Below are 127,498 nucleotides of genomic sequence, written 5' to 3' on the forward strand. Positions count from 1 at the left end.
TGACGGTGTATAATGGTATGTATTAAAGAGTTGTCTACCTCTAAATATAAAGCTAATTACATGTACTTCCATAAGACAGGTCTAATATAGTGGAGCATACACTGGATAATTTAAAGTACTTTGCTACAAAGTACTTTGTAGTATTCATAGTAAGCTAATCATTGCAGACCCCATGCTGCATTATATTCTAAAGTACCACCATTGAATGAATCATAGACATAAGAACTGCAACTGGTTAGTATTGTCTTCGTATCGGATCATCTTGTCGATCTATCCATTGAAATCACCAGAAATGGACAAAACTGGTTATAGGATGTCATCAAGAACCTGCAACCGAAAGGACTAACACCAACACAGAAACATGGTCTTCATCTTAGGGGATGGTGCTCCTTACTTTCCCACAATAAAGAAGTGGGCTGCGGAATTTAAGCGTGACAGAGAGAGCATTGACGACGACCCGCTTCCGGGAAAACCATCAACACCAATATCAAGAAAACATTACCTGGGTGCATGACATGCTAATGGTTGATCGACGATTGACCACTCGACATATTTCCATTGTTGTGTGCATCTCATGAAAGGGTTTATTACATTATCGTCAACGATTGAGGAATGACAAAAGTGTCTGCAAGATGGTTGCCAAAACTCTTAACTGCGGATCAGAAATATGAATGGGCCTTACGGGTTTAACGTCCTACTGAGCAGGGCTAATGAAGAGAGGCATACGCCATACACTGTGCCATGAGGGACATTTTTGCCCGGACAGCGGCGCTGTGGCCTACTGTTATATCGAATTACAACTGCCAAGGGATCTATTACTTGCACGCCTGATAATTGTCCTTTGCAAGCCCTCTGTCATACACTACTTACAAGTGGAAACCACGCCGGAACATCACGATGAAATTTCTCGGCCAACACCGGGAGCGAACCCGCGACATCCAGACTAGAGAGCCAGTACCTTACTTACTTAGCCACCGTGGCTCCTATACTTACTTAGCCACCGTGGCTCCTATACTTACTTAGCCACCGTGGCTCCTATGGATAAGACACGTGTTAGATTCCTGACGTCCCGTGTCAATCTTCGCCGTTTAAAAACAGAATCTGATAACATTTTAAGAAAATTTGTAACAATGGATTCATCACATTCAATCAGAACCCCAAATTCAGTCTTTTTCCTAGTAATGATGATGCCATTCCACTGTGAACGACTTTGCGTGTGGTGGCTGAAGAAATGTCTTTCTGGCGGCATCTAGGCCTTGCAACATCGTTGGCAAAAGTGTGTACACCTCGAAGGGGACTATGTAAAAAAAATAAATGGAAACCATCTTTCAACGATAGGCTTAGAACTTTTCAGCCAGCCCTGCACATCTGCTGTTTGTGTATGAGCTTGCCTTACTAACTAAAACGAAACGTCATAATATTATGACGACTCGAAAAAAATTCGGATTTTAAGATAGAATTAACATTGAGAGATTTATGGATTTGTGACCGATCTACCAAGACAAATGATAGCGACATTAACAAGTATTTTGTTTTGCCGGGGTGGGGGGTCTGAACACAGGAAACATTAATTAGTTTCTTTTATTGACTATTATTAATAATGTTATCTAAACATAATATAGCACAATGTCAACAAAGTATTCAACTACAGGTATACTTGCCCTGTAAAATTACAAAAACCTTTAAAAAGTTTTATGGCCGTCATATTGACTTGATTTGTTAATATAACATGTCTCTTTCGGCTATTATTCTAGATATATTTAATTGACGCGTATACTATATCCCTGATTATATCTACTACATCGTTAACACTGTTCATCACGTGCATTTTGCATACCGATAGTCCATAGACCAATCACGATATTTTAACGAGATTTCGTCTTATGGTTTGGATGCAGCTATGGCAGGTGTGGCGCCAGGCACTTTTCCGGACACCTGTTTGTCGTGTATTTTGTACACGGTGAATAGTCCATTTGCTGATTACACCATTTTGCCTATACCGTTTTTTTAGGACTTCGAATTTTGTCTAATGGTTTGGATTGTTCGTACTTGGTTTTATTTTATTTATAAATATAAAATACTTTTTGAGACAGCGAATATATAAATATAAATTTATTGATTATTATTAATGCTGATATAATAAAACATAATGTTAAAATATTATTCATCTATAAATAGAAAATAATTGATTAAACATAATACAACATAATATTAACAAAGTATTCATATAATAATTATTCATCTATAGAAATACAAGTGGTTGCCATGCAAGATACGGCCATATGGACAACGGTCAGAGGCCATAATCCAGAAATTTGCAGTCCGATACGCGCAAGTATTGAAAGGACCCCAAATCGTTGGAAAATAAACATATTTTAAGTTTCATCAAAATCCGATAAAAATTGTGACCTCTAGAGGGACCACAATCTTGGTATTTACATACTTTAACACCGTTTACGTACTTGGAGCGGCCATTTCGTCGGGTAGTTTCATGAAATTCGAACTCAACTATCAGTACGGTGATATATTTAAAACGAATAAATATATCATTACAATCTGATGATGACTGAGTTTGAATTTCGCAAAATCGGATAAAAATTATGATCTCTAGAGTGACCGCAAGCTAAAAACGCGATTTTGTCGTATAATCAGGAGCTATAATCCATGAAGTTACAGTCCACTATGTCGACAGGAACCTAGATCCTTGGAATATTAACATATTCTAAGTTTCATCAAAATCTGTGTAAGGCAGTTCTGGTCTGATTTTCGAAAAATCCGAACACAGACATCATTAGGGAGTAACGGTGATACATTGGAACGGTTTTCAAAGTCGGATATTAATTGTGACCTCTAGCGGGACCGCAAGCTAAAAAAAGCGATTCTTCGTACATCAAACCAAGGGTCATAATTTAGGCAGTTACAGTCTAAAACGATAACAATCAAGGGATATAATTAATCTATGCCAATATCGAAAAGAACCAAAATCTTTTAGAGATAAACCTATATTTCAAGATTCGTCAAAATCGGATTAAAATTGTGACCTGTAGACCGTCCAATAATAAATTGTTGACAGACGGACAGTGCGACGACAATATACGTCCACATGAAATGTTAATGTTAAATATACAAATATTCATTTTTATTATAAATGGCATCAAATGGAATAATAATGCATGAAGTATTAATAAAAGAAGAAACTCGATATATCATATTTTATTGAAGTATTTCTTGAATTACGTAAAATTTATCTCAATTTATATCATGTTTAATTTACGAACCAAAATCTTTTAGAGATAAACCGATATTTCAAGATTCGTCAAAATCGGATTAAAATTGTGACCTGTATAGACTGTCCAATAATAAATTGTTGACAGACGGACAGTGCGACGACAATATACGTCCACATGAAATGTTAATGTTAAAGACATATTCATCTATAAATATACAAATATTCATTTTTTTTATAAATGACATCAAATGGAATAATAATGCATGAAGTATTAATAAAAAAAGAAACTCGATATATCATATTTTATTGAAGTATTTCTTGAATTACGTAAAATTTATCTCAATTTATATCATGTTTAATTTACGTATCTCTAGTATGTTAGATTCTGTAGATGTATATTATATATCATGTTTTATTTAGGTATCTCTAACATGTTAGATTCTATAGATGTATAATATGTATTGTATGATACATTACACATGATATAGATACTTTAATATAGAGATACTTTAATACAAATGCTATATAGAGATAAAACTATCATACAAATCTATAGCATTTTATCTATTTGATTTTGTTACAATCTAAAATTGTGTATGTATGCTGTGTGCTATCTGGTGTGTGATCTAAAGTGTCATACAAAGTTCTCGTATTGTCTTCTGTATTAAACGACTGGTTTTCATATTCTACATTACGTGTATTAGTTGGAATATTCTGATATCCAGTGGTTAATGTATCATCTGTTGTAGAACTAGTCAGGTTTAAATCTGTATTACTGTAAACATAATCAGGAACAGTGTCGTCCTTTGGGTTATTCGATTGACGCCTGAAATATATTCCAGCGAAACAATCTTTTTATAATACAACTGACATCTAACAACAAACCATAGGCATCAAGGAAATAATTGTAGTCTAAGAGGTTTGCACAACAAAGGAGCATCAATCTGTAGAAAGCCTTCACATCAATTAGTTTTAAATTGAAAATATAGGTCATTGTCTAGATGACTAGGCTGTAGCATAATGTAATGTAAGAGAAATTAGGAAATATATTCGCTGTATGTATTTTAAAAAAAAAAACTTGCAATTAATAAAATGTTACCTTTTCTTGTAGAAATGATATGACAGGAAGACTGCTACCGAGCCAAGTATACCACATAGCAAACCAATTACAACATATACCACGGGACTTAATGCTGAACATGTACAGCAAGACAAACGGTCTGTTAAATATAATAATGATATTGCAACAATGATATTGCGCGTAGGGTTCTTTAGCAGTGGGAGGAAACCGGGAGAACCCAGAAAAAACACATGACGATAGACAGGCGAACTTACTCCTAGTAACGTACAAGCGGGGAATCAAAACCACGCCACGTGACCAAATGACAGACCATGCGATTGCACGCCCACGCGTTAATCCACAAGACATCCCCCCAACACACACACACGAATTATGGAAATATATTATTTCTTTATCTTTAAATATACTTTTTTATCGGAAAAGAATATTTCGTTTTTAGACAGACATCTTAGTCGTACTCTTAGTATCCAATGAATGAAAGTAACGTTCCAGTCTACATGTATTCCAGCTTGCGTGTTGTAATTATATACCGAGATGTTCAATCGGTAGGTAAAAATGTACATACAAGTAGCTTACCCTGACAGGCTGAGCCTTGAAAGCCATCAGCACAACCAGCAATTCCACAACTACCAGTAATTACATCACATGTTGTTTCATCAGCACAGTTACCACATTTACTGGTACAGTTTTCACCATACCTGCCTGCTTCACAAGCTGTTAATACAAGACAAATATTCATAATATATATGTTATCATCAACCATTTGTGTTATTAATCACGCACTGAAGTCTACTTTTGATCATTCGATTTTCATGAAACTTGGGTTGCCAATGTGTATCCACGAAAATATGTCAAAACTTGCAACCAGGTGTCCACATTTTTCATTTTCGCTCTTTACACATATTCTTCCATTTTATATACAAAATAAATTCAGTACGCAGTTTTAGATGCTTCAGTTATCGCCCCTGACACGCTGATAATACTACGAAATGAAACCGAAAGTGTGATCGGAGTCGAGTCTTAATCATTTATTCGATTGAAATCAAGTTATTTACGTAATGTTTTTGTCATAAAATCTTAAAGAAGGGAAGGGGTGGTTGGGTGGGGTGGGGATTTGGTATATTTTGATTCAAATTCAGTTTGAATGAGTTTGAATTTTAACGAGAGTTGTTAATTATGTTATTATTGAATTATTTTGAACACATTTTTCTATTCACTCTCCATATATATTCAAATAGTTCGTTTCGCGGCGAATCATTATTCTTGCACGTTCTGGTGGATCTTTTGTCATTAAGTAGGGAGACGTGGCATCAGCAAATAATTTAATATTTGAATCAATATTGTCAATGATGTCAAAAATAGAAGCGGTCCGAGAACGGAGCAACGTGGAACGCCAGCATGGACGAATGATGACTCCGAGACGACATTGTCCAGAACAACACACTGTGATCGACCAGTTATATAACTCTTAAACAAACTGTACCATTCGCCTCGAACACTATGTTCGTATAATAACCATTTTCGATTGCATTACAATAAATATAATTTAAGTCTAGAAGTTTATAGTCAACTCTCCTTTCATAAAACCACTTTGAAATCGTGTTGTTGTCTAGAAGAAAGTTAAAACATGCTTATAATGACTGTATGAAATGTTGATTAATGGCATGTCAGCTCCAACCGGTCTATCTTGCGCCAACATATGGTGATTTTACTCGAAACAAACTAGAGACAAATAATCACAATATATATTTATATATTCATAAAAAAATCAAATATCACAGTAAATACCCCCCCCCCCCAAAAAAAAATAAATAAATAAATACCCCGAGCTTTATATATATATTTAAAATATGAAATAGAAAATCAGATATATACAAATTTGTCTCTTTAAAAAATCTAGCGCTTTACAATATAGACCAACGTGGGCAAACGACTGAAGCAGTGATTGGCAACGGTAATATACATGCTTATAAATACAACGTTCAAAACTTTTACTTATCATCGAGAATAATGATATAGGAAGATAGTTGGAACATAGATCCCTATTACCCTAAGATCAAAAATATTAATGGACCCGTGAATAAAAGAACAAGCAATGCTGAGAAAATCAATATTAAGGTGACCCAAGATTAAAAATTGTGAGATATCATCTGTGAGTGCCACGTTAAATGACTGAAAATAGGGTAGTTGATGTTTGACGTACTGTTCGCGGGTCTGTTAAATGTACTTAATAAGAAGTTATTAATGTAACTATTTCTAACCAGATGCCTTCTTTTCCGTCGACATCCGATCTCTCCTGACAGGTGCATGGTAAGATGAAATGGGGACTTTACTATCAGAAATACTACAATCTAAACACTATTCGGATATCGAGATATTGTCATAGCTATCCAATTAAGAAGCATGAAATGAAATGGGGTTTAACGTCCTACTGTTCTGCTCCTAAACTGGGCTAATGAAGACGGACATACGCCATACGTGCACGTCAATATGTACACGGGACCTCGGTTTGTCGTCCCATCCGAACGACTAGACAGATGTCCTTGTCGGGCCCTCCGTCCTGCATCACTGACAAGGTAAAACCACGCCGGAAAATCATGATGAACTTTCTCGGCCAATGCAGGGATCGAACACCCGACCTCCTGGCTAACGAGCCAGCGTCTTAACCACCTAGCCACCGTGGCTCCAAGTTTTATTAAACTAGGACGAACTTACTGTACCGTTTGGTATCGACGCACAATAAAGTCAATTTTATTACGGATACTTCTTGTGTTCAGATGAACTATAGTGAGGTTTTAGGACCGGTGTTTTGTTCAATGTCCCAAATAGTAAAAGAAGTAGAGGGATAACAAATGTAAACATAATATCAAATTCGTTGATTATATATTGGGAATAATGAAATAATAGTGATAAATATTGGGTGTTAATCCTGCTATATAGATCATAATAATAGTAAATGAAAGATAAGACAGAAAGTTAATAATCCATTATGTTAGGGTAAATGTGTGATAATCTATTGAAAAACAAATATATTTTTAAAGACCAGCATCATGAAACATAAATACAAGATACTTATAAGCAAGATACTTTACAAGCGCGGTCAAATGGTATGTCCGCTTATGGAAGCTGTGTACACGTGGCCTTGTACTGTTACTCACGAGGTTGGTGTAACTTGCACGTGCAACGGCTCGTGTGAGATCCGGGATAACTGGATTGAATATTGTAAATCAACTTATTACTGTAAACCATAAAATGAAGAAATCAAAGTTAAGTTACATTCCCTTTATGAGCATGAAGCGAAGGGTGCTATGATTAGAGCTAAAGTCTAATATCATTTCGAAGGCAAAAAACATTCTCAATTTTCCCTAAATGTGGAGAGACAAAAAACGAATTCGGCTACAGTTAATAGGTTACAATCACTCAGGGTTGGACGTATTATCACCGATCCTGGTATTATAATGACCGAAATTGAAGAATATTATAAGGACTTATATTCGAAAAAATCCAACAATTCGGCTATTACAACAAAATTTACGCACATAAAAAACCACGTACGATTACGAAGCTGATTGTCTTGAACACAAATTGGATGAGAGAGAATGTAAACAGGCAGTTGATTTGTTTAAAAAAGGCTCCTCGCCAGTTAATGGTGGGTTGACTGCAGAATTCTATTCCTGTTTCTGGCCCGAAATAAAATCATTTGTTCTAGATGCACTCAATGTAGGCTTTGAGCAGGAGTGTCTTTCCGTCAGTCAACGTCAATCAATTATAAAACTTATACCAAAAGCGAGCAAAAACAAGTTTAACTTTAATAATTGGAGACCAATATCCTTAATTAATGTTGACGTTAAGATTGTAAGTAAAGCTCTCTGTAACCGTTTGAAACCCTTCCTTGGCAAACGTATCCATCCCAATCAAACAGCATTTATCCTAGGAAGCCATATATTTGAAAATGTGAGGATTATTGATGACTGTTTTACTTTAGCCCACCAAAAACATACAACTGGATTCCTTTTAACACTAGATTTCACATAGGCGGAGGACTGGGAAGTTCTAACTAGCTTAGTTTTCAAAAGTCGTTGCAACTCACCGCTGTGGAAAGTTTTAATATTTATTTCTCGAGAAATAAGCCTTATGTGTTGTAAACAAAACTGCCACACTCCAATTTATGTGCCATAAACGTTTTAAACAAATAATCTAAACGATAGCATTTTTTGTCCTCGCAATAATAAAAGTAGTGAGACGGCGAGCTTTCAGCCAATGAAAATCTAGTAAATAGCGAAAAACAGTAAATACACGTGACCTTAAGGAGAATTTAATCGATCACCGTCGTTGTTTTGCTATAATATAATTAGGTCGATTTTTTTTAGCCAAACTCGTTGTAAATCATATTTCTAATGAAAAGAAAGTGCGCGCTATTTTAATAGCGCGCACTTTCTTTTCATTAGAAATATTAAAATACTGGTATTTACCGGTGTCGGCTAACATGTAATAAGTGCATAAATGTGAAAGATTTAGGTCAGCAATGACTCATTGGGTAGAGTGTCCAACTGACAGCTGCTTACCACTTGGCGATTATGTGCCGTGTTTTCGGACCCTTCACCCCATCAGACGGACAGTTTTCCCCGATGCCAGACAAGCTTTACCCCTCTTACCCCCGTGAAGCCGCTGTCGGTAATACCAGACGGGCTTTTCCTCTCTCAACAAATTCTTAGCTGTTTGTAGCCTGTGTAAATGTGATGAATCAATATATTATTCTTAAGAAAGTACACGACACTGTGGAATTAATTTTTGCATGCATCGTGTTTAACGTCTCAACACAGTTCCGAGTATTAAGATAATTTGAGAAGAGTTGGAAATGTTGTTTGATAGCAATGATATAGGCCTATATATAGCCGAATATAAATATAGATAATTGCCAAATATCAAAATCAATCAAGGTGTGTGAAGCTATATTTTATTAGAGGCTCTTTTCCTACTGTATTTGTCTTTGCGTGTGTAGACATACATACTTTGCATTGTCGAGTTCACCCTAATATTAACTGGTTAGAATAGATCCCCTAAGCCCACCCTTCCTCATCTCTAATAAAGTTGACACTGTAGCATCCATATAATATAACTATGCATAAATCAAATGTAAGGCCCAGCCCCCCCCCCCTCTCACACACTGCTTAATCCCCCACCCTCCATATAAGGTTGGAAATACCTTTTAATATCAATATACCCACAAAACGGAAATTCCTAAAGCCCGACCACATCCATACCAAAGGCACCCCTAATAAGGTTTGGCAATGTAATAACAATTAACTGATGTTTTGTGGACAGTTATTTGTGTTTGCTAAATTATGACTCTTTGAAATTAATGCATAGGTATAATACAGGTTGTGTTCTAATAACTGGCTAAAATGTCCCTTCCCCTATTTTAAAAAATATATATAGACTACATGGTCTTGCTCAAAGGAGGGGTCTATGGGAGTTTTAAAAATAAATTATTTTTTTTAACTTTATTTATTAAAGATAATTGGATTATAGAGCAGGCAACCCCACTCTCCAAAAAAAAAAATACAAAGAGATATAAATATTACAATCACAACATAATGAAATTACAATAATACATAAATATACACATATATATATATTACATACACTCACACACACATGTACACACTACACATACACTAATTCATTGATAATTAACATCAAACAACTGAGAAAAAATGTACCATAACAGACTAAAATAAATATGTATGCTGCACATGTCTGATATATAAAGAAATAGTTAAGATTTTTAATGCATGTAGTTCGAAAATTAAACATTAAATCTAACTGTAATGACTTTAATTGACAAAAGTTCTGATTTTAATGAAAATGAATATGGAAAAAACCGTATGTACAAGCTCTGTTGATAAGATATGAATTTATAGGCTTGAATCAGCATACAATAGGTATGTAAAAACATATATACAAAGTCATTTTAAAATGTAATAAAACATGTTGATTTTGATTTTATAATTATACTAAATCATTCATGGACTAAAGTGTACAAAATATGCATAATTAATTTGTTATGGTTAATATATGTTATAGCGAGTTCAATGATAGGTTCAATATTAACAAAGATTACTTGAATTGTAAAACTGTTCAAAATTTAAACTCGACTAATGATACAGATTTAAAACATTAGTTTTACAATAAAATAAAACAAAATTATAATCTGATGGAATAACTTGATTTTAAAAATATCAGAAATCAAGAGAAAAAAAAATCACTAAACTTCAGCCGATCATAAGGGACAGACACAAAAAAAATCCCTGATGTAAGAGTTATAAACTATGTGAGAATGTAGCATTCAACTGAGGATAAAATCCATGCTCCCATATATTGCTTTAATTGTAGTAATGCCAGGTTAAAAGATGTACAAAGAATTGGGGATAGAAAATCATTTTAAAGAAAAGGAAAAATTAATAATACTTTTATAACAGATATTTGTTGATGTAATAATGAAAATATATATATTTATTTTTTTTATATATAGTTTTTACATTCAACATTCTTCTTCATCATGATCATCATCATTATCATCCATAGCCATCTCTGTGGGTGTAGGTGTGGAATTTTGACAGTCTTTACATCCACATAGATCTGTAAAGGAAAGAGCAGCAACTTTACATGAACATCTACAATTAATACAATTGTGTGATAGATTAAATTATCTTTGCTCAATTAACAATATATTACCAGTAATATAGTAACTTAGCTCAGACTTCCTGGGTGAATATTAATTTCTAAACTATAATTCTTGCATGATATTTATACTAGAATATATCGCCTAAAACTACGTAGCCCAATTAACCGGCCCACTAGATCCTTACATCTAATTTTTTTTTGAGCAATGCAATCTCTAAATGAAATCAAAATCTTAAATTGCTTATTTAAATAGCATTTCCGCCTGTAGGATCAATAATCTTTGCAGATCTTTTCACGGCTTAGACTAATTGCCTTTGATTTTTCTGTAAAGGCTATTCCAAACTATGCTCCCACAAGACGGCAGGTTTTGTTTTAGACCAATCACCGACGGAATATAAATTTGACAAAGTTCCATGGAAACTGACTAAATGATTCTAATAAGAATGTAATTTTAAATATTATGTGCTGTACTCCATATTTCTAATATTACTTTATTGAAAATGATATTTCATAACCCTTGACATTGTAATTAATGACTAATGTAATTTGTTAGTTATGTTTCATAAAAATGTTTTGCCCTTCACCAGTTTAGGCTTCGGTTTTGTTTTAAAACTTGAAAGTTTGCCCAACACTGGTTTGCGTGTGTATTGTGAACAAGTACTTTATATATTTCTTAACAACAACGAACGTGAACACTCACAGCCTAGAAAAAATTTAAATACTAAGAAAATAATAATAATAAAATAACTAATAATAACATACAAACTTGAAACATACCTTCGAGTTCGAACACATCTCGATACGTGATTGCAATGTTTTTTAATTTTTGCTTCTCCATCCAAAGTCTGCCACTGATTTGAATATTCCACACAATGCCTCCGGGTGTTGTCGTTAAAAACCAGTAACTTGCAGGGCTGTGTTGCATTCTGATGAATAAGGCACTTCATTTTTCTGGTCAGAATGCCAGAAAAATGTGTCCTTGTTGACTATGTACGCCATGATTGAAGGATCGGGGATAGAAGTTTTCTTTATTTTGATTGGCCAAAATGGCACTCGGCATTGATCATAGTGCGTATTCCTACGCGTGTAATGTTTATTTTTTAGGTGAGTAGGTTAAAAAGAATTCCATTTTTAAAAAATAATTATTAAATACTGGCACATGCTGAATGTGCGGAGATCTGTTTTTTTAAATTAGTACAAAGAGGCGTGTAATTTAAAAAATTAAAATCTCCCACAGAGGTTGTTGCAACGAACTTGAACGATAAATTCCTTCGGTCTGTCGCCTAACAAAAGCCTTTGACTCAGTTTCCCATTCATATATGTTCCAAGTCCTTAAACACTTTGATTTCAAAACAAAATTCATCCGATGGATTAAAACTCTATATAAAATTATTAAATGCGCTGTCGTTAAGTCTGCTAGACACCTCATAGAAGTCCTGAAACAATTTAAATTAATCTCAGGTTTATCTGTTAACTTAGCTAAAACAGAAGCTTATAATTTGAATTCTGACATAAAGAATTTGAAGTCCGTATTTAAATCAATTAATTTAACATTAAACACTACAGCTATCAAAATTTTAGGTATTTGTTTTTTTTCTTCACACAAAGATTATCAAAATAGTCTTAATTTTGACAACATATTAGACAAAATAAGTACAACATTAAGGAAATGGAGACTTAAGAAATCTTACGTGAAGTGGGAAAATCTTAATAATTAAAACGTTTGGCTTGTCAAAAATATCCCAGCAACTGCAATGTTTATATACCCCAGAATCTATAATTGATAAATTAAATACAATTTTCTATGACTTCCTCTGGGAGGGAAAGGATAAAATAAAAAGGATGATACTGTATAAGGATTACAGCTCAGGTGGTCTGTACATGGTTAATATTCATGAACATATGTGTAAAACTTTATTTTGGATAATGAAAATTCTAACCAGAAACAATCAACCTTGGGTAAACTTAACCAAAGTGTACATCCTTACAATCCGTTAATCTTGATGTCTGCATATTACAATCCACAGTAGATTAAAATCTCACCATGCTTCTACAAACAATTATTCGCAAATTGGCATAAAATTTATGACGCGAATTTAGACAAATTAGAAATAACCGAACGGATATTATATATATGAACAAAAATCTGAATATTACAAAATATAAAACGATGGAATTATAACATATACTTTGTTTCTGATACATTTAAACCTTCACCCAAACCTTATACATCCAATGAACTATTTATATTTCAATCTTATAAGAAATTAACAAACAGATTGTGCCAAGACCAATCTTTAAACATATCAAAAGACAATGTGATAAATTGTACGATGACTATAACCGACAAGGAGTAGGGTCGCCTGTCCAACCTCGTGGGTTTTTGTCCGGGTCCTCCGGTTTCCTCTCACTGCTAAAGACCCCTACGCGCAAGCGAATTATTGAAATACAATTAAACCATATGTTAGTCCCGAAATGACCTAGTTTGTGTCGAGTGGACGTTAAATCCATGTCTCTGACTCTCTCTCTCTCTCTCATAAATAAAATAAAACCAAGTACGAACATTCCAAACCACTTGACAAAATTCGAAGTCCTAAAAAACGGTATAGACAAATAGTGTAATCAGATGGCATAAAAACACAAAACTTAAAACCAAAATACATTTACAAAACAAGAATTCACTTCGATACAATTATTCCACGCGCAATTACTAAATGGGAAGAGGAACTTGGTAAAACAATCAACGAATTTGAGATGACGTCAATATAGTGAATTTATGGGCTTCACTGAATGAAATATTGCAAAAAACGGTATCTATTGTAACCTCACTTCTCCTGGCATCCATTTTGGATTCTATAATGTGCACGAAGACATCGGCAATTTCACAAACCAGTCTGAGATTTCCTTTGTGAACCATACAATAATATAAACAAAATATTATATTTATAAAACAAAAATTGCATCTAATCAACTAACTAAAGAAGGGTACATCGCTTTTCTACATTCAAACGCAAAGATATATCACAAGTAGATAAGGAGAAATAAGAAAAGTGGAAATTCCTTTTGAATCACTGATCCTCCTCGAACTGTTGAGATTGTTAAGTTTACATACACCATGAACTGATTGTATTGTTGAATGTGTCTATAATCGCTTTCTTGTTATGTACTTGTATGTTAATCTATATTAATGTATTATACTACGGGAAAAAAAAATGTTTTTTTTTTAAAAAAAAGAAAACAAAAAGAATTGTTTGTCAATTGATAACAATGCATTAGTACTCGCCTATGGTAGTTAACGAATCCCATGACAGTAATACACCATGTACTTATATGCTTTCAAGTGGAGATTTCGCCGAAAAATCTCGCGGTTTTTTTGCATGGCGAATGTAGGATTTGGTTTAAAAAATAGGTTTCAGATCTTATTGCAAAAATTAACAGATCAATTTATGTTTAATAAAAGACGAGTTCAACTAGAACTTACGTGGGTAGCATATGGGTAAAAAAAACAGGAATATACTGACTACTAGTATGTAATCAGTCAGATCATATCCATGTATACCATTCAGGTCATATTTTAATATACTGAGCGCCATGGAAAACGCATCACTTTTTTTCCCAAATATTTTATTACTAGGTGGTTTTGTATGTATAATATTATGCAATACTATGAACTATTGTTTCACACAATGCTCCCAAACGCAAAAAATATCGGCAAGTGTGCACAAAAAAAAATTGCACGAGATGCACATGAAAACCCCAATATTCACGTGCAGCATTGTGTGTGAGCCCTTTAAAAGCATGTTTTCAACTTAATGTGCAGTACATGAACTGTGAAACGTCAATCTGTCGTAATTTGTTGTTGGACGTGTGAAGGAATCGAGCTAGAGATGCCGAGACTTACTGAAAATCAATCAACGGAATGAAGTCATGGGAATGTCCAGGGCTGGCATGTCTACACGTGCTATTGCCAGACACTTCAATTGTCATCAGTCCACTATTCTAAGGTTGGTGGAACGTGTTCGAGTTATTGGATCAACACGTGACCGTCAACGTCCTGGTCCACAACGCGTTACAACCCAGGCTCAAGACTGCTACATCCGGGTCACTCATCTGCGTGACAGATTCCGCCCAGCGACTCGAACAGGTGCAGCAGTCGTCGGAAGACAAGGACCAGTAAGTGCCAACACCGTAAGACGTCGTCTAAGAGAAGTAGGACTCCGTGCACGACAACCTTATGTTGGAGCTATCCTCAGGGATCATCACCGTCAGCGGCGTTTGATATGGGCTCAAGGACACCAGACATGGAGATGAGTAGACTGCTGCGTCTTCGAAACGAATCGATGGGGTGGAGGAAGTGTAATGGTGTGGGGAGGCTTCATATTTCATCACCGGACCGCCCTACACATTGGCAGGGGTCGCGTTAATGCTGTAGCCTACCGTGATGATGTCTTGCAACCGATTGTTGTTCCGATGTTTCGAGCGCACCCACAACTTCAGCACTTCCAACAGGATAATGCACGTCCGCATACCGCCCGTTTTTGTATGGACTACCTGACTGCTAACAACATCAATGTCTTAGACTTGCCAGCCATGTCTCCGGACATGGCACCGATAGAACATGTCTGGAATGAGATTGGACGCCGTCTGTATCGGAGACCACAGATGCACACCATGGATGCTTTAGAAGCTGCTCTTGTCCAAAAATGGAAAAATTTGCCCCAGGCCTTCTTTCAAACATTGGTAAAGTCCATACGACGTCGCTGCACAGCGTGCGTAAGAGCCCGTGGAGAACACACGCGCTACTGACATTTGTGTCGTACTTTTGGTTTTGACCCCTCTGACTTTGTACCGTTGATTACAGATTAAACATCCATAAGTGTACAAATGTGTTGTTATTGATGTGTTCCCATTTGAATATTGTTCACAATAAGAACAGGATCATTTTGTTATATGAAAAACTAAGTTATATAAATATCTTTTTATACAAATTCCTTTCATTACCATATGCATACATACCATATGCATTTCCTATCATTACCATATCCTGTCATCTGAACAAATAATCCTTCTAAGAACTACAATCATTATTAAATGTATTAGAAAAACCATTGGTTGGCAGAATCAAAGGAATTTCTGTATGTGGTGAAGATTGACTTTACAATACTTTTGCGAACCATGTGAAGAACTAATGTAGTATATTTGAGTTTGAGGAATATTGTCATATTATTTATGATTAAACAAATTAAATTCAATTATATTCAAATAAAATTAGAATAAAAATAAACTTACCTGTTGTACACTTAGATCCTATTTTACCAGGTACACATCCATTTATACAATGTCCTGTCATCTGATTACATTTACCAACAGTTGTACCTACTACTGGTTTACAGTTAGTATTACATAGTTTATTACATGATGATCCCCATTTGCCATCTTTACATTCAGTACAAGAGTTGACATCATACTGATTACAAACAGTACAATCAGTATTACAGTTAGTATCACACCTGTCTCCAGTTTTACCTTGAATACAAGATGTACATTTACCATCATTTCTATCACATCCACCATCACATCCTGTACTACAGTTCCTATCACATCCTTCACCATATCTTCCAGTAATACAATTAATACATCTACCAGAACCCCTATCACATCCACCACCACATCCTGTATTGCAGTTCATACCACATCCATCACTATATCTTCCTATACGACAATTAGCACATCTACCATTTCGATCACAAGTGGTCGTATTCTGGTCTGATCTCGGTTGACATTCTGTGCCACATGTAAGGTTACAGTATGGACCAACTGTATCAGGTTTACAGTTATTACATCTACCATCAGATTTAGAACATTGATTGTTTAAACAACCATTACTACAGTTCTGTTGACATCTTGTACCATAAAAATCTGTTTTACAATCACCCGTACAAACACCACTAGTAGAATCACAGCTGTTATCACGGCACGTATTACAGCTCTGTTGACATGTTGCGCCATAAAAACCTGTTTTACAATCCACAGTACAAACGCCAGTTGTGGGATCACACATGTCATCACGACATGTATTGCAAGCTTGACATGTAGAACGTGATGTATTGTAGTAACCAGTATTACATTGTGCTAGATCTGTAATATAGATTAAATTTTTATGTCATTAAAACAATAATTTCTTGTTCTGTGGTATCTCGTATTACATTTAATTAAATATCCATATAATGTTATTGTGCTGTATTTGATGCACTGCAGTATCCTGTATTGTATTTTACTAAATGTACATTTACTCGTCAAAAAAAAAAGAAACGCATAGTGACATTTCGTCGTCGGTATACCATCGCCTCGTTGCAACAAGTACCACCACTTGTCGCTGAACCAAACTGTTCTTCAGCGTTGTTATAGCCATATCCTGTGTGTCTGACTGAACCCATTGAAGTCGGATTTGACGGTGCCAGCGTGTTTCAAAACAGCAGCTCTAACGGGACGTCTGACTCGTAATCCGGTTTCACGTAGGCGTTTACGGACTGTCTGGTCTGAGATCCTACGTCGTCCAGGAATTTCTGCTGCAGTAGAGGTCGCTGTTGTGAACCGTTTCCGCAAATGACGTAAGCGGTTGTGACGATCCAGGACAAGCGAGGTCACTCTTGTTTGGCCTGAGCTTAGGCGGTCACGTGTTGAATTTCAGTGTCGGTACCTATCCCAAAGGCGAGAAATGGTACTCTGAGAAACATTCAGCAGCCTGGCTACATCTGTCTGGGATTCACGTGCTTGTAAACAACCGATAGCCTAGTTGCGTTGATCTTCTTCGGGATGTGGCATCACTTGGCTCTTGCGTGTAACATGTGCAACTGATTTTGAAACCGAGAACCCCGGGAATTGGGTTTCATGCGAAAGGTTTGTGAAGTCACAATTAGTTACCCTATATTTAAAAACAAGCATGGATTCCTTTATCCTTACACAATGACATTAAAAACAAATAAAATTTATGGAAACAACGGTCCCGTTCAAATAAAAACAAGCCAACAGTGAGGCTGATGTCCCCCGCCGAAATCCCAAAATAAATAGATGACACATATTAATTAATCGCACATTTATTTTTTTCAAAAGTATTGAGCAATCAAACTATAAACTAAGTTTCATCACTCTCTATCAGATAGAATCAAGATTATCCTGTCCCAAGGCATCGACCAATGAAATTGATTAGCTCTGCCTAGCTTCAGCAAGAAATATTAATCATTGAACTCAGTCAAGACATTCACCTAATGAACATCTACATCAAGTTTAAATATTCTACCTCAATTAAAAGCAGAGTTGTTATGTTCCAAAGTTTTGACCAATCAAATTGCTTATCGCTCCTTAGCCTAAGTAGAAAACTCTCCCCATCGAACATAGTCAAGGTAATGATATAATGAATCTATATTCGAAGTTTCATCGTTCTTGCTTCATTATAACCAAAGTTATCGTGACCCAAAGCATCAACCAATAAGATTGCTTATCTCTGCTTACTCTAAACAGACAATGTTCATCATCGAACTCCATCAAGGCATTCACCTAATGAACATGTACACCAAGTTTGAACATTCTACCTCAATTAGAAGAGAGTTATTGTGTTTGCTTATCGCTCTGCTTACCCTCGACAGAAAATGTTCATTGTCGAACTTAGTCAAGGTATTGATGTTATAAAGCTATACACCAAGTGTCCTCGCTCTCAATTAGAACTAAAGTTATCGTGTCCCAAAGCATCAACCAATCAAATGGCTTATCTCTGCTTACCCTAAGCAGAAAATTCTCATCTTCGAAATCCATCAAGGCATTCACCTAATAAACACTACACCAAGTTTGAACATTCTAGCTCACCGAGGCGGAGAGATATTGTGTTCCAAAGTCTCGGCCAATCAAATCAATTGCTTATCGCCTTGCTTACCCTGGGCAGAAAATGCTCATGATCGAACTTAGTCAAGGTATTAATGTAATGAAACTATACACCAAGTTTCACCACTCTCACTTAATTAGAACTAAAGTTATCGTGTCCCAAAGCATCAACCAATCAAATTGTTTAAATCTGCTTACCCTAAGCAGAAAATGCTCATCTTCGAACTCTATCAAGGCATTGACCTAATAAACACCTACACCAAGTTTGAACATTCTAGCTCAATTAGAAAGAGAGTTATTGTGTCCCAAAAGGTGTGACGGACAGACGGACGAATCCATAATAGCCCCTGCTTTCTTCGAGATTCCATAAACCCTTTTATCATTTACTTATAGAATATCCGTTACCAGTTACCATTAAAAATTAGTCAAGGTATTACTGTAATGAAACTATACACCAAGTTTCATCAATCTCACTTAATTAGAACTAAAGTTATCGTGTCCCAAAGCATCAACCAATCAAATTGCTTATCTCTGCTTACCCTTAGCGGAAAATGCTCATCTTCGAACTCCATCAAGGCATTGACCTAATCAACACATACACCAAGTTTGAACATTCTAGCTCAATTAGGAAGAGAGTTATTGTGTCCCAAAAAGTGTGACGGACAGACAGACAGACAGACGGACAGACAGACGGACGAACCCATTTTAATAGTCCCCTGCTTTCTTCGAAAGGCGGGGGACAAAAAATGATGAAAAATGGGCTATGCGTTTCTTTTTTTTTTAGCAGTATATAATGTTATTGTATTTTCATGTGTTAATACTTGCAATTTTGGGGAGGAAAATAAACCTAAAATTAATCTAAGCATTCCCATAATGTTTTATGAAAAAAGCGATTGTTTTCTAAACACTCCTGAAATTAATCTAAGCATTCCCATAAGGTTTTATGAAAAAGGCGATTGTTTTGTAAACACTCCTGATAACCGCTGGACAAGTGACCATATTTGACTGAAAAGTGTTATATTATCGGACATAGTCCTCTCTTGACATATGGAAATAAAGAACTTGGAAATATATAATCAACACTACCATGCTTACAGTATATAGAAGTAGAAATTATTGTCTAACGTATAAATGGTTACTTCAAGATACATTATTAAGTTCTAGATAAAGACGTCCTTGCTATAATAGTTCAAAAACAGATAACAACAAATAATTTGCTGCAAATTATATTAATCTAAGCAAGGGTATTACTGTATGAGGATATAGCATAGATCGTTCATTATCGTACCAACGGTACTTGCCAACTCTTACTTAGCCTGGATTGTCCAATTTGTCGCGGGTGTTTAAATCCATTTAAATCCGATATTTTAGAGAGTTGATTATGGGCGTGCCATGTTAATAAATATCCAGATGATAGTTTTGATGCCAAAGGAAAGTTCCGCAGTAGGTCAATCTGATTAAAATATAGATCTATATCTATTTTTATACTTTCAATGGCCTACACTACATGAAGATCTGACCAGCTGTTTTGAGAGATCAAGTCAGAGGTCATACAAGCGACCTTTGACTCTATGGCGTCAGACATTTGATTAACCAATTACCATTGATGTTTCTAGTGAATTACCCACAGTTCCGTGCACCACACACCAAAACCTCACCGCAACAGAGCATTTCATTGGCTAATCTCTCAGATCATCCAGAACACGTCAATGATCACAACAAGTCCAGCCCTTAGTTTAGTAAAGTCAAGTACAGCAAAATTTCGAACTATAAAAAAACGAAACGAAATAGGATCTGTGTTTTAATCAGATTGGCAATAGGTAGATTTGATGTATCTTGAAGTAGAGTTACAAAATTTTGCATACGTTAGCTATAAGTAGGGACAGGTGTCGTGCACGATACATGATATTGTTATCCTTGATATTGTTAAATAAGCTAACTACCTTTGAATTGGGTCAACATAGAGTGTTGATATGGGTTGGTAAATGTTTAGGGTAGCGACATTTGTTTACGATTATATTTAATGCATTATATAAAAGCTGTATCTGTCTATTGCAGATCTTTCATTTGGCCTAGCCCATGGGATTGTTGTGAGTTTTAACGGATTGAAACATGATCGCCATTTAATAATTTTGTTTACTATCGTAACAACGCTAGCAATAAAAACCGAGACTACGCTATTCTTCAAAGATTCACAACGTCGTTAACACTTAAGTAATTCGAATGAAGTGTACACTGTATTTCTTTTTTGATTGTCTATTTTTAAACTACCACGGCGATAACCGTGTCTCCAACTTCGAATAATGCATTTTTAAGTTGTTCCTGATAAAACTAGTGTCCCTTCTAAGGACCTGATTTCTCTTTTAAAGGACTGGAAACTAGCGCCAGTAATCGTAAAGTAACATATAATTACGTCAGGTACCTGCAAATATTTCAACTTCACACAATGTTAGAGCATCAGAGGTTGACACATAGACAGTTCTACCAGAAAATGATGTAGATGAACCTTGATTACATCCAGTTACATTATAAACAGACTGTATTGTTGATGTTGTATCTTTATAACATGATGTAGCTGATTGAAGTCCTTGTCCACTACACTGACCACTAGAACTTGTCTTTATCTCAAATCCTTGTAATCCACCCCAGTCTGAAAATAAACAATAATGTGCACCACCTAACTCAAGAATGTAATATATATCCTAGACATTTGCCCTTAGACGCATTCGTGGTTTACCTAAATGTATTTTCAAAAGATTGTAAACAAAATCCAGATTGCTGTAAAGGTATGTCTTAATAGCGTTCGTTATTCACCAGATATTGAACAGGTAATACAATAAAGGCGCTTTTAAGGGGAATACGCCGGGCGGAGGTTTTTTATCAGCGTATATACCGGAAACATAGTGCTATTTATCTAATTTCAAAGAAAGTGTCCACAACCTTGAAACTTTTTATACGCCCATACTTCCATGTGGACCTATTATGTAGTCGCCCCTGTTCGCCCGTGTCACCATTGACATTTGTTTGTGGCCGTCAGAACGCCCACTTCGTTTACGCAAATCATTTGTCTGATTTGGATTAATTTTAAAGTATGCGTTTCAAGACAAAAGATCGTAGATGAGTTCGATTTTGGTGCACATCGGATATCCTTTACTGGAGGTATGTCCTCTGCCTTCTATCCGAAATGTGAAATGTGAAATACGTACAACGTTTGTTGGCCGCCTAGAACTTTCAATATATATTACGAATCCAAGTGAGTTTGATTTTCGTGTGCATTGTTTCGGGGGTGGGGGATGTTAGTTATAAGTTATTAAACTTATATACTTACACATCCTGTCTTGTCTGTTATATATTTTAATTTGGTTGAAATAATACAACTGTTGTAAATCAACACACCACCAACCAGACACTCCTTCTATTGTATGAGTACATGATCCATAACTAAAATTACTATTAGTATTACCATCTACAGCTCTAGAAGCAACACCACCATGATTTGTAGAACTCTGCTGTACAAATTGTTGACCAATAGCAACGTTGGTGGATGTATCTGTTTTAAAAGATCGAATATTATAAATGCATGTTTAAAAAGGTACGTGTGGAATATATTGCGATTTGAGAAAGGAAGAACATTTTTAACCTATTCAATAAGGCTATGGTTTCTGTGTCGCCGTCCACCAAATCAAATATTTCAAACTTACCAACACCCATATCCATCACATTACTGAGGCAATGCCCGAGAAATCCGTTGAGTTGGAATGGGTCTAATCGAACGAATCAATGCGAGGAGTGTGATATACTTCAAAATGAGATTCTCCAAAACGAAACGGTGGCATTCAAGTTAATCCGTCTCATGAATTATACCCCATACACACCCCCTCTTTAATGAACAACATCTACATTTTATTTAGCCCGTTCTAGAACTGCAACTGAACTGTATGTCAGTAATATCATCCATGTACGAAATATTTGCGTTTAGTGTATTATTTCTTACCAGAAAATATCTGAACTTCACATAAAGTAACTACTTTACTTGAAACAGTGATATATACTGTTCTAGCAGATATACTAGTTGATGTAAGTTGATAACATCTATCTATTGTATATATATCTTGTGTTGATGTTGTATCTTTATAACATGATGTAGCTGATGTAAATCCTGTTTGATTACACTGACCATTAGAACTTGTCTTAATCTCAAATCCCTGTAATCTGTCTTTAACTAGAAAAATGTAACATTATTCGATCAGTTATTGCCTGTGGATTTGTTTGCTCCAGAGATTTACCCAGGATACCACGAATAAACATTAATCTTTATCTGAACACTATTAGTTACTGACTGCAGATTAGGTTTTCATATCAGGATTTCTCAAACTGAACTGGTTACATTTACCAGGAATGTTAGATGACTGACTGTTGGACATACGCCGTACCGATAATTAGTCCAAAAAGTATCAAATATCTATTCACAAACGATTTTAAATACAACATTCCCACTATTTTCAGTTAGGAGATTTAAATAACGTTATTCAACTCGCACTAGAGGGCTTTGTTATTTCTGTGCCATTGAATCAATTTAGAGGATACTTAAACGATTTTAAATAGAACATGACGGATACTTTCAGTAAACTGATTTAATATCCACGTGGTTATTCTTCTACTACATTTTGATCTGTTCATCTATGAAAGTGTTTATTTGTCAACTATAAAATTGTTGTTATTTAACTTTACTGAACGTATTTTTTATATATGTTCAAGTACACTAAATATAGTATTAGCATTTTTAATTTTTAATTGTTCATGTTAATGTTTCTGGGAATTTCTAAGTCTTTAGATAAAGCCACGTTCTACGTTTGTTCCAAATGTCAGTAAAACCCATCCAGTAAAACAACCACATTATATCCACAATTGAGTAGATGAAATGGTATACAAAGAAACATATTCGCATTTTACACCAAAACCGAAAAAGATTCGAAATTGACTAAAGAAGAAGAAGAAACACTTACAGTCATCTCTATTAAATAGTTTAATCATGTTTATATTATAAATCTGTTGTAGATCAACACACCACCATTCATTACCATTACTGTATGTATGTGTACAGCTAGACTTCTCCCAGTGATTATCAGTATTACCATCTACAGCATTATCTGAATTATATCGTAAATATGTTGAACTCTGCCCCGTTGGTTTGCCATGAGCAATGTTTGTATCTATAAATACATCATGTAAATAAGATCACACATAATTGTGAAACAATATGTCAATTAATGTATTTAATATAACTGTAAAAAATACTGTTTAAAGAAAAATGATTTCAATAAGTTCAAAAGGCCTAACACTGTAAATTGATTCTCTTTATTTCTACACTGAGTACACACAGGTAGTTGTATTGTCGATTTGTTTGTCAATAGCAAGTCTAGTATACGAATTACTACAACCCTGTAGCTATATGTTAAAATTATTCAATACAATAAAACAAGTGTTACCTATACAAACACCACATGACCTCATACAGTTCTGTCTATACAGCTCATCTCTAGGATATGCAGTATCACCACATGATTGACAGTTTGTGCTGTCTGTATCTCTACAAACATCTAATGCTGTAAAAACGAGAGAATAACTTTAATAAACCGGTAATAAATAGATTGTAAAGGTACATGCGCACTAGAGAATAGTGTTAATAACCTAATAATACATGCATACTAGCAGAATGATGTAAATTTTACGCTACGATGTCCGCTTAAACCTTGGACCATTATACCTCTCATCGATGCAGGTGCTGTGGTTCTGATCCAGCACCCGTATGTGAAACGGAGAAGGGGTGTCTACCTAAAAACCCTCAATAGCAAGCTAAGTTTCCAATTATTAATAGGGGTGTCTGTCAAAAGAAAGTCATTTTTTTCAATTAACGATGAGTTGGTGTTGAGTGCACGTCAAACCCCATTTTACCCTGTTTCGTCTACAGAACATGAATAATATTCTGAATAGGTCTGATTCTATCTTTTCTTATCTATTGAGCTAGACTTTATAATTCTATATAAATAATATAACATGATGACTACTTACCAGAACTAGAATGTAATATTAAAGATGATATTATCATTACGAATGAAAACTGGTTAGCTTTCATTTCGTACAATATACTTAAGACCTAAGAAAAAAAATATACAGATTTTATTTGTAAAACCGTGTCACTCTATAATAATGTTAAAACGGTTATATTAACATCTTACATTTGTATCATAATACATCACTGGATTTTAAGAGTAAAATGAATGTAACCGCATACCTTAAACCACTCATGCAGATAGATATATGATAATCTTCCTACTTGAACATTAAGTCACTTCTGTATATAAAGAAGACGGTGTGTGAAATATAATACAATTGGTTAGTAAAACATGCATGATAAATACATAGTTGGTCTAATTATTATACTTATATACGTAATTCAACCAACAGCATCAGTTAAAACAAGTCCTAATAACTATGGCGGGTATTTCACCAGTGCCTTTTAACCAAGAGAACTCTATAAACATAATTTAAATCTATACATGTATTTGTCTGAAATGGTTAATAAGAGAACCTTTATTAATATTTGTATCTTTTCTTACCTGGGCATTCGATTGGTTCTGTAATTGACAATACAATGTGTTGTCTATCATCGCAGATCTATTTCATCTGGGTTATAAATCAAAGTATGCTAAACATATTACTATTACTCTGATGTGTCACGTTTTAACTGGGAGCCGCGGTGGCTACGCGAGTAAGACGTAGGCTCGCTAACATGGGCGTCTCGTAATCGATTCTTGCGTTGGTCGAAAAAGTTCATGGGGTTTTTCCGCCCCCCCCCCCTTGTTATTGTTAGTGGTGCAGGACAGAAGATAGGAAAACCCGAATTCTCGTCTACATATTAGCATGCACGTAAAAGATCCCTTTTCAGTTGGAATTTGATATAAGAGTAGGCCGTAGTGCCGCTGTCCGGATAAACTGTATCTCATAGCAAATTGTATGGCGTATGCCCGTCTTCATTAGTTCAGTTGGAGCACAACAGTAGGACGTTAAACCGCTTTCATTTTCTGAGTTTATCTGCGAGAGTTATATTTTATAGTGAGATAATCGCTTGATTACTTTGACATCTTGAAGAGAGAGAGAGAGAGAGAGAGAGAGAGAGAGAGACTAGGTTTAACGTCCACTCGACACAAACTAGGCCATTTCGGGACAGTGGGGGGAAACTAAACTGGAGGACCCGGAGAAAACCCACGAGTTTGGACAGTCGACCCTTATCCTTGTCACGCACAACTGGGGAATCGAAAACACACCAGTTGCCTCAACGTTAGACGTTATGATACAACGCGCACGCGCTAACCATTCGGCCATCCAACCAGCCGCAGTGAAAGGAAGGTTGAATATATTTTATACAGTAGCTGATGGTTTAATGTTAGCATGCATCCACGCTTATTCATATCTATAGTTAAGCAGGTAAGTTTAAATAATAACTGTTGGTTTAATGTCAGTATGCATCAATGTTTATTCATATGTATTGTCGAGAAGGTAATTTTATATAGTAGCTGGCGATTTAACGCTTGAATCCATATTTATAGTCGAGCTCATAAATTTGAGTCTACATAGAGATGCAGGCTGTATGGCTGTTCGATATGAAATGGGGTTAAACGTCCTACTTTTCTACTTCAACTGGCTAAAGAAACGGGCATACGCTATACAGTCTATTATTAGAGAAATTTAGACCTACTCTTATTTTGAATTCCATCTTTCTAGGGTTCGTTTACGTGCCCAACAATTTGTACACGGGAACTCGGTTTTACGTCCCATCCGAATGACTATACACTATCCCTTGCCGGGCCCTGCGTCCCACATCCCTGACAAGGGGTGGGGGACCACGCCGGAAAATCAGGATGAATTTCCTCGTCCAGGATTGGGATTGACCACCGGACCTCTATGTTAGCGAGCAAACGTCCTACTCGCTGAGCCACCGTGGCGCACATGGCTGTTCGAATAAAAATTCCCAGCAGTGTACAGCAATAGACATTTATAATATACAACTTACCAATGGTCGTGGTTGTCTATGTTAATAATCCACGCAGTGTGCAGCAATACACAATAATATACAACTTACCAACGGTCGTAGTTGTCTATTTTAATGTTCAATCATAATATTTGTTGAAACACATCTATACAGGGTGAAAGCTCTTGTAAATTAAATAAAACCCTGGATATTTAAGCAGGAAGAATATTATAATTGCATGTTGGTTTAGGTAAATATACATCTTCATATGCTTCGTTGCACACTTCAGCGAACACAAAGATGAAAATGTGTAAAGAAACTATATGCTGTAGCGCGTTGATAAGAAAAATTGTAAAGGTATAAACATACAACATGTGGAGTTCCCATCCAATTTGACTAGAATACATTGGCTAGAAGACAAATACCCTGAAAAAAACCTCTAATATTGCGCCTAGTTGACCATTTCAGTTTGTGTACTATCATCCATCTATTGTGGTTTCTGTGGTTAGATTTTTTTTGTTTTCAATTTATATCCTTATCGTTTCAGTTTATATGATATTCATTTTACCTTTTGGCTTAGTAGGTTATGGTCTAAGTTCTTGGAATACAGGGGGATGCCGGACCATTTTTGACAACGCCATGCATTCGTATGTCTTTCTTACACTAACTATAATAGTCTTAAATACCCGTCATCATCCTCGCCTTTCTTACATGAACCGTAGTCAGTCTTAAATATCCGTCAACATCCTCGTCTTTCTTACACGAACTGTAGTCTTAATACATCCGTCACCATCATCGTCTTTATTACGTGAACCGTCATCATCCTCGTCTTTCGTAGACTTAAACATCCGACATTATTCTCGTCTTTGCTCATATGTGTTAAAGGCACCCTTTCCGTTTCGTCTAGCCTTGAGGGTGAGGGATTGGGAGGGGCTTAATATAGCAGCTATGTACATCAAGCAATGATCAGGATTTTACAGTTAGAGAAACTGTAATAATACCAGATTTCAAGGATAACATAATTATAATCAGGTATAAGTTACATGTGTTTGTATTTTTTGTACAAAATTAAACACCGGTAAGCAGTCTATTGCACACTTCAACGAATATAAAGAAATGAAATGAAATGAAATGGGGTTAAACGTCTTACTGTTTTGCCCCGAACTGGGCTAATGAAGACGGGCATACGCCATACAGTGTGCTATGAGTGAAATTTTGCCCGGACAGCGGCACTACGGCCTACTCTTATATCGAATTCCAACCGTCAAGGGATCTTTTACGTGCACGCCAATGTGCACACGGGACCTCGGTTTTTCGTCTCATCCGAATGACTAGATAGCGGTCTTTGTCAGGCCCTCGATCCTGTATTACTGACAAGGGGGGACAACGCCGGAAAATCTGGATAAAGAATGGAAGTCGGAATTACATGTAAGTCAAGTGCATCCTTGTTTTTTTCTCTTATGGTGTTTGGGAATCACGGTGGCTAAGTGGCTAAGACGCTGGCTCGCTAGCCTGGAGGTCGGGTGTTCGATCCCTGCATTGGCCGAGAAAGTTCATCCAGATTTTCCGGCGTGGTTCTCCCTTGTCAGTGATGCAGGACGGAGGGGCTGACAAAGAAAGCTGTCTAGTCGTTCGGATGGGACGAAAAACCGAGGTCCCGTGTACACATTGGCGTGCACGTAAAAGATCCCTCGACAGTTGGAATTCGATATAAGAGTAGGCCGTAGTGCCGCTGTCCGGGTAAAATTGGCCTCATAGCACACTGTATGGCATATGCCCGTCTTCATTAGCCCAGTTCGGAGCAGAACAGTAGGACGTTAAACACCATTTCATTTAAGGACCGCAGAAAAGGGAAGGACCGCAGAAAAGGTGGGAGGCACAATGTTTTCATGAGGGTGCGCATTTCCTTGAGTACATTGTATTTAATTTAACTCTTGTCGAAATTTGAGGGCACATTTTCGGAAGAGAGGGCACATAGCCACCCTACACATAGCCACCCCTATACCTAGGTAGGATAATTCATCGGATTCGATCGTTATCAACCATTTCCAGTTTCTTTTGTTTTTGCATTTATGGGGGCAAGGTAGGCGATTGACTACCTGCCCAGAACACCTCTGCAATTACACAGAGTGAACAATTTCAATGTTAGATGTGCAAGTAATTAACGAGTGTCGTCTATTTAGGGACACCAGCCTAGATGTTGATTTGTTAAGTACAACTAGATTAATGTCCAGTCGTCATTTGTCTTGTCTTGGCATGTCCAACAAATAGATGTTGCGATTTCAACTGTTTTAACAGCGGTCATCGATTATATCCGTTATAATGGACCGTCTGGTGGTCTTTCCTACAGACCATGTAAAAGATAACGGTCCGCAATAATGAATTTTGGCACCGTAAACCGTCCTCCACGTCAATAGCGTTGCAACATTGAGCAATAACGGTGGGCTGTCCATTATCAAATATTTCACTGCATATCTGACAAACAGGCGATACTGTGTCCATCTGTGTCTCAACATTTGAATCATTTTGTGAAATAAATTCGCCACGTACTTCAAAATACAAGCTTCCACAGTTACCTGCGAAACCGCTGTGAGACACGCCAAATGAAATTTAGCTGATACTATGAATGTCACTGTATTAGGTCTAAGGTAAGAGCATCATTAATCTCCGATCCCCAATCGGAAATCTAAATCTCGTATTGGAATGTCTCCTATATTGAAACAGGGAATCACTTAATGACTAAAATATGTATACAAAAATTGATTCAGCTACCTCGAAAACGCATATCCTGACACCAAACTTGATCCGTGTGTAAAATTGGAATATTCCCGCCAAAACTGACCACCAATGTTGACTCAGCCGTAACACTTAACACAAAAATGTGTTGTAAGAGAAAGTCCCTCAGGTTTTCCGGCGTGGTTTCCCCTTTCTACTGGTTCAAGACGGAATTCTTGACAAGGACCACTGTCTAGTCGTTCTAATGGCATGCATGATCTATGTGCAGCACTCGGCAGGACTTCAAAGGGAATGCACTAGTGGTCAGTGCATCATAACATGACCTGTTAATGACTACAAAGGAAATAGGCAGTGCAGTTAAAGATACATTAATCTGATAAATAAACAATACCATATATGATGATCACTTTTAACCATTTTCCCTAATTGTCGTACACTATATAAGCAGGAGTTTTCTGACAGTTAGGTAGACGACTAAAGACGACTTGGCAGAGGGGCGCAATGGTGGATTTATAGTTGTGTACCGTCCTGGTGTGTTCCTGTCATAGACTAGTTCCCGATGTAGTCTAGTTCCTGTATATTAGTTTAAGTTTCTGTATTGTTTTGTATGTAGATGTTATATTCTGTTGCGATGCAAATAAACCATATATTTATGAAACTGATCTCTGTTATCACCAAAATAGTGTCACACGAGACGTTAAACCCTATTTCATTTCATTTAATTTCAAAATCACCGGTTTTGTGTTATGTGGTAGGAGGTATCTTAGAGGATTGGGCGAACGATTCACCGCGTTGTATCGATCTTATTAATCTCATTCTATAGCTTGATGTGATAACTAATTGGATAAAGGCCAAACGAATAACGAATTTAAAATTGGTATAGTTTTACATTGTGAACACCTTCTAAACGTCCCATTATATGCTGGCAAAGCATGTAAAACATATATCAATGTTTGTTTGATTTAGATGGCACTTAAAATATGCGTTAGAGGTCGAAAGATCGTGGATGCGCATATTTCTGACATCGGACCACGACATCTTGGGTTATGACCCTGTCTTTTACGCAAAAAGTAAAAACTGTACGAAGATTGTTCACCCAATTTGAGATGAAACTTAAAATATGGATTAAGGATCGAAATATCTTGGATTGGTTTGATTTCAGTGTGCATCGGACCTTCCGTTCTCCCTTTGCCGAAAACATTATGAATGCGATACAAGCTATAATGTTAAAACCATTTTTTTAAAATTTGGTTATGCTCCTTTATCGATATTCAGCGTTCTGCAACCTCCCTTTGCGGAAAACCTTGTAAACTCTATGGAGGCTGCAGTTTTTAAAAGATATTTTTCATTTCCGATGTTATGTATTTCAGAAAATGAGTGGAAGAGCCCTATTGCTTTTCACTGTTGTCCGCCCATTTCTTGCACAACCGTGGAAGTAGCATGCTTAAGGAAGTCGCGGCGTGCATGTGTGTGTGTGTGGGAGTGTCTGTGTGTGGCGGGGACGCTTTGCTGTAATTTTACATCTGAATTATCGTTTCCTTTCTCTCAATCTAATCTCAAATACAATAAAATATTCTTTATAAACCAAAACAAAAACAAAAAAAAACTGTGTTCTACTGGTGCATTTCTATATTACTTAAATAATAAAAGAATTATTTACTTTTGTACGTAAACTATTTTATAATTCTTTAGAGGAAAAATAGCTTATTACTTCTCTCAAAAATATCGAGAACAAATATTGGGAAAAAAAATAGGCTAAATCAATCGATATGGATTAGCCTATTTATTCATCTGAAAATTTATCTAGAATATTTTGCTTTTGAACGTAAAATATTTTATTATTTTTGACAGAAAAATGTCGTCATTTTTGACGGGTTATGAAAAAGGCGAGATTTTACATGTCCCCAACGAGCCACCATATAGTAAACAGCTCCATCTCTAAGCATAATGAGCGTTAAAATTATGACTCCTTTTTAACTCCCCGTGTTAAGTCATAATTCTAACTCTCATTATGATAACAGGTAGCGCTGTGTACCATATGATGACTCATTGGGGACATGTGAAATTGTGCCTTCTTATATAACCCAACAACGCGGCAATTTTTCTTTCAAATATAGGCTATATTTTACGTGCAAGAGTAAAGAAATGATTCTTCAGATGTAAAAGTACAGCCCCTAAGCCCGAAAAATTTCGGGAAAAGGGGGATAACTCCGGAACGGAATGTTAAGGAACGCTGATGGACGGGGTAAACCGATAGCGCTCGTTCTCTCATTGTCCCAATGATTTACATCGAACAAGAATTAAATCTATTAAATGGCGGTTACAGAAGGCTAAATATTGAAGAGGTGTTCATCATGGGGGACATAATCTAATTCGATAAAAAAAATCTGTTATAAACTATAGCCTGTTTGGCATTCACAAAGTTTTCGGAAAAGGAGGATAACACTTGCACGGAAGGTCTGATGCTCACTTATTTCAAACTAATCCATAAAATTTCGATCCCTAGCGCATATTTTAAGTTTCAACTAAAATTGGGACCAGAAACTTCGTGCATACTTCTCTTTTTGCCATAACCCACGATGCTGTGGTCCGATATGGATGCGCATACCTGATACTCAAAAATCGAATTCATCTGTGATTGTTGTGTATTAAACATATAGTTAATCAAACTTATGGTCTCTTCGGGGCACACAAGCTATGTACTCGATTTTGGTTCAACCAGAGGCAAAAATTAAGGAAATTATATGCCAAAATTGAGAACCTATTCCAGATCTTTCTGATATAAACATGCATTTTAAGTTTGAGAAAAAAATTGAATAAAAATTGTGAACTCTACAGGATCCACAAGCTATGTGATCGACTTTCCTAATATTAGGAACTATAATCCAAAACATTATCGTGAGATAGGTGCCAAAGTCGAGCCCTTCCGAGATCTTTTGGATATCAACATATAGTTTAAGTTTCAACAAAGTCGAATAACAAATTGTGACCCGCACAGACAGGGGTGATGGCATAATACGTGCACATAAAAATATGTGTGGATGCAAAATCTTGAAAGCATAATATTTGTCAATATTACCTTATGTTGACTAATCATTTTAAAGGTTATGTACTTTGGCAGTCCTGTCAAGTATCAGTGGTATAAATAATATATAGGTTCAAAATTTATAGGCATGGAAACATTAAAATATAAGAGGGGAGGGATGGTGACAATTACCCCGGAAGACATCAACGAGATCATAATATGGGACTTTGAGAGGGTGTAAGCAATGCAGAACTATACCAATTTAAATTCGTTTAGTTATGACACCAAACTATAGAATGAGATCAATAATAGCGGTAAATCCCCAAAAGGTCTTCCTACCTCCTAACACAAAACCGTTGAATTGGAAATGAAATAAAATGAAATAAAGTTTAACGTCCTGTCGTTATGCACCGACTTGGCTAATGAAGACGGGAATACGCCATGAAGTATGCAATATCAGGGGATTTCTTCCCATTAGACACTGTTCCTTGTCAGACACTCTGTCCTACACCACTGACAGGTGGAAAGCACGCCGGAAAACCCGAGGAACTTTCTCCTCCAACTCCGGAAGCGAACCCGGGACCGCCTGGTTACCGAGTCCGAGACACCGCGGCTCCCGATGATTTGGAAGCCTGACCCGATATAAAGCTAGATTAATTCAATGATATCAAAAATGCTTTACTTGTGTATGCGTAAAATATTTCGTTTTTGGGGGTAGGGGTGGGGGGGAGAGATAAGATAAGTTGAGCTAAGCATTACCGATTTATATTTATTTATTCCCTTTCATGCATGACATAATGAGTTCTTGCTATATATTATTCTTTTAGAAAACAAATAGGCCAAAACAACCGATAGTGCATTATTTGGAAAATGCACAACAGAATAGCCTATTTATTTATCAAAAAGAATATCTAGTATAGTTTGCTTTTGTACATAAAATTGTAAACAGCGGCATAAGTTACCAAAATAAGCTTTAGAGCTATGAAGCCTTTACCGCGAAACTTTTGCGAAATGTTAAAATGTGAGCGAAGCTAAACTGATTACAATAAATTAAGGCTAAAATGGAAATAGAACAAAATACGTATTCTAACAACAATATTTAAGAAATAAGTCATTATAAATTAGCATTTTACATGTGTAAATAGACACGTTAACATTGTCTTCTGTATTAAACGACTGGTTTTCATATTCTACGTGTATTAGTTGGAATATTTTTGATATCCAGTGGTTAATGTATCATCTGTTGTAGAACTGTAAACACTACCAGGAACAGTTGATTGGCTCCTAAAAGAAATTAAGCGCACAATCTTTTTAAAAGATAATTGATATCCAACAAGAGGTTTCAAAATGATAATTTATGAATTATTGTAGACTCTGTTAAGCTAGCTAATTAACCATAATTGTGAGTCACAGATCGATGGACGAACACTGATGACGGCAATATGCGATAACATTAAAATTTCAGCATAGGATAAAAAAATGTTAATGTCTAGGCAACCACGCAATTCTTTCATTCCGCAATTGATTGATTTACATATAACACATTTTAACGCAAGAGCGATTAGGATGTATAGCCGTTGTATGACTATTTTAAAACAACTTGTAATTAATAAATGTTACCTTTTCTTGTAGAAATGTAATGACAGGAAGATCGCTACCGTTCCTAGTACACCACACAGAACAACAATGACAACATATACCACATGAATTAATGCTGTACTTGACGAAACAGGTAGATGTTCTATTGATAATAAAATAATGTTTTGTTTCAGTTTATAGAAATGTTATGTCATTATAATACAATTTGTTTTAATTTTATACGGTGTTATATTAAATTTCAGACGTTGAATAATGTCACTGTTGTCCAGTACTGGTACCTGATATAAACAATTCTCCTGACTATTCTACGGTATTCCAGTTGGTCGTGTTGTAATGATATACCGAGAATTTAAATCAGTATGTACATAACTCAAATGTTTGATTGGAGGTCAAATATCGTGTAAATATAGGTTACCATGACAAGTCGGGCCTTGAAACCCATCAGCACAGCCAACAAGTCCACAACTACCAGTAATTATATCACATGGTGTTTCATCAGTACAGTTACCACATTTACTGGAACAGTTGTCACCATAACTCCATGCTTCACAATCTGTTAACAAAAGACAAACATTCACAATTACATTTACTTTCCAAATTTTTACCATAGCTGCCTGCTTCGCCATTAGTTAATACAAGACAAACATTTACTATATATTTGATATCATCAATCATTGTTGTTATTAGTCACGTACTGTAGTCTACATTTATCATTCGATTTTCATGAATATTGGTGGCTAATTATATACACAAAATTAATTAGGTGCGTAGTATTAAATTCTTTAGTTATCGCCCTTGACACACTGAAAATATGCCAAAATTAACCCCCAGCTGTGATCCGAGTGAGTTCTTTATTATTAATTCGATTTAAATCAGATTCTTAGTTATGAATGCCAATCCACGTGTTTCGTTCATTTGATTGTAATGAAACTAGATATTTTGCTTCGAATCCGTGAGACTTCAAATTGAGTTTAAATTTGAACGATAGTTGTAGATTATTGGCGCAATGAGTGAAACAATTGCGGACGCTTTTTTTTCATTCTCTCTCCATGTATAGACAAATAGTCTCTTTTGCTGCGATGAAAATACAAATCAAAAATCGAAATATGAAGATTCAAATATTGAATTACAAGGTTTTCGTAACTCATTTAGGGCGTACGCCATTAAGTTTTCCATTAAAGACTTGATGGGGGTGATTGCTTCATATAATATGAAAACTTTGGCCAAGAAATAATTAACACGAAGCAATAATCGGTAAAATCATTTTACTAAGTGGAACATAACAAATCCATCAACCGAAGTACAGCGGAAGTTGTCCCTAAATGAGGAAGTTGGTCTCTAACTTCAAACTGACGATTCTTTTGAAACGTATTACATATTTTGAGATAATTGGTCTGAACACATTATCCCTCTAAGCGCTACAGTCAGTATTAAATGTTTTACCAAAAACAAAGGGTCGCCGAATGAATGGATATTCTGTATGTTGTGGTGACTGACTTTAAAATATTTTTATGAATCATGTAAAGAGCTAATGATAATTTATTTCAATTCGAGGGATATTGTTTTAAAATTTAGAATAAATATAAACTTACCTTTTGTACAGTTAGATCCTATTTTACCAGGTAAACATCCAATGATACAATTTCCTGTCATCTGATCACATAAACCATCTTTACAGTTAGACCGACAATCATTATTACACTCTATACCATATATCCTGTTATGCATCCATCAGTACATAATCCACTTGTTATATTACATTTACCAACAGTTGTATTAACTACTGATTTACAGTTAGTATTACATAGTTTATTACATGATGATCCCCATCTTCCATCTTTACATTCAGTACAGGAGTCAGGATTACCCTGATTACAAACAGTACAATCAGTATTACATTTCTTATCACACCTTTCTCCAGTTTTACCTTTAATACAAGTTGTACATCTACCACTAGATCTAGCACATCCACCATTACATCCTGTATTACAGTTCTCATCACAATAAAAACCATATATTCCTACAACACAGTTCGTACATCTACCAGCAAGTCTGCTACACCCATCAACGCATTCTGTACTACAGTTCATACCACATCTATCACCATATCTTCCAGTAATACAGTTAGTACATATACCATTTCTATCACAAGTGACACTGGTCTCATCCGAAATTGGTTGACATTCTGTGGCACATGTAAGGTTACAGTATGGACCAACTGTGTCAGGTTTACAGTCATTACATTTACCATCAGATTTAGAACATTGGTTGTTTAAACAGCTATCACTACAATTCTGTTGACATCTTGTACCATAAAAGCCTGTTTTACATTCGCCAGTACAAACACCAGTAGTAGAATCACAGCTGTCATTGCGGCATGTATTACAAGCTTGACATGTAGAACTTGATGTGCTGTAGTATCCAGTATTGCATTGTGCTAGATATGTAATATATATGATATAGTATATTATTATTATTATAGCATGCAATAGATCTGTGATGTATATGTTATATTGTAATAGATCTTTAATTATATAGTATATTATGATAACTTGTACCGGATACTTAATATATGATTTAGATCTGTAGACTCGGGTAGTGTGCATCGATTTATTGTGAATGTGTAGTAGTTTATCTGTACTTTATGTTATATAATTTTCATTTCCCTGTATCGGTCTTCATATAATTGTGGCAAAGAGATACATATTTTGCAATGGGTGGCCTGCATTTGGAAAATATTTTTTTGACACTACGCAGTGTGACGGTAGCCAAATCGATAGAGGTGACACTATGCTGATCCACTCGGAATCAAGATTTTAGCGATTGAATTTTCGGCCAAGCCTCGATCATCATTACTAAAGTCGGTACAATAAAAAACATAGTCTCGATTATTCATTTCATGATTAAATCATAACTAAAAGTTGAGCAGCAAATGGGATCCTAATCCAGTAAATATCGCAGGCTAGCATTGACATCGAGAGTTGATTATGATCTGGATAAGTTAATTAATGTCTAATTAATAGTTTAGATAACATTTCAGGCTTGACGAAAGCCCTGCAATAGGTAGATTTAGCTCTTGCACAATGCATGTTTAATATCAGTCAATCTATGATTATGCAATACTCATTTCTACAACAAATTTATATAACCCTATATTATTATCACTAATCTGGTAAGAGACGTGGAAGCTAGCATTGTACTGTAGCATATAATTACATCAGGTACCTGCAAATATTTAAACTTCACACAATGTCAGAACGTCAACAGTTGAACCATAGACCGTTCTACCAAAAATTCTACAAAACGAAACGGTGGCATTCAAAATAATCGGTCCCATACGCCTCCTTTTTAATGAACAACATCTACAGTTTATTTAGCCCGTAATAGAAATGGTTATCCAAAAATAGAGGAAGACATTACAACGAAGCCTACCGTGTGTAACTGGACTGTATCATGGATGTCAGTAATATCATCCATGTACGAAAGATTTGCGTTTAGTGTATTATTTCTTACCAGAAAATATCTCAACTTCACATAAATTAAGATATTGACTTGAAACAGTGATATATACTGTTCTAGCAGATATACTAGTTGATGTAGGTTGATTACATCTATCTATTGTATATATATCTTGTGGTGTTGTTGTTGTATCTTTATAACATGATGTAGCTGATGTAAATCCTGTTTGATTACATGTACCACTAGAACTTATCTTAATCTCAAATCCCTGTAATATCTCTTTTACTAGAAAATATAACATTATACGAAATGTTACTGCCTTTGGGTTGGCTTTCTACAGAGATTTACCCAGGATCCAAAAAACAGACATAGATCTTTATCTAATCACTATCAGTTATTGACTGCGATTAGGTTTTTTGATATCCGGAATTCTCAAACTTAACTGGTTATATTTAACGAGTATGTCAGATAACAAACTGTTGGCTAATTGAGCTTCCATATCTAATTGAAATGTAAACTAGGTTGGGGTGTGATACCCAGTGTTCTAGAGTTGAAGAGGCGTTCATGCATGACACCTGTCACTCAATCGATTGATATATTGGACTTTCAATGTCTATCACCAGAAACACCAGCCAATTCTTTACAGTTTTCTTTGCATTTGTTATTGTCTTAAATCTACATTACCCTATGTTTTATTGAACACGTGTGCGGAAATATGATGCGGAATTTACTAGAGCAGAAACAGGGACATACATCCGTTATAAACTATCGTCACCAATATTATATGCAATGGAATAAATTGATATCTTTAAATTGATGCTACTTATAATTGTAATGTGTACACAAAATTGCAGTAACATTTTAGCGTTCAGAGTTAGTTTTACCTCGGAATTCGACTGCATGATTTGGACTATATTTTTGGCTTAATCCGTACCGATAATCATTCCAAAATGTATCAAATATCTTTTTACGAACGATTTTAAATCGAACATGACCGGTACTTTTAGTTTTGGTATTAAATATAGTTATTCAATTCCCACTAGAGGGATATCTTCTTTCTGTTCTATTGACGAAACTTGGAGGATACTCAGACGATTTTAAACAGAACATGACCAGTACTTTCAGTTTGATGATTTAAATAACGTTATTCACCCCCCTCCCACACTAGAGGGATTCTTACTTCTGTTCCCTTGAATAAACTTGTAGGATACTCAGACGATTTTAAACATATCATGACGGATACTTTCGGTACGTTGATTTAATATCCATAGTATCAATCAGTAGATAAAATGGTTATTCATCTACATTTGTCAAATTGTTGTTCATTAACTTTACTGTAGGAATTTGTTATATATGTTCAAGTAAATTAACTATAGCATTATTTAGCATAATGTTTATTTTTGAAACCACAATTCCAGTTAATGTTTCTGAGTGTCTTTAGATAAAACCACGATCTATGTTTATTACAAATAAACTTCCATCCAGGAAAACAACCACATTATATCCACATTTGGGTCAATTGTTTGTTGCCATGCGACATGCGGAGTTCGTATTTCCGACCATTTAACCCTGTAATCTAACGCGAAAGAGTTCCCTGTAATATTTGTAAATACATTGTTACTTTGCAATTGTGACCCCATTTCTATTCAAATATGGTAATAGTATTAAATATGTTATCATTTATTTGTTTTAAATCGCATTGTTTATCATTGTCTATCGACACCAAGAATCTTGATAGCGTTGTCAAATGAGCCGTTAGCAGAGATTGTTTGGACTGCAAGGGAAGACAATTCTGTTTGGGAGATTGAGGTACTAGCAGAATAGTGTAGATTTTACACTAAGATGACAGCTTGAATCTTAGGTCATAATTAAGATGTCTCATCGGTGCAGGTGCGTGATACGGACTAGGGGAGAGAGGGAGAAATAAGATTTAACGTTCGAGTCGACACAAACTAGGTCATTTCGGGACTAACATATGGTTCAATTTTATTTCAATAATCCGCTTGCGCGTAGGGGTCTTTAGCAGTGGGGGAAAAGAGGACATGAAGAAAACCCACGAGGTTTGACAGATGACCCAACTCCTTGTCACGTACAACTGGGGAATCGAAACCGCACGGGTTGACTCAATCACAGGCTTTAGGATACAACGCGCTCACGCTAACCATTCGGCCACCCAACCCCCCAATTGAGTATGGGTGTCTGTCCAAAGACCTTTACTCAATTAACTATGAGCTGGTGTTGAGTGGACGTTAAGCCCCGTTTTACCCTGTTTCATCTACAGAACATTATATTGTTAGTAGGCTAGATTCTATCTTTTCTTATCTACGTGTTGGGAATATTGAGCTACATACCAAAACTAGAATTTATAATACTAAAGAAATACTATAACATGATGACTACTTACCTGAATTAGAATGTAATATTAATGATGTTATTAATATTACTGTTGAAAACTGATTAGCTTTCATTTTGTACAGTATTCCTAAGTCCTAAGAAAAAATATTCAGATTTTATTTGTGAAATGAACCGAAATGAATTTTGCCCGGGCAGCGGCACTACGGCCTATTCTTATATCGAATTCCAACTGCCAAGGGATCTTTTACGTTCAAGCCAATGTGTACACGGAACCTCGGGTTTTCGTCCCATCCGCACGACTAGACAGCTGTCCTTGTCAGGCCCTCCGTCCTGCATCACTGACAAGGCGAAACCACGCAGGAATCTCTGGATGAACTTTCTCGGTCAATGCAGCGATCGAACACCCGACCGCCAGGCTAGCGAGCCGGCGCCTTACCCACTTAGCCACCGTGATCCCCCGATTTTATTTGTAAAAATGTGAAAGGCTATAGGCATATTAACATTTTATTTGCAATTTTACCTTAAAACAAACTTTCTATTCTCAGTAAACCGCTCATACAGATATATATATATATATATATATATATATATATGTGACTCTTCCTAGTTGTACATGGGGTGTGAGATATAAAACAATTGGTTAGTAAAACATGCACGATAAATACATGGTTGGTGTAATTATTTATATAAATACTTAATTCACGGTCCTTAATAATAATAACCAGTATCACTTTTAGTTAAAAAATATCCCAAATAACTAGACCCGCCGTACAGCTGTGGCGGGTATTTCACCAGTGCCCTTTAACCAAGAGAACTCTATAAACATAATGTAAATTTATACATCTATTTGTCTGAAACGGTTATGAAAGCTCCTTTAATAATATTTGTATCTTTTCTTACCTAGGCATTCGATTGGTTCTGTTATTGGCAATAAAACGCAATGAAATTCTTTCAGAAAATAAACATATCTACCCACGTTCGTGATTTATATGATGCTGAACACAAGCATAATCATGTATATTCATGAAGCCGTGATTACGATCAATATGAGGGGGTTGGATGGCCGAATGGGTACCGCGTGTACGCTGTATCATAAGGTCTGTCGTCTGTCATTGAGTCAACTGGCGTGTTTTCGATTTCCCTGGTTTTACGTGACAAGGAGTAGGGTCGCCAGTCCATCCTCGTGGGTTTTCTACGGATCCCCCGGTTTCCCAACACTGCTAAATACCCCTATGCACAATCGAATTATTGAAATAAAATTGAAAAATATGTTAGTCACGGAATGACCCAGTTTGTGTCGAGTGAACGTTAACCCTCATCTCTCTCTCTCTCTCTCTCTCTCTCTCTCTCTCTCGGTCAATATAATCTATTACTGAGGCAGTGGTAATATGATATATTTCTGAAACAAACTTTACGAACAATTAGACATAAAGAGCAGTTAATGTTTCTACGTAAAACTGCGTTGGATTTTGAATATAATTTTAGCCATGTGTATTTTCGGTCAATGTTCATGATATAATAATATTCTTGCAAAAGATTTGACATCTATCATTGCATATCTATTTCATCCCGTGGCTAAGTGTTTAAGATTCATGTTCGATTCCTGCATTAGCCGAGGTATTTCATCGGGATTTTCTTGTCAATGGTGCAGGACAGGTCTGACAATATACAGCATATAGTCGTTCGGATAGTTCGAAAAACGAGTTCCCGTCTACACAATAGCGTGCACGTAAAGATCCATGTTCAATTGAAATTCCATATAACAGTAGGCCGTAGCGCCGCTGCCCGGGGGGCGAATGGTTAGGCACGTGCGCGCTGTATCATAAGATCTGTCATTGAGTCAGCTGGCGTGGTAACGAATCTCCGATTGTACGTGACAAGGAATAGGGTCTCCGGTCCAACCTCGTGGGGTTTCTCCGGGTCCTCCGGTTTCCTCACACTTCTAAAAACCCCTAAGCGCAAACGAATTATTGAAATAAAAATTGAACCATGTGGTAGTCCCGAAATGACCCCATTTCTCTGTTTCTCTTGTACGCCCGTCTTCAGTATACCCGTGTATCAGCTATTGAATGAAAAGGAAGGTTGAATACATCCTTATATTATTGTAACTGTTGCTTTAACGCCGATTCGTATTAAAGGACAATATTGGTGTCAGTCATTATAAAATATGTGATAGAGCTCGTTAAATACATCCAAAATACTTCCGTTTCTTCACGTGCTTGTTACACATTTCCCGTAGCGATGATCTCTGTGTTAAAATTATATTTCAAATGTATTTAACCAGTTCTATCACATATGTAATAATGACTGACACTTTTATATAGTAGCTGATGCTGTAACGCCAGGATGCACCCACTCTTATTCATACTAATATAATAGTAATGGTATATTGTAGTAAGGCTGCAAGGCTGTTCTAAATGAAATGAGGTTTAACGTCCTACTGTTCTGTTCCAACTTGGGTAATGAAGACAGGCATACGCCATGCAGTGTGCTATCAGGGGAATTTAGCCCTACTCATATTTCGAATTCCATCTTCCAAGATTTGTTTACGTGTTCAACAATTTACACACGGGACCTCGGTTTTTCGTCCCATCCGAACGGTTATACGCTGTCTCTTGTCAGGCCCCCGTCCCACATCACTGTCGGGGGGAGGGGGCACGCCGGATTGTCCACGGGACTTCCATTTTAGCGCGCCAACGTACTATTCACTGAGCCTCCGTGGCCCCCACAGCTGTTCCAATAACAATTCATATCAAAGAGTATGTATCAATTGTACTTTGAAATAAAATCAGTAACTTTTATGTGGTCGTTAATTTTAGATCTAAAGGTTTTAGCTATCAACTTCTTGTCGGTGTGTTGCTTTCATTTTTGTCCCGGAAATAATATTTTATATTTGTGTTTTTAGTGTTTTCCTCCTTGCTCTTGATTGGTTATTCAAGATAAACGTGGCTTGTGAGTCGATTATGGTCGTGTATGAGGATATGTATAGCAACATCAATTGCGGAAATCGACATAAACATGTCTGAACATTTAGAAACAATTTTTGTTATCGGCTTAAATGGATTGTAACACGTGTTTAAATATTTGCATCCTCAACAGTTGATATCCTGGCTTATGATTGGTTGGCATTATTATCAAATTACCAGCAAATAGGGACCGATCATATATTTTTTGAGATACCTCCAAGAAAACAGTATTGTTAGTCTGCAAACTTTCAAAATCTCGTGATTTGAGCGATATAGGAAACCCTTGCAAATTACTATATTGTTAAATTGAATCTCTAATAAGAATATCAGCCCCAAAATGGTTCACCAATCTCTCTACACCTTCACAACTAACACTGTGTTTGCCTAACTGATGTAAAGAACATAATATCAATTACAAAACGACCAAATGAAAAATGTTATCTATACAGTGTTCATAAGAAATTGTGGGCGACCGGTGGACGGATCACATTTCAATGTGGGCGTATAAAAAGTAATCAGTTGCTCTTAATATACTGTAGTCAATGAAAATATTTCCGCGAAATAGGTTGAGTCTGTAAATAAGTTGTTTTGGAGAGGGAAGCTTTTTAGTCTTGGATTTACGTCGTTTTTGATGAATTGGTAAGCTGGCCACGAGATAAGGTTTGCTAGCCCAGATATACCCTAGAAAGCATTCAATACACACGGTCTCTGACAATTAATAATAAATTACAGACCAAAGACCTAGTTCACTTGTATGTCTCTTGAATCAGAGACCTGACGATATGAGTATTACGTAAATTTATGCATGATAAACTTAACATTGCAGCAAAACAGATTGACCTAATACAAATCGTAAAATCGTAGCCAAATTCATGTCGTATAATGACCGCGATATTATCATGAGCAAAGCACACATATTGAAAGGATCTGATAATTTCATTACTGATCACCTACCTAAGGCTGTTATAGATAAACGTAAACAGCTTATGCCCACATTCAAGAGTTCGTGAAAGATAAACTTTTTATTAAAGCTATTGAACCTAACCAGATTAGTGAATAGGGGTGTGACGGGGGAATATTCAGAAAAACTATAATAACAAAATAAGCGAGGCCCCCTTTCGGTATCATTTCGATAATTGTGATTTTGTTTTTTTAAGTGAACGCCATCTTACAAATGCTAGTTTTGAATCGCTCGGTTATTGACATCATAGCGTAAAGAGATCGAAATGTAAGGGAGGGGACCTCATATGTTTATATAAATCGTGGTTAAAGAAGTTTATATCATTTCTTAATGTTACGCATGACAGTATTACCTGGATCAAGTTTGACAAAAGCTTATTCTATGACAGAAATGCCGATCTTTTCCTAGGGTGCGCTTATATACCCCCCGAAAACAGTGTTTACTATAATACATATATTGTAGACTTATTCCAGTGCTTGGAAAATCAGTTAGCTATAAGTTACTCCGTAAAGGGTCCATGTATAATTATTGACGACTTAACAGTCGTACTTCTACAGAAACTGATAATGTACATTTTGATAAACTATCAAATGATCTACAAAATAAACTTGATCCTTTTATAACATATGAGTCTGACATGTATGCGAATCAACGCCAATCCACGGACAACTTTATTAATACGGACGACAATTAATCAATCTTTGTAAGGCCAGTGGATTTCGTATTCTTAATGGGAAATGCCAAGGTGACCCAAAAGGCAAATTAACATTTCAAAGTACCTTAGGATTCAGTTTTATTTACTATGTGTTATGCAATAAGAATACCCGTCCTGTTATTATCGATTTTCGAGTAGTATTCTGACCATGCTCCAATTTATTTAGATCTCCAGTGCATTGCTAGACCCGAAAAGTGTCAGTGTTGTTTACATAGACATATTCTGTAAGAGAACTGATTATAGATGGGCAGGGGATGGGGTGAATCTTACTTCAGATGGCATTTCATCTACGTTAGAAATTTTAAGCTAGTCTTTGAATCATATTGACCATTCAAAATCTTCAATTGATTTACGTCGTTTTTGATGAATTGGTAAGATAGCCACGAGATAAGGTTTGCTAGCCCGGATATACTCTAGAAAGCATTCAATACACACGGTCTCTGACAATTAACAATAAATTACAGACCAAAGACCTAGTTCACTTGTATGTCTCTTGAATCAGAGACCTGACGATATGAGTATTACGTAAATTTATGCATGATAAACTTAACATTGCAGCAAAACAGATTGACCTAATACAAATCGTAAAATCGTAGCCAAATTCATGTCGTATAATGACCGCGATATTATCATGAGCAAAGCACACATATTGAAAGGATCTGATAATTTCATTACTGATCACCTGCCTAAGGCTGTTATAGATAAACGTAAACAGCTTATGCCCACATTCAAGAGTTCGTGAAAGATAAACTTTTTATTAATGCTATTGAACCTAACCAGATTAGTGAATAGGGGTGTGACGGGGGAAAGCGATTAAGAATATGTGCATGGAATATTTAGAAAAACTATAATAACAAAATAAGCGAGGCCCCCTTTCGGTATCATTTCGATAATTGTGATTTTGTTTTTTTAAGTGAACGCCATCTTACAAATGCTAGTTTTGAATCGCTCGGTTATTGACATCATAGCGTAAAGAGATCGAAATGTAAGGGAGGGGACCTCATATGTTTATATAAATCGTGGTTAAAGAAGTTTATATCATTTCTTAATGTTACGCATGACAGTATTACCTGGATCAAGTTTGACAAAAGCTTATTCTATGACAGAAATGCCGATCCTTTCCTAGGGTGCGCTTATATACCCCCCGAAAACAGTGTTTACTATAATACATATATTGTAGACTTATTCCAGTGCTTGGAAAATCAGTTAGCTATAAGTTACTCCGTAAAGGGTCCATGTATAATTATTGACGACTTAACAGTCGTACTTCTACAGAAACTGATAATGTACATTTTGATAAACTATCAAATGATCTACAAAATAAACTTGATCCTTTTATAACATATGAGTCGGACATGTATGCGAATCAACGCCAATCCACGGACAACTTTATTAATACGGACGACAATTAATCAATCTTTGTAAGGCCAGTGGATTTCGTATTCTTAATGGGAAATGCCAAGGTGACCCAAAAGGCAAATTAACATTTCAAAGTACCTTAGGATTCAGTTTTATTGACTATGTGTTATGCAATAAGAATACCCGTCCTGTTATTATCGATTTTCGAGTAGTATTCTGACCATGCTCCAATTTATTTAGATCTCCAGTGCATTGCTAGACCCGAAAAGTGTCAGTGTTGTTTACATAAAGACATATTCTGTAAGAGAACTGATTATAGGGGGCAGGGGATGGGGTGAATCTTACTTCAGATGGCATTTCATCTACGTTAGAAATTTTAAGCTAGTCTTTGAATCATATTGACCATTCAAAATCTTCAATTGATAACTTTGTCCAAATTCTTACTGGCTCACAATCATTGAACTGTAACACGAAATCAACTGTGGTTTGACAACCACTGTTCAGAACTATATACAAAATATAAAAAGGTTCTTAATGTATTTAATAATTGTAGATCAAAGCAACATAGACAAGAACTGTCGAATACAAATCTCGACTATAAATCTTAAATGACAAAGCTGAAACGACGACACCTTTTAAAAGAAGGATCAGATATCTTTGAGCTAAGAAAATCTAATCCAAACGAATTCCATAGAAAATTTAGGAAACCAAACAAAATACTGTCGGACTTCTGAATGTCAATGATTTTTATAACCATTTTAACAAATTAGCAAACCACCCAGGTCAGTTGCCAGATGACAAAGAAATACACATAGAATGCGTGTACAATTAAGGACGCAATTAAGTCCTTAAAGACCGACAAATCCGCTGGACAGGATACCCTACTGACTGAATTATTATTAACTGTATCCTAGGCTCGGATTATTTCCCTTCATGCTGGTCAAAGGGAATAATAATCCACGTTTTCAAGAAAACTGATCGCAACGACGTCAGTAATTATAGAGGGATAACCCTTCTTAGTCATCTGTCAAAATTATTTACGTCAATCGTCAATAACCGTTTGCTAACCTGGGGTAGAGCAAATAATGTCGTAACAGATGCTCAATTTGGTTTTAAACATGGATATGGAACAAGAGATGCCATCTTCGTCCTTAACACACTTAAAGTCGCAAAAGCGGCCTTACTGTGGATTTGTTGACTACCGCCGAGCCTTCGATAGTATAACGGGGGATCACGTGGCTAAGTGGGTAAGACGCTGGCTCGCTAGCCTGGAGGTCGGGTGTTCGATCCCTGCATTGGCCGAGAAAGTTCATCCAAATTTTCCGGCGTGGTTTCCCCTTGACAGTGATACAGGACGGAGGGCCTGACAAGGACAGCTGTCTAGTTGTTAGGATGGTATGAAAAATCGAGGTCCTGTGCACATATTGGCGTGCACGTAAAAGATCTCTTGGCAGTTGGAATTCGAGTAGGCCGTAGTGCCGCTGCCCGGGCAAAATTTCCCTCATAGCACACTGTATGGCGTATTCCCGTCTTCATTAGCCCAGTTTAGGAGCAGAACAGTAGGACGTTAAACCCCATTTCATTTCGATAGTATAACCTATCACAATCTCTGGAATAAATTAGTAAAATCAGGTCTTCGAGGAAATTTATTGGAGGTTATCAAATCTATGTACAGGGATATTTCGCCATGTGTCAGGTTACATAACTGTACGAATGAATTGTTTTCAGTTAAAGTATATTGGTTTAATGCAGGTCGAAGCTCTATCTCTAATGTTATTCGCACAGTTTGTCAATGATTTGGAAAACTATTTAATTAATTCAAATTCCCAGAGCGTTGATTTAAAATTGTTAAATTTATTTCTAATACTTTATTCTTTATGCAGATGACACGGTTCTTATATCTGAATCAGCTAAGGATTTACAATGTATGTTGAACACCCTATATAATTATTGTTCAGGCTGTGATCTCTTGGTAAAACCAAAGTATTACTTTTCAGAAACTTTAAACATTTGTTCGAGTATGAATCCTGGAATTATGGTTGTCAGACTGTTGAGACTGTATATATTTATTCACTTATCATGGAAAGCATATCAATCTGTGCCCTACACCTCTTGGCACATTGCCAATCGTCTCTCCTCTCTCATACCCACTATTTGTTTCCTGGGTCTCCCATTACAACATTGTGATCATGAAAGTGAAACTAATAGCCCTAAACGAGTGACGTCTTAATATCGAAATTTAAAGTGTCATGTTAGACCCTTGGACATAGTACTCTGATTCTTAATTTCAAAACTAAAATATCATATTCTTAATAGTATAGTTTTCTATAAGTGTATAAAATGTTCTTCTACAATAATTCAAACCCGTGATTTGTAATAAGGACGTAGATTATAGTTTCCAGCCATACCTTTAGAAAATAGTATTTATTGTGTGGTACACTTCGGTCCAGAAAAAACAATGAAGCTTTGTTTTTGAAACAGTGCACATGAAAAGTCATAGCTATATACCAAACAATAACTCGCACCATTGCATGTTTCAACCACGAAATGGTCACTAATCGCTACTCATCTTGTTCTTCTGCTTCTTGAGGTGATACTCTTCGAAAAATCCCAAGGCTCCGTCATTTCAAGTCCGATTGACTTGACAATGTGCACGCATCTTCTTTGAACAATTCTACATCGTTTGGTAATATAAAATATCTTTTATGGCAGACTGTGCTGATCAAAATACAAATAACAATGAGACTACATTTCTTTTTAATTGCTGATGCGAAATCCATTTACAACAAAAGCCATCGCAACTGAATAACAATTTTAAGATGTTAGACATGGGTGTCACAGTATATGATACTTGTGGTACAAGCTGTAATAAAGTCATATCCAAATTCTTCAAAGCATTTAGAAATATTCAGAACAATTACACATTTAACTACGCCTTAAGATTTCAAAGCGAAATTAATTGGAGAGATAACTTCGTGGAACGGATTGGACTCGTAGAGTACCCAGAATAAATTATGGATAAAATACGTCGACGTTATAAAAATATTCTTTGAGAGGCATTTAGTAAAATAGTGACTGATGTCATGTTGTAATTATTACTTCGAAACCCGCGGCTCCCAACTATAAATATCTTAAGAATACCTAGATAATTAAGCCAGGTCCAGGAATAATATTTGACCCCTTTGGGGGTGGGGTTGATAGGGGTCGTTGGGGAGTTGGGTAGATGTTTAGGATTAGAGTGAGACCACAATATCGGCAATGCATCACATGTTTTTTTGTTCCACGATATTTCGGTATATTGGTAAATTTAAAACATGCTATGTGCGAGAAAGCCCGAGGGACATGCGCTTCCCTTCAGAGGGTGACAGGATATCTGAACTCCAGGGTCTGTAACTATAAATGATATAATAATACTAGTATATCAATAGTATATCCTAAAACAGTATATCAATTACAAATAGTATACTATTCAAAAAAAGTAGGGGATATTTGATTTTGGGGGCATAATACTAAAATATGCAAATGACTACGAAAAAAGTCACTATAGAACCTAACAGAAGAAACATTTCCAGTTACATGTGACGCCCAAACGCACCAATAGCTACCGCATGGAATGCAGGTGATGCTTGGGATCATCATGGGGTTCCAACCCAAGATTTGCACGACTCTGACTTTGAATGTTACAGTCATTGTGGCATTGAATTCCAGGGTGGAAACATCAGTTTAATTGTTTTAGTGACCAGAAAACAAATTTTAATATGCGTCGGCTTACCCAAAATGAAAGGTTACGTGCCCTTGGCATGCTAAAGATCGGCACAACACAGGCGGTTGTGGCGCGGACGATGAATGTTTCTCAGTCTGTCATAAGCAGGCTATGGTCCAGATACCGTGATACACAATCTGTACAGGACAGACCACGCTCAGGTCGACAACTCAAGCCCAGGATCGATTTATCCGTACCTTGGCCTTGAGAAATCGTGTCATCACAGCAAATCAGATCAGCGCTCGTCTTCAAACAGACACTGGTGTGAGAGTGAGTGGCCAGACGATTCGGAATCGACTGCATAGGGGTCACCTTTGCGCCCGACGTCCTGGCGTGATCCCTTGTTTGAGAGATCATCACATTCAGGCAAGACGTCGGTGGTGTAGGGATCGTCAACACTGGGATAATCGACGCTGGAGCAATGTGATGTTTTCAGATGAGTCAAGGTTCACTGTTGATTTTTTGGACAGACGTAGGAGGGTGTGGCGTCGTCGAAACGAGCGCTTCCAAGACGTTAACGTCATCAGACATGATCGATTTGGGGGTGGTTCTGTTATGGTGTGGGGAGGCATCACTGTTGCTGGAAGAACGGCTTTACATGTTGTTGCAGGGCGTGTTACAGGCCAGTACTACCGGGACAACATCTTGGCAGTCCATGTTGTGCCGTTCGCACGACGTCATGGCCGCCGTTTCATCTTCCAGGATGACAACGCAAGATGTCACAGGGCCAGGATCGTTACAGATTACCTCCAACAACAGAACATCACCACATTACCTTGGCCAGCACTGAGTCCCGACCCCTCCCCCATCGAGCATGTCTGGGACATGCTTGGACAGAGGTTACGTCAACGTCAACAACGTCCTGCCAATGTCCAAGAACTTGCTGCTGCGTTGCAACAGGAATGGGACAATCTGGACCAAAATGACCTTGGACGTCTCATTAGGAGTATGCCACGTCGGATCAATGCTTGTTTGGCAAACAGAGGAGGATTTACCCGTTACTGACTTGGTTGTGATGCTGCGGTAACTTTGCTGTTTGACCCCGGGTATCATTTTACCCTTATAATGGTCAGTCTGTGCCTTACTTAGTCTAACGATCATTTGGAATAAATCGATGAATGTGAACTTCATTTCATTTTGTCATTTGTTTCTTCGTCAGTTTCATTAGGTGACTTTAATAACACTTAAAAATCAAATATCCCCTACTTTTTTTGAATAGTATATAAACAAGCCAACAGTGAGGCTGATGTCACCCGCCAAAATCCCAAAATAAATACATGACACATATTAATTTATTTTTTTTCAAAAGTATCAAGCAATCAAACAGATTATCAACTATACACTAAGTTTCATTACTCTCGATCAGATAGAATCAAAGTTATCTTGTCCTAAAGCATCGATCAATGAAATTGCTTGGCTCTGCTTAGCTTTAACTCGAAATGTTAATCATTGAACTCAGTCAAGACATTCACCTACATCAAGTTTAAACACTCTACCTCAATTACAAGCAGAGTTGTTACGTTCCAAAGTCTTGACCAATCAAATTGCTTATCGCTCCTTAGCCTAAGCAGACAATTCTCATCATCGAACTTAGTCAAGGTAATAATATAATGAATCTATACTCGGAGTGTCACCACTCTCACTTAATTAAAACCAACGCTATCGTGCCCCAAGGCATCAATCAATCAGATTGCTTATCTCTGCTTACCTTAAGCAGACAATATTTATCATCTAACTAGCTAAAGACATTCACCCAATGAACGCCTACGCCAAGTTTGAACATTCTACCTCAATTAGAAGAAGAGTTATTGTGTTCTAAGGTCTCGACCAATCAAATTGCTTCTCGCTCTGCTTACCCTGAACAGAAAATGCTCATTATCGAACTTAGTCAAGGTATTGATGTAATAAAACTATACACCAAGTTTCATCCCCCTCACTTAATTAGAACTGAAGTTGTCGTGTTCAAAAGCATCAACCAATCATATTGCTTATCTCTGCTTACCCTAAGCAGAAAATGCTCATCTTCACACTCCATCAAGACATTGACCTAATAAACACCTACACCAAGTTTGAACATTCTAACTCAATTAGAAGGAGAGTTATTGCGTTCCAAATTCTCAGCCAATCAAATTGCTTACCCTGAACATAAAATGCTCATTATCGAACTTGGTCAAGGTATTGATGTAATGAAGCTATACACCAAGTTTCATCACTCTCACTTAATTAGAACTAAAGTTCTGATGTCCCAAAGCATCAACCAATCAAATTGCTTATCTCTGCTTACCCTAAGCAGAAAATGCTCATCTTCGAACTCCGCCAAGGCACTGACGTAATAAACACCTACACCAAGTTTGGACATTCTAGTAGAAGCGGGGTAATTGTGTTCCAAAAAGTGTGACGGACAGACGGACAGACAGACGAACTCATTTTAATAATCCCCTGCTTTCTTCGAAAGGCGGACAGACAGACAGACGGACAGACAGACAGAAGAACCCATTTTAACAGTCCCCTGCTTTCTTCGAAAGGCGGGGGACAAATATAGAAAAAATAAACTAATACGAACATTATCACTGGATGTATTTACTTGGAAGAAATTATAAAAAATATCAATTTAATATAGTATAGCTAGTATATAGATATAGATTATAATATTGTGTCTCAATAAACATAAAATATATTTTTCACTAAAATTAATATAAGATATAAGAATATTATTGATAAAAGAGAGAGAAGGAGAGAGAGAGAGAGAGAGAGAGAGAGAGAGAGAGAGATGGGGTTTAACGTCCACTCGACACAAACTAGGTCATTTCGGGACTAACATATGGTTTAATTTTATTTCAATAATTCGCTTGCGCGTAGGGGTCGTTAGCAGTGGGAGGAAACCGGACAGCAGAAGATAGCCCACGTTGTTAAAAATAAACTGTCCTGCATGACGTTCACAGACTCCAAGTTTCAAAATGCCTTGTCACAATACCTCCAAGATTCAAAATGCCTTGTCACGCTTACCAGCAGAAGATAGCCTATGTTGTTAAAAATAATTTTTTATGCATGTTGTTAAAAATAAACTGTCCTGCATGACGTTCACAGACTCCAAGTTTCAAAATGCCTTGTCACAATGCCTCCAAGGTTCAATATTCCTTGTCACGCTTACCAGCAGAAGATAGCCTATGTTGTTAAAACTAATTTGTCATGCACACTTTCACAGACTCCATGATTCAAGAAATGCCACAATAACAATTCCAGAGAGATATAATTTATCTTTTAAAAGTACATAAAATAACTTTGTACCTTATTATATTTACACGTTTTCATTAATTTGAAGTAAACGTCGAAATAACTGACAAATGTACGCTAGTAATTAAATTGTCCGAGTTTTAATAGTATTTCTCGTTAAGTCTCAATGGGCAACCGCACATTGTCCTGTATTCCGTTCAGAAGATTAAAAACTTCTTCCATTAAAATACAGTCCCACCAAGGTTCCAAAAACTATACTGGGAACCCTGTTGTGCATCACAATCACGAAGCAAAATTGAATGAAAATTCTGAAGAGTTCGTCTTTATAACTAACTGGACAATCCCTGCAAATACTCCTACGAAATTATGGACTGCCGACAGACATAGTTTACACCAACAAGAAATTTGTGAGCAATTTCAAACTAATTCTACTGTTACATGAAGCCTTACACAAAATCACTTATTTTATTGTTACATGCAGCCTTACACAAATCCATTTATTTTATTGTTACATGCAGCCTTACACAAATCCATGTATTTTACTGTTACATTATTAATGAATTGTACTGTTAAACGAAGCCTTACACTCAAATCCATAAATTTTACTGTTACATAAACCGCTAAGGTATGGCAGTTTATTCATTGATTCTAAAATAATTACATAAGTGTAGCCTAACATTAAATCCATACATTTACGGCTACATGTATGACCTTACATTAACAGAAAATGTTCAAGAGAATACAGATTATCCGTTATAGGTATGGCGGTTTATTCACTGATTCTTAAATAATTACATATGTTTTAATCTTTGATAAGGTTCATCTCCGAAAAAACACATTTAATTACTTAATATCACCAAATTCAATTTAAAAAAACTAAATAAGTTAATTCAATTTGATATAAAAGTGATAGAGGTTAGTCAAACATAACATTTTTTTTGTTGTGGTTCTTAGTATTCAACGTACGCTTTCACCGAAGGTGATATCGCAGACAGATAACATTACGGAATTGACTGCAATTTAGTTGTGGGTTTGTGTTAAGAGTAGCTTCTGTCAACCAGGTCTGGATACTTTCATTACAAAAGGCATTACAGTCTCATTTCACCAGATCGTTTTTAGGTAGTGGGCATACACAATCCGGGTCAAGATACTGGTTTATCTAGCAACAATATTTACTACTAGTTACTCTCCAAGAAAGATACACGTTTAGAATATTATACATTTTTATATGCAATATGGTGGATTATAAGATACACGTTTATCAATCTGATTACAATACAGATCTATATTTCGTTTCGTTTTTTTTACAATTTCGATGGCCTACACTATATGATTATCTGACAAGTTGTACTGGAAGGTCGCGTCAGGGGCTGTACGAGCGGTTTTTGACCCTATGATGTCAGACATTGATTAATCAGCGTTGACGTTTCTAGTGGTTTACCCAGAACGCCTTTTATATAACAACTCGTCCCGATCCTAGTGTAGTACAGAAAAATAAAACGAAATTTTGAACCATAAAAAACGAAAGGAAATAAGATCTGTGTTTTAATCAGATAGGACGTTTATAATATTATATACACTTTGAATGACAATAAGTATAACATAGATAATTATGAAACGTGGTGCATTATAAGATATATGTTTAGAAAATTATATATATACATTTTCGGTAACAATAGAAGTACAAAAGACAATATGTTTAAACAATAAATGATATAAAATTAGGCAGGAATTGACATATATATTAGCAAGAATTGACATATATATTAGCAAGAATTGGCATTATAATTAGCAGGAATTGGCATAAACAGCAAACTCATCTAGATATTCACCGACTGCATCAAAACAAAATTTTAACTGCTCCTAAAATTTACAAAAATAATCATCAGCAACATAAAACCCAGTATATATAGATATAATGACAATGTGGGTGATTTTTTAAAAACAATATTTTATTCAGCAATTAATTAGGATTGAGGAACAGACATAGCCTATATGATTTCTCTCCTTGGTGTAGGTGATCATCATACAGAAGAAATGGTAAAATGGGTATTATACCATGACCAATTGAACTATCCACAGTAAAAGAACAAACTGTACTAGTTTAATTTAAACACATATCGTTAGATAATTGAGCACATCAAGAAGAATGGACGGACATAAATAGACTAATATTAGTAACAGTATTTATTGGTCTAATAAAACATTAGATCAGTAGAACCAGTACATATTCTAATTGACTATAAGTACTTTAAATTAAAAGTTATCGATTTAAATAAAAGTACTGCTGAACGTTTACAGCCTTGATAACTATAAATAACTGTTAGTCAATCACTAGGTCATTTCGAGACGAACATATGGTTCAAGTTTATTTCAATAAAATAGGGGTCTTAGTTGGAGGAGAACCGGGGGACCAGGAAACAATCCTCGAGGTAGGACAAGCAACCGTACTCCTTGCTTGTCACATACAACCGGGGAATCGAAACCACGTCAATTGACTCAATGACAGACCTCATGATGCAGAGCGCACACGCTAACCATCCCCCCAATCACGTTATGATTTGAACATTTATATAGTTACATTGACAACTTCGATCACAGTGTAATTTTCTTCGAACGGAAATGACTCACTAGTATTTCTACACCAGTTGAACAATCTGACAAGTTCGAAACTAAACAATATGTACTTTGATAGAGTATAGACTTCTTAAAGGTAAGAACATCCGAATATTTGTTTATGTAGACTGGACTGGCAGAAAAGTCGATAAAAGTGCAAAATAGTTATTGCTTAATTGATTTAACATTTAACATAAATAAAGAGATAATTATATTAGTATGTTTAGAAACATATCCCAATTGTTTGACTTGTAGATTGAGCAAATGGTTTCTATGGGAGACATAATTAATGCATAATTCCGCTTAAGGCTCGCTATGTTGATGAATATTCCATCTCTGCTAGCAAATTTTACTACCGGTCTAATATCTCATGAGTGATATTTTCCAGAAATAAAGCTTGCCACAGAACGGGAGCAGCACTAACTACCATCTGGTCTTTCACAATGTTCAATGCCGTGATTTGATTGATAATACTTACAAAAGATGTGATAATCTGAGGTCTAGAAACTCGTAGTTGAACTAAAGTCTGTAAAATACTGACATCTTGTTCTATAGTTAATCTTTCTAATATAGCTGCTAGAACACAGAATACACCCGATTTCTCTACACCGTTGCTACAAAGTTAAACAAAGGGATAACTGGACAACTATCTTAACGGGTTTGATCCGATAGTTGAAAATAAAGAATGGTTCACAATAGAGATCTGACTTAGTTAAAGTATAAATTCTGACCATAAATACTAATATCATTTTCAATAACAAAGCTGATGATAATCTTTTGAGAGGCATTTAGTAACTGGATAGAGCAATAGACTATAACTATAACTATAGCTTGATAACATTGAAAGAATACTCTTCGAAACGTTGCCCAAATAAATAAGTAGCTGTTTTTCCATAAGTATGGGTTATAGTTTAAAGCTGACCATGTTCACGTTGCATTGCTTATTATACGTGGTTTTACGATTGTCATTTAAGCAATGTTTAAATAGTTTATGATACTATTCAGTAGAAATTACAGTCATATGATTATTTATTCGAATAAACTCAATCACCATAAACCTACAGACAATGAACCATATTGTTTTAATAAAGTAAACTTACAAAGAAGAAACTCAAGTTCGGTCCATCTTAATGTATATTGTTTAAAAAACAGACTTACAGACAATGAACTACGATAGGCCCATCTTCATTTTCTTGAGACCAAGATTTCATATCTTCTAATATGGTGAATATTGGCCCAGCAGATGTTGGTGCCCCCTTCTGTGCATTCCAGAAATTACACTGATAAATTTTGATTGTTCGTTGTAGGTTATCCTGATGGATTAAAACATACAAATTATTTACAGACATATTATATGTCAACTTTTTATTAATAATCTACAATTTCCCCCAATCTGCCCAATTATAATCCGATCATATCAACGAGTTACAATTATTGATCCTTGTCCAATCTGCCTATATAGTGTTGTAACATTATTATTATATTGATGTTTTACAATTATTGATCCTTACCCAATCTGTCCTAGTGCTGTAAAGTTATATTATATTAATGATATATAATTATTGATCCTTATCCAATCTGCCATTCTGTCTGAACCATCGTAAATTTTAAACGGATCTCTTGGATTATGGGGGGGTTGGATGGCTGAATGGTTAGCGTGCGCGTGCTGTATCATAAAGTCTGTCATTGAGTCGACTGGCGTGGTTTCGAATCCCCGGTTGTACGTGGCAAGGAGTAGGGTCGCCTGTCCAACCTCGTGGGTTTTCTCCGGGTCCTCCGGTTTCCTCCCACTGCTAAAGACCCCTACGCGCAAGCGAATTATGTAAATAAAATTAAACCATATATTAGTCTCGAAATGACCTAGTTTGTGTCGAGTGGACGTTAAACCCCATTTCTCTCTCTCTCTTGGATTATGAACAAACTATTTAACTCTGGTTATTATAAACTGAACTGTGTGTTTGAAATCAACTCGGGTTAAATAAAATCCATTGCACCATTAAATATTCCAAGGAATAAAACCCTCTCGAAAAATTTGACTATACTTGTAATTTTGACTGAGTGGAGGACAACATGGCTTTTGTCACGTGGTGGGCGAAACCAATGAAGTTGTTGCGGGGGTAGTTTAACTTTGACAGATCCACGTTTTGGAATCAAAACAAAGTCCGACCATTTCGATCGTTTGAGTTTGGGATATGAAAAATATCAAATTAGGACAATTACATGGGAGATTTATATTACCGATTTTAATATATAGATTTAATATTATATTACCTAAGGCTCATTAAAGGAAGATTAAATTAAAAATAAAATGTCCTACGTACATCTGTTTCACTTTTAATTGAACAGGTCACCATGGAATAAATTGTATTCTCATATTCTGTTTCATCTGATCTAGTAATAGTATATGGTCCACAGTTCAGTTCATCAATTCCTGGTACATATTGTCCAATATCCTGTATAATACAAACAAGTTTTATAACTTGTGGGATTATACGTTCTCGTATAAGGTATTATCACAGTTTCTGTCAAATTCTAAAGAAATCACTTGAAGAATTACTGGTAGAGCTTCCAGCTACCTGATAGAGCCCTATACATCTCCACCGTCCCACAAACTTAGTTTAGCTAAGTGTAATAAGATTTCATCCTGTTCTAGCTATTCGTATTTTGATTGATTGGCGGTCAACAAGACTTAGAATTAATGACAACGCATGATAATTTTACCTTTCCTGTTTCTGTAATATCCATATTAACTATTGTAGTAACGTCTTGTTCTACAACCATCGTCCAGAAATCTATCACTGTATTTGGTAAGGGTGTCTGGGTCAATATATAAGCACGTTTCTTTTTGTAACTCTGTAAATAAAATAAAATATTGTTAAGATATCCACGCAATGCGCGGAAATACGCTCACCCAGGATCTATGTTGCTGGAACAGAAGGTCGCGGGTACTGAATATGGATTGGGTTTGTCCTCTCATCACCGATACCCTTTGAACCAAATTAAAAAAATAAATCACTTAAGAACCGTAGCATGTATTGCGTTAACACAGTTTTCAGAAAAGGTGGGAATAATCTGGAACTAAAGGTCGCGGGGTGCTGAAAATTGATAGGATGTATCCTTTCATGACCCCAATGTTTTACACTGTTACACATGTAGCCTTGTTTACGGACTGGCCAACGGGCATCGATGATGACATAATTCGCCCTCGCTTACACCTGGAGGCATACAAATGCAAACATACCCAGTATTAGATTATAAACTACTGAGTAGAATAGAGGACATATGCCATACGAAACCAACCGGCAATTAAAATTCAACAGATAATATCTTACAGATGTGTACTTCATTCTAAAAGATGATATTTTAAACATCAATACTATACACTATCTGGTCTACATTTCACGTTTAGTCGTTTGAAAATATTATTTTCTTACCGATAAAAATAAAGCATTGATATAATCTGTGGTCTGTGGTTTTGATAAACACAGTCGAACTTTGTCGGCTGAAATAAACAAGCTAACATTGAGGATGACGTCCACCACGGCAATCCTAATATAAATAGAGGACACATATTAATTAATTGCACTTTTCTCTTGTTGAAAAGTATAAACAATCAAACTGACTATTTATACTTCGTCTAAGCAGAAAATGTTCACGGTCAAACTCAGTCAAAATACCGTAATTAGCCAATGAACCTTCCGTATGCAACCCTGTAGTTGACGCTTAGATGGCAAAAGCCTCGACCTTCTTAAAACAAATCCGAATAAAAGGAACAAGCTCTCGCGTATCGACTACCTAAGTTTCATTACCTTCTATCAGTTAAAATCAAAGGTATCTAGTCCCAAAGCATCGATCACCAGTGAAATTGTTAAGTTCTGCTTAGCGTCAGCGGATAATGTTAATCATTGAACTCAAGTTTAAACAATCTCCCTCAATTAAAAATTGCTTAGTATAAACAGAAAATTCTGATCATCGAATTTAATGAAGATACTGATATAATGAATCTATACCAAAGTTATCGTGTCCCAAAGTATCAACGAATAAAACTGCTTATCTCTGCTTAGCTTTAGCCGAAATTGCGTATATCTTTATATTCTACCAAGGCACTCACCTAAAACATCTAAACCAAGTGTGAACCTTCTAGATCAATTACAAAGAGAGTTTGTGTGTCCTTATAACATGACAGACAGACGGGCAGGTCCATTTTAATAGTCCTCTACTTTCTGCGAAAGGCGGAGGGGCGCAGGGGGGGGAGGATAAAATATACATAAATGTAATTTATTCTATGGAAGTTATACATTGTTTTATTCAATAGATATATAAATGAGTAAGTTCACTAGTACGAACCTAGAATTACGTAAGTTTGTCAAGACGACATTGAAACCACAATAATAAATATAAAACAAGAAAACTACTAACATGCTAGTATTGCCAGATCTCTGTTCTTATTTTGGTTTTCTTCTGATAAAGCTACTGAACAATCAGTTGCTCTTTGTGGCGGACATAAATCATTAAGCATCTGAAATAAAGATTCGTATTATAAATCACACAAATAGATCCATGCATAAAATTACATGAGAGTGTATAGTTAGTCAAAAGATATTAGAGTGTTGTATATTTACCTCAAATCGTTCTTGAAGCTGTGATTTACCAGACGTTTTATTGACCTTCAGTAATATATGATAGTCACTTTGATAAGACGTCACAGGAAATGTAATATCTCCAGCTATATACCATTCAGCTAAAGCATCATGTAGAAATACATATTGTTCCTGGAATATTTACATAGGGGAGAATTCGATTTTACCTTCAAATAATAATACTATAAGATATTAAGGCATACATTAAATAAACATACCCATGCCTGGACCATGTTAACTCGTTCATATCTCATCTGTTTAACACATTCATAGATATCTACAGAACCTTCTGCTCTAGCTTCTTCTATCAGATAATCTAAACCTATAAAAGTTCCCGTCCGTCCAATACCAGCACTGAAAAACACATAAATGCCTTAACGGTAAACCTATTTGTTTTACTTTTGATTGGTTATGAGATGGATAAATTATCATCTATATCAGTTCAAAATAAATGTGTTGACTTACCTGCAGTGTACCACCATTGGTCCAGGATGTGGCGATACAGCTTTAATCACCCTACTTCTGAATTCAAGCAATGATGCAATATCAGAAGGAACACCTTTATCAGGCCATGATGTAAAATGATATTGTTTAATGGTTCTAGATCCACATTCATCCTACAAATATATATAGTACTATTATGATAGCTGTTTCGATGAGCATCTTGAATGTTAATCGACAGGAAAAGACAAGTATGACTAGATCGTTCACTGCCTTCTTTCTGAAACTTAAAGACTCAATTTAATAAATGTTTTATGATTTATTTATAAGAATCTATCGCTATATTTGCTCAAAACTAAGGCGATATCGTATTTGGTTCATAGAGTTATTCACAGGTAATAGTTGTATACATATCTGTCGATAAGAAGAGAGAGCAGAGAGAGAGAGAGAGAGAGAGAGTTTAACGTCCACTCGACACAACTAGGTCATTTCGGGACTAACACATGGTTCAATTATATTTCAATAATTCGCTTGTGCGTAGGAGTAAACCGACGAACCCGGAGAAAACCCACGAGGTTGGACAGGCGACCCTACTCCTTGTCAAATACAACCGGGCAATCGAAACCACGTCAGTTGACTCAATGACATACCTTATGATACAGCGCGCACGCGCTAACCATTCGGCCATCCATATTTAACGTTTGGATTACTTAATACGATACTAAAGGATGGAAGCGGGGTTAACTTTTGTGATTAATTAAATCAATTATTGGACGTGTCTAATAATAGAAAAATGTTTTTGATGGTCTAAAAAATGAAATATGAGATTAACGGATATGTGCGTCCATAGTGCCTACAAGGTTTCAGGGCGTATATTTTTAACAAATTAAACACTTACTTTTGAGATTTTGAGAGTTCGAATTGTGAAGTGAGAAAAGTTCTCTTCATTGACCAATGTCATCGAAATTTGACCAAACTTCATTTCCTCGCCACTGTCCGGCCAGTACTTGAAACATTTTTCCTAGGAAATTATATTAGCTAAGATTAATATATTAGCATTATCTGTATCACATGTCCGTATATGCAGTCCTTACGAATATACTTGGCTGATTATAATCCATAGATTTTATATTTTCATGAACACTTCGTGAAACATTCCATTATAGCAAATGTACCCAGGCCAGAGGAGAACAGGGTTAATGTTTATGGGGGCCATGTTATCCGCACTTAGTGCATAGAGAAATCATATTTTATGATTATCCTTGAGAGTTGCTTTTAGCGATTGAGCACATTAGAAATCACCACACAATTTATGTGGAAAACAATCACTGGTCGTGTTATATGTGTATAAACCAGTGATTGTTTTCCATATAAATTGTGTTGTGTTTTTGGTTGTTTTTTTTTAAAAAATAACTTCATTCCATACACATCTATATTTTAATATTGTGATATAATTTAACTAATAGCTTTGCACATACAGTTCCCAATTCAACCAGGTTGGTCAACATAACAATCTTCCCGGTCTGTGAAACCCACAATAATCGTAAAAAATCTTTAATAATAACATCAATCGGACCTGTTAAAAGGAATTAAAGTATATCCGAAACTATATATAAAAATATATTTGGGTAATTAAAATATTAATAACTGATACGACATAAAATATCCATAACTTATACATATCAAATATCAACAACTTATACGGTATCAAATACCAATAAGTTATACGGTATCAAATATCCATAACTGATACGTTATCAAATATCAACTACTTATACGGTATCAAATATCAATAACTTATACGGTATCACATATCAATAACTTATACGATATAAACTGTACAGTTATCAGATTCTGCTAATCTGTGCGACGTGTTCAACTTGTGAGGCATTGTAATATCACAACATAAAATCTATAAATCTTATACCTCATGTAAATCATGTTTTATTTTAAAATGATCAAAAATATTTACAAAAACTTCTAACCTTGTGACGCGATATATTTGTTTTCAGCATTTGCATATCCCTGTGTAAAACATGTAAAAATAACATACAATAAATTAAAAATTAATTAAATATCTTCGCTTCCGTTAAAATTCTGCTCAAAAATATATAAAAGAGAGCACTTAGTAGCCATTTGGATCAGAATTTTAAAAAATGTGTAATCAAGTGTGTAACTATTTAGGCGTAGACATTAGGAACAGATTGTTTGCTAGATGAGCTTTGATTACTGCCCATAGGACTAAAAGGTACGCTTGACCAAATTACACAAATAGATAAACGTGGGTAGTCAGGTAGGAAATCTCTAGGACCTACATAGCTAGTAAATAAATAATAACTTACAGTTATATAGCACGCATTGATGTAATCAGAATTGGGGTCATCGTTTTCTATATCCAGTTTAACTCGTGAATGATCAACTGTCAATTTAAAGCAAAGATAATACACATTATTTAAAAAAAAGATAACATACATTATCCGTATACATTCAAATCTGTCTAATGATATGTTTTTATTATTATTCGTCTAAATGTAATCCGTCTACAGGTATATATGTGATTATTTAAAACACAGGGAGGAGAGAGAGAGAGAGAGAGAGAGAGGGGGTAACGTCCACTCGACACTAACTATGTCATTTTTGGACTACCATATTGTTCAATTTTACTTTAATAATTCGTTTGCGCGTAGGTGCCTTTAGCAGTGGGAGGGAAACCGGGAGACCCGGAGAAAACCCACGAGTTTGGATAGGCGACCCCACTCTTTGTCAGTTACAGCCGGTCAGTCGAAACAATGCCATTTGACCCAATGACAGACCTTATGATGCAACGTGCGCGCTAATATTCGGCCACACAAATGTCAATGTCTCATGGATAAAATAGATCATAATTTATTCCAGATATAATTATTTATTAAAGACACTTACAGGCACATATATTCTTATATCTATTTTTCGGCTTATTAACAGCATTCATACAATAATCATATGCTGAACATAGTCCGCTTGGAAGAGTCTGAAAGCGAATTAATATTGCTTATAGTTACATGTTCTATCATAACAATTGCTTTGGTACAAAGTCGCACAATCAAATGGACTTGTTTTAAAATTTGAAGACAATACAGCGGTCAGTTTGCGAAGGGTTCGATTTGTCGCCCCATATGAAGTTCTGGGCATGTTGTCATTGTCAGACTTGCAGGTGCCATTTATATAATGGTCGTCAATCTACGGGGACTAACTTTACACAAAGGCAGTATGAGCATGTGTTAACATTCTTCCTTCAGTAATTCTACACAATTAACGATGAACATTCCAAGTTTTTATGTTATTATGCAATATTTGAAATATATAATAACAAACAAGGATAGTGACAAATTTGTGTTGTAAAGTAAATATTGAAACATATGTCTCTCCAAGTGAAATTAAATCAGTAAAGACGAAACAAGAACATGTTCTTTTTAAAAATCATAACTTAATTAAATTGAAACATATCAGTTTCATTTCAATACTAAATAATGTAGAGTTATAGAAAGCTTGGCAAACATATTGGGTTCTATATGGCATATGGCTTATTAGGACCAACAAGTGACATCTGTGTCAATAATTCGTATTTGGGTATGAGGCGATTTACAATTGCAAGGAAACCAGGAAAGCCGAAGAAAACCAGAATGGGGGAGAACGGTAATCGTTACTTCTCTTGTTATGTAGATGTTTTCATGCCTGGGATAGAAATCACGACACGTGGCTCTATGGCAAACCTGATGGACATGACTAGGACAATCCATTAGATCAGCTTATGTTAGAATATACCATCTTTAATTATTTTACTAACTTACCTGATATTCAGTTTTGAAGGTTTTTTCTTTTTTTCTGCATTTGATATATTGTAGCAGATTGGTCAATTTAACACGTTTAGACGATTCACTTGGTCCATCAACGTTTACATAAACTTGTGTTGATTGTTCACCGACTTTTAGTTTGTTGGAAGAGCCTACATGATTAACATATGTATTACCACTCTCTGCAGGGTTCTCTCCCACTATGTAAAGAAGATGATATATGAACATATCGATATATTATACATGACAATAAAATAATGTATATACGTATTTTTATTTAATCTTTATATGAGGTTTGGGAAAGTTAGAAACTAGGTTGTTTGTTTTATTTAGTCAGGTTTTCCTATGTAAATAGACATGATAGAAATATGATTTTTGTTAAACGAATAGCGGTATTGTAACAGATTGAACTTCAGCACCAGCCATTCACAGAACACTTGAACAAAAATGACGAAACTAAAATAAAATGAGGTTGACATGGTGCTACATGGTTCTACTAGATTAACTATAATTATACGACACTCGGCTGACCATTAACTGTTTTTTCTGAAGGTCTTGATACATCAGTTTTATCATTTAGTGGTATATGGCCAGATTCCGTTGATTTCTGCCGCCTGAAAAGATAGACCCGCACAAAATGAAATTACAAAACGTGTCGAATATTTGTGATCATTTTTAAATAAAATTAAGAATCCTCTTTTATAAAAATATCGAACCTTCAATAATTCAGAAAGTATTAACAATATTATCGCTTAAAGAATTAAATTGGTGGGTTTTTTTTTGACGTGACAACTGCATCTGTTAAACGTACAACTTTTCGTAGATGATTTAACACATATGAGATGGAATTGTGTGATTATAAATAGTAGCTCAGGAATACGCAATGCCTCTACTTAAATATAAAAAAAAAACATTTTAACTACTATCAATGCTCTTTGGTAATTTTGATTGTCCACTTATAGAGGCGCTAGAATGAACGACTGATTCAGCTTACCTTCTACATTTTAGGACTAGAAAGATAACAACAGAAGCGATAATAACTGCAACCACAGTTGATACTACAGCAGCTATTAGTGTTGTGTAATCGCCTGGTTCTTCTGGGGTTTGTACATCTAGAATCATAAAAATACAATGTTTTGATGAAATTATAATGTAATAATATTTGCTGCAAAACGCGGACATTTGCTGAGACGAATTGGATTTCATTGACTGAATGAAATCGCAGGAAAACGACACAAAGACTTGAAATGATATGAAATGAAATGGGGTTTAACGTCCTACTGTTCTGCTCCGACTGGGCTAAAGGAGACGGGCATATACAGTGTGCTGTGAGGGAAATTTTGCCCGGACAGCGGCACAACGGCCTACCCTTAAGTCGAATTCCAACTACAGAGGGATCATTTACGTGCACGCCGATGTGTACACGGGACCTCGGTTCTGCGTCCCATGCGAACGACTAGACAGTTGTCTTTGTCAGACCACCCCCTGCCTGCACGACTGACAAGGGGGAGACCACACCGGAAAATCCTGATGAACTTTCTCGGCCAATACCGGGAGCGAATCCGGGACCTCCATTCTAGCGAGCCAGTGTCTTACACACTTAACTACTGTGGCTCCCGGCACAAAGACTAACACAATCAGATGCCCATTCTCATATAAGATATAACGTAAATTATTTTTTATCAGATACGATCTAATCGTGTGTGAGCTATCAACGTTACGGGTTATTAGAATAATACGTTCCTTTGCCATGAACCTCGGCAATTTATCGATAATGCGTCTTTTGAAAGTAACTTACACTGTAAAAAATATCCATTTCTGATGTGGCCGAATTCCGTAGTTTAACACCTTTTTTCTGTTAATCGAAGGATTTTTTGGTAAAATTGTGTTAAAAGCATGAATTATTTCTTCAAATTACGTGTTTTATATATTTCTGTGGAATATTCAGTATTTAACAGGAACTTTCCGTGAAATTTAGGGATCAAATGTTTTATTCCCTTCTATAATGGACTTAATCCTGTTATTTTACGGAATAAACGGTGGAATGACAAGGAAGTTCCGTGAAATTTAGGGATAAAATGTTTTATTCCGTTCTGTAATGGACTTAATTCTGTTATTTTATGGGATAAGCGGTACAACGATAAGTAATCATATACATATATAATCATTTATAATAATGATCATGTTATAGTATTCATTTCAATGGATTAACCATAATATGAAGAATCATATTTTGTAACGTTTGGTATATTAATTGAAATGTATATCTAATTTCCATTATTTATAAGATCTATAAAGTGTATTGTTATTCATCATACGGAAATCAGATTGTAAGTATTTTCATAAATATGTAAAAATATGTTTTAATGCCTCGTGTGGTAAGGTTGTAATATCTGGTAATCAAGCAGGCTTAAATCCAGATAGTACAACCCGTTGGCCAGTGTAAGTCAGGTTGTCTCTATAGCAGAGTCTACCACTGAAAGCCTCCAACGAGTGGCGGGTTGTGATACCTTGCTCTCGATTCATAAATTAGCGAAAAGAGGTTATGTTTAAAAATTATCTGCGATATCACTTCGGTGGAAGCGGACGTTAGATAAAGCTATTTGACGCACGGGTATAAAGTCAATGGTTAATTCAATGAAATTTTTATCATCTTCATGCTCAGGAAAGAAAATTTACCAGGATTTTTTTTTCTGAATTTGAAAATGGAATTTATGTTAATTGAAGGAATTTCTGTAAATTACAGGAAAAACAAATACGGATAAAATTTTCCTGGTAATTTTTGTTTCCGGAATTTTTTACGTTTTTTCACGGAAATTTTTGTTACAGTGTACCCTTACAAATTGGACCTTGGAAACCATCAACACAACCAACAAGTCCACAACTACCAGTAATTACATCACATGGCGTTTTATCAGCACAGTTACCACATTTGCTGTCACAGTTGTCACCATATCTCCCTGCTTCACAATCTGTTACATTAATTTTATTAAGAGACTATTAGAAATCATGTACTTGTTGCCAGTCTAAATGTCTATTACAGAGATTGGTAAAGAAACAATGGTCACAATAGTTATGTTAAAAGAATTTTAATTTTACCTGTTTTACAGTTAGATCCTATTTTACCAGGTAAACACCCACTTTTACAATTTCCAGTCGTGTGATCACATAAACCATCTTTACAGTTAGACGGACAATCATTATTACAATCTATACCATATAATCCTATTTTACATCCACCAGTACACAATCCACTTGTTATATTACATTTACCAACAGTTGTACCAACTACTGGTTTACAGTTAGTATTACATAGTTTACTACATGATGATCCCCATCTTCCATCTTTACATTCAGTACAAGAGTTGGCATTATCCTGGTTACAAACAGTACAATCAGTAGTACAGTTGATATCACATCTGTCTCCAGTTTTACCTTCAATACAAGATGTACATGTACCATAATCTCTGCCACATTCACCATCACATCCTGTACTACAGTTCAAATCACAATCATTACCATATCTTCCTACAATACAATTATTACATCTACCACTTCTATCACATCCGCCAACACACCCAGTATTACAGTTCATATCACATCTTTTACCATATCTTCCCATAATACAGTTAGTACATCTACTTGTATTCCTATCACATCCACCATCACATCCTGTACTACAGTTCAAATCACATCCATCACTATATCGTCCCATAATACACTCATTGCATCTACCATTTTTATCACAAGTAGTCGCCGTCTGGTCTGGCATTGGTTGACATTCTGCACCACATGTTAGGTTGCAGTATAGACCAAATCTATCACGTTTACAGTTATTACATGTACCATCAGATTTAGAACAATTATTGTTTAAACAACCATTGCTACAATTATGTTGACATTTGGAACCATAAAAACCTGTTTTACAATCTCCAGTACAAACACCAGTATTAGGATCACAGCTGTCATTAAGGCATGTATCACAAGGTTGACATGTAGAAGTTGATGTACTGTAGTATCCACTATTACAGTGTCCTAGAACTGTAATAAAAAATGAAATAGGGTTTAACGGCCTACTGTTCGGTTTTGACTGGGGCATACACAATACATTGTCCAATGAGGGGAATTTAGCCCGAACATCGGCGCTATAGCCTACTCTAATATCAAAATTCAAATGCCAATGGGGCTTTCAGGTATACGCCAATGTGTACATATGACCTCGGTTTGTCGTCACATCCGAACGACTAGACACGTGTCCATGTGAGTCCCTTCGTCCTGAACTTTTCGGGCCGACACCGGGAGGTAACCCGCGACCTTCAGGCTAGCGAGCCAGTTTCGTACCCACTTAGCCACCAGGGCTCCAGATTTGGAATAAAGATGATATATATTAATATAAATATACTGTTGAGATGTCGAACCCGATGTACTGTAGTTTCCATTATTACACTGTGTTTGAAATGTAACATAGATGATATCTATTATCATTACCTTATACTAGATCTGTAACATAGATGGCTGACATATATAATTATTATGTGTTATTATTGCGGCATATTGATAGTGCGCCCTTTCATGTAACATGTTCATGGGCACTTTACAAAATGACAATGTAATCATAAATACACAACAAGGTTATGGACATGTTAACGATTGTTAAACGCCCGATTAAATAAATGTGTTTTAAGTTGTTTTTGTAAAAGAATACAGAGATGTACAACATCTTAAACTAAATGGCAGATTATTTTACAAAACAGGTGCTTGATAACTAAAAGAGACCAGTTGAACAGTTTTGGGCATAAAAAGTTCTAAAAGATCAGAGAGGTAAACTTGAGCTAAATTATTTTAAACACTTAAAAGTAAGTAATAAAATCTTAAAATCTATTCGATATTTAACAGGTAACCAGTGCAAATTATATAAAACAGGAGTTATGTAGTCGCATATCTAGTTAAAGTATCTAGCTGCAGTATTCTGTACTCTTTGTAATTTATCTATACGCTTTCAAGGTAAACCAATTTAAAGTGAATTAAAGTCATCCAATCGAGAAATGACCAGAGAATTATCAAGTGACTTAGTGGCCTCTACAGTTACAAATTTGCGTATTTGACCTATATTTCTGATATTAAAATTGCACAATTTACCATTTTTTTTACTTGAGCATAAAACTATCAAAGATCGCGCGAATAATACTGGCATAATAAGATGAAAATATATCACATCGGAACAATCATAGCATTTATTGTATATGTGTTGTATTTGCCATACAGCAGTATCGTGTATTACTATAATTATAAACATTCTGTGGTTATGAAGTGTTTTATTTGCTGTACTGCAGTATCCTATATTACTAGATATTATTGTTATGTACGCGTTGTTATCATTTTCCATTTGATGTACTGTATAACAGTTTACTCAATATGCAAATATAGAAATGAAATATCTCAACCTACGATCTGCCATTTAAGTTATATTTACTAAAATGTTAAACACATAATAGGAGGCTTTAGAGAATTGAAATTACATCTCATTGATATGATGTCTTGTTTCGACTAGCTATGGAGAAACTTCACACTTCATTTATTTCTGTTTAGATTTGTTTTGTTAATTATGTTTACTTTAATACTTGACTGATTTACTTAGTTCACAGAAGGACACCAACTCAATAATTTCATGGAAAGTATGGCATCCTATAAACAAGTCCTCATATCAATCCAACAGAACAATAATTTTATTTTTCAGTCAGATGAAAGATTTTTTAAGGAGATCACATATCTAAATCCAAATTACCTATTCTTGTGTATAAAAAATAGATATAGCAGCTGGTAATATTTAAGTATTACTAATCATTTATATGGCGCAGGCTTTTACAAAATGTATTCAGATACATACATTGCAAGCAAAATGTACCATAATTTAAAAATAATGTATAGTTAAAGATATAAGGATATATAATAATTTAAGTAAAAGTAAAACTTCTATACAGTTGTACAAGTAAAAACATACATTTCAGAAATCAAAAAAAAAATAATTCATAGTTCAATAAGAAAAACTGTATAAAGATCTTTAAACAGAAATAGTGAAAATAAATATATAGATAAAAAGTGTTTTCAATTGTGTTTTAAAATTAGACAAAGGGGTGGAACTTCCGAGAGCAAATGAACGCTCGTCGTAAGCATTCAGTCTAGATGCTTTGCACACAATTGAATAATGATCATTCGATGACCTCAGTGTATTTTATGGACTCAACTGGATATTTTTTACTGATTTTACTGATTTACCTTAGATGAAAATAACAAGACCTGCAAATAAGATGCGGTATTATTTGATGCTTACCTACTAAGACTGAAACATCTTCATTAAGTTTGTTCACAAAATAAATTCAGTCCTTTCTTCATTCAGTTTAGGGAAATTGATTTCTATCCATATACGAATCTAATTAATACAATTTTCAATTTGATATTTCGATGTATCGAAATCTCGAAGCAGTATTGGAATCTCGAGGCAGTGAGGGTTTAAGCCTCAGATACAACTGAGTATCAGCCGGGTAAAATTTGGACTGTTGACAATGTTTCTCATTAATCGGGTGGTGTAAATGCTGAACAAAATTGAACCTTAAACTAAGCCCTGAGACACATCAAAACTAAAATGTTTTAGGCAGATGGTTTATTGTCTATAGTGACAAATTAGGAACGATTGGTTAAATAAGTATATCTACAGCTAAACCTGTAATCGTAAAGTAGGATATAAGTACGTCAGTTACCTGCAAAAATTTCAACTTCACACATTTCTAGGGCGTCGTTAAAGCTTTGCACATAGACAGTTTTACCAGAAAATGATGTAGATGAACCTTGATTACACCCAGCTACATTATAAACAGACTGTATTGTTGATGTTGTATCTTTATAACATGTTGTAGCTAATTCAAGTCCTTGTTCACTACACTGACCACTAGAACTTGTCTTTATCTCAAATCTTTGTAATCTCCCCCAGTCTGAAAATAAATGAAAATATAAAATCAAGCATAAACTAGCACTGTCGTTTCAATTCTTGCTATTTCACTTGTCGATGTTAATCGTTGTGTATTTTATTGTCTATATATATATATAATTAATGTGTCGCACTGTGTATTGTATTGCATGTACATCTATAAGTAATGCATCTCGCCTTGTTTTGTATTGTATTGCATGTATATCTATAATTAATGTATCTCGCACTGTGTTGTATTATAATCATGTTTAATATACCACCCTTTAATTCTTATATTACTTTTATAAACATAGATTCAGTCGTTTTCTAAACTAAATATAAGGGGTGTTATGTTGTGTAAATCAAGTTATATTCGATACGTATAATTAATAATGTGCCACGGATGAATGGATTTCAACTTTAAAAACGTATATCAAAGATTAGTATGACCATTATCGTCATTACTAATATTACCTTACAATAGAAAGAGATATATTATTTCAATGAGTATTAGTTTTCAAATGTTAATCAAAGCTGTGTGATTTGCAAAATCAAATAAATAAACAAAATCAACCACTTGACGTCATTCTGATATTCATCAAATCATAAGCTAGCTTTCTGCTCTTTCTCAAGCGTCTGCGGGTGTTATAATATATATCAGTAAGTTGATATAAACCATACATTTTTATATATAATATTGGGGACGTAGATACACGTAGATAGAATGATATGGTGTTCCTCGAGCCAAATCATTACCTGTTCAAATGGATTTGATGAACAGGGTTTATTGGTTTGTTTATTATGGAAATACTGTTCCATGGTTACGAGCATGAACTCTGATAATCAATCAAACACTAAGAATAGAATCAGATAAACATCGGTAATCCCAAATTTATCAATTAAATAGGCCATATTCAGTTTAATCGCTGCTCTGGAATACCGATTAGTTCTTCATGTTAGCAACTAATACTCTCACTACCATTTTTTCAGACCTTAACAATTGAAAAACATTATATTATTTGTCAATTTAAATCAACATTCATGTTGTGATCTTACCGAGAAAAGAGGGGCTTCTGATATCCACTATTTAAGATTGGCTTCTGGTGTCCAATATTTAAGACAAATGCTATAATGTGAAGCATGCTAAGGAGGTAGCCTATCTATATATATCTACTTACAGTTTCTGTTCTGTATGTTGTATATTTTAATTTGGTTGAAATAATACAACTGTTGTAAATCAACACACCACCAACCAGACACTCCTTCCGGTGTATGAGTACATGATTGGCCAATATTAAAATCACTATTAGTATTACCATCTACAGCTCTAGAAGCGACACCACCATATTTTGTAGAACTCTGTTGTACTGATTGTTGACGAAGAGCAACATTGGTGAGTATATCTGTTTAAAAAGAACTTTGTTGATGTAGCTGGTTAAACAGTTAGAATAATATTATATTGAAAGTTGGGGAACGATCAAGCATCTCATCTTGAATGTGTACGGCTCTTCTATTTCTAAAATAAAGGATGTGTCGCTTGTCAACAAGTCAGCTATGTACATGCTTACCCGCACCCTCCACAAAAAGTAATCAGTGCTATGAATTATAACACCCACTTTACCCACCCACCCTCCCTCTTCCCCAAAGCGGACATTTTATTTGTTGTATTTGGCCTAGAAATAGATATTTAATAGTAGAGATGGAGGTTAACGACGCATGCTATGTGTGAATGAAAAACATCTTAGTTGTCAGTAAATACAACATGTAAATACAAAATACAAATACATGTAACATGTAAATACAAAACAGAGAGAGAGAGAGAGAGAGTGGGGGAGAGAGAGAGTATGAGTATGGGTCTTTAGCAGTGAGAGGAAACCGGAGGACCCGGAGAAAACCCACGGGGTTGGACAGGCGACCCTACTCCTTGTCACGTACAACCGGGAAATCGAAACCACGCCAGTTGATTCAATGACAGACTTTATCGTTATTATACAGCGCGCACGTGTATTGCTGGCAGAAGTGGGCAGAAAGATGATTTAATATACATATTAATTCGACATTTAATGTCTACATTAAATCGATTTAATATGTGTATTAAGTCAACCAATGAGAACATCGTTTTTAATATCCATATTAAATCGGTTTAATATGTGTATTATGTCCACCAATCACTAGCTAGGAAATAATATCTGTATTAAATCAACCAATGGGAGAACTGTTTTTATTATCCATATTAAATCGATTTAAGTCCACCAATCACTAGCTATGAAATAATATCTGTATTAAATCAACCAGTGAAAGCCACCCTTTTAATGACTGCCGCGAATTTCGACGCTGTGAGCAGACGTCAACGATTTAAAAAAAATAAGAATGTCTTTCTTGTCGGGTATTCTAGTGACCCAGAACAGCATCAACCCTCTCTTGGCCGGTAAAGATCGCGGTGTAACTGCTCGAGACGATGAAACAGACGTTCAGTAATTGCTGCACTGTCTTCTTCAACTGTGAATGCTCTGCAACAGTCATTTACTTCGTTCCGAAAATCATCAATGAATTGTTGTAAATCAGTTAAACGTGCCATTTCATTAGGATTTCGTGTCGCTGGCGCCGTCTTACATTAATTATTGACACAATGGCCAATCATTGAAAGGATGGCTTTCATTGGTTGATATAATAGATATTAATTCCTAGCTAGTGATTTGTGGACTTAATACATATATTAAATCGATTTAATATAGATATTAAAAACAGTTCTCCCATTGGTTGATTTAATACAGATATTATTATTCCCTAGCTAGTTATTGGTGGACATAATACACTTATTAAACCGATTTAATATGGATAATAAAAACGATGCTCCCATTGGTTGATTTAATACACATATTAAATCGATTTAATATGAACATTAAATGTCGAATTAATATGTATATTAAATCATCTTTCTGCCCACATCCGCCAGCAATACACGTGCTAACCATTCAGTCCCCCCCCCCTACAAAACAAAATGCAACATGTAACACAACATCCAAATACAACAGGTAGATACAAAGGTAGGGCCTATATAAGATCTTTTAAATACAATTTGTATATACAACATGTAAATATACAGAATGTAAATACAACTTGTAAATACAACATGTAGGGCATAAATATAACATGTAAATATACAGCATGTAAATGCAACATGTAAATATTACATGTAAACATACAGCATGTAAATACAATATATAAACAAAATACAATTCGAAAACAATATGTAAATTCTTGTTTTATTGCAAAAGGTTTACTAAAAAAAACTATTAGTTTAATACATAACCCTGTAGATGTGCTTATTTCCTGACCGGTTACACAAACAGTCATATTCTTGAATTATGTTATGGAATGCATAGGTACTTAAACATAACTATTTCAGAAACGTTCATTACAATTTTAGCTATTTAAATTATTCAATACAATAAAGCAAGTAATACCTGTGCAAACACCACATGATCTCATACAGTTCTGTCTATAAAACTGTTCTCTAGGATAGTCAGTATTACCACATGATTGACAGTTGATGTTATCTGTATCTCTACATTCATTTAAAGCTGTAAAAATATACGATGGCTACGTTACTAATTAAATACAGAATATATGTTAAAGATGATTTATGTAAGAGCGAAATCTGCATATTACAGGCCTTTCTTTTGGACTCAAATATTATATACATTATTAATTAAACATTTATTCACATGTCAAGCCCATGATCAACAGATACTCGGATGGTCGCGCTTTTCGGTGGATCGAAACAATCGCCATTTAATAATTTGATTTAAAATGGATTTTCGAGACTTTGTTTATTATCGTAACAATGGTACTTGACAATCGAGACTATATTGTGAACACTTCAAAGCCGGATAACTTAGCTCAGAAACGATAGTTTGACTGACATTTTCAATATATTCTTTTTATTTTCCATTATCTATTTTGGAACTATTATAACAAGAACAGCCAGCTGTTCATCTAAATCTTAATTAACACACAGTGCTTGCAAAATAAATTCGATTTTACGCTTAGATGACTGCATGGAGGAACGATAATTATTCCACTTTCACATTAATTAATATATCGTTGGAAAATAACAACATCAAATTCGTCAGATTATAGACGACCTTCATCTATATAGAAAATGAAATTAAATGCAGTTTAATCTCCAATTTATTTGATGGGGCGAGCACGAACCTAAATACAGCGAGTTCAACCGATTATAGACCACCTTGGCTTCTAATTGTATATAAATACTATAACAATGTTAATGAGTACTACTTACCTAAATTATACTTTAATAGCAATAATATAATTATAACTGCTGACAACTCTTTGACTTTCATTGTTGACCACATTCGTCAGGCCTAAGATAAACAAAAGAGTCAAATTCCATTTTTTAAACATCTATTTGTGAATTTTAAATACGGTTCGCTTAAAATAAAAATCCACGTAATGTTACTTTATAAAATTAATAAAGGCCAATATATAGATTTATATGAACATAGACTTCAATCTATATATATTCATTTAAAATATCAGTTATTTTAAACATAAATGATTTTACATGTAATGACATGGGAGTAATGTTCAGTACCCTTATAAATATAATAAAGCTTATTGGTGTTTACATGCTACCGTCGTCTATTACTATCGTAACACGTGACTGGTTTTTGCTGAATAATATAGCCCTTCTAATCTTCATACCGCTATCGCTTGTGTAAATATGTACAGATAGTAGCTTCCTTGTTGAACGTGTATGTCTTTAAATAAAGCATACATATAAAGAACGACGTTTGTCTATAATGTGTGACATATTATCTTTAACATGCTCCAGTGGCGATAACTGTACGTTATAGAAACTAGTCGCCATTACTTGGAATATAAATGTACACATGACATTATTTCCTATCCATTGACTTTAATGTAAATTTTAATCACTTTAGCCAGATGTAACTTTCCCCCGAATTTTAGTTGGGTTGTACTTTCATGTTATTTGTTGTCTCTGTGCACGGCTGTAAGATTACTCCGAATTTAATTGGGTTGGACGCTTTCTATCACATATGGATGAGGTTCACCATGGAAACTGGAAGTGGCATACAAGTAAAAATACAACTGCCCGCCCTATATTTCAACGTAACTAATCTCTTAACTATGTTATTCCTCGGTTTTGTGTGAGTATTATAAAAAGATATTTCAATCTGTTGGATGGGAAGTAGATAAACATACATTTTACTGATAAATAAATACTTTTTAAGAGCACAGGAGGTATTGCAATTTACAGTCTATTGTGAACAGACTAAATAAATTGTATTGTTTAGTTGCAGGTTATATAAGTCTGTGTGACTACAACCCGTCAAATCCTCCTATTTACGTGTTTGTCATCGTTTAGCCTATTACAATATGCCCGACTTATTATATACTATTCAAAAAAAGTAGGGGATATTTGATTTTGGGGGCATAATACTAAAGTATGCAAATGACTACGAAAAAAGTCACTATAGAACCTAACAGAAGAAACATTTCCAGTTACATGTGACCCCCAAACGCACCAATAGCTACCGCATGGAATGCAGGTGATGCTTGGGATCATCATGGGGGTCCAACCCAAGATTTGCACGACTCTGACTTTGAATGTTACAGTCATTGTGGCATTGAATTCCAGGGTGGAAACATCAGTTTAATTGTTTTAGTGACCAGAAAACAAATTTTGATATGCGTCGGCTTACCCAAAATGAAAGGTTACGTGCCCTTGGCATGCTACAGATCGGCACAACACAGGCGGTTGTGGCGCGGACGATGAATGTTTCTCAGTCTGTCATAAGCAGGCTATGGTCCAGATACCGTGATACACAATCTGTACAGGACAGACCACGCTCAGGTCGACCAAGGGCGGCAACTCAAGCCCAGGATCGATTTATCCGTACCTTGGCCTTGAGAAATCGTGTCATCACAGCAAATCAGATCAGCGCTCGTCTTCAAACAGACACTGGTGTGAGAGTGAGTGGCCAGACGATTCGGAATCGACTGCATAGGGGTCACCTTCGCGCCCGACGTCCTCGCGTGATCCCTTGTTTGAGAGATCATCACATTCAGGCAAGACGTCGTTGGTGTAGGGATCGTCAACACTGGGATAATCGACGCTGGAGCAATGTGATGTTTTCAGATGAGTCAAGGTTCACTGTTGATTTTTTGGACAGACGTAGGAGGGTGTGGCGTCGTCGAAACGAGCGCTTCCAAGACGTTAACGTCATCAGACATGATCGATTTTGGGGTGGTTCTGTTATGGTGTGGGGAGGCATCACTGTTGGTGGAAGAACGGCTTTACATGTTGTTGCAGGGCGTGTTACAGGCCAGTACTACCGGGACAACATCTTGGCAGTCCATGTTGTGCCGTTCGCACGACGTCATGGCCGCCGTTTCATCTTCCAGGATGACAACGCAAGATGTCACAGGGCCAGGATCGTTACAGGTTACCTCCAACAACAGAACATCACCACATTACCTTGGCCAGCACTGAGTCCCGACCTCTCCCCCATCGAGCATGTCTGGGACATGCTTGGACAGAGGTTACGTCAACGTCAACAACGTCCTGCCAATGTCCAAGAACTTGCTGCTGCGTTGCAACAGGAATGGGACAATCTGGACCAAAATGACCTTAGACGTCTCATTAGGAGTATGCCACGTCGGATCAATGCTTGTTTGGCAAACAGAGGAGGATTTACCCGTTACTGACTTGGTTGTGATGCTGTGGTAACTTTGCTGTTTGACCCCGGGTATCATTTTACCCTTATAATGGTCAGTCTGTGCCTTACTTAGTCTCACGATCATTTGGAATAAATCGATGAATGTGAACTTCATTTCATTTTGTCATTTGTTTCTTCGTCAGTTTCATTAGGTGACTTTAATAACACTTAAAAATCAAATATCCCCTACTTTTTTTGAATAGTATATAGTTTCTGAATAATAAAATTGTACTAAACGACATACAGCGACAGTTCATATCGTATAATGTCACTTGTTGTCTTCTTAGAAGTCGTATATTTCTATTTGAAGATTTCACATACCAAACTAATTTGTGGTGTTGGTTGTAAACGTCCACGTATAAGTAAACTTTTTCGAATTCATTTGTTATACTTAAGGTAAAAAGTGACAGGTATTTGAATCTGTGTTATCATAATATTTGTATCAAGTAATAATTCTTTAAATATATAGATATAAATTATAAAACTTACCATATATCCTGTACCAATACCAATAGAATAACAAGCATGTATAATCCGCCCGGGATATGTGCCTCAACTTTGTGAAATGGGTGAAACCAACACCTCATATGAGATAATTTTAAAGAAGGAAGTAAATTACAGTAGACCATGGTGATCTGTATACGGGGATTTGTGTATATATTGTCACACTACAGTGAATTATTATAATAGGGCGCAATATAAGATCAGAAAAAGTTAATAAAAACAATTTTAATCTCAAGTAAAGGTATTTACCAAATATGAAGTTTTATAAAGAGAAAACTAATTCTATCTTAGTTAACGCTTTCACTCACTACGTGGATCATCAGGCATAAGGTATATATGAAAATTAAAATGATGAACATAGGTTGTGCTGCAATCGCTTTCAATCAGACCTGTAATGTTCATTCTCAATAAATGACATTATTTATGAATAGCCCCTAGACGGACGGAAAGTACTTTAAAATGTTAAACAACCAGTGTTGAAATCAGTTTGTGACGGCATACCCGTTATCTTTTAGCTTCACGGAAAACGATTAAAAGATAAAAGGTATGCCGTATAGATAAAGTACAAGTACTTCTATGTTAACGGTAGATAAATACATAAATGAATTTTAAAAAATACGCCCAGGTAAAACATTCACCACTTTACTTCTTTCTGACATACATTAAATCATATACGCTAGCTGTCTGCCATCTACAGACATCTTCAGATATTAATAATGTATACCGAAAATTAGATTTTACCATACATATATACATTCGTAGAATAATAGATTTCCTTGACATTGTATTATAAATTATATCAGATAACGTACAACGCAAATCTATAAAGTATACGATACATATGGCATTAATTTACATAGTCTAATCCAGTGGTTCTCAACCTTTTTTTGCCAACGGCACACATTGGAACACATGAAAATATAGCGGCACACCTGGCTATAATAAATATATATGAAAAATATTTGAATTTTGTAAAATAAAAACATGGTACGTCAGACGGCATACAACCGTATACGACATAGTCATAGACGCATAGAATAACTCAAACTAAATAAAGAAAAACACAGCTATGAACTTATTTTATTACAGTGTAACGAATTTCATGAATCAAACTGTATTGCAGTGTTTCGAATTTTATCAGTCAAATAGCTGATTTCTTTAGTGACAAATTTTCTTAATGTGCCGTTCAAAATTTTGCCGCACACATACCTCGTATATATATATATATATATATATTAGCAGGAATTGGCATAAACAGCAAACTCATCTAGATATTCACCAACCGCATCAAAACAAAATATATATGTCAATTCCCACTAGTTTATATCAGTAATTGTTTTAAAAATATTATCTATTGGTCTTCTAGTGTACTTCTATTATTACTATATATATATCTCCAGTAATATTAGCACAACCGTAAAGCTGCGCTACTTTGTTTCACGGTAAACGATGAAAAGATATAAGGTATGCCGACAAAAACTGATTTCAACACTGGTTTAATAACATTTTAACATTTTAAAGTACTTTTCGTCCGTCTTGGGACTATTCATATATAATGTCATTGTATAAGATGGATAGTATAGTATATTTATACATATTTACATAGTAACACTGTGGTTTTGTAAACTTGTACCTCCATATAACCCACATATCTCATTTATATTTCACAGTCCTGTATATTATACTTCTGTTGTCATTCAAAGTGTATATAATCTGACAAACGTCTATCTTATAATATGTCATATTGCATATACATTTCATAATTATGCATATTGCCCAATGTATTTCTACTGTCATCTGATGTGTATATAATATTATACACGCCCATCTTATAATTCACCTGTTTATATAAAACGTATATAATATTATAAACGTGTATCTTTCTTGGGTAGTAACTAAAAATATTGTTGCTTGATGACCCAGTCCCTTAATCCAATTGTGTACGCCCACTACCTAAAACGGTATGGTTAATTGAGACTGTAATGCCTTTGAAATGAAAATATTCAGACTTGGTTGACAGAGGCTTCTATTAAGACAACCCACAAATAAAATTCCGTCAATTCCAAAATGTTTATGTTTGACCAACATCTAGGCGATCCTATCACTTTTATATCAAATTGAATTAACATATTTAGTTTGTTTAAATTGCATTTGGTAGTAGTAGGTAAAATGTGTTTTTGTACGTGATGGTGATGCAGGACAGAGTTCCGGGTATAATTTTTGAAAACGTGGTGGGATTGTCTTTTACGATTTATGGAAGAAGCCTATCGATTTCAATATTCTCTGATCGAATGCGCTTTTAATCATCTAAAGGACAATACAGGACAATTATGCTTGGTGTGTTCTTTTTTATGTACTTTTAAAAAAATAAATTATATCTTGTTGGGATTATTAATGTGGCATTTCGGGTCATTTATTAGAGTATTTATTTATTGAGGTATTTCGGGGTATTGTTAATTTGGTCACATTTTGCATCATAAAATTTGTGAACGCGATAAGAATAATTTAAAATGAATATGCTCTAAAATTTATAGTTTAGTTTTTTATTCTTCTTTGAGTTGTAAAGTTTTATATCTTCTTAGGATAATTTACTTGATTGACATTGAAGGTATTTCGATCATAATTACTGCTGGTATTTTTATAAATAGTATTCTTATGTTATTCTTATTTTAGCTGATAATAACATTGAGTCAATAATCTGACATTTGTGGTCATTGCTGGGAGCAAATCCTTGTGAATTAATGAGAGTCAACGGGACAGAATCCCGAGATCTGTTGCGTAATAGTTGACATAACATGTGTACAGTCTGTCGCCACACGACCCACGTACAGAGGTACAATTAACTGGTGGCTAAGTGGGTAAGGCGCTGGCTCGCTAGTCTGGAGGTCGGGTGTTCGATCCCTCCATTGGCCGAGAAAGTTCATCCAGATTTTCCGGCGTGGTTCCCCCTTGTCAGTGATGCAGGACGGAGGGCCTGACAAGGACAGCTGTCTAGCCCTTCGGATGAGACGAAAAACCGAGGTCCCGTGTATACATTGGAATGCACGTAAAAGATCCCTTGGCAGTTGGAATTCGATATAAGAGTAGGCGATAGTGCCGCTGCCCGGGCAAAATTTCCCTCATAGCACACTGTATGGCGTATGCCCGTCTTCATTAGCCCAGGTTAGGAGCAGAACAGTAGGACGTTAAACCCCATTTCATTTCATTTCATTTCACAATTAACTGGACGATTCACTATAGCCGTGAATATGACAGAGAGGAGTGGCAGAATGATGTTATAATGGAATCGATGCACCCCACCCCACCGCCACCCCCTTAAATCCTCACCTACTGTTGTGATAAGACCTTAAATATTAAATTTAGTAGTTTCCCTTTTATGAAGTAAAAGTTGATAACACATTCAAAAGAATGAATATGGAATATGTTTATGCCAATTCCTGCTAATATATATATATATCCAGAAATATTAACACAACCGTAAAGCTGCACTACTTTGTTTCACGGTAGACGATGAAAAGATAAAAGGTATGCCGACAAAAACTGATTTCAACACTGGTCTAATAACACTTTAACATTTTAAAGTACTTTTCGTCCGTTTTGGGACTATTCATAAATGATGTCATATATATATATATATTAGCAGGAATTGGCATAAACAGCAAACTCATCTAGATATTCACCAACCGCATCAAAACAAAATTTTAACTGCTCCTGAATTTTACATATAATTATTAACAAGATAAAACCCATTATATAGATATATTGACAATGTTGATGATTATTAAACAGGAGAAATAGGCTGTGATTTAGCCCCGAAAATCGTTTCATCTCGTCCCAGCAAATTCCGGGTGAAAATCTGACGCTTTGTTACATAATTTAACCAGTAGGCCGTCACTGTCGCATATATTTCTGTTCCGATGCATTGCACAATACGTCTTGCACTCGAATTACGTCTCGAACTATATTTGTCAAATGTAGCCATAATCGGGTGAAAAAATCAAATTCTAAGCCAATCATAGGTCAAGGTTCAATAGCCATAAATAGACCAGTGAATACCTTTTATGAGACGGAACACGTTGGATTGTTTACTTTTGTCTGATAGAATTTCTCTGCAAATATGCCGGGATTACTGGATAATCCCACCTGTGAAATGTTGCATTGACCCGGTAAAGACGACTTACTCCTGATCTGTGGCATAAATATGGCCAATAATTAGGAAATAGCACCAATGATTGAATGAATCTTTTAATTTCTGGAAACAAGTATTTCTTCAAAACTATTTCAGTGAAACAATATCCAAGAGAAATATATACTTAATACAGATGAAAACGATTTTGGCATGCTTGAAATACTGGTTCGGTCTTATAATTATATATAATGCTAAGAAAAAACAAAAATAATAATACCATGTGATCTGATCGATACAATTAATAATAATTCACCTTCATCAATTTTACTATTTTTTTAAAAAGAGAAAACAATAGACTTATTATAAGAGTATATAGAGAGAGAAATGGGGTTTAACTTCCACTCGACACAAACTAGGTAATTTTGGTTCAATTTTATTCCAATAATTCGCTTGCGTGTAGTGGTCTTTAGCAGTGGGAGGAAACCGGAGGACCTAGAGAAAACCCATGAGGTTGGACAGGCCACCCTTCTCCTTGTCAAGTACAACCATGGAATCTAAACCACGCCAGTGGACTCAATGACAGACCTTATGATACAGCGCGCATATGCTACCCATTCGGCTACCCAACCCCCTATAAGAGAGTATAAGATTACATTTATTTAAAGAAAGAAATTAAAAAAAATAAACAAATGCAATTATATAAATTTCATCGTGCACAACAATACCATACACCACTAGTATTAATGAAAAATGTATATAATAATAATTATAATAACATCATCATTTTTTAAAGTGTATTAATACTGGAGAACGGTTTCTAATGTGCTGTTCAGGTTCTTATATTCACAGAATACATGTATTTACACAGAGATCAGGTCTTGTGCCCATATACACTGTACAAAATTGAAAGATATATACCAACCAGTAAATAAAAGTACATATAAGAGAAAAACAAACAGTTACCTAAGTAAAATGGTTCTAGTAAATTGAATTAGAAATGAAATGGTCTAATGAAGATGTGGATATATGCCATACAGTGTGCTATAAAGCAAAAGTTTGCCTGGGTACAGCACTATGGCCTACGTTTATATCAACTTACAACTGCCAAGGGATCTTTTTACCTGCACACCAATGTATACACGGGACCTCGACTAGACTGCTGTCCTTGTACCTTGTCAGCCCCCGCCTGCACCACTGACAAGAGGAAACCGTCGGAAATGAATTAGAATAAAAAAAGTAAAATAAAAACATATAGTAAGAATAAAGTGACAAAATATAATATGAACATTGAAAATTTTGTTTGGTGCTTGATCTAACCCTGTCATTTCTTCAATAGAGTTTAACAAGAGGGGTTTAAATTTCCACAGCTACAGTCAGGCAACCTGGGAGGAATGCGCCAGAATATGCCCCCTTTTTGACTGGTAATGCAAGGGCAGGAATAATTCTTCATACATATTTTTTTCAAAAAAAGTAAGTGCACTTGTACCAACTCATCTATTTCCGTTCTAATTTTCTCCATAACATGGGGGTTGGATGGCCGAATTGTTAGCACGTGCGCACTGTATCATAAAGCCTGTCATTGAGTCAACAGCCGTGGTTTCGAATCCCCGGTTGTACGTGACAAGGAGTAGGGTCGCCTGCCCAACCTTGTGGGTTTTCTCTGGGTCCTCCCGTTTCCTCCCACTGTTAAAGACCCCTACGCGCAAGCGAATTATTGAAATAAAAAAAAATAAACCATATGTTAGTCCCAAAATGACCTAGTTTGTATCGAGTGGATGTTAAACCCCATTTCTCTCTCTCCATAACAACTTGGGTATGAGTAGCCTACTGTACATTGTATTTCACCTCAATAATGATGACACAGTCTTAACCATAGTGGGCTTCAGTCTTTGACTGAGTGGACTTCTCTATTGGTCTGAGTGGTCTTGGGCGGAGTAATCCTTGGTCTGGGTTGTCATGCATTTAGGAGAATATCTTCATCAGCTTGCATTTGCAAGAAAATGGGGAAAATGTTAAGATATGATCCGATCCCCTTAAACAAATTAACCAGACCTATTATTTTATTCTCTTTTTTTTTGCTGCTTGTTTCTAAACATCACTTTCTTCAACAATTTAGGAACCGTGATGATGTTTCATAAACAGTTTTGTTAACGTTGGTAACCTGGAATGTGATAAGTAGTAGCCTCTACCATACCCCAGTCCAGTGAGAGTTTTGTCTGCACATTCCTGTCTGGAGTTCTGATTCAGCTTTGTCCAGCAAATCGGCATTTGTCTCCGGCAAATTTCCATCTAATTTGATCCACTGGTTAGCACATACCTTAAATTTTTCCCAGTTTGTCGCAGTGAACGGTTTTAGCTCAGTGTTTTAACAAAATGTACACGAACTATGCAGTTTTACTTTAGCTATCCTTCCGCCATGTACCGTTAATAACAAAACGTAAACAAAGAGCAGATGACCTTTCACCACATAACCCGTTGAACTTTACGTCGTGTATGTTTGATTGGCCAATTATGTCACGTGATCTGTTTAAACCGAGTCACCGCGAAATTCAAATACCATTGCACATTGACAAGTAAGCCCATATTTAATTTACGTCAAACGTCAAAGAATTGATAAAAGAAAAGTTGTGTAACACTACAAAGTAATACTAGAAGAATTAGATGATGTATTTTTTTTTCACCCGAAAATGGTCGGGACGGAGAAACAGAAGCAAGCTAGCTAGAAATTTCACACCACGGCCTAAAATGGTTAAATGGGTATTATGACCAATTGAACTATCCACAGTAAAAGAACAAATAGACCAATATTAATAACAGTATGTATTGGTCTAATAAAACATTAGATCATTAAACCAGTACATTTTGCAATTGACTATAACTACTTTAAGATAAAATTGATCGGTTGAAATAAAAGCACTGTTGAAAGTTTACAATCTTTGTCACTATGAGTACATTGATGACTATTCCATCTCTGCTAGCAAATTCTACCAAAGGTCTAATATCACTGACTTGTATTGTCCTGAAATAAAGCTTGCCTCAGAACAGGAGCAGAACACGACCTTTATAAGTCAAAGTGCCATTTGGTCTTTCACAATATTCAGTGCTGTGATTTGATTAATAATACTTACAAAAGACGTGATAATATGAGGTCTAGAAACTCGTAGTTGAACTAAAGTCTGTAAAATACTGACATCTTTCTAATATAGCTGCTAGAACACAGAATACACCCGATTTCTCTACACCATTGTATTTATACAAAGTCAACCAAAAGGATAACTGGACAACTAACTTAACACGTTTGACATCACTGATCCGATAGTTGAAAACAATGAATGGTTCACAATGTGTAAATTCTGACCATAAATAACAATATCATTTTCAATAACAAAGCTGATCATATTCACATTGAATACTATACGCGTGGTTTTACAATTGTAATTTAAGCAATATTTAAATATTTACCAGCAGGTAAAGGAAATTTGAATGATACTTACTGAAAATGAACCATATTGTTTTGATAAAGTAAACAAACTTACAGACAAGGAACTTCCGCTGCGTTTATCTTAATGTATATTGTTTAATAAAAGACTTACAGACAATGAACTATTGATAGGACCATCTTCTTTTTCTTGAGACTATGTTTTTATATCTCCTCTTGCAGTGCTGTCGGTTAACGTTGACGTCGGCGAACACGTTTCCCGATCAAATTAAACGTAACACACTAATGCAAAAATACACTAAACAGTAAATCTTATGCAAGAACCGATAGGAAATCAAACATGGATAGATAAACCAGTACGCAGGCAGTTTTCATCAACCCTTCCTTAAAGTGTCAAATTTGACAATGAACCACTCCTACGTGTATGGCGCTATTGCGTGTCGCATGTGCAAAAAAAGTTGGTATTTTTTAGTGATTAATATGTAGTTTAACACAACAATTAACAAAAAAGTCATATCTTATGAATAAAACTTAAATATACATTATGTAAAATATAGATAAAGAGCTAACCATTCTTGCTATACTAGCTCAAAAATAGATAATGTAAAATGGAAATATTGAAAATTTCATCCAAATTAATTCATTCTGAGCCAAGTCATAACTGTTTGTAGTTTTGACAATGATGTGTGAATGTCTGGTAACTATATGGCACTGATATATTCAAGACTTAGCCTCGCTTTCCCATTTTTAAATTAAATTTTTAAATGGCGAACCATTCTAATCTAGTTAAACATACATTTTGCAAGAGCTAAATCTGCTAGTTGCAGGTCTTTTCAGCAACCTTTACATATAGTTCTATTTTTAAACCCCGACACAAGTATATTTATATCAGTATTTCTATGATAAAGTCATTTGCATTACAATTATACATGCTACACGGGGTTGGGATGACCTAGTGGTCTAGAATGTCACGCGTGCCGGCCACCTCTGGCTTCCAGTCATGGGTGAGCGTATGTGGCATTGAGATAGGGTGCTTTCTCAACTTACGGGTACTCCGATATCCTCTGAGAATAAAGACCCCTGCACGCACGCTAATTTAATAAAAAAAAAAATAGACAATTTGTCTGTGATATTACCTTTGGTAGAAGCGGGCACTAAAATGTAATAGAAGAAGAAGATACAAGTACTGAGGTAGAGAGTGTCACATATCACAACACTGCGCGAGTCTTATGGTTTATCCTATCATTCTTGTAAATATTTTCTACCAAATTTTATTATGTGGTGTTTTTCACCACAGCAGTTCCAAGTTATTGGACGTATTTTCCCAAAACTTTCTTTTGACCCTCTCATCTCCCTGTGTGATACCACATTGTAGAAGATGGTGATAAGAGTATAAAGATTAACAATTAGACAATTATGTTTGCTGTTTAGCTGTGTACAGTCTGAGGAAAAGAAAAGAATAAAAATGCACAATGTCGCCCATGTTTGTTCCATTCGTCAACTGAAAGTAAAAACACATGAATACAATAGCTGTCACGAGGTTATTTGAAAACGTTAATTCTTAGGCAAACATCACATGTGTGTAACATGTCTAGAATGAAGAAAAGGATGAAATATACATTGTCGTTTCTGTTTATTCAATTAGTTGCCTGAAATTAAAAATACAATGATGATTGAACTACAGATAAACAAAGATTATCAATCAGTCTGAAAACAATTAATTCTTAGACAAAAAGAGAAAAGGGGTTTCACTTCCATTTGACACAAACTAGGTCATTTCGGGAGGACTCGGAGGAAACCCACGATGTTGGACTCCTGTTCACGTCGTATTCAAATTTACCATATTTGCATCAGTTGACCGGAACTTTGGGCCGAGACTTTAATCTGCCCTACACCCACCAGATATACTTCAACTAAATAATATTATTTATGTGCTCTTTTTGTCAAATGAATCTTTTTATATATAAAAAAAAATTAGTCTGCGTCTTTATTTATGAAACATTTAAAAAAATCTCTAGTATCTTCTAATGGAATTCCAAAAAGTAGACAAAAATACTCAGACATTTTTGGAGAAAATACTTCTAAAATTAAAAAAAAAACTTTTGCTATTTAGTTGTCGAGTCCTTCAAGTTTGTCAATGATAATCACTTTTATTACTACTTGGGAGGGACAGAAGTTGTTAGTCAGTGATTTTTTTTTCGTTTGCTTTGCTTTTGAATACAAAAGCGAAATGTCTGACCTGAGACTACATACCGTATAAATATAAGGACACCGGGTGGAGTCAGTCATAGAACGATTCTTGTTGGTGATGACGTGGACACGTCAGGTAAGTGTGAAAACGTTTCTCTTTATCAAAGTTTTCTTACTATTACACTGCTTTGTCATGTTGTTTTTAAGATTCACGAGTTTATCTTTTTTGAACACATATTTCGTTATCGGATACTTTTTTCTTGACGGGCCTTCTTTTTCGCATACACGTTTTCGCGCGCGGTATTTTGTATTTCCAGGTGCATAGAGTCCCATGTAAGTGAAACAAAGTTTAACGTCCTACTGTTCTGCTCCGAATGTGGTAATGGAGACAAGCTTAAACCATGCAGTGTGTTATGAGGGAAATATTATCCAGACAGCGGCGCTAACGACCTACTCTTATATCGAATGCCAACTGCCAAGGAATCTCTTAGGTCCACGTCAATGTGTACACGGGATCTCGGTTTTTCGTTCCATCCGAACGACTATACAGCTGTCCTTGTTAGTCCCGCCGTCCTGCATCACTGAAAAGGGAAAACCACGCTGGAAAATCCCAATGAACTTTCTCGGCCAACACTGAGCGAATCTGCGGCCTCTAGGCTAGCGCGAGCCAGGGTCTTGCTAACCTAGCCACCGTGGCTTCTAAATGACGTCATAAGTGAAGGTGTCTCCGTAGAGTATGGAGCCCGAATTTGCCTTTTTTATAATCAAAAATTCTGCCATTGACATGCTGCAGTTGCAGAAACAGGAGCGGTTGATTGGCTTAGTGGAAGAGAATCCGTATGAAAACGCCAGAACGTAAACATCCACATGCAAAATCTTTACGCAAGAAAAAACGCCAGTGAAAAAGTCGCTCATCGAAAGTGAAAGGTCCAATTACATCTGCATTAGGCCGACTTAGGCGTACATGGAGAGTGGGCCTATTGTCTTAGTGGAAGAGAACACGTGTTTGTACACCAGAACGTAAATATCCGCATGCATGATCTTTGCGCGAGAAAAAACGCCAGCTAAAAAGTCACCCATCGAAAGTGAAAGGTCCAATTCCATCTGCTTGTAAATCGTAAAGGGTTAATTTCTTTAAAACAATATACCATTACGAATTTAACATGTATTTGGAAGCTCTCTTGATAGATTTCTTCTTTCGTAAGTGGACCGCGGTAATGGACTGGTATTGGGCCTGGGCAGTTAAAAAAAATTCCGCAAAACTTGTCAGTGCCTAATGCCTTAACGTATTCAGTATTTAAGAAATGAAGTATTTTCAAAGGGACAGAAGATCAACGTCACTAACTTGCTACTATACTAAACCCTGAAACATATAACCTTTTACGCCACAAACAGGTAGGAAGACTGGTCAAAAGCCGCCAAACCAATAAGTTCAACCAGTCGAAACGCAACAACCAACAGCCCACCAATCCTGCCACTTCTAAAACTACCAAGGAAGAATACATCACCAATTCTGGTATAAATCTCAGTCAACGGTCCCTCACAGATGACCAGATCACCCTAGTTTCACCCACAACCAACCCCAAAAATTATGACCATTACATCGCTGGCATTCCGACGGGTCACCAGATAACAAAGAACTTAAAGAAGTCAGAGACATCGTGATAGTTCCTGCAGACACAGGAAAAGCAACGGTTATAATGGATACCCCGGAATACGTCAACACGGTGGACACCCTCCTTCAAGACCAAACCACCTACAGGGGATTAAGGAGAGACCCAACTTCTGTCTACCAAACGAAACACCTCAAACCCCTTAAAGAACAGAATCATATTTCAAACCAGCTTCTACCAACTCAAACCTACTCATCCTCACCCAACTTATGTAAGAGCCACAATCAAAATCCACAAAAAAAACCCACCCAAAGCCAGACTACCTGTGTGCTCCAGACACTAGGTATACTACAAAACAGCACAGCACATATCCAAATTACTATCGCCAATAGCCAAAACTGCTGATTCTCACATTCTGGACTCCAATGAATTTTGCAGCAAAACGGCGGCAATGTATCGCGTGTTTGTTTGTTGCACGTTTTTTCGGTGAATATGGAAAAATTAAAATATGCTTTGTGTGAGCACCCCCTTCTCTCTCCCGGCCCCGGACAACAGGCGTCGGCCGTGGGGGGGAGAGAGAGAGAGAGAAAGAGAGAGAGAGGGGGAGGTTAACGTCCGCTCGACATAAACTAGTTCATTTCGAAACTATCATATGGTTCATGTTTATTTCATTAATTCGCTTGCTCGTAAGCGTCTTTTATCAGTAATAGGAAACCCACGAGGTTGGATAGGTAGCTTGTCACGTACAAGCGGCAATTCGAAACCACGCCACTTGACTCAATGCCTGACCTTATGATACAACGCACACGCGTTAACCATTTGGCTACCACCCAACCCCGCTGAATATGGAATGCATTTATTTACAAATTAAACAAAAAATTATTCATCAATTAAATCTAGTATAAACTATAAATGATATAACAATAGAAACATTATCCTTGAATGCATTTATTTAAAATACAAATTTTTAAATAGTATATCAAATAAAATGGTATAAAATATAGAAAAGATAAATTCTAACATTATCACTGAATGTATTTACTTAGAACAAATTATAAAATGTATCAATTTAAAATAGTATAAAATATAGAAATGTTCTGCTCCTAACCTGGGCTAATGAAGACGGGCATACGCCATACATTTTGCCCGGGCAGCGGCACTATCGCCTACTCTTATATCGAATTCCAACTGCCAGGGGATCTTTAACGTGCATTCCAATATATACACGGGACCTCGGTTTTTCGACTCATCCGAAGGACTAGACAGCTGTCCTTGTCAGGCCCTCCGTCCTGCATCACTGACAAGGGGGGACCACGCCGGAAAATCTGGATGAACTTTCTCGGTCAATGCAGGGATCGAACACCCGACCCCCAGGCTAGCGAGCCAGCGCCTTACCCACTTAGCCACGTGATCACCTATAAAATATAGGAAGAGTATAAAATACAAAACGATTTTTAATAATTCAGTTAATTAGTATAGATAATTGGAATATTGTGTTTCAAAAAAATATATATTATCAACTAAAATAAGAATTACATAAGAATACTATTTATAAAAATAGTCAATCAAGTAAATTATCCGAAGAAGATATAAAACTTTACTTTTCAAAGAAGAATAAAAAACAAAACTATAAACTTTAGAGCATATTCGTTTTAAATTATCTAGGACTATCGCGCGTATAAATTTTATGATGCCAAATGTGACCAAATTAACAATGCGCTGAAATGCCTCCGCAGTAAATCAACCGAAATGCCACATTAATAATCCCAACCAGATATAATTTATTTTTTCAAAAGGATATAAAAAAACACACTGAGCACATTGGCATGTATTCCGCTCAAATGATTAAAAGCGCGTTCGATCAGAGAATTTTGAAATCGATAGGCTTCTTCCATAAATCGTAAAGGACAATCCCACCACTTTTTCAAAAATTATACCCCGAACTCTGTCCTGGATCACAATCACGTACGAAAACACATTTTACCTAATACTACCAAATGCAATTTAAACAGCTTAGTTAATTCAATTTGATATAAAAGTGATAGGATCGCCTAGATGTTGGTCAAACATAACATTTTGGGAATTTACTGAATTTTATTTGTGGGTTGTCTTAATAGAAGCCTCTATCAACCAAATCTGAATATTTTCATTTCAAAGGCATTCGTCTTTATATTAACCATACCGTTTTAGGAAGTGGGCGTACACATTGGGATTAAGGGACTAGTTCATCAAGCAACAATATTTTTAGTTACTACCCAAGAAAGATACACGTTTAGAATATTATATACGTTTTATATAAACCTACAGGTGAATTATGGACGTTTATAATATTATATACAAATTAGATGACAATAGAAGTATAATGGGTAATATGCATAATTATGAAATATATATGAAATATGACATATTATAAGATAGACGTTAAGAATATTATATACACTTTAAATGACAATAGAAGTATAATATACATAATTATGAAATATAAATGAGATATGTGGGTTATATTAAAATACATGTTTACAAAATTATATGTATACATTTTCAGTAACAATAGAAGTACAATAGAAGTACAATATTATTTTTAAAACAATAACTGATATAAACTTATGTAGGAATTGACATATATATATATATATATATATATATATATATTAGCAGGAATTGGCATAAACAGCAAACTCATCTAGATATTCACCGACTGCATCAAAACAAAATTTTAACTGCTCCTGAAATTTACATATAATCATTAACAACATAAAACATATGAATGGACGGGCATAAATAAGGCCAATATTAGTAACAGTATTTATTGGTCTAATAAAACATTAGATCAGTAGAAATGAAATGAAATTGGGTTTAACGTCCTACTGTTCTGCTCCTATGCTGGGCTAATGAAGACGGGCATACGCCATACTGTGTGCTATGAGAGAAATTTTGTCGGAGCAGCGGCACTATCGCCTACTCTTATATCGAATTCCAACTGCCATGGGATCTTTTACGTGCATTCCAATGTATACACGGGACATAAGATCAGTAGAACCAGTACATATTGTAATTGACTATAACTACTTTAAATTAAAATTGATCGATTGAGAAAAAAAGCACCGTTGAAAGTTTACAATCTTGACTATGTTGATGACTATTTAATCTCTGTTAACAAATTCTACCAAAAGTCTAATATCTCTGACTTGTATTTTCCAGAAATAAAGCTTGTCGCAGAACAGGAGCAGCGTACGACCTTTATAAAAGAAAGTGCCATTTGGTCTTTCACAATATTCAATGCCGTGATTTGATTCATAATACTTACAAATGATGTGATAATCTGAGGTCTAGAAACTCGTAGTTGAACTAAAGTCTGTAAAATACTGACATCTTGTTCTATAGTTAATCTTTCTAATATAGCTGCTAGAACACAGAATACACTCGATTTCTCTACACCATTGCTACAAAGTCAAACAAAAGAATAACTGGGCAACTATCATAACGAGTTTGACATCACTGATCCGATAGTTGAAAAAAATGAATGGTTCACAATATAGAGATATGACTTTAAGTATAAATTCTGGCCATAAATAACAATATCATTTTCAACAACAAAGCTGATCATATATATTGACATTGCTTATTACACGTGGTTTTACAATTGTAAAAGCAATATTTAAATATTTACCAGCAGGTAAAGGAATATGCGACATTTGAATGATACTGACAATGAACCATATTGTTTTACAAACTTACAGACACGGAACTTCCGCTCCGTTTATCTTAACGTATATTGTTTAATAAAAGACTTACAGACAATGAACTATGATAGGACCATCTTCATGTTCTTGAGACCATGTTTTTATATCTTCTAAGAGAGTAAATATTGGCCCAGCAGACGTTGGTGCCCCCTTCTGTGCATTCCAGAAATTGCACTGATAAATTCTGATTGTTCGTTGTAGGTTATCCTGATGGATTAAAACAAACAAATTTTTTACAGACATAATATATGTCAACTTTTTATTAATAATCTACATTTCCCCAATCTGCCCACTTATTTATTGGTCATTCTTTAATCCGACAATATCAGTGATTTACAATTATTGATCCTTATCCAATATGCCCCAGTGTTGTAACATTATTAACATTATTATTATATTGATGATTTACAATTATTGATCCTTATCTAATCTGTCCCAGTGTTGCAAGATTATTATTATATTGATAATTTACAATTATTGATCCTTATCCAATCTGCTCTAGTGTTGTAACATTATATTTTATTAATGATTTATAATTATTGACCCTTTTCCAATCTGTTTTATTGTTGTGACATAAATAATCGAGTACAGATTTTAATATATAGATTTAAGATTATATCACCTAAGGCTGATTAAAGGAAGATTAAATAAAAAGTAAAATGTCCTACGTACATCTGTTTCACTTTTAATTGAACAGGTCACCATGGAATAAATTGTATTCTCATATTCTGTTTCATCTGTTCTAGTAATAGTATATGGTCCACAGTTCAGTTCCTCAATTCCTGGTACATATTGTCCAATATCCTGTATAATACAAACAAGTTTTATAACTTGTGGGAATATACGTTCTCGTATAAGGTATTATCACAGTTTCTGTCAAATGATAAAGAAATCACTTGAAGAATTACTGGTAGAGCTTCCAGCTACCTGATAGAGCCCTATACATCTCCACCGTCCCACAAACTTAGTTTAGCTAAGTGTAATAAGATTTCATCCTGTTCTAGCTTTTCGTATTTTGATTGGTTGGCGGTCAACAAGACTTAGAATTAATGACAACATATTATAATTTTACCTTTCCTGTTTCTGTAATATCCATATTAACTATTGTAGTAACGTCTTGTTCTACAACCATCGTCCAGAAATCTATCACTGTATTTGGTAAAGGTGTTTGGGTCAATATATAAGCACGTTTCTTTTTATAACTCTGTAAAATAAAGAAAATGTTGTTAAAATATCCATGCAAAGCGCGGAAATACGTTCACCCAGCATGTATGCTGCTGGAACGGTAGGTAGCGCAAACAGAATGGATTGGGTTTGTCCTCTCATGACCCCAACTCTTTGAACCGAATAAGAAAAGAAATCCATTGAAAACGGCAGCCTCTATTGCGTTAACAAGGTTTCTGGAAAAGGGGAAATAATCAGGAAAGGATGGTCGCGGAGTGCTGAAAATCAATAGGGTTCATCCTTTCATGACATCAATGCTTTATCCCCCCATTTAAAAAGAATCCGTTAAAATATAGCCTTTGACTAGTTTACGATCCAATTGTTGACAAATTGACCGACAAACATGGATGACGACATACTTCACTCTCGCTTACACGTGGCGGCATACCAACGCAAACATACCCAGTATTAGATTATAAACTACAGAACGTAGAATGGAGGACATATGCCAGAAGAAACGAACCGGCAATTAAAATCTACCAGATAATATCTTACAGATACTTCAATCTAAAAGATGATATTTTAAACATCAATACCATACACTATCTGGTTTACATTTCATGTTTAGTCGTTTGAAAATATTATTTTCTTACCGATAAAAATAAAGCATTGATATAATCTGTGGTCTGTGGTTTTGATAAACATAGTCGAACTTTATCGGCTGAAATAAACAAGCTAACAGTGAGGATGATGTCCACCCAAATACAATCCCAATATAAATAGATGACACATATTATTAGATAACTGCAGATTGCTCTTGTTGAAAAGTATCAAGCAATCAAATTGACTATTTATACTTCGTCTAAGCAGAAAATGTTCACCAACGAACTTATTCAAGCGTTTGAAGTACCTTGTCGTGACAAAGTATACACTAAGTTGTATCACTTTCTGTCTCTCTATCAGAATAAAAGTTATCTCTCTCCAAAGCATGGACCACCAATAAAATTGCTTAGGTTTAAACATTCTCCCCCCCCCCCAGTAAACATGCATTTATTATATATGTTCCAAAGTCATAACAAATCAAATTGCTTATCGCTACTTAGTCTAAACAGAAAGTTCACGTCATCTAACTTATTGATATAATGAATCTATACTCTGAGTTTCATCACTCTCACCCAATTAGAACTAAAGTTATCGTGCCCCAAAGTCTTGACTAATAAAATTGTTTATCTCTGCTTACGCTTAAAGTGAAATGCGCATGGTCGAACACTGTAAAAATATTCACCTAATAAACACCTACACCAAGTTTAAACATTTTACTTCAGTGAGAATGAGAATCATTGTGTTCCAAAGTCTCAACCAATCAGACTGAAATCTATACTTAGTATAATCAGAAAATAAATGCTCATCATCGAACTTAGTCAAGGTAGTGGTGTAATAAAAATAAACTAAAACCAAGAACGAACAATCTACACCATTAGACAAAATTCGAAGACCTATTGGCAAAACAGTGTAATCAGCAAATGGACTATTCAACATGTACAAAATACATGATGAACAGTAGTAACAGCTGTCCGGAAGCGTAAGCTTACCTTGCCTGGCGCCACACCAGCATCTAAACCATCAGACGAAATCAAGGCAAAATAGCTTAATTAGCCAATGGACCTTCCGTATGCAACCCTGTAGTTAAAGCTTAGATGACCAAAGCCTCGGTCTAATTTTAAAAAATCAGAAAAAAAGGAACACGCTCTCGCGTATCGACTACCTAAGTGCTGTTTATATGTTTTTATGTCATATGTTTTATGTCATTTTATATGTTTTTAAATATTTTTATGTCGTATTATATGTTTTTATGTCATATTATATGTTTTTATGTCATAGTATATGTTTTTGTCCAACGCATGGTTAAACACTGTCAAGACATTCACCTAATAAACAACTACACCAAGTTTGAACATTCTACCCCAATTAGTAGGAGAATGACGGTGTTCCAAAGTCTCGACTTACCAGATTAAAGTCTATACTTAGCCCAATCAGGAAATAAATGTTCATCATCGAACTTAGTCAAGGTATTGGAGTTATGAAATTATACACGAAGTTTCACCAGCCTCACTCAATTAGAATTAAATTTATCGAGCTCCAAAGTCTAGACCAATCACATTGGTTATCACTCTGCTTACCCTGAGCAGAAAATATTCATTATCGCACGGTATATATATAATGAAACTATACACCAAGTTTCACCACTCTCACTTAATTAGAACCAAAGTTATCATGCTCCAAAGTCTCAACGAATAAATTGGCTTTTATCTGCTTAGCCTAAGCCGAAAAGGCTTATCTTTAAATTCCACCAAGAAATTCACCTAAAACATCTAAACCAAGTGTGAACCATCTAGCTCAATTACAAAGAGAGTTATTGTGTCCCAATAGCATGACGGAGAGGCGGACAGACCCATTTTAAGTTCTCCGCTGGCATTAATATATACATATAAATATATTTTATTCTGTGGAAGTTACACATACTTTTTATTCAATCAGTTAATGAATAGGTAAATACACAAGTATAAACAATGAATTGAGTAAGTTTGTCAAGACGACATGGTAACCACAATAATAAATATAAAAACAAGAAAACTACTTACACGCTAGTATTGCCAGATCTCTGTTCTTATTTTCGTTTTCTTCTGATAAAGCTACTGAACAATCAGTTGCTCTTTGTGGCGGACACACGTCATTAAGCATCTGAAATAAAGATACATATTATAAATCACAAAAAATAGCTCCATGCATGAAAATACATGAGAGTGTATATTTAGTCAAAGGTATTATTATGTATATTTACCTCAAATCGTTCTTGAAGCTGTGATTTACCAGACGTTTTATTGACTTTCAGTAACGTCTGATAGTCCTTTTGATAAGACGTCACAGGAAATGTAATTTCTCCAGCTATATACCATTCAGCTAAAGCATCATGTAGAAATACATATTGTTCCTGAAATATTTACATAGAGGTGAATTCGATTTTACCTTCAAATAATAATACTATAAGATATTAAGGCATACATTAAATAAACATACCCATGCCTGGACCATGTTAACTCGTTCATATCTCATCTGTTTAACACATTCATAGATATCTACAGAACCTTCTGCTCTAGCTTCTTCTATCAGATAATCTAAACCTATAAAAGTTCCTGTTCGTCCAATACCAGCACTGAAAAAAAACATAATTTCCTTTATGGTAAACCTATTTGTTTTACTGTTGATTGGTTATGGGGTGGATAAGTTATCGTCTATATCAGTTCTTGATAAATGTATTGACTTACCTGCAGTGTACCACCATTGGTCCAGGATGTGGTGATGCCGCTTTAATCACTCTACTTCTGAATTCAAGCAATGACGCAATATCAGTAGGAACACCTTTATCAGGCCATGATGTAAAATGGTATTGTTTAATGGTTCTAGATCCACAGTCATCCTAGAAAATTATATAGAACTATTATAATATCAGCAGTTTCGACGTGTATATTGAATGTTAATAGATAGGAAAATATCAGGGGTCAGTTTTTGATAATTATATGAAGTATTGGACTTGTCTAATAACAGAAAAATGTTTTTGATGGCCTAAAAAATTAAAACTGAATATGTGCGTCCATAGCCTAGTGTCTACAAAGTTTCATGCCGTAGATATTTTAAACAAATTAAACACTTACTTTTGAGATTTTGAGAGTTCTAATTGTGAAGTGAGAAAAGTTCTCTTCATTAACCACTGTCATGGATATTTGACCAAACTTCATTTCCTCGCCACTGTCCGGCCAATACTTGAAACATTTTTCCTAGACAAAATTATATTAACTAAGATTAATATATTAATATTATCTGTATTAGATATCCGTTTATCCTGTCCTTACTAATATACTTGGCCCATGCTAATCCATATATTTTATGTTTTCATGAACACCTAGTGCCACTTTCCATTATAGCAAATGTACCCAGGCGAGAGGAGAGGAGAATCAAAGTTTATGGGAGCCCTGTTATCCGCACTTAGTGCGTAGAGAAACCATATTTTATGATAATCCTTGAGTGGCATTTAGCGATTGAGCACATTAAAAATCACAACACAATTTATATGGAAAACAATCACTGGTCGTGTTATATGTGTATAAACCAGTGATTGTTTTCCATATAAATTGTGTTGTGTTGTTCTATTTTTAAAATAAATAACTTCATTCCATACACATCTATGTTTCACTATTGTGATATAATTTAACTAATAGCTTAAGACCTACAGTTCCCATTTCAACCAGGTTGGTCAACATAACAATCTTTCCAGTCTGTGAAACCCACAATAATCGCAAAAACTCTTTAATAATAACATCAATCGGACCTGTGAAAAGGAATTAAAGTATATCCGAAAACAAAATATAAAAATTTATCAAGGTAAAATATTAATAACTGACACGATATCAAGTATCCATAACTCATACGGTATCAAATATCCATAACTTATACGATATAAACTGTACAAATCTGTGCGAAGTTTAGGACTTTGTGTTATGAACATAATTAACCGATACCTCCAAGTAAATCATGTTTTATTTTAAAATGAAATGAAAATATTTACAAAAACTTCTAACCTTGTGAAGCGATATATTTGTTTTCAGAATTTGCATATCCCTGTGTAAAAGATATAAATATAACATACTGTTAATAAAAGAGATCAATGTGTGGCCTATTTGATCGAAACAATAAGATTCAATTGTTTACTACATGCACTTTAATATAGAAAAAAATCCACGGGTGCTTGTTAAGGAGTAAGCTTTGATTACTACTCATTGAGACCCTTATATTGAACTAAAGACAGGCTTGCCTAAATTATACAAATACATAAGTGTGGGTAGCCAGGCCCATTAAGCATACCTAGCTAGTGAATAACCAATAACTTACAGTTATATAACAAGCATTGATGTAATCAGAATTAGGGTCATCGTTTTCTATATCCAGTTTAACCCTTGAATGATCAACTGTCAAAAACACATTTATAAAAAGATGATAATATACATTCTTCTTATATATTTAAATCTGTCTAATCATATATATGTTCATATTATTAATCGTATAAATGTAATCCGTCTATTGGTATATATGTATTTATTTAAAACAATAAAGTATCTAAATGTCTCATGGATATTTTACTTCATAAATATTTATCTATTAAAGAAACTTACAAGCACATATGTTTTTATATCTATTTTTAGGCTTATTAACAGCATTCATACAATAATCATATGCTGAACATAGTCCACTTGGAAGAGTCTGAAAGGGAATTAATATTGCTTATATGTAAAAGGGTATTATGGAAGATTAGATAAAGAGCTGACAGTTCGCACTATAAAAGTTAAAAAATAGATAATGTAAAGAGAATTGTCTGAAAATTAGTTTTTGAATTTTAGGCATCACCTCCATCATCATTACTAAGAATGATTGACAGCTTGGCAAACATATTGGCTTATATATGCCGTATGGCATATTAGGACCAACAAGAGACATCTGTGTCAATAATTGGCATTCAGGTAGGAGGCGATTTACAATTGCAAGAAAACCCGATGGGGAGAATGGCAATCGTCACTACTCTTTGTTATGTAGATTTGTCGAAACTATAACACGTGACTCTATGGCACGCCTGGCGGACATGACTAGGGCAATCCATTAGATCAGCTTATAGAATATACCGTCCTAATTTACTTTACTAACTTACCTGATATTCAATTTTGAAGGTTTTTTCTCTTTTTTTGGACTTGATATATGGCAGCAGATTGGTCAATTTAACACGTGTAGAGGGTTCACTTGGTTTATCAACGTTTACATAAACTTGTGTTGATTGTTCATCAACTTCTAGTTTGTTGGAAGAGCCTAACTGATTAACATATGTATTTCTACTCTCAATAGGCTTCTCTTCCACTATGAAAAGAAGATGATATATAAACATACAGTCACGTTATATACACAATAAACTAATGTATACACGTTATTTTTTATTTAGTGTTTATAAAATAAAGAGGTTTGGTCAAATTAGAATTTGTATTTTATTCAGTCAGGCTTTTCTATAAGGATAGACATGACAGATATTTGTTTTTTTCTAAACGAATATCGGAATTGTAACAGATTGATCTTCCGCACCAATCATTCACAGAACAATTGAAAATAAGGACGAAACTAAAATGAAGTGAGGTTTAACGTCCTACTGTTCTGGAGAGGAAAATTAGATCGTTGGCATGGTGCTATTAAAGGGACCGAATCGTGAAATGGTTAATTCCCATGTTGCTACTATAGATTTAACTTTAATTATAAAACACTCAACCGACCGTTAACTGTTTTTTCTGAAGGTCTTGATATATCAGTTTTATCATTTAGTGGTATATCGTTCACTTCTACTTTGCCGGATTTCGTCGATTTTTGTCGCCTGCAAACATAAAACCCCACAAAACAAAATTACAAAACGTGGCGTATATTTTTGATCATTTTAAAATAAAATAAAAAAAATCCTCATTTATTAAAATATCGAATAGTTCAGAAAATATTAACAATCTTTTCGTTTAAAGTAATTAAATTGGTGTATTTTTGACGTGGCAACAGCGTCTGTGAACATACACTTGTTCTTAGATGATTTAACACATATGAGATGGACTTGTGTATCTATAAATAGTGGCTCGGGAATACGTAATGCCTCTACTTAAATATAATAAAAATATTTTAACTACTATCAATGCTTTTTGCTAATTTTTTTGGTCCACTTATAGTGACGTTCGAATCAACAACTGATTACCTTCTACATTTTAGGACTAGAAAGATGACAACAGAAGCGATAATAACAGCAACCACGGCTGACACTACAGCAGCTATTATTGTCGTATAATTGTCTGGTTCTTGTGGATCTAGAATCATAAAAAAGACATAATGTTTTGGTGAAATGGTAATATAATTTGCGGCAAAACGTGGACATTTGCTGAGACGAATTGGTGGTAGAAGTAAAAGATGAAGAAGCACATTGGACTTCATTGTCTGAATGAAATCGCAGGAAAACGACACAGAGACAAACACAATCATATTCCCACTCCCATATAAGATATAATGTTAATTACTTTCTATAAGATAACATCTCTCCAGCACATAGTCTATTTTGTCACAGTCTAATCGAGTGTGGTCAAAGTTACGGGTTAAAGGGGAACTATCAGAGTAGCTGTTCGTTTCTTTTGGAACTTACCATTACAAATTGGACCTTGGAAACCATCAACACAACCAACAAGACCACAACTACCAGTAATTATATCACATGGTGTTCCATCAGCACAGTTACCGCATTTACTTTCACAGTTTTCACCATAAAGACCTTCTTCACAGTCTGTTACATTAATGTTATTTAAAAGACAAGTTACATGTTACCATTCTAATTGTTTATTTCTGAGATTGACAATAAAACAATGGAAAAGACCTAATACTGTTTAAATAGACTCGAGTTTCGAGAATATTGTCACAATAATTATGATAAAGCAAATTTAATTTTACCTGCTGTACAGCTCGATCCTATTTTACCAGGTAAACATCCACTTTTACAATTTCCTGTCATCTGATCACATAAACCATCTTTACAGTTAGACCGACAATCATTATTACAATCTATACCATATAATCCTGTTTTACATCCATCAGTACATAATCCACTTGTTATATTACATTTACCAACAGTTGTATCAACTGCTGATTTACAGTTAGTATTACATAGTTCATTACATGATGATCCCCATCTTCCATCTTTACATTCAGTACAAGAGCTAGCGTCATTCTGATTACAAACAGTACAATTATTATTACAGTTGGGACCACACCTTTCTCCAGTTTTACCTTCAATACAAGATGTACATTTACCATCAGTTCTACCACATCCACCATCACATCCTGTACTACAGTTCAACTCACATCCATTACCATATCTTCCTATATGACAGTTAGTACATCTACCAGTACCTCTATCACATCCACCATCACATCCTATACTACAGTTCATATCACAATTGTTACCATATCTTCCTACAATACAGTTAGTACATCTACCATTTCTATCACAAGAGACACTGATCTCATCTGATCTTGGTTGACATTCTGTGCCACATGTTAGGTTACAGTATAGACCAACTGTATCAGGTTTACAGTCATTACATCTACCATCAGATTTAGAACATTGGTTGTTTAAACAACCATCATTACAGTTCTGTTGACATCTTGTACCATAAAAACCTGTTTTACAATCTGCAGTACAAACACCAGTAGTAGGATCACATCTGTTATTAAGGCATTTATTACATGGTTGACATGTAGAACGTGATGTATTGTAGTAACCAGTATTACATTGTGCTAGATCTGTAATAAAGATGGTATTATAAAGTGCATTATACTGTTGAGATGTAGAACTTGAAGTACTGTAGTATCCATTATTATATTGTGTTCGAAATGTAACATATATGATATCTATTATCATTACCTTATACTAAGATCTGTGATATAGATGGCAGACATGTATTATAATTTGTTGTATATGTGTTGTATTTGCCATACATCAGCACCGTGTATTACTATAATTATAAACAATCTGTGGTTATGACGTGTTTTATTTGCTGTACTGCAGTATCCTACATAACTAGATTACGTGATGTAGATGGCCTACTCTAGTATCACTAGATACACATACTGTTGTTATGTTCGCCTTGTCATCGTTTACGTGTTGCTTTTGACGTACTGTATTACAGTTTACTCAATATGCAATATAAATTTTATGTCGACCTACGATCTGTCAATTAATTTGTATTTACAAACATGTTAAACACATAATAGGAGGCTTTAGAGATATGAAATCACATCTCACTGATATGGTGTGTTGTTTCGATTAGCTATAGAGAAACTTTTTAACACTTCATTTTTTTCTGTTTAGATTTGTTTTGTTAATTTTGTTTACTTTAAAACTAGACTGATTTACTGAGTTCACAGAGGTTGACATCCTATAAAACAAGTCAATATATATAATCCAATAGAAAAAACATTTTATTTTTCAGTCAGGTGAAAGTTTTTTTTAAGGAGATCACATATCTAAATCCAAATGACCTGTTCTTGTGTTTAAAAAACGGATACCGCCGCTAGTATTTTTTTACTATTACTAATCATTTACATGGCGTAGGCTTTCAAAAAATGTATTCAGATACAATATACATTACAAGCAAAATGTACCATAATTTTAAAAAAAAGTATAAGAATATATAAAACAATATTCATTACAAGCAAAATGTACCACAATTTTGAAAAATGTATAGTTAAGAATATATAATAATTTAAGTAAAAGTAAAAGTTCTATAAAGTAAAAACATATATATCAGAAATCATAATAATTGAAAAATAACTCATAGTTCAACACGAAAAACTGTATAAAGATGTTTAAATAGAAATAATGAAACTAAATCTATAGATCAAAAATGTTTTCAATTGTGATTTAAAATTCGACAATGGGGTAGAACTTCTGAGGGCAAATGAACGCTCATCGTAAGCATTCCGTCTAGATCTTTTGCACATAATTGAATAATGATCACTCGATGACCTCAATGTATTTTATGGACTCAACTGTATTTTTGTTTTACCGATTTTACTGATTTGCATAAGATAAAAAAAAAGACTTGCACATAACTGGTTTCTCGGTGAAAAGGTCTGTCAAGGATAACACCAATCTTACAGGCTTATTACTTGATGCTTTTATTAACCGATTTTACTGATTTTCATAAGATAAAAATAAAAAGACCTGCACATAATTGGTTTCTCGGTGGAAAGGTCTGTCAAGGATAACACCAATCTTACAGGCTTATTACTTGATGCTTACCTACTAAGACTGAAACAACTTCGTCAATTTTTGTCACAAAATATATTTAGCCCTTTCTTCCTTCGGTTTGGGGAAATTGATTCCTATCCATATACGAATCTCATTAATACACTTTTCAATTTGATATTTCGATGTATCGAAATCTCGAAGCAGTATTGAAATCTTGGGGCAGGTACAACTGATTGTTACCCCCGGAAAGTTGGGACTGTGTTTCTCATTAATCTTTGACAATCGGGTGGTGTACATGCTGAACAAAATTGAACCTAAAACTAAGCCCTGGGACACACCAAAGCTAAAGTGTTTTTAGGCAGATGGTTTATTGTCTATAGTGACAAAGTAGGAACGATTAGTTAAATTAGTATATCAACAGCTAAACCTGTGATCGTAAAGTTGCATATAAGTACGCCAGTTACCTGCAAATATTTCAACTTCACACATTTCCAGGGCGTCGTTAAGGCTTGTGACATAGACAGTTCTACCAGAAAATGATGTAGATGAACCTTGATTACATCCAGTTACAGTATAAACAGACTGTATTGTTGTTGTTCTATCTTTATAACATGATGTAGCTGATTGAAATCCTTGTCCACTACACTGACCACTAGAACTTGTCTTTATCTCAAATCTTTGTAATCTCCCCCAGACTGAAAATAAATGAAGATATAAAATCAAGCATAAACACGGTGACATACATTACTTATAGATGTACATACAATGTAATAGAATACATTACAATACAATACACTGTGCGACACATTAAAGTAGCTAAGTCTCTAACTGAATATCATCCAAAGTCTTCGACATTGAAATCACAAATTATTTGTCAATTTAAATCAACATTGATGTTGTAATGTTACGAGAAAATATGGGTTTCTGATATCCAATATTTAAGACAAATGCTATAAAGTGAACCATGCTAGGAGGTAGCCTATCTATATCTATCTACTTACAGTTTCTGTTCTGTATGTTGTATATATTAATTTGGTTGAAATAATACAATTGTTGTAAATCACCACACCACCAACCAGACTGTCTTTCTGTTGTATGAGTACATGACTGACCAATATTAAAATCACTATTAGTATTACCATCTACAGCTCTAGTAGCGACACCACCATGGTTTGTAGAACTCTGTTGTACTGATTGTTGACGAAGAGCAACATTGACTGTGGGTGTATCTGTTCAAAAAGATATTTGTTGATGTAGCTGGTGAAACAGGTAGAATAATAATATATTGAAAGTTGGTGAACTATCAAGCATCTCCTCTTGATTGTGTGGCGGGCTTCTATTTCTAAAATAAAGGTTGTTGCTTTTGTATCACTTGTCAACAACTCACCTATTTTCATGCTTACCATCACGCACCCCATCTCCTCCAGAAAACAGTAATCAGTACTATAAATTATAACACCCTGTCCCCGTCTAAACGGATATATTATTTGTTGTATTTGGCCAGTCCTAGAAATAGGTATTTAATAGTAGAGAAGGTGGTTAACGACGCATGCTATGTGTGAATGAAAAACATCTTAGTTTGTCAATAAAATCACCTATGTCTGAAATGCCCGGGTCTTAGTTTATTACACCTTACCAGAAAATATTTGAACTTCACATAAAGTAAGTTGTTGACTTGAAACAGTGACATATACTGTTCTAGCAGATATACTAGTTGATGTAAGTTGATTACATCTATCTATTGTATATATATCTTGTATTGTTGTTGTTGTATCTTTATAACATGATGTAGCTGACTGAAATCCTGACCAATCACATGTGCCACTAGAACTTGTCTTAATCTCAAATCCCTGTAATCTCTCTTTATCTAGAAAATATAACATTATTCGATCAGTTACTGATATTATATTTGTTTGTTACAAACTGGTTATTTTTACCAACAATGTCAGACAACAAACTGTTGGCTAGGCGAGTATCTTAATCTAATTGAAATGTAACTTTGGACTAGAAGTGATATCGGGTGTTCTCAAGATGGCGAAACTACGCATTTTCATCCACAGCCTTGATCAACGATCCCCTTGCAGAATTACAAGACAATATTCAACAAGCCCTTGTTCAATTATAAGTTGATATAGTGAATGGCTTTACAATTGTTATTGTTGAACTGGTTTCAAACGGAACCTTTCGTGAAATTATCGTTTTTAATTATCAGAGACAGTCAGCTTACATAACACTATAAACCTCAGAATGCCTCGTTCGGCATTTCTGTCCAAACGAGGCAAAAATGTGTTAAAATTTTTGCCTCGTTTTTGCCTCGTTGTAACGAGGTAAAAAAATTGCCTCGTTTTGTCTGGAGTTCCAAAACGAGGTTTTTTTAAATTGCCCTGTTTTGGAACGAGGTATTTTGTTCAGAACGAAGCTGGGTAAAATTACCTCGTTTACTAAGCGTGGTTTTTTGTCCAAGATAATTATTAGCGGTATTTGCTATCAACAAATTGAGCCATACAAATAATGTTCGGATCATCACATGGCAAATTGCCGATCTACAAATTAGATTATTTATTTGGGACATGATATTGTCCATAGCTATGGTTTACTATACTGGAGTTCTATCGTGTATAATAAACGCTATCAAAGCGAAAAAAACATAACAATGTCACGTGACAATATTAAATATGGCGGATAAAAGCGTTCTTTGATTACATGCTGTTTGGTTTCAATATGAAATAACACAGCGGTCCTTCTTTTGCATATGTTAGATTGGTAAACGCTAATTTCTTGTCTGCGATATCAGTTAGGTGGACGCGTACGTCAAGTAAAACTATTTCACACACACAGTTTTCTTAATTAATTAATGACCCCAATCAGGTATCACAACACGACAGTTCTTACTTAACACCTATATAGGTCAACGTTATCAAGGATTCTAATCAAGCAACCATGACATTATTTATTACCCATTTTGACTGTATATTCTTGATACTAGTGAACGAATATTCTATTTAATAATGATTAGAAATATCAGTTATAATTTATGAACTATTTAAATGTTCAAATAACATCCTAAGTAATATTATATCGTCAAGTTTAAATCACAACCTTCATTCGGTGATTATAAATTTATGGAACTTATAACCTTATTTAGCTGAATCCACAAGACAGAATACTGTGATGATTGTTGATTTACATTGCGGCGCCAACTGGTTGCCCTTCGATGCATACAATCAAAAGTTATTTTAATTCAGAGAATGGTGTCCGATTTGTACTTTGCTTATTAATCGTTTGGTTTCTTTCAATTAAATATAACGTAAGCCTCCACCTAACTGATATGTAGACAAGAAATTCGTGTTTATCTAATCTAACAAAAGAAGAACCATCACACATAACAAAAAATCCATTATTATTATTCAAGAAAGCATAACATTTCATATTTCCAATACGCCAGTTTATCTACTGTACCGTCTCGGTCTAAAGATGAGACTGAATCCAGCGAACCCGTTGGTTTTTTACCAGTGTAATAATAAAACATACAGTGGAATAAGACATCGTCATTCTCAGTAAAAAAAAGTGGCGGTCCGCCATGGTCTAAGCTAGTAGAACAAATAATCCATTATAAACTGGGTTGTTCTAACAAAAATCTTAATTAAACCAAACGATTAATAAGCAAACAACCAATCGGATCATTCTCTGAATTATTGCCCTTCTTAAAGATCAACTATTTGCATATAATTATCAAATTAATACTCATTGGCATCTTGGGTAAAAATTATTTTCATGGTTGATTGATAAGATTCCTTTATAGGTACTTAAAAGTAACAACTGTGGTGTTGTGATATCTTGATTGGGGCCATTATTAATTAAGAACGTTGTGTGTGTGAAATAGTTTTACTTAACGTACGCTTCAACCTAACTGATATCGCAGTCAAGAAATTAGTGTTTATTTAATTGAACACTATAGCGGTGTGTTCCCACTTAGCCGGCAGACTGTTAATCCTTTGATTGATCTTAAAACTATAGTCTGTTTAAAAGTAGTCACTCAAGAACTGTTCACTAGTGTTCAGCGTTAATGAGCTCTTAATCCCTCTTAATAAAATTTATTAACCAACTAATTAATGACTGTTCATGCCGGCGTTATGATTTCAAACATGAATTCAATTCACTATATTAATATAAATAGATGGTCGATCTGTGTCGAAATTATATTTATTTTAAAATGGCAAACGTTCAGGTTAATATTCGCTTTATCTCCAATAAAATGATTGTTATGTTGTAAGGCATTTATTTATAAATTATATAATGCTATTTAATAAAAGTTAAATGTGTAAATTGTAATGCATTTTTATATGTGTAAATCATTTAATGTTATTTGATAAATATTAAATTTGTTAAAATCAATATATTTTTATATGTGTAAGCTATTTAATGTTATTTAATAAAAGTTAAATTTGTTAAAATCAATACAGTTTTAGTCTTAAAAAAGATATGGACTATAGTTTATAACACCAATGTTCTAGGATTAACTCTGGATTAGCGGCAAAATTTGACATCAAAGCCTGCCGGATAAGTGGGGACACCCCACTATAGCATTGACTATGTTTCCTTTGAAACCCCATAACTTTGCACAAAATGTCATTATTTGAGCAAGGCTGTATCTACGTGCAGCGATGAATTTGTCGATTCATACCAATTGTCAATTAAATGGAAAATAAAGCACACCTCATACATTAAACTTTAATTAAAACGTTTAATTATGAAGACATATGGACATCAATAATGCCATAATAATTTATGGTATGGCTTGTATTCTTGTCTTGTCTATTTCTTTCTTTGGACATTTTATAATATTATAATATTATAGTTTGCTTTTATTCAATACAAAAATAAAACCAGTACAATATTAATTTTCACAAATTCCTAATGCATGTATCAAACAATATAGTCAATGCTATAATCAGGGTTTTTTTCTACAGTAAATATTGAACATAAACTGGCGTATTGGAAAGATGAAATGTTATGCTTTTTTGAATAATAATAATGGATTATTTGCTGTGTTTGGTGGTTCTTCATTTGCATAATATCAAGAATATACAGTCAAAATGGGTAATAAATAATGTCATGGTTGATTGATTAGAATCCTTGATAACGTTGACCTATATAGGTGTTAGGTAACAACTGCCGTGTTGTGATACCTGATTGGGCCCATAAATTCATCAAGAATGCTGTGTGTGTGAAATAGTTTTACTTGAACTACGCGTCCACTTAACTGATAAAGCAGACAAGAAATTAGTGTTATCTAATCTAACATATGCAAAAGACGAACCACCAAACACAACAAATAATCCATTATTATTATTCAAACAAGCCAACAGTGAGGCTGATGTCCCCCGCCGAAATTGCAAAATAAATAGATGACACATATTAATTAATCGCACATTTATTTTTTTCACTAAGTTTCATCACTCTCTATCAGATAGAATCAAGATTATCTTGTCCCAAACCATCGACAAATGAAATCGATTAGCTCTGCTTAGCTTCAGCTCGAAATGTTAATTATTGAACTCAGTCAAGACATTCACCTAATGAACATCTACATATACATCAAGTTTAAACATTCACCTAATAGACACCTATGCCAAGTTTGAACATTCTACCTCAATTAGAAGGAGAGTTATTGTGTTCCAAAGTTTCTACCAATCAAATTGCTTATCACTCTGCTTACCCTCAGCAAAAAATGTTCATTATCGAACTTAGTTAAGGTATTCATATAATAAATCTATACACCAAGTTTCATCAATCTCACTTAATTAGAACTAAAGTTATCGTGTCCTAAAGCATCAACCAATCAAATTGCTTATCTCTGCTTACCCTAAGCGGAAAATGCTCATCTTCGAACTCCATCAAGGCATTGACCTAATCAACACATAGACCAAGTTTGAACATTCTAGCTCAATTAGGAAGAGAGTTATCGTGCCCCAAAGTATCAACCAATCAAATTGCTTATCTCTGCTTACCCTAAGCGGAAAATGCTCATCTTCGAACTCCATCAAGGCATTGACCTAATAAACACATACACCAAGTTTGAACATTCTAGCTCAATTAAAAGTTATCGTGTCCCAAAGCATCAACCAATCAAATTGCTTATCTCTGCTTACCCTAAGCGGAAAATGCTCATCTTCGAACTCCATCAAGGCATTGACCTAATCAACACATACACCAAGTTTAAACATTCTAGCCCAATTAGGAAGAGAGTTATCGTGTCCCAAAGCATCAACCAATCAAATTGCTTATCTCTGCTTACCCTAAGCGGAAAATGCTCATCTTCGAACTCCATCAAGGCATTGACCTAATAAACACATACACCAAGTTTGAACATTCTAGCTCAATTAGGAAGAGAGTTATTGTGTCCCAAAAAGTGTGACGGACAGACAGACGGACGGACGGACAGACGGACAGACGGACGAACCCATTTTAATAGTCCCCTGCTTTCTTCGAAAGGCGGGGGACAAAAAGCAGAACATTTCATCTTACCAGTACGCCAGTTTATGTTTTAAATTTACTTTAGAAAAATAACTTGACTATAGCATTGACTATGTTTCTTTTGAAACCCCATAACATTACACAAAATATCATGATTGGAGCAAAGTTATATAAACGCGCAGCGATGAATTTGTTGGATCATACCAATTGTTTGGTGGTTCTTCTTTTGCATATGTTAGATTAGATAACACTAATTTCTTGTCTGCTATATACATATTTTGTTTTATCCCTATGATAACCGCATACATGATCACTTTTATACCAACAAATTTACACCAACAATTAGAGGAAGCCCCCCCCCCCCCCTTCCTAATTTATCTATCAAATGCTTCAAATCCCTCTCAAACAGTTTCATCCTAAGGAAACTACTGTATGCGGGGATAATTTTTATTAACCTTTTTTATCACATTAGTTGAATCCGTTTTGAGAGAGAGAGAGAGAGAGAGAGAGAGAGAGATGGGTTTTGACGTCCACTCGACACAACATAGGTTGTTTCGGGGCCAAAATATGGTTCAATAATTTCAATATTTCATTTGCGCGTAGGGTTCTTTAGCCGTTAGTCGTTGTCGTTGAATCCTAAGTACATCCCTGGCTTATCCTCCACCTTCTTCGTTTTCGACCGTTTAATCGAAGTGTCCACTGGGCGTATAATTCTCCGAATGCTCTCACAACCGTTAGCTATTGGATCAATATATAAGACTGCCAGTTAGTGATGCCCTCACAATTTGTGTTTGTCAGGGAATCCAGTATTTATTAAGTACGATACCGAAATTGTCACATTACACATAACCACCCGATAAATTCTTTCTTTAGAATATATATTTAAATCCATTTGTCGGAATGTATGTTTATTTATTTCACATTTATTCGTACATTAGTGTACCCTTCTTTAAGACTTACATCCCGTTTATTCTGGCTTTTCACATGGGCGGGTTTAAGTTGCAAAGGTCTCTTGCCGACAATGTCACTGGGTCACTTGCCAATGGAGGATATTACTATTGGAGATCGGGGATTCAGCCCATTTGATGATGGTATACTGTGGTATTATATATACTCAAACTAATTTATTTATCAAATGCTTCAAACCCCTGTCAAAACATTTTAATCAGAAGAAAACTCCCCTATGGGAGGTGAATATATTTGTATCAGCTTTGTTGATTGGGTATTTGCGGGAGGTGGGGAGAGAGAATCAATTGTGAGCTTGTATTTGTCGCTAGTCGCGGTCCATTGGCCATACATACAGAAATCAAGATAAATTCCTGGCTTATCCCCAGCCGTCATATTCCACCGTTTAATCGACTCCGCCCACAATAAAACTTTGACGAATCAGCTCCGATTACAGTTGTCCACGAAGTGACGTCGCGTTGCCACGCTTCTTCACTTTCTCACACAGTGATCGTAACAACGACATCTACTATCCAGACAGGTTAAAAGGCGGTGTAGTGTACAGTCCCTTCATTGTCTGCGATATCACCTCGGTGGAAGCGGACGTAAAACACAACTAACAACTAACTAACAGTCCCTTCTCGAAACCGGCAAAAATATGTGCGAAGTGTATTCTAATGGATAAAACTACTGCCGACGTCACCCCCAGTTGAATGTAAATGAAATGAAATGAAATGGGGTTTAACGTCCTACTGTTCTGCTCCTAACCTGGGCTAATGAAGACGGGCATACGCCATACAGTGTGCTATGAGGGAAATTTTGCCCGGGCAGCGGCACTATCGCCTACTCTTATATCGAATTCCAACTGCCAAGGGATCTTTTACGTGCATTCCAATGTATACACGGGGCCTCGGTTTTTCGTCTCATCCGAATGACTAAACAGCTGTCCTTGTCAGGCCCTCCGTCCCGCATCACTGACAAGGGGAAACCACGCCGGAAAATCTGGATGAACTTTCTCGGCCAATGCAGGGATCGAACACCCGACCTCCAGGCTAGCGAGCCAGCGTCTTAACCACCTAGCCACCGTGGCTCCCAGTTGAATGTAAACAACACCAATTCTAACCGATCATGTGTGTTCCGGGGTAAGTAAATTAGGGTGTTATTTTGCCAAATAACATTTAATTTAATTTTCTGTAAACTATTCCGAGGTTAATAATTTTTTTGTATTTGGCCTGGACAAATATCAATTAAATAGTGTGTAATCTAACACGTCGTCTTCCTAGCACTGTAACAGCCACCATTTGCTAACCCACTGAGAGGACAGACCACTAGCCATGCTCCATTTTCTTTAGATGATATTTACGAGTTACGTCACATTATTCCATACATGGTTCTCAGTTCTCATTCCGTATTTCAGAATTCACCAAAAATGGTGAAATCTTCTTCGCCCAACAGTTTTATCTATTCAATCATCATAACCACATTATGTTCCCAATCTTTACCATTTAACAATGAAACAAATACAAGAGGACAACAAACAAACATGTTACAAACAAACAAAAATGACAATAGACAAGGAAACACTTACTTCTGTCTCTATTAAATAGTTTTATGCTGTCAATATTATAAATCTGTTGTAGATCAACACACCACCAACTAGGGCTATCAATACGTGTATGTGTACAGCTAGACTTAACAAAGATATTATCAGTATTACCATCTACAGCATTACGTGAATTTGATCCAGAATTCAATGTTGAACTCTGGACTGTTGGTTTGCCACGAGCAATGTTAGTATCTGTAAATACAGCATAATATAATAATACAACATGTACACACAACTTGTAAATAGGGTGGGACGATTTACCCAATACTACTCAATACTACCCAATACCACCCCAATACCAAGTCAATAATATCCCGATACTACCAAGCTGTTAAACACCCCTTCGTGCAAGCGAGTTAATTTCGATAACGAGAGAGAGAGAGAGAGAGAGAGGTGGGGTTTAACATCTACTCGACACAAGCTAGGTCATTTCGGTGATTTAAAAGACAAAGGAAGCACGTTAATAAGTTATGTTATTGATATAAAGATAAATTCGTGTGCTTTCCCGACATTTTATACCCAAATGATTTTTTACAGGACCGCGTGCACTTGTAGACATCGTGTTCTAATACTAAAATCACCAGGATGAAGAAATATAGTATAAGAAGATTTTTGAGTAGGCCACATTTTAAAATCAACCCCTAAAGTACTCTTTTAAAACTCTTTATATTTTGTTTTATGTGATATATTGATATGCTTTTAACGTGTAATATTGTATGAATAAACTATAGCGGGAGCATCTATAATAACTTATTTTCCTTATTTTAACTTCGTCGTCTTGAAAACAAACCGCAAAGCCCAACAAGATGATTAATCTGAATAGCAATCTAAAAATATATATATATCGGTTGTAAAGGGAGATAACTGAATAAATATTTCAATTTTCTGCAAATTATTCGTTGCAAATTATTATACTGATGTGCTGCTAATTGACGATATTAGGTTTGCATTTTATAATATTGGGTAGTATTTGATAAGTATTTTGTAGTATTGTTTATTATTTGCTTGATTTGGGTGATATAGGGAGGCAAATGGAACAAACAGACATCGTTAATCACACTTGAAGTACATTTCCCACTATAAATCTCACTATTTTTGGAAAAAAATCAAGTAATATGGTAGTTTTGCACCATTAATGTTGTAGTACTGGGTAGTATCACTAGTATGTGGTGATATTGGAGTGGTATTCTAGCGGTATTGGGTAGTATTGGGTAAATCGTTTTTATTGCAAATTGAAACTCAAAATGGAAATTTCGTGGATCCTGATTGTTCGGAAAGTGACGTCAAATGAGTATAACAGACCTCCAAATTTCCAGTGTCGCTTATAAATTATTCATTGGAGCATGAGTATGCTCTCGGTGTTTTTGTTCGGACCTAGTACACAGTTGTATTCTTAAATAATGTTATGGAAGGTATGGTGTAAAATAACTATTTCAATAGCTGTCAATAGTGATAAATAATAAATACAGTAAAACAAGTAATACCTGTACAAACACCACATGATCTCATACAGTTCTGTCTATAAAACGGATCTCTAGGATATAAAGTATCACCACATGATTGACAGTTGCTGTTGTCTGTATCTCTACAAACATTTAACGCTGTAAATAAATATAACGTAAGAAATACAAAATATATGTTTTATAAGAAATGTACACGAAATTATTCCACTGTCACATTAATTAATATAAAACTACAGAAAATTCGTCAGATTACAGACGACCTTCACTTATACTTCCGTATATAGGAAATGAAACGAAGAGCAGTTTAAAGTCTAATTAATTTGATGTGACGAGCACGAAACCTATAATTGTATATAAATACTATAACAATGTTAATGATTACTACTTACCTAAACTATAATCTATTAACGATAATATAGTTATAACTGTTGACAACTGTTTGACTTTCATTTTTGACCAGATTCGTCAGGCCTAAGGTAAACAAAAGAGTCAACTATTTATTAATCTTCCATTTGTTAATTTTAAATACAGTTCGCTTAAAATAAACATCCACCTGATATTTATATATTTTTATATAGAATATCAGTTAGTTTTAAACACAAAATCATTGTACATGTATCTATATATATTTTTATTTATAAAAAACAGTTATTTTTAAACAAAAAATAATTGTACATGTAATGTCAATAACAATGAAGCTCAATGTCCTCATAAATATAATAAATCTTATTGGTGTTCACATGCCACAGACGATTAACCTCGCCTATTTCTTTCGTAACACATCACTGAATAATATAGCCCTTCTATCCTCCTTAACGCAATCACCTGTGTAAATATGTGTTGATATTTGAGTAGCTTCCTCGTAGAACACATATGTCTTTAAATAAATGCATACATATATGGAAATTCAAACAGCTCTTTATTCAGTGTACAAATGTCGAAATATGACAACAAATGAAAAAATAAGAATTAAGGACTATGAGTTAAGAGCTAAGAATTAAAAACAATGATTAAAGAGCTGTTTAGTGTTAAATACATATAAAGAAAGTTATAATATGTAACATCTTCGCCGATAAATATATATATGAGTATGCATGTGTGTATATCTAGAGTGACCACATATTTATCGGCGAAGATACAAAATATATGTTTTATAAGAAATGTACACGAAATTATTAAAACTACAGAAAATTCGTCAGATTACAGACGACCTTCACTTATACTTCCGTATATAGGAAATGAAACGAAGAGCAGTTTAAAGTTTATATATATATATATATATATATATATATATCTTTATGAAGGTCGTGTTATTTAATAACCAGTAGCGCTTGTATTTAACATGCACCGTTGGCGATATCTGTGCATTGCAGAAACTAGTCGCCATTACTTGTATTATAAATGTACACATGACGCCATTAATTCCCCCCCATTGACTTTATGTTAATTTTAATCACTTTGGCCAGCTGTAACTTTCCCCCGAATTTTAGTTGGGTTGTACTTTAATGTTAATTGTTGCCTCTGTGGCTGGCTGTAACTTTCCCCCGAATTTTAGTTGGGTTGAACGCTTTCTATCACACATGGAGCAACATGTGACAACCTTTTGCTGAAAAAAGGTTTTCGGTTCACCATGGAAATCTTCAGATGCATAAACTGTGGCATACAAGTACCCACGCAACGGTCCGCTGCACATTTCAACGTAACAAACCTCTTAACTCTCTTATTCTTGGGCCTCTGCATCAAAAAGTCAACAAAAATTATCATGCTAAAGGAGAAAATGGGAAAAGACTTAACGGCGGCCTGTGCCCAAATCTACTTTCTAGTACATTATTTATTTGTCAACCAATGTAACTTAACTCATTCCATATCCAACAAAGTTACATATCGTGATTGCAGGCCAGTTTCTTTCAATGGCCTTTCAACTATTTGTTTTGTGCGAGTATTATATAAAGATATTTTATTACGATAGATAGGTAGAGGTAAACATGCATTTTACTGATAATACACTTATTAGAGAACGGGTGGTATTGCGATTTGCAGTCCAGGCTAAAGAAATTGTATTGTTTAGTAGCAAGTTCTATATGTCTTAATAAGTCTATATGACCTAGAGTCCATCAGATCCTTCTATTTACGTGTTTATCATCGTTCACCCTATATATTATAACAGCCTATAATTATAGTATAGAGTAAACGTCAATATAAGATCCTCATGCATGGTTTATTTTTTTATTATTTCAGTTGGTAAGCTTAACATAAAAAGTGACAAGTATTTGAATCTGTATTATCATAATATTTGTATCAATTAACATTTCTTGAAATATATAGAAATTATAAAACTTACCATATATTCTGTACCAATATCAACAGAATAACAAGCAATTGAAATACATCCGTAATACGTACTTCAACTTTGTGAAATGGATGAAACCAACACTTCACATCCAATAATTTTAAAGGAGGAAGTAAGCTACTATTGACCATGGTCTGTATATATATACACTGAGACACTACAGTGAATTATTATAAAAGGGCGCAACGGTAATATAATAAAAGGTAATAAAAAAAAATCTACTCCCACATTAAAGTATATACAAAATATGAAGTTTTTTAAAATCCATCTTAGCTAGCGCTTTCACCCACTAAGAGGGTGATCGGGCATTATATGAAAATTAAATGAAATGAAATGGGGTTTAACGTCCTACTGTTCTGCTCCTAAAGTGGGATAATGAAGACAGGCATACGCCATACATTGTGCTATGAGGGAAATTTTGCCCGGGCAGCGGCGCTACGGCCTACTCTTATATCGAATTCCAACTGCCAAGGGATCTTTTACGTGCACGCCAATATGTACACGGGACCTCGGGTTTCCGTCCCATCCGAACGACTAGACAGCTGTTCTTGTCAGGCCTCCCGTCCTGCATCACTGACAAGGGGAAACCACGCTAGAAAATCTGGATGAACTTTCTCGGCCAATGCAGGGATCGAACACCCGACCTCCAGGCTAGCGAGCCAGCGTGTGACCCACTTAGCCACGTGATCCCCCTATATGAAAATTAAAATGCTGAGGAAAGAAAAACAGTATTAACCGTCTAGGGCTTTCAGTTCCACCAGAAGCTCATTAGGCCTAAAATACCCATTGTCAGGGGTAGATCCAGAGGTGGGGTTTGAGGGGTGACCCCCCCCCCCTGCTCAGCTACATGCTTTTTTTGGGGGTTTGTTTTTTTTTGGGGGGGGGGGGGTGTAAATCAACACTTTTTATAAGAAAAGTCGTGTGCTTTATCCTTTATCGTCAGATGTGGGCAGGATGGGCACTCAAACCACAAGATAATGATATAGACATTATGTGATATCACAATTAATGCTTTGAATCCATGAAATTGAATCACAATGTCATTGTATTAATTCATAATAAAAATTGACGTCGAACGAGGTGTTGAATTTCTCTGTTTAAAAAGCTCAATGTGTATGTATATACGCCACAATGACGATAAAGACCATGCGGGAGGGGGGGGGGACATTGTCTCGGTAACCTGGCAAACCCCTCCTGCAAAAATTCCTGCATTCGCCCCTGATTCTCCATATATTATTTGAATTAAGATTTAAGACTGGTTCAAAAACGACATCTGTATTAACATTAAATGTGTATAATATAAGAGATTATATGGTGAGCTCCCAAGATGAGCAAAGACGTACTTTAAGATGTTAAAATGTTATTAAACCAGTGTTGAAATTAGCTTGTATTGGCGTACTTTTTTTATATTTTCATTGTTTACCGTTTAACACAGTAGTACAACTTTATGATATGGCTATTTTTTGTTATGTTTTGCTATCCCGTTTGAATTTAATGTTGATGGATTTTACGATATGGCTATTTTTGCTATGTTTCAGTATCCAGTTTGCATATAAAGTTGGTGGATTTTTAAGCTTAAGATCAATCCATGCTAAACAATTCTCTTTTTTCGCCGACAACCACAGTGAACGTGTGAGTGAATTGTAGAACAAATGTATGGATGAAACCTGATGCTCTGCATATACAAAGAAGGAAATGCGGTTTAACGTTCTCCTGTTCCTCAGCGACAGGGCTAATGAAGACGGGTACACGCCATTCAGTGTGGTATGAGTGTGTGTGTGTGTGTGTGTGATAGAGAGAGAGAGAGAGGGAGAGAGAGAGATGGGTTTAACGTCCACTCAACACAAACTAGGTCATTTGGGGACTAACATATGGTTCAATTTTATTTCAATATTTCGCTTGCGAATAGGGGTCTTTAGCGGTGGGAGGAAACTGGAGGACCTGGCAAAAAGCAACGATGCGGGTCAGGCGAGCCTCCTCCTTATAACGTACACTCGGGGAATCGACACCACGCCAGTTGACTCAATGACAGACCTTAAGATACAGCGCGGACGTGCTAACCATTCGGCCATCCACCCCCCAGTGTGCTATGAGGGAAATCTTGAACAGACAATGGCACTACCGCCTACTCTTATTCCAACTGTCAGGGGTTCTTAAAAGTGCACTCTAATTTGTACATGGGGCCGCGGTATTTCGTCCTATCCGAACTAGCATACGCTGACAAGGGTGGACCACGTTGGGAAAATACCGATCATCTTTCTCGGCCAACACCGGGATCGAACACGGGACCTCCGGTAATGAGCCAACGTCTTACTCACCGAGCCATCCCGGCCCCCGTACAAAGAAGCAAGGTGAGGTAGACAAACTTTATAATTAATATTAATGATATTTAGTACCATTTCCCTCATAGCACACTGTATGGCATATGCCCAGTTGGAGCACAACTGTAGGACGTTAAACACCATTTCATTTCATCTTTACTATAAATAATTAGGTAAAACCTAATTAACTGATTCTATCCATTATATTTTACTATGAAAATTATAAACAGGTATTAATTTAACTTCTTCAATTTAATCCATTACAATACTTATTATCCCTAATCTTATCTTTAATATAGATTTGATGATATGATTGCCGTTTAACTAAATGTAAATTAGTTTCTTTAAAACAACATAGAGGGGTTGAACACGTGTGAATTTTGATATATATACACAGTACTTAACGTGGCCACCGATTGGTACACGTCACTACACAGGTACACGTAAGAATCCAAAAAGGACACACACGTCACCAACACTACACTGATGCACAAGGATATTAACAATAGCCTAATATCGGGCTCACGACACCTGCCCTTAACGCGTTTCACAATAATCCAAGACACCAACTAGACACTATCCACCGATCTGCTGAAAACGCGCAATCCCGCCAGTTTTATTAGGTAATGTGACGTCATCTTCCCGGTGAGCGGAAGTCTCGCTAACAGAGACCGCAAAAAAATAAACAAACACAGTATTAAAAAATTAACAGTGGATTTATTAACAATGATGATTGATTAGAAAATTAAAATGAGATAAGGGGGTGATTATTGACGGAAGCCGTGAGCAATGTGAGAAAGTAACCCAAAAGTTTTAATTTAGAATTTAGAAAGAAAAAGGAACCCAAAGAGGATCGCCAAAACCAATAGAAATTTTAATACATATCCACCCCCACCCATGTTAATATTTTGCCTGTACATATTCCTCAAATCGCAATTATGAGCCGGTTTTGCTCAATTTGGACATAACCAACCATTTCATTAACAAGATTGAATCAATTTATATGTGACCCACTCTGGCAAAGGCGTTCACGTGAATCCACAATAAGATATTGAGATATATACATATATAGAAAGACGATATTCTCAGCTTTAATTTGGTGCAAGAATTTTTTAATTATCTCAATATTTATCTCAATGTGTGGTAATGTTCAATGAATTTTGACAACATCGATTTTGGAAAATAGCCGTCAAAGTTTTGTTTCAATCATCAGGTAAATGTCCATATTCCTAGTACATTTATTTTCAAATTTCAATTTTGGAAAATTCGCGAACAAAATGGTTCTCTAAATAAACTATAAACATAATTCATAATAAAAGAAGCCAATTAAGTAATTTACACATGTAAATGTATTAAAACAAAAAAGAAACGTTTGTTGTTGCCAAATATTTAATTTTAGAAGTACAATCCACATGCCTACTGGAGGAAATTCTGCCAGTCATAAGCATTCACATTAACCGTGCCATCTTCTAACCCTGTGATTCTCAACCAGTGTGCCGCCGCGAGATCTTCCTAAGTGTGCTGCGAAATTTTGAACGGCACGCTAAGAAAATGGGTAAAACCACATAACCCCAGTTGAGTATTCACTGGTGTCTACTGGTAAGTTCATAGCTGTGTTTTCTTTATTTAGTTTGAGTCACTTTATGTGCCTCTGACTAGTATGTGTCTAGGGTTGTATGCCGTCTATGAAGTGCCATGTTTTTATTTTGCAAAATTCAAATATTTTTCATATATATTTAGCCAGGTGTGCCGCTATTTTTTCATGTGTTCCAAGGTGTTCCGTTGGCAAAAACAGGTTGAGAACCACTGTTCTATCCCAACTAGCTGTACTTTCAAGAACTACAGCAGCGATATCATCCAACTCGGAGACTCGTGTCCGTCTGTGGTTTTGCTTAATTAGTCCAAAGCACCAGCCTGGTGCGAATTTTGTGTGACCAACTTTAAGGAAATGTAGACCTATACGACTATGGAGCTTGTGCATGTGTTACGTGCCCGAGGTCTCGCAACTTGGTGTGTTCATTCGAGCATGACCCAACTGTATTGACTGGCCTTTACTTTTCAATAGCTACCGGCTGACATGCGTATCACGGGGTGTTACGCAGACGTGTAAACAAATTACCGCTAGAACCTACCAATAACGTATATGACAGGATGTCAGGAATAAATAAATTTGAATGGGGAGGGACAAGAATACAATCACTATAGCTAACGATTAATGGAATAACGAAGTACTTCAAATAAGAATGAAGGCAGCGTGTCGGGAACAAAATGGCAGAGTGGGAGCATGCTGCATGGATGTTACTTTCAGTTTATTAGGCCCTAACGGACAGGTTGTCAGCTCATGACAGGGGGGGGGGGGAGGGGGAATTATTGAGAAACAAGAATATTACCAATGTCAAGCTCAGTGGCCCAAACATGGGACTGAGAGTGATTGTTATCAAATGGGGGAACAAAACCCAAATACGGGACTCGTACCAAATATGGGAAAGGGTAATTTGTTGGGAACATTCCTAATATGGAAACTTGGGAGCATATCCGGGACGGCTCCACTTATGGATGCATAGTCATGTACATGTAGCTATACTATAAGGGTTTTTTATAGAAATAATAAGACAGTTGGGTGGGGTTTATTCTTTATTTTAATGAATTACTTGTCGATACAATGTACCTATTTGTGCATCAGCAACTCAACCGGTAAACGTTTTGTACATAACCATAATCTAGATTTGTAACATATGTTTGGTTGATTTTGTTATTAAACTCATTATTTACCCAATATCTTGACTCTGTTGTTTCTTTGGTAAAAGCTAGTGCTGGGGCGAACCCGAATATAATCGGAGCACCCACCCAGCAGGGAAGCCTGGGCGGAACGCAAAACATGGTCCCCAATGCCATGTACCAGAGAATAAATCTATATTTGTGCAGCCCAGAGCAGTTATCACAGTGTAGTCCTGCTTCAATTTTACCAAGTCTATGTTGTCAATAAAGTTGTGGAGGTAGTTAATTACACTGTTAGTTCCCTTGCTGGAAGCCATACTTTCATCAACAAGATAAGTCACTTGCTGGGGTATCCCTTCACAACATACTCCGAACAACCCACACTTCCTTGGCGTCAAGAAATACATTGGTCCTGGTTGCCAGGGGCCGGACGGAAAGTGCACCTGAAATAAAATGAGCTATTATTAATTTCATTAGCACATGTCTAAGGACCTAAGAAGGAATGAAGGGAGTACTATCATGTAATAGAACAGCTAGAAAAAGACACAACCGATGGGGTGTAAGCCTGACTATCATAAATTTCAGTTTACAGTGTTTATGAGATACAAATACAGAACACTGAACAATTCCTTCTGACGAAAAGACTAACCTGAAAGACAATGCTATCCTGTATTATGTAGAAGATATGCAATGTTAAAATAAATACTTGCTGTGCATAGTCAATGTTGTAGTGCATTTTTATTTCTTTACTAGCAGGAGGCGAAGGTTGTAGCTTTAAATCCAATTATCGACAGACTTCTCTTGGTTTCTTCACCATGTCTTGGTAGTAAATTCTTTCTTTCTCAACAAGAAGAAGGTGTTCCTCTTGTTTCGTCGACTTGACTACCTCTGGGAGATTGTTGCTTCTGGAGACCCGGTAGTTATTCTTCTGACCTGCCCAGCATAGGTATGACATTAGCTTGGTACGAAAAATATGAGGGACTAGTGTCTTAACAACTTTCGGAATTTACTGCGTCCCATTACTGCTCCGTTTATCAGGTTAATTTGAGACAGGTATATGCCAATCGACATGCAATGCGAGAAATTTTGCCTGGTAGCGAGGACAACTCCTCTACCTTTCTTCGATTTCCAACTACAAGGGTTTTTTAATGTGCACTCCTATACGACACGACAGTACACGAGTGGACCTAAGAAATGACATGAAATGTCTAAAAAAAATTATCATTTTAAATTAGATGAAATTTAAAATTTTCTCACAAAATACGGTTGCTGCGGAAGTATCGATTTACAGCAAATTAAATGATTGGTTTGTGTTTAACGTCCTGTTACTGCTCCATTTATCAGGCTAATTTGAGACCGGCTTATGTCAATACTCAACCGGCGTGTAATGTGGGAAATTTTGAAGGCAGTGGGGATAACTCCCCTAATCTTTTTCGATTTCCAACCACCAGGATTTTTTACGTGCACTCGTATAGGAGTAGACCTCAGTTTATAGTCTCACCCGAAGGACTTGGTGCTTTTATTTGCTCGCTGCCTAATCCATCACAAGGGGGGGGGGGCGAGCTGGAAATGTCCCGTGGCTCTCATCTGGTGTTGCCCCCACTGGGATTCAAACCCGGGTCCTTCTAGCCGTGAGCAACCACCTTACCCATTGAACCACTGTGGCTCCTAATTAACAACAAAAGTCAAAACTATCTTACCTAACGATTCCATGGCAGCCTTTTATAAACGCCATACCATCGACTTTGTGAAATTTGATGGCAACGTTTATGGCCAGGGTAACCTCCAGGCAGTATCACTGCCTAGTCCTCTGCATAATTAGTAATGAATGTGACTACATTACATAGAGTTCGAAAAATAGTGAAGTGTGTACTCACTTATGAATAAACCGAAATATATCCCGACAGATTGTTATGCCTTCAACTTTTAACTCCGTCTTTCCGTCTGCGTTTTCTTTCGTGGCCTCTGTGTCATTTTGCTGACGTTCCCAATTGTGCTTATTTTTCCAAGCAAAACCAGGTCGCTTTCATAAGACGTTAGCTCAGAAATTTCCAATCTGTAGATAAAACTCTCATCAAATTTTGAGCTACAGGAAAGTTTTATATCCTGGTTCTTGCTTTTGTCAGCACGTTTAGAGCATTCAGAGCGAAAGTTCTGGTTTTTTTTGCATATCATTGTCGATCTCGTCCTCGACGAAACCTGCCATATCTTTCGTCAAGTTCTGAATTTCCTGGTCAGCTACCACATCAGGAACAAAAATGTTAACCTCATCCTCTGAGCCACTGTCATCATGCACACCCACACAACTGGAACTAGGCAATGAACCATCAACAGTACCAGTCAGATTCAAATCTTCATTATTGTTAATATCATGACCTTCACCGAGTTCTGTGTCTTTCACTTAGATAGGATCGTAAGAATCAGACCCCGAATCTGACGAAGAGGGTACACATTCATCATAATCACCTAAAAGGTAGTCCGCAGTCATGTCAGTCCAACCTGAAACTGCTTGCAACACCCGATTCTTTTCTACTCATTGTCTAGATACTATTCGATACTTTAATCATAAATATCCAAGCACACCAATAAAAAAAATTAGCGGAATTTGTAAAATATTTCCGCGATTAAAAATTTAGATTACTCACAAGGCATTGACCCGGCCCTGAACCAATCAGAAGTCACTACATAAATAATTAATGACGTAGCTGACAACAAGCCGGACGGGGTTTAGTTTTGTTCTTGCTTTCTATTGGCTTCAAATGCGACCAGAACGGGTTGTCTTTGCACTGACGTCAGAGAGAATTCTCTTCCGCGCATTTTGATGTAACTTAGACATGGAAGGGGATTCTTTAAGTAGTTTTGTGATGACAGCCGTGAGAAAAAGCTGTTTTAAGACAAATTTTCCCAATTTTTTATAACTTTTATGGAATGTTTAGATAACTTAATTGCACGATTTTTAGGTATTTTTATTTCAAATATTTTCATAAAGTTTGTTTAAGGTGATAATTGAGATAGTCAACGATCAATTCTGTCAACATCTCAATATTGACCTGGCAGTATATTTTTCAATATATCTTCACATTGATAGTAAATTACTCGAAATGAACGTGAACGTCATGAGACTACTTTTGCCAGAGCGGGTCACATATCGGGTCGTCCAATCGCAACCATTGATTTGGTGCATGCCCGAACCCTATTTTAATAACAGGATTGAAGCTATTTATGTTGTGTCGTGTCAAACCCCTAGAGGCATTGTCACGCCCATTTGTTAATAATTTGTGGATCCATTTTATTTTTACTAATGCACCACACTCTGACGGAAATTCTTATGAGATTTGATATGATCGTTCATTTCGAAGTAGCAGGGGCGGATCCAGGAATTTTTGCAGGAGGGGTTTGCTGTTAAGAAAATTTGACAATTAACAAAGCATGATGCCATCATCGTCTCCAAATACATATACACTGAGCTTTTTAACGCGAGAAATCCACCCCGTTGGACGTTAATTTTTATTATGAATTAATAGTATCACATTGTGATTCAATTTCATTAATACAAAGCATTTATTGTGATATCACATAGGCCTATGTCAGTATCAATATCTCGCGGTTTGAATGCCCATTCCATCACACCATCTGATGATCAAGGATAAAGCACTGTTGTTTTACAATTTTTTTTCATGTAGCTGAGAAGAGGGGGTGTTCGTAGCATGCAGCGTTTGCCTTCTTCTTATTCATTTTTTTTTCATTTTATCTACTGTTCTATACACGGGATATTAGATAGATTTATTATGGTAAATATATATTTAAAGTTTTAAAAAAAATTTTCGTTCACACATTTTTAACAATAATTGGAGAAATACTGAATTGTGTTCTAACATTTCCAATATTAAATCCAGAAGAACGGCATCCGGCATAACATAATTAGTCCAGGAGCCAGCAACGATGTAATTAAAGGACAATATTGGTGCCAATCATTATCACATTATGTGATAGAACTGGTTAAACACGTTCCAAATATTATTTTATCACAGAGATCATTGCTACGATAGATGCGTAATCAATGCTTCAACAATCGTAAGTGACGAACGCAAAAGGAAAACACGAGTTATCCCTCTATAAGGGGTGAACAATTTCACTTTTTAACTACTAGCCTATGGAAAGGTGTCATGACAAAATTTGATAGACCTACAGAAAAATACACCTGCCCTGAATATAAAAATAAAGTCGTTTGTTTTTAATTTATTTTAATGGATAAACCTTAAAATTGCAATAATAATAAACAAGAACAACAACCAGCAGATATCTTCTTTAATACGCAATAGGGGTACCATATTTATGGCCACTGACATGTCCCGTATGTTCCTTCATCCATTTATGTATGGCATTTTTGGGGTTAAACATCATCAAGGATGGCTCTTCTCACATTACATGCAGCTGAGAACTCAGGTTTGTGTGTATGATTTTTGCACGCAGTCTAGTTTTTAAGATTTTCATTTGGGAAAAATCTCTTTAACATATTGCAGTCGAGACACTAATACAGAGAAATAACTCAACTGAAGTAAGTATATTACACAGTCTTTCCGGGACAGTTTGCATTAGCATTATGTAGGAATTATACTGGTCAGACT

The 127,498-nt window shown here is 35.5% G+C and overlaps 5 protein-coding genes and 1 long non-coding RNA gene across 8 annotated transcripts; all 6 read right to left on the reverse strand.

Annotated features, from left to right (window-relative positions):
- Positions 1 to 2,097: 2,097 nt before the first annotated feature.
- LOC126819352 (multiple epidermal growth factor-like domains protein 10) lies at positions 2,098 to 22,416 on the reverse strand. The gene is made up of 6 exons (XM_050547343.2): positions 22,204 to 22,416; positions 21,298 to 21,525; positions 16,287 to 17,135; positions 4,887 to 5,024; positions 4,329 to 4,449; positions 2,098 to 4,055 (listed from the first exon to the last, which is right to left on the reverse strand). The coding sequence occupies exons 1-6, from the start codon at positions 22,205 to 22,207 to the stop codon at positions 3,794 to 3,796; spliced, it is 1,602 nt and encodes a 533-aa protein (XP_050403300.2). The 5' UTR covers positions 22,208 to 22,416; the 3' UTR covers positions 2,098 to 3,793.
- A 1,509-nt stretch (positions 22,417 to 23,925) lies between these two features.
- LOC130012531 (uncharacterized) lies at positions 23,926 to 25,032 on the reverse strand. Of its 2 annotated transcripts, none has more exons than XR_008787972.1 (3): positions 24,948 to 25,032; positions 24,365 to 24,481; positions 23,926 to 24,088 (listed from the first exon to the last, which is right to left on the reverse strand). It is a non-coding gene; the product is annotated as an uncharacterized LOC130012531 (long non-coding RNA). The 2 variants fall into 2 exon arrangements; XR_008787973.1 differs by having other exon boundaries at positions 23,943 to 24,025.
- A 9,650-nt stretch (positions 25,033 to 34,682) lies between these two features.
- On the reverse strand, positions 34,683 to 38,132 carry LOC126819378 (multiple epidermal growth factor-like domains protein 11). Its single transcript, XM_050547390.2, has 3 exons — positions 37,781 to 38,132; positions 35,860 to 36,704; positions 34,683 to 34,820 (listed from the first exon to the last, which is right to left on the reverse strand). Exons 1-2 carry the CDS (start codon positions 38,025 to 38,027, stop codon positions 35,971 to 35,973), a joined length of 981 nt encoding a protein of 326 aa, XP_050403347.1. The 5' UTR covers positions 38,028 to 38,132; the 3' UTR covers positions 34,683 to 34,820; positions 35,860 to 35,970.
- A 22,385-nt stretch (positions 38,133 to 60,517) lies between these two features.
- On the reverse strand, positions 60,518 to 65,689 carry LOC126817085 (receptor-type tyrosine-protein phosphatase kappa). The gene is made up of 10 exons (XM_056100319.1): positions 65,604 to 65,689; positions 65,141 to 65,223; positions 64,607 to 64,809; positions 63,699 to 63,786; positions 63,119 to 63,195; positions 62,762 to 62,801; positions 62,255 to 62,352; positions 61,675 to 61,797; positions 60,801 to 60,952; positions 60,518 to 60,689 (listed from the first exon to the last, which is right to left on the reverse strand). The coding sequence occupies exons 4-10, from the start codon at positions 63,745 to 63,747 to the stop codon at positions 60,518 to 60,520; spliced, it is 711 nt and encodes a 236-aa protein (XP_055956294.1). The 5' UTR covers positions 63,748 to 63,786; positions 64,607 to 64,809; positions 65,141 to 65,223; positions 65,604 to 65,689.
- A 1,814-nt stretch (positions 65,690 to 67,503) lies between these two features.
- On the reverse strand, positions 67,504 to 78,932 carry LOC126817081 (cell death abnormality protein 1). The gene is made up of 7 exons (XM_056100320.1): positions 78,830 to 78,932; positions 75,880 to 75,961; positions 75,041 to 75,157; positions 72,752 to 72,976; positions 71,368 to 71,598; positions 68,142 to 68,650; positions 67,504 to 67,581 (listed from the first exon to the last, which is right to left on the reverse strand). The coding sequence occupies exons 2-7, from the start codon at positions 75,950 to 75,952 to the stop codon at positions 67,504 to 67,506; spliced, it is 1,233 nt and encodes a 410-aa protein (XP_055956295.1). The 5' UTR covers positions 75,953 to 75,961; positions 78,830 to 78,932.
- Positions 78,933 to 91,147: 12,215 nt separating this feature from the next.
- LOC126819342 (receptor-type tyrosine-protein phosphatase mu) lies at positions 91,148 to 117,894 on the reverse strand. 2 transcript variants are annotated; one of them, XM_056100665.1, is made up of 27 exons: positions 117,823 to 117,894; positions 115,871 to 115,952; positions 115,503 to 115,619; positions 114,001 to 114,210; positions 106,627 to 106,857; positions 105,992 to 106,219; positions 105,455 to 105,685; positions 102,689 to 103,540; positions 102,387 to 102,524; positions 101,949 to 102,057; positions 101,488 to 101,585; positions 100,881 to 101,083; positions 100,351 to 100,438; positions 100,070 to 100,146; positions 99,760 to 99,799; positions 99,412 to 99,509; positions 98,836 to 98,958; positions 98,449 to 98,600; positions 98,201 to 98,336; positions 97,965 to 98,114; positions 97,765 to 97,864; positions 95,776 to 95,843; positions 95,031 to 95,162; positions 94,631 to 94,762; positions 94,011 to 94,165; positions 93,523 to 93,658; positions 91,148 to 92,941 (listed from the first exon to the last, which is right to left on the reverse strand). In XM_056100665.1, exons 2-27 carry the CDS (start codon positions 115,929 to 115,931, stop codon positions 92,867 to 92,869), a joined length of 4,140 nt encoding a protein of 1,379 aa, XP_055956640.1. In that variant the 5' UTR covers positions 115,932 to 115,952; positions 117,823 to 117,894; the 3' UTR covers positions 91,148 to 92,866. The 2 variants fall into 2 exon arrangements, with proteins under 2 accessions (XP_055956640.1, XP_050403282.1); XM_050547325.2 differs by lacking the exons at positions 99,412 to 99,509; positions 99,760 to 99,799; positions 100,070 to 100,146; ... (11 more) ...; positions 115,871 to 115,952; positions 117,823 to 117,894 and having other exon boundaries at positions 98,836 to 99,248.
- Positions 117,895 to 127,498: the final 9,604 nt, after the last annotated feature.

This window comes from Patella vulgata, chromosome 4 (genome assembly GCF_932274485.2).
Source record: "Patella vulgata chromosome 4, xgPatVulg1.2, whole genome shotgun sequence".
NCBI classification, from domain to species: Eukaryota; Metazoa; Mollusca; class Gastropoda; family Patellidae; genus Patella; species Patella vulgata.

What these genes read in the sequence shown, in the direction of transcription:
- LOC126819352 (XM_050547343.2), bottom strand. An exon ending in TGAAGTTGAAATATTTGCAG is followed by an intron (nt 17,136 to 21,297) that starts GTACCTGACGTA and finishes TCTATATTACAG; the next exon opens with ATCTAGCACAATGTAATACT. An exon ending in TCAAGGCTCAGCCTGTCAGG is followed by an intron (nt 4,450 to 4,886) that starts GTAAGCTACTTG and finishes TATATTTAACAG; the next exon opens with ACCGTTTGTCTTGCTGTACA.
- LOC126819378 (XM_050547390.2), bottom strand. Translation starts at nt 38,027, where the DNA reads ATGTTATATTTTCTAGTAAAAGAGATATTACAGGGATTTGAGATTAAG. An exon ending in TGAAGTTGAGATATTTTCTG is followed by an intron (nt 36,705 to 37,780) that starts GTAAGAAATAAT and finishes TTACATATCTAG; the next exon opens with CACAATGCAATACTGGATAC.
- LOC126817085 (XM_056100319.1), bottom strand. Translation starts at nt 63,747, where the DNA reads ATGAATGCTGTTAATAAGCCGAAAAATAGATATAAGAATATATGTGCC. An exon ending in TCAATGCGTGCTATATAACT is followed by an intron (nt 62,802 to 63,118) that starts GTAAGTTATTAT and finishes TGTTTTACACAG; the next exon opens with GGATATGCAAATGCTGAAAA. An exon ending in CCAATGGTGGTACACTGCAG is followed by an intron (nt 60,690 to 60,800) that starts GTAAGTCAACAC and finishes TGTGTTTTTCAG; the next exon opens with TGCTGGTATTGGACGGACGG.
- LOC126817081 (XM_056100320.1), bottom strand. Translation starts at nt 75,952, where the DNA reads ATGTGGTCAACAATGAAAGTCAAAGAGTTGTCAGCAGTTATAATTATA. An exon ending in ATCATGTGGTGTTTGCACAG is followed by an intron (nt 72,977 to 75,040) that starts GTATTACTTGCT and finishes CTTTTTAAACAG; the next exon opens with ATATACTCACCAATGTTGCT. An exon ending in TGAAGTTGAAATTTTTGCAG is followed by an intron (nt 68,651 to 71,367) that starts GTAACTGACGTA and finishes TTTTTATTACAG; the next exon opens with TTCTAGGACACTGTAATAGT.
- LOC126819342 (XM_056100665.1), bottom strand. Translation starts at nt 115,931, where the DNA reads ATGAAAGTCAAACAGTTGTCAACAGTTATAACTATATTATCGTTAATA. An exon ending in ACTATTTAATAGAGACAGAA is followed by an intron (nt 106,858 to 114,000) that starts GTAAGTGTTTCC and finishes TATATTTTCTAG; the next exon opens with ATAAAGAGAGATTACAGGGA. An exon ending in CAACATACAGAACAGAAACT is followed by an intron (nt 105,686 to 105,991) that starts GTAAGTAGATAG and finishes ATTTATTTTCAG; the next exon opens with TCTGGGGGAGATTACAAAGA.